This window comes from Hyperoodon ampullatus, assembly GCF_949752795.1.
Source record: "Hyperoodon ampullatus genome assembly, chromosome: 6".
In the NCBI taxonomy this organism is placed as follows: domain Eukaryota; kingdom Metazoa; phylum Chordata; class Mammalia; order Artiodactyla; family Ziphiidae; genus Hyperoodon; species Hyperoodon ampullatus.
In genome coordinates this window covers 45,201,437-45,345,615 of record NC_136919.1, presented here as the reverse complement: position 1 = coordinate 45,345,615, position 144,179 = coordinate 45,201,437, and the positions used below count along the sequence as shown (strand labels likewise).

At 41.1% G+C, this 144,179-nt stretch overlaps 1 protein-coding gene and 1 long non-coding RNA gene across 4 annotated transcripts; one reads left to right on the top strand and one right to left on the bottom strand.

The window, feature by feature from the left end:
* Positions 1-29,208: 29,208 nt before the first annotated feature.
* On the top strand, positions 29,209-68,904 carry LOC307054606. Of its 3 annotated transcripts, XR_013810946.1 has the most exons (4): positions 29,209-29,982; positions 32,061-32,124; positions 44,857-44,961; positions 54,793-54,979. It is a non-coding gene; the product is annotated as an uncharacterized lncRNA (long non-coding RNA). The 3 variants fall into 3 exon arrangements; XR_013810944.1 differs by lacking the exons at positions 44,857-44,961; positions 54,793-54,979 and adding an exon at positions 68,797-68,904; XR_013810945.1 differs by lacking the exons at positions 44,857-44,961; positions 54,793-54,979 and adding an exon at positions 68,797-68,904 and having other exon boundaries at positions 31,975-32,124.
* RASEF (RAS and EF-hand domain containing) lies at positions 49,542-132,019 on the bottom strand (the record flags this gene model as incomplete). Its single annotated transcript, XM_079706404.1, has 17 exons — positions 49,542-49,647; positions 55,443-55,519; positions 57,933-58,052; positions 71,132-71,246; positions 72,688-72,769; positions 74,087-74,234; positions 74,351-74,488; positions 74,798-75,032; positions 81,777-81,865; positions 82,990-83,074; positions 84,634-84,702; positions 86,975-87,090; positions 89,401-89,478; positions 93,144-93,239; positions 96,909-96,999; positions 100,318-100,464; positions 131,589-132,019. 17 exons carry the CDS (start codon positions 132,017-132,019, stop codon positions 49,542-49,544), a joined length of 2,223 nt encoding a protein of 740 aa, XP_079562530.1.
* Positions 132,020-144,179: the final 12,160 nt, after the last annotated feature.

The following is a 144,179-nucleotide window of genomic DNA, read 5'->3' as shown; positions in this document are numbered from 1 at the left end:
GTGTTCTGGGGATTAAAGAGTGTACACAACATCTCTTGAGAGTCCATCCCCATTCTCTAGAGATCACCTGTCACGCCCCATCACTCCCCATTGCTCGCATTACCGCCTGAACCCTCCCCTCCACCCCCACCAGCGGGCCGTGGAAAAATTGTCTGCCACAAAACCGGTCCCTGGTGCCAAAAAGGTTGGGGGCTGCTGATATAAGTGATATCATATGGTATTTGTCATTCTCTGTCTGACATACTTCGTATGATAATGTCTAGGTCCAACCATGTTGCTGCAAATGGCATTATTTCACTCTTTTTTAATGGCTGAGTAATATTCCATTGTGTGTGTGTGTGTGTGTGTGTGTGTCTGTGTATACCACATCTTTTTTTTGAATTTTTATTTTTATTTTATTTTTTTATTAGTTTCTGCTTTATAACAAAGTGAATCAGTTATACATATACATCTGTTCCCATATCTCTTCCCTCTTGCATCTCCCTCCCTCCCATCCTCCCTATCCCACCCCTCCAGGCGGTCACAAAGCACCGAGCTGATCTCCCTGTGCTATGAGGCTGCTTCCCACTAGTTATCTACCTTACATTTGGTAGTGTATATATGTCCATGCCTCTCTCTCACTTTGTCACAGCTTACCCTTCCCCCTCCCCATATCCTCAAGTCCATTCTCTATTAGGTCTGTGTCTTTATTCCTGTCTTACCCCTAGGTTCTTCATGACATTTTTTTTTCTTAAATTCCATATATATGTGTTAGCATACGGTATTTTTCTTTCTCTTTCTGACTTACTTCACTCTGTATGACAGACTCTAGGTCTATCCACCTCATTACAAATAGCTCAATTTCATTTCTTTTTATGGCTGAGTAATATTCCATTGTATATATGTGCCACATCTTCTTTATCCATTCATCCAATGATGGACACTTAGGTTGTTTCCATCTCCGGGCTATTGTAAATAGAGCTGCAATGAACATTTTGGTACATGACTCTTTTTGAAGTATGGTTTTCTCAGGGTATATGCCCAGTAGTGGGATTGCTGGGTCATATGGTAGTTCTATTTGTAGTTTTTTAAGGAACCTCCATATTGTTCTCCATAGTGGCTGTACCAATTCACATTCCCACCAGCAATGCAAGAGTGTTCCCTTTCACATCTTCTTTTAAGTGATTTTTTTTCCTATTGTGATTTTCTCTTTCTTATAGATTCTTGCTTCTTTTCTATTTAGAGAAGACCTTTCAATATTTCTTTTAGGATAGGTTTAGTATTGCTGTATACTTTTAGTTTTTGCTTGTCTGAAAAATTCTTTATCTCTCCTTCTATTCTAAATGATAATCTTGCTGGGTATACTAGGTTGCAGATTTTTCTCTTTCAGGACTTTGAATATATCTTGCCACTCCCTTCTGGCCTGAAATGTTCTGTAGAGAAATCAGCTAATAGACTTATGGGGGTTCCCTTGTGATTAACATTTTGCTTTTCTCTTGCTTCTCTTTAACTTTTGCCATTTTTATTATAATACATCTTGGTGTAGATGTGTCTGGGTTCATCTTGTTTGGGACCCTCTGTGTTTCCTGTACCTGGGTATCTGTTTCCTTCTTTAGATTTGGGAAGTTTTCAGCCATAATTTCTTCAAATATATTTTTGATCCATTTTTCTCTTCCTTCTCCTTCTGGAATCCCTATCATGTGTAGATTGGCTTGCTGTATATCATCCCTTAAGTCTCGTATATTGCTTTCATTTAAAAAATTTGTCTTTCTATTTGCTGTTTTGATTGGGTGATTTCTATTAATCTGTCTTCCAGATCACTATTCATTCTTCTGCATTATTTAGTTTGCTATTTATTGCCTTTAGCTGGGTTTTCATCTTGGCAAGTGAGTTTTCTAATTTTGATTGGCTCATCTTTGTAGTTTCTAATTCCTTGTTACAGTCAACTGCATTTCTATCGATAGACTTTCTTAATTCCTTCAGTATTTTTATTACCTCCTTTTTGAACTTGGGGTCTAATAGACTGGAGAGGTCTGTTTCATTGTTTGTTCTTTCAGGGGAATTCTCTTTATTTTTTAATTGGGAGTGGTTTCTCTGCTTCTTCATTTTACTTATATTTCTCTGACTATGAATTTAGGAGAAACAGTTATCTACTGTGGTAAGGGCTGTTTTTATGTGGGAGCATCCTTGTGTAGCCTGCATAAGTCTAATGTTTTTGGTGTGAGGGCTATTTTTAGTATGGATGCCTTCCACAGCTTTCCTCAGTGTGTGCTGGCTGTTATCCCCTTGATAGGGGGTGTGATTGGTATTGGTGAACCACAGCCTGCACCAGATGTTGAATTGGGCCTCCTCTTTGCTCTGTGGTTGTCACATCCCTGTCGGGGGCAGGGTCTGCTCCCTAGCTGTGGGAGTAGAAGCCCCCAGATCTGGTTCTAAGCTGCAGTATGAGGTAGGTGGGACTGGAGCGCTCCCACTGGGAGAGGAGCCACTGAGTATTCCTTTGCAGGAGCTGTCCACTAGGAAGTGCACTCTGTGGTGTCGCCTGTCACTTGTTTTGTGTGCTCACAAAGTACACTGTTGTTGGCACTGTCCTTGGCCCCACCTTGAATGCTGGCAATCTGCCTAGATGTCCCTCAGGCGCTGTGCTCACAAAGCTGCCGGTGCAGATCCGCTGACGTCCAGCACCTAGATCTCTTGTAGCTGTACACCTGGACCTGCCATGGGAACTACAGGAATCAGCCCAGACCCCAGCCCTGCCTCTGTGTGTGCAGGCCCACAAAGCCTGCCACTGCTAATGCTGGACCTGCTCCAGCCACGGGAGCACCAGTAATCTTCTTGAATGTTCTGCAGCCCCTGCACTTACAAAGCCACTGGTGGCGCAAATCTGCAAAAGTCGCACAGCCACTGGGAGTTGGCTCAGATTTCAGCCCCGATTCTGTGTGTGGGAAGCCTGCGGGTGCTTGTGTGCTCCCACAGCTCGGAGAGGTGGACCCTCGCCCACTGTGAACACGCAGAGAATGAGGTTACTAGGGCGGGGGCCCTGCCCCTCCCTTTGCATGCATGTTAACAATGCGACTTCTATGCAGGACCTGGGCTCCATACTGTGCACATCCCTGGTTGTGGCCTGGACCACACTCCAGTCCCTTCAGACCCTCTCCACGCAGCCAACCCCAGTCCTCTCCCCAGGTCCGTATGCTGAAGCCCAAGTTTCAGCACCCACTCCCCAATGCACACCAGCAGACGTGTGTTTCGGGCTGGGGAGTGCAGCGAGGTGGCTGGGACTGTCTGTGCTGGTCTCTCTCTGTTCTGCCTGCCGCAAGCCAGCTGCTGCACTCTCCTTTGAGCCTTTGAAGCTCCCTATCTGTCCTGGTTGATCTCCCAGCCAGTGAAGGGGGTTCCCAGAGTGAGGGAACCTTTCCCCTTTTACAGGTCCCTCCCAGGGGCGCAGGTCTTGTACCAATTCCTTTTTTTCCTTTTGTCCTACCCGGTTACGTGGTCATCTTTCTTGCAGATTTGGTTGTATGAGACCTTCTGCCAATGTTCAGTAGGTATTCTGTGAGAATTGTTCCACGTGTAGATGTATGTTTTGTGTATTTGTGGGAGAAGGTGAGCTCCACGTCCTTCTATTCTGCCATCTTGATCTCCGCCCTCTGCAAATATTTTTTTGTTATTTGATGTTAATGATGATTTTTTTTGCCATGCAGAAAAATTTGCATTTTATGTAGTCAAACTTATTAGCCTTAATATTTTGTCTGATGGCTTCTGTGTTTTAAGAAAACTTAGAAAGGTTTCGCTCTCTGAAGTTATAGAAGTTCTCCCCAATTCTTTAGGTACTCACGGTTTTATTTCTTTATGCTTACACCTTTGCTCCATTTAGAATTTATTTTTGAGTAATGTTGCTAGTTGGTACTTGTATTAGTTATGAATTGCATTCAAGTACATGTAACAGATTTAACTATAAAACAGTTTCTCAGGGGTTTTTGCATTCTGCTTAGGACAAAGGGAAGCTGGAAATAGCATTGCTTCCGCTATTACAACAACAACAAAATCACAAGACAATCTGCAAATTCATAACTTTTTGGAATTTATCAGAGAGCTGATGTTCCAGGGCAATCTAATATTAATCTTAGGAAAGACAGGTGCCTCCAAGGAGATATAGCACAGATGCACTTGCTTGTTTGGGGCTGACTCCATCCCCGGACACCATCAAGCTAGTAAGAATTCAGCTATAAGTTTTAAGGAATCACTAAATGCCAAATATAGGCCAGTGTGAGAATACAGAAACTCTGGGAGCCACAAGTACAAGGGCAATTCACACTCATTTGCAGACTCTTCTCCATGGACCTTACTATGTGTTCACAAGAAAGATCGGGGCAGCGTGCAAGTCCTGAGAAAGTTTCCCTTGTGGTATACAGGCCTGTGGGAAAGGAAGGACAGCCACTGCAGGGAAAGGCATCAAGCCCTACCCAGATCCTTCTCCCCTATCTTCCCTATAGAACCAAAGCCTTAAGCCACTGGGCGAAAGGCAGTAAATCCTGTCATCAGGTAGCAAATCTTGTATTGGTGAAGACCAGCTACATCTGGAGAAAGGGGGAAAAAAACCCTTACCCCTGTGAGACCCAGATCATTAGAGGTCTTCCAACAGAGGGTGGGGTAGGATTGTAAAGGAGGCCCTAACCGTAAGACCCGGTGGGTACAGTGCCTATATAAAACTGATGCTGAGGGACTTCCCTGGTGGTGCAGTGGTTAAGAATCCACCTGCCAATGCAGGGGACACAGGTTCAATCCCTGGTCCAGGAAGATCCCACATGCTGTGGAGCAACTAAGCCCGTGTGCCACAACTACTGAGCCTGTGCTCTAGAGCCCGCGAGCCACAACTACTGAAGCCCGTATGCCTAGAGCCCATGCTCCGCAACAAGAGAAGCCACTGCAACAGTAAGCCCACGCACCACAACGAAGAGTAGCCCCCATTCACCACAACTAGAGAAAGCCTGTGCAGAGCAATGAAGACTCAATGCAGCCATAAATAAATAACATAATTTTTAAAAAATGCCAAAACATGTCTCAAAACAAAAATCTACATATAACAAATTTGAATCAAACATAATAAACCAGTCTTTAAAAAAAATTAAACTGATGATGAATCAGAAAAACAGAGAATGCCTCCCCTGCCCTGCCAAGGAGGTTTGTAAGTATCGAGTAACACGCAACAGCAGTCTACTGCTAAAATAGCATCAAGAGTATAGAGGGAGACATTTTTTGAGGAGCAGGCACTGTGGGAAGGTGTAAAGCTGAGGGTGGGGTAGACATTGCCTGTGGACAACCTGCCTCAACCATAAACACAGGTAATGTTAGAGAAACTTGAAGCCTGTTATGCACTGACAGTATCCATAGCACAAACAAAACCCAAACACAAGTCAGTGTCTGAGTAGGTTGATTCAATCTTTCACACTAAATCCTAGTAGAAGGAAAGGTGTGCCCATTTCCAGGCATAAAAACTATTTACCTCAGTCTTTACTGCCTTGCAATAGATGTCCAGCTTTCAACAAAGTATTATTATAAGGCATACAAAGAAGGAAGAGAAAAATCACACACTATTAAGAGACAAAGCAATTAACAGAATCAGACTCAGATATAATACAGATATTGGAATTATCAGACAGGGAAATGAAGGGAACTATGATTAATAGGTTAAAGGATCTAATAGAAAAAGTGGACAGAGTTCATGATCAGATCGGTCAATTTCAGCAGAGAGATGAGAATACTAGGAAAGAATCAAATGGAAATGTTAGAAATAGAAAAACCTGGTAACACAGATAAAGATTTCTTTTGTCTGGCTCATCAGTAATCTTGACACAGAGAAGGAAAGAATCAGTGAACCTGAAGATAATTCAATAGGATTATCCAAATTGAAACACAAAGAAAAAAGTGGGAAAAAAAAACCCCCCAACAGAACAGAGTATCCAAGAGCTGTGGGACAATATCAAACAGTCTAACATATATGCAATTGGCATCCCAGGAGAGGGAGGGAGGGAAGAAAGTTGGCGGGGGTGGGGGGGAGAGAGAGAGAGAGGGAGGGAGGGAGGGAGGAAGAGGAGGAGAGGGAGGAAATGGGACAGAAGAAATATTTGAAGAAATAATGGCCAAGAATTTTCCAAAATTAATGACAGATATCAAACCACAAATCCAAGAAGATCAGAGACTACTAAGCAGGATAACTAAAAACACAGCTAGAGATATCATGTTTGAACTGCTGAGAACTAAAGACAAAGAGAAGGTCTTGAAGGCAGCTTGAGAAAAAAAAGAAACATTACATAAAGTGGAACAAAGATACAAATATAGCTGACTTGTCATAAAAAACTATGCAAGCCAGAAGACAGTGGAGTGACTCCTTCAAAGGGCTGGAAGGAAAAAAATGTCAACCTATAATTCTACATTAAGCAAAAAAAAAAAAATTCAGATGAAAGAGAAATAAAGACTTTTTTAGACCAATAAACTTTCTCTTCTTCATAAAACAGGAAATTGGCTGCCAACCAGTGATTCTCCCACTTCTTATCTAACAGAACCCCAATTAAAAAAAAATGTGAGGTAAAATTAATCATCTCAAAAATAAACCCTGTACTCATTAAGCATCAATCCCCATTCAGTCGTCTCCCCAGCCCCTGTCAATCATTAATCTGCTTTCTATATCTATGTAATTTCTAATTCTGAACATTTAATATAAATGGAGTCATATGATATGTGGCCTTTTGTGTCTGGCCTCTTTCACTTAACATAATGTTTTCAAGGTTCACTCATGCTGTAGAATGTATCAGTACTTCATTTTTATGGCTGAATAATATTCTATTTAATGGATACACCACATTTTGTTTATCCATTCATCAGCTGATGGACAGCTGGGTTGTTTCTGCCTTTTGGCTATTATGAGTAATGCTGCTATGAACATTCTTTATACAAGGTTTTATTTTCAGTTCTCTTGGGTATCTATGTAGGGGTAGAATTGATGGGTAGCATGGTAATTCTACGTTTAACTTTTTGAGGAACCATCAAAGTGTTTTCAGCAGTGTCTGTACTATTTTACATTCCCACCAGCAATGTATGATGAATGCTAATTTTTACTCAGGTCTGCAATATGCCTAGTTCCTCAGGATGAATCATGATTGGTAAAAGCCAATTGAGGGATAGTATATTGTCAAAAATGGCCATGTTAATATTTCCGGTGTGACATGCTTTTCCTGAAACTTGTCACTTCACCATCAAGAGATGGATTCTCTTTCCTCTCCCCTTGAAACTGGTTAGGCTTTTGTGACTCACTTGACAAACAGAAGATGGAGTAAGTAATGTGTGACTTCTGATGTTATGTCATAAAAGGCAATATGGCTTCTGCCAAGGTCTTTTTCTCAGAACATGTACCCTTGAATTCCTGAGTAGCCATGTTGGAAGTCCAGAAAATTATGAGTAAGAGAAATAGAGTGAGATGCCCAAGGACCCCCAGTGGTTCCAGCCCCAACTGATTATCTTCTCAACACAGATACCAGATGTGTAGATGAGTAAGTCTTCTGATGATTCCCACACCAGCATTGTCTGCAATTGTGGACAGATCCCAAACAAAACTGCCTAGCTGACCTCACCCAATCACCCAAACAATGAGAGGTAATAATAAAATACTGTAATTGTCTTTTAAGCCACTCACTTTGGGAGTGGTTTATTAATCAATAATATATGTCAAAACAATTGATCCCCTCTTCCAGATTCCCAATTTCCACATGTCCATCTAAGGATGGACATGTGGACCCAGTTCTGACTAATAAGACATATGAGGAAATCTGCTGGGGGTCTTCTGGGAAAGAGTTCATTTTCTGATAAAAGAGACAAGATATGAGAGCGTGCTTATAGCTTCCCAACCTATGACCTCTCGCCTTCTGCCTTTGAATAAGAAGTTGGACTAATGCTTACATCTAGAGTAGCCATCTTGTGACCCTGATGTTTGATGGCATCAATAAATCCCTAAAGGAACTCTGGAACTTCCTGGGTTTGACTACATTTTCTGAGCCAGAGCACTTACATTCCTTCCAACTACTTTTCATGTGCCATAATTCTGAGTTATATCTGTTTCCTAGTTTTATCTAAGATACAATTTTCAATTCTCATTTTCCTTGTTTTCAGGTGATTTTCTTTTTCCTTAAATTTTATTTATTTTTTTGGCTGCGTTGCATCTTAGTTGTGGCATGCAGGATCTTTCGTTGCAGCATGCGGTCTCTTCGTTGCGGTGCTTGGGCTTCTCTCTAGTTGTGGCATGCAGGTTTTCTCCCTCTTGTTGTGGTGTGTGGACTCCAGGGCACATGGGCTCTGTAGTTTGTGGCACATGGGCTCTCTTGTTGAGGCACGTGAGCTCAATAGTTGTGGTGTGCGGGCTTAGTTGCTCTGTGGCATGTTGGATCCTAGTTCCCTGACCAGGGATTGAACCCATGTCCCCTGCATTGGAAGGCGGATTCTTCACCACTGGACTACCAAGGAAGTCCCTGAGGTGATTTTCTAGAAGAAACCTATTTATTCATCATCTTGAAACTGATCAACCTTATTCATAACAAGAAAATGCAAATTAAAACAATAAGAGGACTTCCCTGGTGGCGCAGTGGTTAAGAATCCACCTGCCAATGCAGGGGACACGGGTTTGAGCCCTGGTCTGGGAAGATCCCACATGCCACGGAGCAACTATGCCCGTGTGCCACAACTACTGAGCCTGTGCTCTAGAGCCCGTGAGCCACAACTGCTGAGCCCACGTGCCGCAACTACTGAAGCCCGTGCGCCTAGAGCCCGTGCTCTGCAACAAGAGAAGCCACCGCAATAAGAAGCCTGTGCACCGCAACAAAGAGTAGCCCCTGTTCGCCACAACTAGAGAAAGCCTGCATGCAGCAACAAAGACCTGACACAGCCAAAAATAAATGAATAAAATAAATAAATAAATAAATAAATAAATAATAAAAATAAATTTATAAAACAAAACAAAAAAACCCAAATAAGATACCACCTTCATTTTTCAGATTGACAAAAATAAAAATGTTTGATTATAAAATATGTTTAGGAACGGTGTGGAAAGAGGCTTTCTTACATGCTGCTGATTGGAACATAAATAGGAACAAACTTTTGGAGTGCCATTTAGGAGTACCTGTGGAAATGTATAATGCTAATGCTCATAGCCTTTAACCAAGCATTTCCCTTTCTTGGAATTATTCTAGCTAATAGATAAACTCACAAAGACTTACGTGCAAGGGTGTTCACTGCATCATTATTTATAATAGTGAAAGAGTGGAAACAAGTTAAATGTGAGGCTGGTTGAATAAATTATGATATATCCACACAATGGAATACTATACAGCCATTAAAAAGGATGAGGTAGGTATATATGCTCTTGTACATAAGTGAAACAAGTGTATATAGTTTCCTCTCTCTCTCTCTTTTTTTTTTGTGGTATGCGGGCCTCTCACTGCTGTGGCCTCTCCCTTTGTGGAGCACAGGCTCTGGACGCGCAGGCTCAGCAGCCACGGCTCACGGGCCCAGCCGCTCCGCGGCATGTGGGATCCTCCCAGACCGGGGCATGAACCCGTGTCCCCTGCATCGGCAGGCGGACTCTCAACCACTGTGCCACCAGGGAAGCCCTCCTCTCATTTTTATGAAGAAAAAAGTATGGGAAATACACAAATATTATTTATTTATGTTAATTATAATATTTATAAGTAGTACATTTATATTACAAATACAATATAAATAAATATAAATATGATGGGGTGGTTAAGGGCCATCTTGGAGGCTGGCTACAAGACAGGCAGATGAATTCTATCTCTATTCTCCATCTCTATCAGATTGTTATGAAGCACAATGTTTCTGTTTTGCCTGCCCAGAAACATCCTGGCATGGCTAAGTGACAGTTGGGCTGGTTCTATAATGCACCACCTTATATTTGCTTTCCAGTTATTCCTGCCTCGTTTCCCTTTTCCCTCACTCTCCTTAAAAGGAATTAGTACTTAAGTTTTCCCTGGGCTCTGTTTTCTAGAGAAATGGAGCTAATACCAAGTGTATAGCTTAACTGTTTCATGATAAAATTTTTAAAGGGGGGGTGGGGGAAAGAGAAAAGAAAGTGCTCTTAAGATATGCAAGGGCTCAGTGTGTTCCATCCGTGTACTGTCCTCCTGAGAAAACTCTTGAAAGTACTGAGAGAAAAGAGAAGTCATGGTATAAAAGAACTGCCAATGGGCACTGGACCCATTTAAACAAGTTTCCTTTTCCATTTCATTCTTTTCTCTTCAAAATCACTATTGAAATGTCCAAGGAAATATAAAAGTAGGAGAAAATCTATTTTAGTACAGGAAGGGCATTTATATTTTGTGAAATTTTAGCAAGATACAGTGCAAATGTGTCTAGACTGAAGGGAATATTAATCAGCTTTCAATTTCATGAATAGAGAAGAGAATCTCACCTGGAAAATAAGTAGATGAAAGTCCCCCACAGAACTCTTCCACAAATCCAAGATCAGAATAACACAGCTGGGAGTGAGAGTGGGCTATGGGATAGTAGGGAGAAAGAACAAAATGAACTTGGACACTGCTCCATGGCCCAGTCCTGTAGCAGCTCTCACCATGGTCTCTCTCAGCATTTCCACAGTGTAAGATACCTCTAGGCAAATCAGGAACATTGCTACAGGCTCCCCAACAAAGAGCTCTGCCTCAGCTAATTTCTGATTGCCACAACTATCACAGGGAAAAAAATAACCACTAACTACATCAGTGAATATGGTGGGCCCACACTTTTTTTGTGGCAGGTGAAAAATTATGCACTTTATTTACACAAATTTGCACTGAACACTTGCATTTAAAAATCAGTTACACTTTAACATGACAATTACCTATAATAAAGGCAAGCTTCATGAAAATGTAGTACAGTTTGAGTATCAAGCTGCTTGTTTTTGTAAATAACGTTTTATTGGAACATACTCATTCCCATTTGTTGAGTATTGTCTATGGCTGCTTTCTTACTACAAGGGCAGAGTTGGATAGACGCAGCAGAGACCCATGAGTCTAAAATATTTACTATCTGAAAAATGTGGCTTACAACAGCACTATAGGTAAAGGCACCCTGTGAGAAATAGTTTCAGTAATGATATATTCTCTCACTTGTATTGCACATCTTCTCTAAGCCCTTGGGCAGGTGTATACCTTGTGCTCAAAGACTTTATATCTCTAGGTATAAATGCTGTAAAAAAGTTTTTCCTTCATCAAAAATTACAAATCTTTTGGGACTTCCCTGTTGGTCCAGTCGTTAAGACTCCACCCTCCCAATGCAGGGTACACAGGTTTGATCCCTGGTCAGGTAACTAAGATCCCACATGTCCCGTGGCACGGCCAAATTAAAAAAAAAATTTACAAATCTTTTGTAAATATTTTAATCGAAGCCTGACACATGGCATTGCAGTTCTACAAAATAGTGAGCTCTGTAAAGCACCTTTAGGTTAGCACCAGTTTTTATACTGAAGAAGAGACAATTTAATACAGAATGAGAAAGGTTGAATTTTGAACACAGAAAGGGGTAAAAACCCCTCCAGAGTGTCCATTTTGGAGGATTATTTACAACCATATTAAACCCTAATGTTCACATTGGCTTCTTGCTCTCACCTGTCCAGGTAACTGCAGAAATGAGTATTTTAAGCTATTTAACAATTTCTATTCATCTGCATTTATCCCTTGGAAATACAAAGGCCACAAATACAGTAAGTCCCCTACATACGAACCTTCAAGTTGTGAACTTTCAAAGATGCGAACGTGTATCTGGCTCCTTGTTGGAACTGTGCCATCAATGTCAGGCCTGAGTGAAACTGCAGCTTGCCCTCCGTCTCCTTTTGCTGACGATCCTTCAGCTCTACCATCTCCCACCTCCTCTCCCTCTTCCAGTCAGTAGCTCTTCTTGCCTGTTCACTTGATGCCAGCCCCTGTATGCCAGCTGTCGTACTGTACTACTGTACTTTTCAAGGTACTATACCATAAGATTAAAAATGTTTTCTTTATTTTTTGTGTTTGGTTGTTTTTTATGTATTATTTGTGTGAAAAGTATTATAAACCTATTACAGTACAGTACTATATAGCCGACTGTGTTAGTTGGGTACCTAGGCTAACTGTTGGACTTATGAACAAGTTGGACTTAACAAATTCACTCTCAGAATGGAACTCATTCGTATGTAGGGGACTTACAGTAGGTTTTTTTTTTAAACTTCAGCTTATTTATTTATTTATTTATTTATTTATTTACTGAGCCGCGAGGCATGTGGGATCTTAGTTCCTTGACCAGGGATCGAACCCGTGCCCTCTGCAGTAGAAGCATGGAGTTCTAACCCCTGGACTGCCAGGGAATTCCCCCACAAATAGTTTTAACTGCCTGGGATTTTGGAAAGGACCCATGATATTAGCCATCATTCTCATGTCAGGAAACACCTCTCAAGTATCCTAGGAGTGTCTCTTTTATATATATAGCTCTTCTTGAGTTTGGGCAAAGAATTTACATTACTCTATGGGTCCTGTAGAGGTGCCTAACAAATCATTGCCCTTAGAGAAATGGCTTGTCCCCTCCTCACTTTTTCCATATTCATCCCAAGCAATCTTAATTCTAAGATGGCAAAAGTACCCAAGATTAGGGGCTAGAAATAAGGATGGACCATGGGGCAGTCAGTGGGGAGCAAAGTACAATTGGATTCCTGATTCTAGGAATTGTATCAGTGACTTCACTGGAAAATAAACAGGCTTGGGGCTTTGAAGAACCAATAAACTACATATATATAAGACTGAGAAAAGTATAAAGCATAAAATCATGGAGCTGTAAGTTTAATTTATATTGAGGGTAAAACCATAACAAAATTAGTTTGCTTATGACCAACCACATATTGGGTTGCAACATGGATCTGTGCTGTGCATCAAAAGGTGCTCAGTAACTGCTTTCTGATGAGAAGAATCACTACTTTTCTCCAAAGCAGTGGTTTTCAACCTTGATGATTTGTTACTAAATAATATCATGTCAAATTTTGTGAATGTTTTACCCAGTGAAAGATAAAGACAATTTAAGTTTATCTCTGTAATATGCCATTTTTACTCACTTCCATTCAGGTGTGCTTTGCTGTGTGAGACAGAAAGGGGTAGAGTTACAGCACATATGCTGAAAATTGTGCACTGGGGTATACTGAGCATTTAAATATCATTTGTCGGGTTCGTGCCCCGGTCTGGGAGGATCCCACATGCCGCGGAGCAGCTTGGCCCATGAGCCATGGCCGTTGAGCCTGCGTGTCCGGAGCCTGTGCTCCGCAACGGGAGAGGCCACAACAGTGAGAGGCCCACATACCGCAAAAAAAAAAAAAAAAAAAAAAAAAATAAATAAATAAATAAATATCATTTGTCAAATGTATCAGAGCAGAAAAAAGGTTGAGAGCTGCTTTTCTAAAGAACAGGTCCTGCAAAAATCAGGCAATCTTTGGCACAGGATCATTCCTAGTAGATGAAGGAGAGAGTATCAACTGTCATGACTTGGCAAGGTTTTTTTTTTTTTAAATTAAGGCCTATAATATACTCATTAATCACCGGCTCCACCAGATAGACAGGTGTTGAAGAAGACGGGTTTAAGTATAAACTGACGGGAATACTTTAGCATGGGGCTGAAAAGATAAGGCCATCTCTTAACTGGAAGGCTTGGGCAGAAGCTGATAGCATTGCTGGGATGGATACTAAAGGAGCTGGGTGGACGTACTGAGCAGACTGAAGCAGAGGAGGGATTAGAGGAAGTTGCAGGCTGACAGACTTCCGTGGCTCAGAGTAAAGGGCAGGAAGCTGAAATAGGCTGAATATGAGGTCTCCTCAGCTAAGGCATTGTTAATTATGATAATATCTCCTATTCCTGCTCCCCTATACCTGGCTTCTTGGCTCCACAGCTCCACTGGCAAAACCTGATTAGCCATGATCAAGAGGACCAGCAGCGTGGGCCACTCTATGTTCTATCCATCACTCAGTTTCACTGTGCATAGGCTAGCTGGTTCACTGGGTGTAAGAAGTAGTTGTGGGTCTTCTTTTGGGACAATGATTAAAAATTTAATAGCTTTTGGAAAAAATTGATATTTACAATAAGAAGTAGTTAGGTAGAATACTGATGAGATAAGGGTAAGGGGAAAAAACCAGCATGTGAAATTACTTGAGCAACACAAGCATAGCTGTGTAAAAATGTACCCATAAGAAAAAAGACCAGAAAGAGACAGCCCAGACTGTTGGCAGTGTTTGTTAGGGGGATAAAGTTGTGAGTACATTTTTTCCATTTTTTGGAACATGCTATTGTACTTCTATAGTTTAAAAAAGCATTTCAGGGGCTTCCCTGGTGGTGCAGTGGTTGAGAGTCCGCCTGCTGATGCAGGGGACACGGGTTTGTGCCCTGGTCCGGGAAGATCCCACATGCCGCGGAGCGGCTGGGCCCATGAACCATGGCCGCTGAGCCTGCGCATCCGGAGCCTGTGCTCTGCAATGGGAGAGGCCACAACAGTGAGAGGCCCGCATACCGCAAAAAAAAAAAAAAAAAAAAGCATTTCAAAGAAAACAATTAGGGAGCTGCCAATCCAATGACAGATTAAGTTTATTCAGACCATCCTTCCTAAGAACAACTAGGAAAGACTGACAAATTAAAAAAAAATCTGGGCACTTCCCTGAGGGTCCAGTGGTTAAGATTCCGTGCTTCCACTGCAGGGGGCACAGGTTCAAGCCCTGGTGGGGGAACTAAGATCCCACATGCCACACGGCGCAGCCAAAAAAAAACCTGTTTGAGGCATGATCTATGAAAGGAAGAACTGATAAGCTGGACTTCATTAAAATTAAAATTTTCTGTTCTGTGAAAGACACTGTCAAGAGGATGAAAAGACAAACCACAGACTGGGAGAAAATATTTGCAAAAGAAATTTTATCTAACATATGCAAAAAAGCCTCTTAAAATTCAACAATAAGCATAAACAACACCACTAAAAATTGGGCCAAAGACCTTAACAAATGCCTCACCAAAGAAATATAGATGGCAAATAAGCATATGAAAAGATGCCCCGCATCATATGTCATCAGGGAAATGCAAATTAAAACAACAAGATACCAGTACACACCTGTTAGAATGGCCAAAACATGGAACACTGACACCACCAAATGCTGGTTGAGGATGTGGGGCAACAGGAGCTCTGATACATTGCTGGTGGTAATGCAAAATGATCTAGCCACTTTGTAAGACAGTTTGGCAGTTTCTTACAAAAGTAAACATACTCTTACTAAATGATCCAGCAATTGTACTCTTTGGTATTTGTCCAAAGGAGTTGAAAACTTATGCCCATGCAAAAACCTGCACACAGATGTTCATAGTAACTTTATTCATAATTTCAAAACTTGGATGAAACCCAGATATCCTTCAATAGGTGAATGGATAAATAAACTATGGTACATCTAAGAAAATGAAATATTATTCAGCACTAAGAAGAAATGAGCTATCAAGCCATAAACAGAGGTGGAAGAACCTCTAATGCATATTACTGGAAGTTACATTATATATATGTTATATATATTATATATTATACAATAATATATATTATATAATAATATGCAATATATTATATATTATACACATATATACATACATATATATAATATATATAACATATATTAATATATATTATATATTTTAAAATATATATAACTATATAATTATAATTATATAATTATGTATAATTTTTATATATTTATAATTATATATAATTATAAATATACAAATTTATAATTATATATTATTATTATATATTACTAATATATATTAATAATATATTTAATGTTTTTAATATATATATAACATTTAGTCAATAAATGTATTATATCCAGAGTATCTAAAGAAAAAATATCTAAATCAATAAGAAAAAGGCAGACGACCCAGTAGACAAATGTGCAAGAGACTTGAATAGGCACTTCACAGAAAAAGATATCTAAATGGCTGGTAAACAAATGAAAATGTTCTCAGTCTCATTAGAAATCACAGAAAGGGCTTCCCTGGTGGCGCAGTGGTTGAGAGTCCGCCTGCCGATGCAGGGGACACGGGTTCATGCCCCGGTCCGGGAAGATCCCACATGCCGCGGAGCAGTTGGGCCCGTGAGCCATGGCCGCTGGGCCTGCGCGTCCGGAGCCTGTGCTCAGCAACGGGAGAGGCCACAACAGTGAGAAGCCCACGTACCGCAAAAAAAAAAAAAAAAAAAAAAAGAAATCACAGAAATATAAATAATTAAAACCAGAATGAGATACTGCTATAGGCCTACCAGATGGGATAAATTAAAAATATTGACAATGCCAACAGACGACAAGGTTCTGGAGCAACTGAAACTCCCACAGAGACCTGGTAGCAGTGTAAACTGGTACACTCACTATGGAAAACTGTTTGGCAGCATCTATTAAAGCTTACCACATGCATTTCCCTATGACCCAGCAATTCCACCCCTAAGTTTATACCCAAGAGAAATGCCACACTGTCTTGATTACTGTAGGTTTTTAGTAAGTTTTGAAAGCAGGTAGTGTAAGTCTTCTACACTACTCTACATTCTTTTTCAAGATTGTTTTGACTATTCTAGAACCCTTGAATTTTCTTATGGGTTTTAGGATCAGCTTGTGAATTTCTGCAAAGAAGCCAAATGGGATTCTGATAGGGATTATGTTGAATCTGTACATCAATTTGGGGGAGTACTGCCTTTTTAGCAATATTAAATCTTAGGATCCATGTACAGGGAATATCTTTCCATTTATTTAGGTCTTTTAAAATTTTTTCAATAATGTTCTGTAGTTTTCAGAGCATAAATTTTATACTTCATTTGCTAAACTTTTTCCTAAGTATTCTTTTTTATGCTAGTGCATATGGAATTGTTTTCTTAATTCCAATTTTGGATTATCATGGTTAACTTTTTTTTTTTTTTTTTTTGCGGTACGTGGGCCTCTCACTGCTTTGGCCTCTCCCGTTGCGGAGCACAGGTTCCGGACGCGCAGGCTCAGCGGCCATGGCCCATGGGCCCAGACGCTCTGCGGCATGTGGGATTCCCCCGGACTGGGGCACGAACCCGTGTCCCCTGCATTGGCAGGAGGACTCTCAACCACTGAGCCACCAGGGAAGCCCAATCATGGTTAACTTTTTAAAGTTCAGTTGAAGTATGACATACATATAGAAAAATATACAAATCTTAAGTGTACATCTCAATAAATTAGCACAAAGTGAACACACCTAAATATCCACCTCCGTGATATCCAAGAAATAGAACATTACTAGCACCTCAAAACCCTATTGTATCCCCTCCTAATCACCTCCCAACTTCTCCCTAAAGGTAACTTCTATTCTGATTTCTAACATTTCTGTTTTTGAACTTTATATAAATGGAATCATATAATATGTATTACTTTATTCAACATTATATTTGTGAGATTCATTCATATTGTTTTATGTGGGAGTAATTTATTCATTTTCATTGTATAGTATTCCACTGTACAAATACACCACAATTTATCCATTCTGCTGTTGATGAACAAAATTTTTATTGCTTTTAGTTTGAGATTATTTTTAATAATGCTGCTTTGAACATTCAAATACATTTTGTCTTTTGGTGAATAAAGGATTTATTCTACTACATAGAATAACTTCTGAATGGCATAACATACAATAAACAAAGACAAAAGACAAATTACAACTTGGAAAAAATTGCAAATCTCATTACAGACAAAGGCTAATCTCCTTTACACATAAAGAGTACCTACTAACCCAGTAGAAATAATAGCAAAGAACAGACAGTCCATAGAAAAAGAAATACCAATGACTTTTATGTTTTTTTTTTTTTTTTTTGCGGTATGCGGGCTTCTCACTGCTGTGGCCTCTCCCGTTGCGGAGCACAGGCTCCGGACGTGCAGGCTCAGCGGCCATGGCTCACGGGCCCAGCCGCTCCGCGGCATGTGGGATCTTCCCAGACCGGGGCACGAACCCGCGTTCCCTGCATCGGCAGGCGGACTCGCAACCACTGCGCCACCAGGGAAGCCCACCAATGACTTTTAAAACCATGAAAAGATGCTCAAACTTACTCATCATAACACAAATGCAAATTAAAATCACATCACAAAATCCAGATTCATAAAATCCAAAAGTTTGACAGCACATGCTTTTGGCAAGTTGAAGAGAAACCAACATCTCTTACTTCTCTGGTGGGAGTACAAAATGTTACAGTACCTATGGAGAACAATTTTAGAAATATTATACATTTCAAATACATTTTCCCTTTGACCCAACAAATACAACTCTGGGAAGTACTCTTACATTTAATTCCGTCTTGGCAACAGCTTTTCAGAGGACTCAGACTAACACATATCCTTTGTTTGGGAAAGCTGGAAAAAGTAAGAATATACATCCATATTTGCTTGTATTACATAAAAATATATTAGAACAGTATAGATGAAAATAAGTTAAGAGAATCAATAGAAATGGGGTCGCGGGGAGAAAGCAAGACTTTTGGAACCATGTGAAGGCATTATCTATGCAAAAAGTAAATTTAAAATGCTCCTCTGGTAACTCTTAGAGAAAGGTTTTTTTTTTTTAACTTTCTATCGTGGAGTTATTATAGACTCATGGGAAACCACAAAGATAGTACAGAGGTCCCCTGTACCCTTCTCCAATTTCTCCCAATAGTTATGTTTTACACAATTATGGTAACATATGAAAAGCAGTAAAGTGACACTGATAAAATGTGTGTTTGTGTGGTCCTAAGCACTTTATCACATATGTAAATTGGTGTAACCATCACTACTACTAGGAGAAAAATTTTGATTGTACATTATGGAGGGAAAGATGTTAGGAATTTAGGCCTCAAACTCAGAATGACTTGCTTTAAAGAAAGCAAGTGCTACATCTCTCCAACATTAACTTTGGTTGAGGTTTAGTCAAATAGATCAATAATATGTCCTTGTCCTCATTCTCATTCTGAGATTGGCTGAGACATGGTAGGATCTGAGATAAAAAGCTATACTTTATCACAGAAATTCATCAAGTTAATTACCATTAAATAACAACAGGTGCTAAATACCAAGAAAGCTCATTTCATAGCTGATCCTCAATTCTGAACATTAAATCAGCCTTAACTTACTAGATTTCAGCTCAAATTTCAACATTTATATAAGAGCCAGTTATAATGACTTAAGTTAAACTCTCTATGAGACTGATACCTAGGATCAGTCAACAACACATAAAGGCCCTGCTAGTGGGAATGTAAACTGCAACGACTCCTTAGGAGAGAAATGTGGCTATGGATATCAAAGGCTTATAAATGTGCCAACTTTTTTTTTTTTTTTTTTTTTTTTGCGGTATGCGGGCCTCTCACTGTTGTGGCCTCTCCCGTTGCGGAGCACAGGCTCCGGACGCACAGGCCCAGTTGCCATGGCTCACGGGCCCAGCCGCTCCGCGGCATGTGGGATCCTCCCGGACCGGGGCACGAACCCGTGTCCCCTGCATCGGCAGGCGGACTCCCAACCACTGCGCCACCAGGGAAGCCCCTGTGCCAACTTCTTGACTCAATAATTCCACTTCTAGGAATTTATCTTAAGGAAGTAATTCAGTGTATATAAAAACTTTATTACCTAGTATGATCATCAAAAGAAGTCATTAAAGGATACACTAGAATATATTCACTTAATGTGAAACTAGGCAGTAAGGAGGAAAAGAACAAAAAAGATATGAAACATAGAGAAAACAAATTCAAAATGGCAGACATAAATCTAACCATATCAATAACAACATTAAATGTGAATGGACTGTGTAACAGTATCTTAAATGATAAGAAGGCTGACTCTGTGGCCCCTCTGTTTGATCTGGCTGCCCACTATAAAACTTCAAACCTTGCCTCAAAATATAAACTTACAGTCCTGAGGGTGAGTTTTTCTGTTTCACTTTGACCTTTACTGACTTCAGCCAAAAATCCTTCTCCTCAAATGGCCTGTCTGCAGACTTCCTGCCATCAGAATTCTGATAGGTCCCTGATTCAACTGGAACAAAACTTTGTTCTCTCACCTACCTGTCCCACTCTCTCAGTGTGTTTCTTCATAGTGTACCTCAGGGGACATGCATATCCCATGCTCTAGCAGTGAGCCATCTAAAAATATTATCTATTTTTCAAGTACAAAAGAAGCCCCTGGGGAATCTGCAGTATGTTCAGGTTGACAAGAACTACATTCCAGGTGGTGACAAATATTAGCATCAACTCAGCTGGATGTGTATTAAAGACTCCTTGCCAAAAATACCCTAGGGAAACTGGAGTAAAGAGCAGATCTTTTAGAACACTTGGTACGTTCCAGATAAACACTTTTTTTTTGATATACCAAGAGGTATTGAGTCAAAGTGTAATTTCTTAGTGGGGAAGTCATATCTTACTGAATTCTAAAAGGAAAAGACATGATGGAAACTTAAATGCATATTACTAAGTGAAAGAAGCCAATCTGAAAAGGCTACATATTGTACGATTCCAACTATATGACATTCTATAAAAGGTAAAACTGTGGAGACAGTAGAAAGATTAGTGGTTGTCAGGGGTTAGGGAGGAGGGAGCAATCAACAGGTGGAGCACAGAGCAGTTTTAGGGCAGTGAAAAAAAATACTCTGTGTGATACTATAATGGTGGATGCATGTCATTATACATATATATACATTTGCCCAAACCCATAGAATGTACAACACCAAGAGTGAATCCTTACATAAACTATGGACTCTGGATGATGAGTTGATGTAGGTTCATGAGTTGTAACAAATGTACCCCTCTGGTGGGTAATGTTAACAATGTGTGAGGCTGGTGGGGGGGCCACAGGGGGTATATGGGAAATCTCTCTACCTTCCACTCAATTTTGTTGTGAACTTAAAACTGCTGTAAAAAAAAAGTGTATTAAAAAACAAAAACAAAAACAACAACCCAGCAGGCCACTAACATTCTGGACTCAGCATATTCTGAATCAGTTAAGAGGCCAGAGTTAGGTCAGAGAAAAGCAAAGGGGTGAGGTGTGGAATGTGAAGACAGGAGTTGAAGAGGGGGCCAGGACCTGTTTCTTTTGAAATTAAGGAGCTTGGCAGCACGAAGCATGAGTGGTTCTATTATCCTACTGGGTGTATCAAGCAGGGTCAAGAATCTCACCAGACTGTCTAAAATTAAAAGGGCCTGCCTCAAAGAAAATGCTTTAGGATGAAGAGATGGCCAGAATGCGATTTGCAGTTGAAATAGGCACCTTTTACACTCTTCATTGGTCGGTAAGGGTTGGCTCCTTGTAGTAGACCTTTTAAGTACTAAAACAAGATATACATTTTAGTGCTGTAGTAGACTCTTAAGTACTACAAGATAAATATTTTAGTACTGGGGAAGAACAATACACATAGTCCAAAGCAATAATATTGTATATGGCATTAGTATGCACTATCTTGATATAATTTTCCTAAGCATTCTTTGAAAATACATCTTTCACATAGCTGCTGTGAGAAATCTTTTTTTTTTTTTTTTTTTTTTTACAGATGCTGAGAGAGATGTTTTCTCTTTCTTCTGGGGCTGGTAAACTGGGATGACATAATCCTGAAACTGTCTGTAGCAATGTTCCTGCTGTCCCAGTTTGGCAAAACCCAAGCTCAGTAGGAGTGATGTTAAAGAAAAAAATTATTCCTGATACTTGTTAAAGAATGATAAGGCAGACTTTATTCAGGGGTACTATCAGATAGGTTTGGGCATCACTACAGTGGGATTTTGTAGTAGGGGAGAGAGATTGGGCTCAACTCCAAACATAACAAGGAAAAGTGGGAATTTATAGCTAAGGAGTAGGTTGGGGATAGATAGGGGATAGAAAATTACTAAGAGGAAACATAAGGTGTAAAGGGGGGTTCCTGCTAAACCAACTTAACAGGATTCTTGCTGAAGTCAGGCCAGGGAGATCAGACATCACTTGGGGGATGGTGGAAGATAAGGAACCTAATGAGACATTGAGGGTGACAAGATATCAAGGATGGGAGATTCTGGTTAAACTGACTTAGCAGGATTCTTGCTAAAATTGGACAATGCAGGGATGAACATGGAAGCCCAAAAGTCTGGGCTTAGTTGAGAAGAGAGTTCAGTCAAGAAAAAGAGTTAAGGAGCGACTCTTTCTCTCTCTCTGTGAAGGGGGTCAGAGAGAGAAAATCAGACCCAAGATTGGAGAGAAATTATACTTTTTGAGTACTTGAACTCAGCTCCATCCCTGGACTTCCCAACTTCCTGTTATATGAACCAATAAATGTATCTTCTTCCCTCAAATTTGTTTGAGTTGACTGTCATTTGCAAATCAGTTTATTAATCTGAAGAGGGAATTGATTTGATGAATAAGTTTGAGGTGATGGGAAGAAGATTTAAAGCAGTGAGTTAATGGCAAAATAAGAAAGTCTACATTTCCAAGCTAACACATGATCACATAAAATACACAAATTCCCATATACCATCCCTACTATGTCCTCAGGTCTACAGGCTTAAACAGAGTTTATATAAAGGACAGAGAAATGTTTGTGAAATTAGGATTCCAGCATCGAACAAGTTGGTAATCTTGGGCAACATAATGGCTGACGCTTATTAAATATATTTTATTCCAGGCATTATGCTAAGTGCTTTACATGCCTTATTTTAATTAATTCCTATTTCACAGGATGAGGAGACTGAGACTCAGAGGTATTAAGAAGCTAACGCCAAGGAAAGATAACTACTAATTACAGTTTTGGGATATGAACATAGATCTTTCTACTCCAGAACACATGCAATTAAAAAAAACAGATTTACTGAGATATAATTCACATATCATACCACACATACCAAATTCACCTATTTAAAGTATACAGTTCAATGCTTTTTGTATATTCACAGATATGTTTAACCATCACTACAGTTTTAGAGCATTTTCATCACCTCAGAAAGAAACTTCATACCTTTTAGCTATGTCCTCCCCACCCCTGCCCTAACCAAACACTAATCTACTTTCTGTCTCTATAGATTTCCCTATTCTGTACTTTCATATAAATGGAATCAAATGGTATGTAATCTTTTGTGATTGGCTTCTTTCACTTAGCATTATGTTTTCAAGGTGCATCATAGCATGCATCAGTACTTCATTCTTTTTTATGATTGAAAAATATTCCATTGTATGGATACGCCACACTTTGCTTACCCATTCATCTGATGAACATGTGGGTTGTTTCTGCCTTTTGGCTATTATGAATAATGCTGCTATAAATATTTGTGTACAAGTTTCTGTGTGGACATGTTTTCATTTCTCTTGGGAATAGAATTGCTGGGTCATATGGTAACTCTATGTTTAATTATTTGAGGAAGTGCCAGACTGTTTTCCAAAGTGGCTGTACCATTCTACATTATCATCAGCAGTGTATGAGTCCCATTTTTCCAAATCCTTGTCAACACTTGTTGTTATCTGACTTTTCGGTTTGAGCCATTCTATGAAGTGGTAGCTCACTGTGGTTTTGATTTGCATTTCTCTGATGTCTAATGATGTTGAGCCTCTTTCATGTACTTATTGGCTATTTGTATATCTTTGAAGAAACATCTATTCAGATCCTTTGCCCATTTTAGAATTTGGTTGTCTTTTTGTTATTAAGTTGTAAGAGTTCTTTAAATATTCTAGATGCAAGTCCCTTATCAGATACATGATTTGCAAATAGTTTTCTCCCATTCCATGCATTGCATTTCACAATCTTTTTTAAAAAATTTATTTATTTTTGGCTGTGCTGGGTCTTCATTGCGGTGCACGGGCTTAGTTGGTGGGCTTAGTTGCAGTATGTGGGATCTTAGTTCCCCAACTAGGGATGGAGCCTGGGCCCCCTGCATTGGGAGCACAGAGTCTTAACCGCTGGACCACCAGGGAAGTCCTGTATTTTCACAATATTGGTAGTGTCCTTTGATGCACGGAAGTTTTAAATTTTGGTGAAATCCAATTTATCTTTCTTTTATTGTCTGTCCCTCTGGTATCATATCTAAGAAGTCATTGCCAAGTCAATGTCATGAGGATTTTCCCCTATATATTCTTCTAGGAGTTTTATAGTTTTAGCTCCTATGTTTAGGTCTTTGTCCACTGAGTTAATTTTTGTATATGGTGTAAGGTAAGGGTTCAATTTCATTCTTTTGTATGTAGATATCCAGTTGTCCCAGCACCATTTATTGAAGAGACTGTTCTTCCTCATTGAATGGTCTTGGCACTCTTGTCAAAAATCAGTTGGCCATAGATAGTTTATCCCTGGACTCTTAATTCTATTTCATTGATGTATATGTCTCTCCTTGTGCCAGTAACACACTGACTTAATTACTGTTGCTTTGTAATAAGTTTTTTTTTTAATTTATTTTATTTTTGGCTGCGTTGGGTCTTTGTTGCTGCGCACGGGCTTTCCTCTGGTTGCGGCAAGCGGGGGCTACTCTTTGTTGCGGTGCATGGGCTTCTCATTGCGGTGGCTTCTATTGTTGCGGAGCACGGGCTCTAGGCGCACGGGCTTCAGTAGTTGTGGTACGTGGGCTCAGTAGTTATGGCTCACGGGCTTCGTTGCTCCGCGGCATGTGGGATCTTCCCGGCCCAGGGCTCGAACCCGTGTCCCCTGCCTTGGCAGGCAGATTCTTAAACCCCTGCGCCACCAGGGAAGCCCTGTAATAAGTTTTGAAATTGGGAAATGTGAGTTCTCCTACTTTATTCTTTTTTAGAATTGTTTTGGTTATTCAAGGTCCCTTGAAGTTCCATGTGTGTTTTGGAATCAGCTTGTCAATTTTTACAAAGAAGTCAGCTGAGATTCTGGTAGGTGTTGTGTTGAATCTGTAGATCAATCTAGGGAGTATTGCCATCTTGATAATGTTGTCTTCCAATCCATGAACTTGAGATTTTTTTTTTTTTTTTTTTTTTTTTTTGTGGTACGCAGGCCTCTCACTGTCGTGGCCTCTCCCGTTGTGGAGCACAGGCTCCGGACGCGCAGACTCAGCGGCCATGGCTCACGGGCCCAGCCGCTCCGCGGCATGTGGGATCTTCCTGGACCGGGGCACGAACCCGTGTCCCCTGCATTGGCAGGTGGACTCTCAACCACTGCGCCACCAGGGAAGCCCCTGAGATTTTTTTTTAAATCTTTTTTTTCCTTAAATTTCTTTTTTAAAAAATAGAAGTATAGTTGATTTACAGTGCTGTTAGTTTTGGTATATAGTGAAGTGATTCATAAAAAAATCCTTACTTAGATCTTCTTTAATTTCTTTCAATAATTTTTCAGTTTTCAGAGTGTACATTTCGCACTCCTTTTGTAAATTTATTCCTAAGTATCATTCTTCTGGATGCTATTAAGAATGGAAGTTTAAAAATATTTCATTTTCAGGTTATTCATTGCAAGTATATAAAAATACAACTGATTTTTGTATAATGAGCTTGTAATCTGCAACCTTGCTGAACTCATTTATTAATTCTAGTAGTTTTAAGTGCATTTCTTACGACTTTTCTATGTATAAGATCATGTGTTCTGTGAATAGATATAGTTTTACTTTTTCCTTTCCAATCTGGATGCTTTTTATTTCTTTTTCTTGCCTAATAGACCTGGCTAGAACCTCCAGTACAATGTGAATATAAGTAGTGAGAATGAACATTCTTTTCTTTTTCAAGATCTTAGGGGGGAAAGTATTCAGTCTTTTACCATTAAGTGATGTTAGTGGTGGTTTTCTCGTAGATGTCCTTTATCAGGCTGGGGAAATTCCCTTTTACTCCGAGTTTTTTGAGTGTGTTTATCACGAAGGGTTGTTCCCTGGTTGCTCTTATGTCATGCTGGAAGACAGATGGATAATCCTGTGCCATGGGATTACTCTTCTTGATCAGCCAATGGCCTCTCACCTATTCTCCCTGCTGGTAGCAGTGTGAGTAAGCTAGGGGTTCAGTCAACACTAAAAGATTATTCTAGGAATGTTGTGCTTATGGCCTAAAGAATTCAAGAAAAGACATGGTTGGAGGTACATTGTTCTACATTTACATTATAAAATTCCAAAGGGTAAATTTAACAATCTAGAAAACAAATTACCATTCAAACTTGACTATATACTCTGGGTAAGATTTGCATTTGTGCTCATCATTAATGAAACACTGTAGCAACCAATGAAAGAGTCTTTAGAAGCCTGTATTCACAGGTGGCAAGATGGATGATGTGGTGGCATAAGTAATGATGTAACTAGCATTAAATAAATGGTATTAGGAAACTAGAGAGGCAAGAAGACCTATATTGTTTCAAAACAAAAAGGTTCTAAAGTCATGACCTTGTGAGTAATAATACCATCATTACCTTTTTCTCTTGTGTGAGATGTGAAATTAGCTAGGAATGATGCATCTGAAATAAAGACAAAAAGAGATGGTTCTTAGTACCAAGAATTTTATGTGCACTGATATGACAGCAAGCAAATATGTAAGTCCCACTTCTTTACCCATTACCCCAAATCTTCATTAATAAAACATTATACTTCACATGGGGTCATGAATTTCAAAATACATATTTTAATCAAATTGTTTACATAATCAGGGTCCTTGCAAAAACATTTACTTGGGATCCTGCATATTGTAAACATGGTCCTGGAGGCTGTACAGTAAAACCAACGGTTAGGAGTATGGGCTCTGGAGTCAGAATACCCAGATTCCACTTATTAGCTAGGTGACCTTGGACAGGTTGTTTAATCTCTCTGTGCCTCACCTTCTACATCTGTATAATGTAAACAATGAGAGTATGGTACTTCATGGTGATGTTGTGAAGTTTAAATTACTTAATATGTACACTGTTTAGTGTCTGGCATTTCATTTAAAAGTGAGAGCAATATATAGCACTGTACTTACCTTATACTGTCTTCCCTACTGGTAAGTTTCACGGTGGTAAGGACAAAATGAGTTCCTCTTTGTATTCCCCACACGATGAAGTGAATTGTACTTGTGACATAGAAATTGAATTCATCTGGAAACATGGGGTATATTAAAATATAAATAAAATATTTTAAAAATTAAAAAATAATTTAAATAAAAAGAGCCTCAGCATATCGTTTGTATTTCTTTAGTTATTGCTTTATAATTAGTTGTTGGGGGGCTTCATGACTTTTTTTTTTTTTTTTTTTTTTTTGCGGTAAGCTGGCCTCTCACTGCTGTGGCCTCTCCCATTGCGGAGCACAGGCTCCGGACGCGCAGGCTCAGCGGTCATGGCTCACGAGCCCAGCCGCTCCACGGCATGTGGGATCCTCCCGGACCGGGGCACGAACCCGTGTCCCCTGCATCGGCAGGCGGACTCCCAACCACTGTGCCACCAGGGAAGCCCCCATGACTTTTAACTTTTTTTGTTACCCCCCACTTTCTTCAAAGTACCTAGTTCGGTATAAATGCACATTACAGCCCTCCGAACGGCTAACTGGATAGTCTGAAGGATAAGGGTGCTGCAGCAAAATGTGGGCCACATCAGAGTATAGCTTTGCTGGTGGAGACAGAAGACCAATCATCTCAGAAAGCGGCGCACAGAAAGAGTTGGGCCAGCCAAGCACTTTGTGAGGCTCATTCGGACCCTCCGCTGTGCGGTACTGCTAAAGTCTATGCCCTGATGCCAGGGTCGTGGGGCCGGAGGCCTGAGTGGGCAGCTGGCCTCGGTAGGAGAGGCTGGCTTCAGCTGAGGCCGCTGGGTGAGTCATTCTCACCTCCCCAGGCAGGAGCGGGCGGCCGGACGCTTCGCCCCGGCGCGGGCGGTACTGGGAGGTGCCGCAGCCCCCGAGGAGCCCCCTCCCGGGTCGCCTCCTCTGGGCGGGCACTAACCCTGCCGCGGCGCTGGTGGGGAGCGCCCACTGGCACCCGGACCCACAGCTCTTCGGGGCGGGCCGCCGCTTCTCAGCCGTCCTTTGGCGCCTCATCCCGCTTGCTGTCGCCGACTGAAGCGCGAGAGAGGAGCTTGGAGAAGCAGGAGGGCGGGGCGGGGCGGGGCGGGGCGCACATCTCCAGGCCCGCGGATGTTGTCTCGCGCGTGAGCACGCGCCATACCTGCGTGGGGCGCGGAGCGTGGGTGTGCTCTGGACGCGCGGTCTGACGCCATCTTACCGTCCTGCTCCGCCCGCGCCGCCTGCTCCCAGCGCTCGGGTAACTCGTGTAACCCGGGTAGGCCAGAGTCAGCCAGCCCCGGACCAGCGTCCCGCATCCTGGCCGTCCCGGTAAGCGGGGTCGGGGTCGGCGGGGACCTGGCAGGCACCGTGAGGGGCGGGTCTGCGGGCAGCGGACTCTGAGGTGTTGTATGGGAGCCGCCCCCGAGGGGGCCCCTGTGTATATGAACCACGAGTGTCCCTGCCTCTACCCCTTGGGAGCGTCCCGGAAACGGTGTGCGGAGCCGCCCCCATGGAAGACGCACGTGCGAATGGAGACTCTCAGGGCTCTCTCTGCATTTGCTGCCACGGGGAGTCCCTGTGTGCAGGACAGCAGCCCCAGAGAGACCAGCTGTGTATGTACGGTACGGCAAGGGTGGTCTCTGGTGTTGTCTCAGTGGAAGAGCATTTGGGAACATGGGGGGCCTCGGGAGCCTGCACCATGGGGATGGACCCCACAGAGGACCTCTGTATACAGGAGGACCTGAGACTGTTCCTCAGAACTGCCTGGAAGGAATCTCTAACTGGAAGGAGAGGTTCAGGAGTAACATCCCTTAAGCCCAAAGGTCTTTGACCTTGACCTCCTTGAGGGTTCAGTGTGCCTTAAGTTGTGATCCCTCCCTCCAACGTGGTCGAGAGGCAGGGGCCCTGTGGGACTGCGCCTTTGTCCATTCCTCCCCGAACCCCGTTAGAATGTGTATTCTCCGTGGTAGCCCAGTTGGCTTCAAGCTGGATTTTAGTGGAGGCAGGAACTTATGTAAGAGAACAAGGTGTAAGAGAGGAGAGGACCAGAGAGACCTCTGAAGCAAAGAAAGGAGATTTGAGGCTCTGGGCTTGACTCTCAGGAAGCAAACAGTAAAATCAGGTAGAATAACTGACTCTGGCAGGTCCTGTAAAGAAAGTACTTTGAAGGAAAAAAGAAAGGATACATAGGATTATTGAGCAACAGTGTGCTAGGCACTATACTAGCTATGGTTAATCGTATAACTCTTAAAATAACGTGAAATTATCCCTTGAGGGATAATTAAACTGAGACTTAGATTAAGGAACTTGAAAAAGGCCATAAAGGTTGGAATCATGAAATCTGTTTTCCAGGTTTTATTTGGGAAGAAATATTAGAGACAGAAGCAAGAGTATATGTTTGCCTAAATTTAAGAGCTAGAACTATAAAACTCTTAGAAGAAAGCAGTTGAAAATCTCCGTGACCTTGGATTTGGGAATGGTTTCTTAAGTATGACATCAAAAGCACAGACAACAAAAGAAGAAAATAGATAAATTGGACTTCATCAAAATTTAAATCTTTTGCGTTTCAAAGGGCACTATCATTTGATAGTGAGAAGACAACCCATGGAATGGGAGGAAATATTTGTAACTTATATAGCTGATAAGGGATTAATATCCAATTAAAAAAAGAACTCCTACAACTCAACAACAGCAAAAAATCCAGCCCAATTCAAAAATGGGGAAAGGACATGAATAGACATTTCTTCAAACAAGATATACAAATGGCCAACTGGCACATGAAAAGATGCTCAACATCATTAGTCATTAGGGAAATGCAAATGGAAACTGCAATGAGATATTACTTCGCGTCCACAGCAGGCTATTCTCAAAAAGAAAAAAAAAAAGGAAAATAACATGTTTGCGAGGATGTGGAAAAATTAGAATTCTGCTGCATTGCTGGCAGAGATGTAAAGTGGTGCAGCTGCTGTGGAAAATGTTTCATGGTTCCTCAAAATGTTAAAAAGAACTTCCATCTAACCTAGCAGTTCTACTCTTGGGTAAATATCCAAAAGAAATGTGATGTGTTATGGAAACTGACTAAATTCCAAAATTTAGTAGCTTTCTCCTGGGATCAGAGAAATCCCTACTTCCCTTTTCAAAGGTTTCTTTCGCTTTATTACTGCCTGGGGTTTACCCCTCCCCATGTTCTAAAGATCACTGTTAGTTACATTTTTGAGCCTTTTACAAATGTCTGCCTGTCCCATATCAAGAATCAAATGAAGGCACAAAAGGATAATTTACATTTAATATGCAGGATGAGATGGTTACAGCCTATTAGGAGGGCTGCAGGCTCTCCATAGCTACATGTCTTTATAGAATGAGCTGAGGGAGAGGAGTTCCCTAGATGCCTTCTCCTTCCCTATTTCTTCCCTAGCTCATACTGTGGAATTAGGGTGTGCCTTGCATACACGCAAATTCCATGCTGCCCATATACGCCTTACTGCCTTACAGATGCTTCTCGTACTCTCATGGTTACAGCAGTGTATTAGTTTTCTATTACTGTGTAACAAATTACCACAAATGTGGTTTAAAACAACCCACAATTTATTATCTCATAGTCTCTGTGGGTCAGTTGTCCAGCTTGGTCCTCTGATTATGGTCTTACAAGTCTGCAGTCAAGGTGTTAGCTGGGCTGTGTTCTCATCTGGAGGCTTGACTGGGGAAGAGCCTTCCAAGCTCACTCTGGTTGTTGGCAGAATTCATTTCTCTGCAGCTGTGGGACTGATAGCCCTAGTTTCTTGCTGGCTGTCAGCTGGAGGCCACTCTCAACATCTAAAGGCCACCACAGTTCCTAGAGGCCACCTGCAGTTCTTTGCCACGTGGGGTTTCCCAACGTGGCCACTTCATCAAGCCAGAAAGTAGTCTCTAGAGTATGCTAGAAGACAGTCTTATGTAATGTAATATAATCATATGTATGACATCCCATCACCTTTGCTGTGTGCTGTTGATTAGAATCAAATCACATGTCCATCCACACTCGCGAGGATGGGATTACACAAAGCATGAATACCAGGAGGTGGGAATCATGAGGGGAAGCCACCTTAGAGACTGCCTCTGCAAACAAGGAAAGGTTTAGGTTGTTATCTGCTCTCATTTCTTCCATTTCATTCAGCCACATGGGCCTATTCTACTTCCTTGTTTCACTGCTATTTACCACCACCTGCCCCTGACCTTTGAAGTTTTTTTCCAAACCCTTCTCAAGTTACCACAAATTTTTCAACATTCGCGTTGTCCCTATGATAATGTCTTCTCTCTTTTCTTCCTTGATAAGGACAGATAAATCCCTAGTTCCACCTATCAGCTAAAGAAGTAATGAATAAGCATAATTTGTAGGGTCTTTGTTAATTGACTTCTTTTTTAACCAGAGTGTCTCTCCTGGGACTTCTTCCAGCATAGGGAAAGCCTTTTTTTTTTTTTTTTTTTCCACGAACCATTTGTTTTTACCCATTGCTAATCACTGTTGAGAGAGGCAAACCATCCTGGACCTTTAGTATTCCTGAATGTTTTTCTTACTGGGTATGCCAAGAGTACAAGGCCCTGATTGTTTTCCATGCCATTTCTCAGGATTGTATTTGCAACAATCAACCTTGACAGATAAGGCAACATTTCCCCCTGGACAAAGATCAGGCTTGTTTCTTACTATAAAATAAGCTGTAAATCACAGACCTCAGTGCTGCACACATATGCCTTACTACCTTACAGATGTTCCTCTCTTGTAACACAGCCCACTGTATGTGCAGGCATCTATCATAGATCCTGTGCCACCCCCATGGCACTTGGTAGACATGGGAAACTGACGCAAAAAACCATGCTAAAGCTCTTGCTATGGCTGTGCTATGAGTAATAAAATCCTTTATATCTGATCCAAGAGTCTTGTGTCTTCTGCCAGCATTTATGGAACAGTAATAGGATAGCTAGTTAACTTACAAATAGAGTAAAATCTCACACCCTGCACAGATCTTGACAGTCCTTATCACTTGTTTTTCTAGAAACTGATTTTGTTAATTTCTCAAGCACCTCACTTGCGTATCTTGGAGCTTGCAGCCCTGAACCAAGCCCCTCTCTTGGTCCTCAGGCCAGCCTGGATGTAGACGGTAAGGAAGGGGATGCAGAGACTCGGATGGCTACACATCTGACCTGTGAGTATCCACCTAAGTGTTCCAGTCTGTTGGGTGAAGGCTTTGGCTTGGTGTGAACTCTCGAGAGAGCCTAGGTAGTGTTTGACAGTCTCTGCGGGGGCCGAGGTACAGAGGAATGCTACAGCGGAGGTCCTGGTGCCGAGGGTGAGAGGTGAGGGAGGTGCACGTGGCTCCCTTCAGCTTTACCTCTGCTGATGAGCGCAGAGTGAACACACCCTAATGCCAGATTGAGACCCTGGAGCCGGGGAAAGGAGGTGTGCTAATCCACCCCTACTCACCCCCAGTGTCGGCAGACCCACTAGCTCTTTAGGACGGGCACCTGGGCCAGGCTCTGGGGTAGAGGTCCTAGGTGCGGGTGTTGCAGGAGTCTGGAATTGCCCACATTGGGAAGAGGCCACATTCCCTTCAGCTCCAGGCCCCAGGCCCATTTGTTCCTGGCTGGTGGGGCTTTCAGGGCAACAGATGCTCCCAGCTTGGCAGGCAGGAGCCTGGGAGGAGTATGGCAGGAATTTCAGCTCAGAAGCTGGGCTAGAACAGGGCTTGGGGTGAGCTGGGCCCCTGTACGCTTGTATGTGTAACAAGGGTCAAAGGGCCTGGGTGTCTTGGTGCTCCTGGGTTCCCAGTTGAGCACTGAGCCCGCCAGGGAAGAGCTGCCCTGATGACTGTGCAGCTGTTACTGAGGGAGCTACTGTTTTCCTGGACTGCAGATGACCCATTACCTTCATAAGTGTGTGATATTTGTGTGCCCAGTGTAGTTGCACACGTTACTCAGTGTGTGGCTACCTAGGGACAGGGTTAGACTTAGGGCTTTGCTTGGAACAGCACTGACATAGTGGTTACGGATTGGAGGTAGGTAGTGGTAAGCATAGGGCTGGAATCACGGTGATGTTAAAGTAGGATTTGGAATTGTGTTTATGGTTCCTGTTGATAAGAGCTAGTGCATCTTGTAGATCTCACCTATAGTAGCTGGAGAATCTGCTTATCTACATGGTGAGAATTGAAAGGTTCTATAAAAGTCTGCTTTCTTCTCCAGCACTCTGAAGTGTGGGTGGAGTAGGGGTGTCCTATCTGAGTTGATCTGGCACCATTTCCCTGTTAAAAAAGAAATGACAGGCCCAAAATGGAGTCACTTGTGCTAAAAGGAAGACTTAATGCCTGACCTTATTGAAGTTACAACCTTCTCCAAGAATGTAATCCAAACTGGTCAGTGGAAATTTCTGGTCCGCACCAGTGAGGTAATCCTTTCCATCCCCCAAAGGAAGATGAGGTAACCTGGCACATAGATCTCCTTCATCCCCTATAGATAGATTACTTAACCCTGAAATAATCTTTTTTTGTTTTTGACTTCCTTGTCATACTCTTGAAAACCTCTCTTTTTCTATAGCCTTTTAAAGCTCCCCTCTACTTGCTAAATGGGATGCTGCCCAATTCATGAACTGTTCAATAAAGCTAACTCGATCTTTAAAAAAAAAAAAGAGCTAGCGCATCTTAGATTAGGATTGTGTTAGGGTTGGAGTAGGGTACTGTTTGAGTTTAAAATTGGGATCAAAATGGGTCAAGGAGATAAATTTTGTGTTGGGGGTCAGTTTTAAGCTTCTAAGATAGTCTGGAGAGGGACTTAACCTTATGCATATTGTGTGATATTGATCTGGTTTAAATGAGAGGTTTTGGACATTTTCTGGCCTTCTGCACTTGAGAGTTATAAATGGTTATATGATCCCTGAAGCTGCGATCGACTAGAAGGAAGTAGGCATCTAGCTCCTGGGGAGAGGGAACATCACAGTTTTCTATCCTGAACTTAACTGGCCATGTAGACATTTTTTGGGTAATACCCACCAGCATTACCTTTACGAGGTACAGTTATTCTGAGGGTCTCACTCGAAAGACTGCTTTTAGAGTTGTTTGTGAATGCGGTTGGAGTTGAGGTTAGGGTTTGGGTTGAAAGGCATGGACTGCAGTTGAAGTTTGAGGTAGAGTGACCCATGTGGTCATGCCCTGTATCAAGGGCTCCTTCCTGAGGAGTCAGGAGGTGGTTCTTCACAGTTTCCTGAGGGGGAATTTGACAGAGTAGGTCTGTCTGGTTTACTCTTCCTTTAGATTCTGTTTCTGCTGCATCAGAGAGACTGAGGGTCTGGAGCCTGCAGTAAACTGGGGACGCTCCCGGGGGTAGGGATGGGAGTGTAGGTGAAGGACGGGGCTGCTGAAGAGGGCAGGGGACTCACTTGCTGACCTTTATGTTCCTTTAAAAGCACACAGCCAAGTTGTTGAGACCAGGGGTGTGCGCGTGGATGCAAGACTGTCCTTATTAAAGGACAGGCAATGGGACAGAAATGACAAACCAGAGTTTAGAGGTGGATAAACAGGCCTGGCCTGAGGTGGCCTAGAAGTTTTATCGGGGAGAAAGGCTGGGAAGGATGGATTGGGAATGCATTTGTGTTTGTGGGCCTGCAAGATGGGCTGTGTCTGTCTGCATGTGTGTGGTGCCAGAGTCTGCTGGGGCATGTCTGACTCAGGGTATTCATGAGTCTATGTAGGTGTGTTTCCTGAACATGTCTCTGGGTACTCTGAGTTAGCTTCTGAGTGGCATTGTTGACTTTATGTCCTCCTGTGTATGTGTCTGTGTGGCTAGGTGTCTGTACGCATGTGTCCTTGACTGTGTGTGAGACTCTGCTCTGGCCTCTCACTTTCCCCTGACCCTCTCCCCTGATGCGCCCCAGCTGCCAGCACTATTTACTGCAAGAGATTGGCTTCCTTTCCCTTCCCACTCTCTGGATTCCCATGTGTCCGGCTGCCTGCCCAGGGCCCTGCCCCTGAGGCCTCTATGTGGGGCTTGAGCTTGGGAATGATACACTCTGGAAAGCCCCCGATACGCTCTTTGCCCGGCTGTGGGCCCAGAGAAGTTACAGTGGAGGAGTGGGACAAGGCGGGAAAGTGGGGGCAGTTGGCAGCATGCACCCCTCCTTCTGGAAACAGAGATGTCCTTCAGGCCCCCTCTTTCCTCCCCATGCTCTCATCCAGATCAAGTATTCAGGGTCCCGGCCTCACTGTCTGTGCGCATGGGAATGGACAGTCCTCCACAAGCCCCGTTAGGCATCTGGTCCTCTGCGTCCCCCAGCACCTTACTCATTCCTCATCTCCCCACCCACACTCACGGCTGTCCTCCCTTATTTCCTGTCCCTGCCGTAGACACAGGAACCACTCTTGTCCTTCATTCTGTGACAGCCCAGGCCTGTGTCAGGAGCAGGTGGAGCAGCAGGCTTTGGACGAATGGTGAGGAGCAGAGGCTCCGCCCCTCTCGCAGGTGCAGGAAGCAGCATCGCCTTGGGGTTTGCTCCTGTGCGCATCCTGTGGTTGTTGCCCTCCCTGCGTGGGCTGCAGTGAGGAGGTACAATAACAAAGCAGCCCCGGTCCCTATTTGCTGGGACTTGGTGTTTAACAAGAGAAGTGATTTTGTGGAGAAGCCATTCTCCCGCACAGCAGGAACTCGGTTGCCTGAAGTGCTCTCTGTAGAATTCTGAAATGCTCTCTGCAGAGCCCAGGAGAAGGGCTCCAGAAGGTCAGAGCCATTTGCCACGACAGCATGGTATCTCAGAGGGCAGAGGCGAGCTCCAAAGTTCCCAAGCAAGCATTGCTATATCCCTAGCATCTAGCAGCAATTCTGGAGTAGTGAATACCTGATTTTGTGCCCTGCCGTGAGAGCTTTCATTGTGATTTTACTTCTTGAGCTGAGGGGGAGCTGGAAGGTGGGGCCTGTGCTAGGGTTATAGGATGGGATGAGCAAGGCTTCATCCCTCTACAACATCCTGCATGAATCATAGGCTCTGACCCTGTCTTCTCTCAGCTCTTGATTTTGCTGGGAACTGAGAATCCTGAAGGTCTTGGTTCCAGCTCATCTCTCTGCCCCTAGCCCTTTGTTGCAGAACTTGGTCAGCAGCATCAGCCAGTGCTGGCACGTGGCAGGTAGGATACATGGGAAGGACCCGCTCCACCTAAGCCAGGATGTGTGCACATTAACCTCAGCTTCCCACGTGACGTGACGCTGCTGTGACCCTTCTGAGTCAACTCCCTTCATTCCGGGCCTCCCTCTCCTCTCCTTGCTCTGTGGCTCTCTGCCCAGCTCCCGCCAGGCATGGAGGATGTGCCTGCCACAAGACCTCCTATGATCTTTGGGGATGCTTTAGGAAAACAGTGGAGGGTGTGGCTCAGCAGGCCTGGGCCTTGTGCCTCCTCACCTTGGGGGGCCACAGCAGGGCCTGAACTCGCATCTGTTAGGCACAGGATCACCCTTCAGAGGAGGGACACAGTCATGCTTCTCCGCATCCTGGCTTTTCTGCATTCTGCTAACAGGACACATTGTGCTAAGTGCTGGGTCCTATCAGAGGAAGAGTCCTGCCCCACCTCCTGGGTTGATGGTATGTTGAGCCATCCTGGATTTCCTTAGGAATCAGTGAGGCAGGGGCATCCCACAGTCTGCCATACCACACCAGGAGGAAGCTACAGCACTTCCTGCCCTTATTTCAGCTTTTGGCTCCTCTGTGGTAGGTCAGAAGGTGGAAATGCAGACGTGCCACCTTCTTAGAGAAATGAGGTGTCCAAAACAGAGGTCCCTTCCATCCACTCAGGGCAGCCTCTTTGTCTTTCTGCTTCCCAGTTCTCTCCTCGTACCCTCAGACATCCCCAGTCTCTGGATGGACACTAGGATGCCACACCTGCACTGTGCCTCTAGCCTCATGCCCAAGGCTGCCTGCATCTAGAACCTCTCTGCAATCTTTCTTGCTGCCTGTCTTCCAAGAGCACCTTCTTCACACACATGATCAGCAACTCAACCACCTTGGACACCCACTGCATACGCTGTAATAGTAATTTTCCCTGGTAACTTCCAGAATTCATCTCCATCTGTGGCTTTCAGCTTTGGTTCTTCATACCCCTCCATCCACCCCCAGCTATGGTCCCTTCCCAGCCCCTCACTTACCCTTTTGAGTCTTTGCCCACACTGTCGTACATGTGGGAACAATCTTTCTTCTAATATTCAAAGTCTTACCTCATTAATGCTTCCTTCTCTCTATTAACCACCAGCAAAATTTCTGTGCTTTTTCCAAGGCCATCTCCTGGACTTGGACATTTGCTCTCATCCCCTCACCTGTAACCACCACAGGGCTCCAGCATTCTCCCTTTGCTCTCCTGCATCATCAGTTTTTCACTCCTCAAGTGCATCATTTGTGTCAACATCAAATACTTTACGTCTCTCACCTTCAAAAAAAACCGTCTCTGCGTCCCACTTCCTCTTACAGCTGTATGCTTGTTTTTCTGCACCTCTGTGGAACAAACCTCCTTGAATTGATTACACTTGCTATCACCAACTGCTCTTCTTTCATTCTCCCTTGAATCCACCCCAGTCATGCCTTCACCTCCATCACATGTGTGTCTATTCTCAAAGCCATGAGTGATCTCTGTGTTGCTAAATCTGGTGTTCAACTCTGGATCCTCATCTTACTTGGCCAATTCAGAATTTTTCATGCAGTTGATCACTTTCTCCTTGCCATATTTCCCCCTCTTGGCTTCCAGTATGTCACACTCTTCTGGATTTCCTTCTTCCTCCCTGCTACTGCTTCTCAGTCTCCTCTGCTTACTGTTTCCTCTTTTCCCTTCCAGTTTCTTTTCTTTTTCTTTTTTTTTTTGGCTGCACCTCATGGCATGTGGGATCTTAGTTCCCAGACCAGGGATAGAACCTGTGCTCCCTGCAGTAGAAACGTGGAGTCTTAACCACTGGACTGGCAGGGAAGTCCCTCCCTTTCAATTTCTTAATGTTGGAATGTCCCAGAGCCCAGTCCTTAGATCTCTCCTTCATTTATACTCATTCCTTTGGTGACTTTACCTGGTCTCTTGGTTTTATATACCTCTGTCTATCTATCTATCCATCTGTCTATCATCTGTAGCCAATACCCTCCCTGAGCACTATAAGGCTTCTATGTTGAGGATAGACCTGGTCTATCCTCAACATAGACCACGTTCTCCTGGTCTCAGGAAGAAGCAGAGTGATAATAGTTATGAAACTACTGCAGTAATCATAGTAGCAGAGGAGGCAAGAAGAGGTTATATTCTGGATTCATTTTGAAGGTAGGGATAATAGGATTTACTGATGGATCAGAAGCAGATTGTTAGAAACAAAATCAAGGATGACACCAATATTTTTGGCCTGAAAAACTGGCAAGAGAAAGGTGCCATTAACTAATGTGGGAAATACTGTGATTGGAGCAGGTTTGGTATGTGTGGTTGGGTGGTGGCAGTGGTGGCACAGGGAATTAGTTCACTTTTGAGATAAACTTTGGACATCCAAGTGTATATTTTGATTAGACAATTTGAGCATGTGAGACTTTCTACTACATCAGATAATGATCTCCATGGAGGCAAGGCCTGTGTCTTGGTGACTGTTAATGTCTAGCATAGTTCCTGGCACATAGTAAGTACTCAAATATTTCAATTGTTAAATGCAAGATGCCTCTCAAGGTCATTTTCATTGTGACCCCTTTATGTGACCCTACGGTCCTCCTCATCAGTGACTACTTCCTCCTGTGGCAGGACCTCACTTACCATAGCACTCATCACACTGATGTAGTAATTTATCTCCCCTCAGTCCAGACTTTGGGTTGATTCAAGTAGTATTAAGGTATTGCTGTATACCAGCCACTATTCTAAGCCCTGGGGATATGAGACTCTATTGTAATTATTCAGGAAAGAAAGAGTGAGAAACTGAACTATAAGCAGAGGCAGTAAAAAATAGAGGAAAAGGGGCAACTTGATACCAAAATTAGAACCCAGTGACTGACTCGGTGTATGGTCTGAGTAGATGTATAGTGACATCCATTCCCTGACATTAGAAAACAGTTTGGTGGGATGGTGGATGTTTGGAAAATTTGAATGAATTTGCATTGTCTTTGGAGCAAGATGGAGCTTCCCCTGGTTGTTGGCTGTACAATTGTAGCTCAGAGGAAAGGATAGTGCAGAGAAGTGGCTTTGGGAATCACCAGCACATTAATAGTGAATGATGTTTTGGGTACAGATGTACAGTTATTCTCCCTTTCTCAGATGAAGAAACAGGCTCAGAAATGTTAAGTAACTTGTCAAATGTCAGAGTTAGGATTCTAACTCTCATGATATTTTCCATATTCCATCCTTGTGACTTTGACCTTAAAATTTGCATCCTCTCCAAGGGTCACACATTTGGCCTGAAAATTGTAAAAACCACATGCTCAAGGATTTTGTAATGTTTTGCTTGTGTTGTAGTTTTGCTGCCCTTTGTTCATGTTTATCATCTTTCTCTGAAATCATTCTCTGGCCACTTCAGCCAGAAGTTTCCTTCCAAAGGGAAAGGGGTGATCCGAATCTTTTACTTATACTTAACCTACATCGAGTGGAACAAGCATAGCCCTGAGCTATGCTGTTCTGCCATGGCCTTCTGAAGGGTCTGGGGTTCCAGCCTTCCTTCCAGGGAGACAAGTTCCTGCTCCAACCCAGTTAACAGAAGAAGCTAGGACAGGGTCCACTTATGCCTTCTCAGGAGCTCAAGGGAATATGAGTATGACTGCCACCATTAAGAGATCCATTCTGCGGCCAGGCTGCCGGTGGTGGTGGATCACCCATCCGGTGGTGGTGCTGGGGGTGGGGGTGGGATGCAGGCTGACTGAACAGGAAGCAGGAAGGAGCTCTAGGAATGTCTCAGAATGACCTCCTAAAACAGTCTGTAGGAGGAACTTCGTTCAGTCTGTGAGTGAGGGAGCGTGGAGACAACATGTAGTTTGGAGGGGCTTACATTTCTTAGTAGATGCTTACAGATCTCAGCTTGCCTCTCAGCCACCTCCCTCCCCAGCTTTCTCCATTTCAATCCAAGGGTTTTAGAGAATTTCACATATTTACATGAATGATAAACAGATATTTCTCTGAAATAGCCAATTATTGGACATCTTCAGAGAGAGGTGAAGGGGCCACAGACTCTCTTCAGTTCTGAGCCTTTTATCTGATAAAGACATACGTGTGGCATTAAATTCTAGATTCCTGGCCACTTTCTGGTCTGGTTAATGGGACAGGACAGTTTCCAAAAGCCTTAAAGTTTTCTTTTGACAGTCAAGGTGAGTAGTTCTGGTGCTTTCTGAAATGCAGTGGGACATAATGAAGAAATGGGGAAGGATGACAGGAATGAAGGGCTGGAGCTGGCAAGCTTATATGATGCAGTCTTTGGTTGGGGAAAGGACAGAAGTCGTCCTCTAAGGGGAAGGCACCAGGCAAATCCTGGGAGGGGATACAGCCGACTGAGTTTAGCACCATATAATATACACGAAATACATATAAATATACGTATATATAAAAGGATACATGAATATTCAGGGAGGCAAGGCTGGTGGAAAGGAGGAAAGTGGTGAAGGATCCCAGGTATAGGTGGTGTAGAAATGAGACACAGCGCAGGGCTGAGTACAGGCTGCTGGCAGGAACTCGACCAGCTCAGGTATTTTCCATAACATTTTATGGAAAAAACCCGAATGAACTTTTTGGCCAACCCAGTATGTTTCGAAAACCCCTTGTGTTTGTGGTTCTTTCCCGAAGCTTCAATGCTAAACCCACTGCTCTTTTATGGGCAAACAGATTGAAGCTGAGATTTACTCAGCTCCTTCCTACAAAAGTATTGGACCTTGAGTTGGCTTCCTGGCTCTAAGCTCCTTTGAGTGCAAAGCAGATTGGCTTTTCTCCCTTACATGCCCTGGTTAGGAACATCCCAGCTTCTGTCCCAGGTATTCAGACCCCCATCTACATGGTCTTCCTCTCTCGTTCTCTCCCTGCCTACCCTTGGGGGTGGGGTCTAGCCCCTCACCATGCCCTACTGTGATCTTCATTCCAGGTGTCATTCATTCCATGCAGCTGATAGGCAGTGGAAGTGGGATATAGGCAAGAGAGCTACAGCAGCCTCCCAGGTGAGTTCTCCACAAAGATCTAACCAATAACCAACAGGGAGCAGAGAGGGGAGATTCTATCATTTACTTTTGACATTTGATTGTGTTATCCTGTTTTCTCTGTTGTCCCGTTCTGTAACAGCTATTTTTGGATATTGGACTTCCTTCCTCTCCTGGTTTCTCTTTCTTTGCACTTTTCTTTCTGTAAGACTCCTCAAATCTGTCTTTCAAACTCTATATTGTTTACTTTTTTGTAAACTTCTGCTGTCATGTTTTTAATTTCTAAGATCTTATTTTTGATTTATGAATGTTCCTTATTGATAGTATCTTGTTCTTGTTTCATGGCTGTAGTAGTTTTGTCTATCTCTCTAAATATATTAATGATAGATTTTTTTCTCTGCATAAGCTCTGTTTCCCTAAGTTGATATTTTTCTGTTTTATTTGGTCTCCGTTTTCCATGTTAGAACCTTTCCACAAAAATCCAGTGATCCTTCAGGTGTTCAGGGGAGCTAACATCCTGATTGAAAGCTCTGAGTGATGGGGGTGACTTGCTAAGTTTGAACTTTACTGTAGGGTGATGGAGGCAGGGTGCATTTCTTAGAAAAGGTCTTTCCTCTTATCTGGTCAGTCTTTCAGGGAAAGTCTTTCAATCTCTGGAAGATAAAAGCATCAGTGTCCTGAAAGCTGAGTGGGTAGTATTAGCTTTTAGCACTGAGCGCTCAGATTACATATTGTCATTTAACTCCACTGCTTTTTTTTTTTTTTTTTTTTTTTTTTTTGCTGTACGCGGGCCTCTCACTGTTGTGGTCTCTCCCGTTGCGGAGCACAGGCTCTGGACGCACAGGCTCAGCAGCCATGGCTCACGGGCCCAGCCGCTCCGCGGCATGTGGGATCTTCCCAGACCGGGGCACGAACCCGTGTCCCCTGCATCGGCAGGTGGACTGTCAACCACTGCGCCACCAAGGAAGCCCTCCCCTGCTTTTTGAACAGTACCAACACACTCAACCATGCCTTATATAGCCCCCAATCTAGCATCCCTCTGTTTCACTCCAGAAAATACATCTCCAGACTTTGGTCATAGTAGTAGTGGCGCAGCATGAGAGAACAATACTTAAGGATAAAACTGCTTCTCAAACTACTTTCACCCCACCTTCCCTTATACTCCCAGTTCCAGAGGTATGTGCTTCTGCCTTTGGGAAATTGGCAATGTAAACCTAGATTGCTCTCAGCTTTCCCCCACTGGCTTAGAATTCAGCTTTCTTAGGTTGTTAACCGGGCTCCAAGTTTTCCATCTACTCTCCAGCTTCATTATTTTGTTCCTATTGTCTTCTGCCTTTGTGGCTCTGTATCTTTAAAAGAAAAACCCATTTGATTCTAGTTTCAGTGGGGTTTTAGAGAGGAGAAAAATGATATACTATCTCACCCCAGAAAACATTCAATATTTCTGCTTCTTAACCCAATTATCCTCAATCTTTAACCTTTCTTACTTCCTCAGCCCATGTTCATGGCTATAAGAGGGATGATTAAATCAGACTAGTTTCAGAGCTGCAGTTATAAAGGCGGGAGGTGGATTACTACACATTCCTGCAAGGACATTTTATTCTTAAACTTCAGCACACTTGATGGTCAAGAACAACTGGCCACATACATTCTTTTTCTTCTGTGAGATTTGGCTTGCTAACATATAAAACAGCATCTATAATGTTAACATCATGCTCCCCTTGCTTGGAACCTGGAGGGGAGTGTATCACCAGTAAGTGGTAGTCAGGGATGTAGGACAGAGCAGGGGGACCAAGCCCCCCTTCCCACAGCGAGCTTCCAGGCTGAAGCAGAACTGAACTGGATCAGGGAGAGGACTAATACCACTAAGTCAAGCTTGGAGTTTTGATTACTATGTGGGAATTCTCTTCTGAATGTACTATGTTTGCAGCTTCTCACCCAGAGCAGGGGTTCTTACTTAGGGCCATGGACCCATTGGGTCTATGGGTGAAAATCTGTATTTCTACCTTGGATGGGAAAAAATTACGTGTTTATTTTTTACTAAACTGATTGGAATTTAGCATTTCATTTAATATAAAATGCTAGCAACAGACCCCAATAGGATTATTGGTATCTGTGACTGTGTCACCAATAGAAATCATAGATATTTATACTCTACGTTAGATTCTTTGCTGATGTCACAAAATACCATTTACCTTCATCATGATGTCAAAATTATGGTAAGTAATAGACCTACCATCAGATCTTGTAGTTTAATGTGCCAATAAAGCAGCACCAATACTGTCAGATATCACAAAATTTTATTTTATTTAAAAAAAAATGTTTACTTCTTTGAACTTGTTTCTTTCTTTTCTTTTTTTTTTGGCCACACCGTGCAGCTTGTGGGATTTTAGTTCCCCAACCAGGGATTGAACCCAGGCCCTCAGCAGTGAGACTGCAGAGTCCTAACCACTGGACCACCAGGAAATTCCCCACAAAATTTTAAATATCTTGGGAACAGTCTTTCAATATCATTGGTTTCCTTAATAATCCTATGTATTTCATTCTATTCATTTAAAAACATTATTTCAAGGGGCTCCTCAGCTTCAGAGGAGTCTGTGACATTAAAAAAAGCCTTGAGACCCTGATCTAGAGGAATCTTAAGTCATGAGGCTGCTGAAGTGTGCACTGAGAGTGGGGAAAGGTTACCCCCACTCAGTAAAGTCTAAAGGGCTGCAGGAGACAGAAATCATCCAGCATGCCAGGCACACAAGTAACCTGCTCATCACATGCAGTCTCACCAAGTCTACGATGGGCACTGGGGGTAGAAATCATGGGGGAGAGGCTCTAGCTCAGACCCCAGGGTTGGGTAGAGCTGCTGGGAGGAAGCAGTCTCTGAAATGAGATGTGCAGGACAGACAGCAGTTGAGCAGGCAGATGACGAGAGCAGACAGAGTGGTGTTCCAGGCAGAAAGTGGAGCTGAGTAAAGGGCTGGAGGGGCGAGAGCAAGGCTTGACGGAGGGACAGTTTCCTGTGCCCGACGGGGGACTTTGGGGTGGAGAAAGAGGGGGAGGAGGCAGAATGTGGATCTTCTTTGTTTACAAGTTTGTTGTCAGCCTTCACCAGAACGTAGTCGGCTTCAGATCTGTCTTACTCACTCTGCACCCCCTGGGTCTAGAATTGCACCCATGACACAGTCAGGCTCAATAAACATAACTGAATTAGCAAAGGAACAGTTAGGAGTCAGATCACAGAGGGCCTGAGAGGTCATGTTAAGAAATTTTTGGATATTATCTAAGAGTAAATATACCTGTTTAATTTGTGGTGAATTAAAGAGCATTAGTTTTACTCCTAAAAGTACACTGGAACTCATAAAACTTCCTCTGAAGAGATCTTTATCCAGCTCTTGAGTTCTACCCTGCTGCACAGCAATGGGAAGATGTGCCAGAAAACTGGGATTGAGAAATTTTCAGAAAGCCCAAATCCTAAGGACAGTGAGGGACTCTATAAAAATGTATGTCAAATACCACGAAACATGGTTCCTGAACTGCCAGCCTGAGAGGTCATGAGGTAATGGGCCTTACAACTAAATTCCCACTCTACGGAAATTTAAGAAATATAAATTCACAAATAAACCTGAAATGCAGAAAAATATTTAAAACTGGGTAATTATTCTTAGAATTTTGCACTTGAAAATTTATCTTAACCTGTAATTCAAGTTGAAGCATTTGTGCCTATTTTCCATTTTCAGCTATGAAAACATCTTAATGTCTAGATCTGGAAATAAAAGATATTATTTTTTATTTTAAGGCTTGCAAAACAATATGCTTTGTTGGAGATTCATTCCCATCCTGTGGACTTCTGGATATATACACAGGAAATCCTTGTCAACAGGCTGTTGGTCATAGTATAAAGGTTAGTTTCCATTTAAATAACCCCAATACCCACCACCATATTTACTGTCATTTAGATGTGAAAGCCTAGTCAGAGCTCTGTTACATTCTTCGTCCTTTCAACTACTTCATCTAGTCACCTCTTAATAAATGGAGAGCATACACTTATAAGGACTCCATTCACAACTTTCCATTCTAACTTTCAGGCCCTCATTTTTCTCTCAGTGATTTCCTTCTCTTTTAATCTACTCTTTACAGAATACTCTATCCTATATGATACCCCAACTTTGTGCCTAATGAAATACCAAGAATATACGTGGGAGGTAAATGAACTTATGTCCAAGTGAATCCTCTACAATGCCCCATTCCCCCACGTAATCTGGTAAATTTCGGAAGTTCTGTCACATATTGATGGTAGTACCCAGGGCCCTGAGCAAGACCAATGTGATCAGTGGTGCTTCAAAAGTTTTTCTTTTTTCATTGAGGGTGATGAAAGTGCCAGGTACTATTCTAAGCCCTTTCCATACGTACACTCATTTAGTCCTCACAACCACTCCATGAGAAAGGTACTGTTGTCACCCCTATTTTACCAATGAAGAAGCTGGGGTACACAAAGATTAAGCCCCTTATTCACAGTTACCGACTAGTAGGTACATGAGGCCAGGTTCAAACCCAGGCAAGCTGGCTGCAGAGCTCAGACCTGTGGCCACCCAAATATGTTGCCTCTTATTTATACTGTCCTTGTCTATTGCGTATGTATGTCTCTGTGTATGTGCGTCTGCAGAAAGTCTGCAAAGCCTGCCTTTAAACAGTTAATTCTTTGATTTCCCATTCAAGCACTGTGTATAGCAGAGGGAAGGCAGCAGCAGACAAGAGGGATAAAGCTCAGAGGACATGTCTAGTTAAACAAGTATGAGGGCAATAAGGATGCCGACCAGTTAGAAAGGGTGCTCTACAGGTGAAAGCAGGCAGCCTCATCCTGGCTTGGGGTTGAGAAGGGAAACTTCCTGAAGGAAGTGATGTTTAAAACTAAAGCAGAAGGATGAGCGGAGTTAGCTAGGCAGGGTGGGGGGCCACGCAGGGGTGTCAGAGGAGGGGCCTAACCCCTGAGGTCATGAGAGCTGCCAGAGCACGTCCTGAAATTTTTCCGAAAGCCTTACTGTTGCTGGCTGTCACACCCCAAGCTGGTCGACCTGTAGCCCCACTGGCCGAGATGACATGATGTGCCACAGTACCACACACCATGTGTTCATCCTTTTCTCTCCCAGCCAGCTGCCCAGGCCAGTGTTTTAGAGGCAGGGTTTCATGTAGGCACATTGTAGGACTAACATTACTTCAGCGATGCCCACAGCAAAGCTGAAGGAGACACCAGAAGGCCAAAGCAAGCATGCTTTATTGAATTTATGATGTAGAAAATATTTGTAGTTCCTTAGACATTTGCATTGCTATAAAAATTACACTTTATGGGATAATTATTAATAGTTTGAAGAGAAATAAACAGTATAAACGAAATATAGCTGATACCATGAAAATGTAAACCATGTAAATCAAAATCATAAAATAATTATTCAGTACTCAGAGGCCTTCTTAATATATACATATGAAATTTCTCATACACATATACAATAAAAGCCCACAAAAACCGTGACTCTGAAGCCAATCAATCACTGTACAAATATGAAAATAAATATCTTTAAACTCAATTTTATCTTCAGCAAGAGGGTTGTATGGTTTGGCTTCATGCAAATCACATTTAATATTAAATAATCAAATGTCACATATGTCATATAAAGCAGCAAGTGGAAAAAATAAATTATGAAAATGCATAAGGCTAAAAGTTAACAGTGAAAAATGTCTCCATAGCCAATGTTCTTTTCCATGACAAAACTAAAATATTATCCAATGTGTCAGGATACATATACATAAAAAAGAGTGTAGTATAATTGTGATTTTAAAAGCTCTCCAAGGAAAAATTGAGACAAGGTGAGTTACTTGCATTAGAACTATGCAAGTGTAGCAAATTAAGTTCAAGTTAAAAACATTAGCTATTTTTGTTCTTACCAAAAATATACTCTAAATTTGAGAACACCTTCACGAAATCAAATGTTAGTAATCTTGGTTTCCTAGCAAGGCAACTGAAAGAGCTATAAGTAGCTTTTCTTTAAACAAGATTGCTAACCGGAGCTATAAGTCTCTAATTTGGATTTTGTTGCAAAAATATCTATTCAGGTTCAATTAGTTAAAGATGACTGCTTTGTTTATCACAGGCACCTATGTAATCTAATCAATTTGGGTGTGCTGGCTGTACAACCCAGAAGCAAAGACCAAGATAATACTTCTGTATCAAAGGTATACTATTATATACAGATTGTAAGACAAATATAGACACTTTGTGGGAAAATAAATAAAGACAACACAATAACGTATACTAACACAGTTTTGTGCAATTGCACCAAACACCTAAACTTGAGTACCATATATCAACACAGGTGTCAGGTCTATTCTAACCTAGGCTCTATAGATGCCACCTAGGCAAACAGCAGTGGCAAAACTTTCATCACAACATGGCACAAAAATAACCATCCCTCCCTGGTTCAGTTTGACAATTCCCCATCAGCAAGGCATTCTTTTTGGTAGAAAATGTAAACTTTTTTTTTCTCCTGGGACCAAAAAACAGAAAACAGGAATCCATGGTAGAGTTGTTGAGGACAGAACCAACTTTCCAGTAAAAAACAAAAAAAACCCCCAAAAAAACCCAACTAGATCTCACCAGTAGAGAGAAGGCACGCTTTGAAAAGCCAAACGGACGTTGTGGCTATTTATAATTTCTGTGTGCTAACATACTGGCCAATTTTCGTTAAAAAAAAAAAAAAAGCTTGGAAAATTTAAGGTCTGATCATAAAAATCATAAATAGAATTGTTTTAATTCTACAAGAGGGATGTTTTTAGCTTATGTATTACAATAAATAAGAGCTGTTATTTAAGTTTTTTCAGCAGGCTACTTGGGGCCTGGACCTATGAACAAAGGTAAGTTCAAGACTCTAGTTGGGAATAACTTAGCTGGTTCAGGCCACTGAAAACCAAAAGCAAAAACCAAAGAGCATGCCTTGCTAACCCACCCTGGGGTCAGGTATTGACTCCTTTGGCTTTTGGAGACATTTCAGTGGGGAAGTCTGGGAGGCAGTACGGCTTCTAGGAGGGCAAAACCTATCAGGCTGTTGGTGAGGATGAGTCCCTAATCACCTGAGACAAAGGACTCTGAGTTACCTGTACCCTAACCACAATTCCTCTTTAAAAGAGGTGATTTTCCAAAACTACACATAACATTTCTTTCACTGTTCATTATTTAAGGAGGAGAATGCTGGCAACCAGGGAGATAGGGGATTTGCATTATTCTGGAGATTATGCTCTTAAACCATGGGTAAAGCATGGGGAGGTTTGAGCATGCATATTTTCATTCAGCAAAATGTTAAATCAATACTAGTATATTTTTTGAATGAGATATAATTCATATACCATAAAATTCACCATTTAAAGTATACAGTTTAGTGGGGTTTAGTATATTCACCAAGTTGTGCAACATTATCACAATATAATTCCAGAACATTCTCATCATCCTGCAAAGCAACCATAGACCCATTAGTAGTCACTCTCAGTTCCTCCCTTTTACCAGCCCCTGGCAGTCTCTTGCTGGTGTTTTTTTTTTTTTTAAGTGAAGTGTGACAACTTTCCTGGGCATTGTATTTTCAGTGGCATGTAGCTTTATATTTTTTCATTAGAATTTTTAACAGTGAATTCAAACCATTGACTTTATAAGTATTCTGAGATTTAAAAACACCCTCTTTTATATACAAACTATTTTTGTCCCCCAAAACAACTATTGTGTTTTCTTTCTTTATACATAAAAAATAGATTTTTCTGTCTCCACTGGAGCTTAAAACATGACCATTTTTTCTCAAATTCTGTTCTTGTACAAGAAGTGAGAAAAATTAATACCCCAATATTTAAAAAGTACAGACGAGCAGAGTCCTTATTAACTGTGGGCCATCATGCTCTCCTTCTCACTCCTTAAAGAGCTACAGAGCTGAGAGGGCCGAGGCCTGAAAGGCCAAGCTGCTTGTTTACAGATGAGGAAATGGATCTAATGTGGGTTGGCGACATGTCTGAAACCACAAGGCTAGTTTACAGCAAAGCTAGGATGGTAACCCCCTTTTATTAGTTTTCTAGTATTGAATATTGGAAGTAAATGTCATAGGTTATTTACCACATGAACCTAATTACGTCAGTGAATTTCTTCTATAGCTTTGATCTGAGCATGTGTTTTTTTTTTTTTTACCACTTTAAAAACATTTACACATTATCTGTTAAGACTTTGTAAGGATAAGACAGGTATATTTAACCAGGGGGCCCAAATCACTCATTGAAACGTAGCAAAAAAGAGCCGAGGTTCTGGAGGGACCTGAGAGCACAGTTCAGATTTCCCACACTAACTCTCCATATGACAGGGCCCTTAGGATGTACCACTCCATGTAGGAAGCAAATAAGTCACATACATTCAGTACTCTGGGAATGAAGGCTTCGTGGGCCAAGGATCTTTTGGATTTAACCATTGCAACAATTCTTCATCTGGGTTGACTTTTTGGAACTGGTCCCACTCAGATTGGTAATGGATTTGCTGTCATCCTCATCGGTTCTTTTTTTCACTTCCCTGGAGGGAGAGAAAGAGAGACAGAGAGAGAAAGGAGATTGCTGAGGTATAAAACGGAACCATAAACAACTCTGTAGAAATAAAACAGCACCGCTGAGCACTTGCTGTGTGCCATACAGTGCTCTAAGTGCTTTGTAGGTGTTGACCTATTTAATCCTCACAACAACTATGTGATTTTGTTGTGCCCCATTTTATATGTGAGGAAACAAAGGCAAAAAAAAGTTAAGAAATTTCCCTTAGGTTACACAGCTGGAGAAGTGGCAGAGCTGGGATTCCAGCCACGCAGGTGGGCTCCAGCGCTCACATTCTGAGTACCAGGCCACACACTTACGCATGCACTTACACACACACGCCCAGGTTCCTATACACATGTGCACACACACAAACTACTCTTGCTCTCTCCTGTGGTTCTGCATGGCTTATAGTCTGCACACGCACAGGTCACTCCTTAGGACTCTGGAACCTGGCTCCCACCCCCAGCTAATGCTTAACATTAACAAAAGCAATGATGACTTTATAACCATTCTGTAATTATACAAGATAGTGGAGATAACAACAATGGTTAAAATCCAGAAAAAATGTCTTCCTTTTGCCTCTTCCTAAATTTCTTTTAGAAATAACTGCTAGAGGCAACACTGGACCAAAGATCTCCATGATCTTATGAAAGCCCCCTAGGGAAGTCTCCTATCCCTGGGGATGCTTGTGAAATACACATATCCTGAAGTCCCACCTTAGACAAGCTGAATGGCAAACTCTGTGGGTAAGGAGAATGTGAAAGCTTGTCCCCAAGACAACCCCAAAGAGTTCTGCCTCCGCTGTCAGTGTCTGGTGCCCCCCATTAAGTGATGAAGCTTGTGCCACTCCCCCGTGGTCAGCACCGGCTCTGTGACTGTTCAGACCAATAGAATGGCGAGGAAATGGTGTGCTAAAACTTCCAAGCCAGGCATTAGGCCTGACCATTTTGAGCTGCCATTTACGAAGCCCAGTGTTCCTCACTGGAGAGAGGGCAGCAGAGAGGTCCTGGGGGCTGAGATGCCACAGGGAGGAGCACCCTGGCCGCAGACATCAGACCGAGCCACAGCGGTGTCCATGACCGCGAATGCAGGAGACGCCCGAGGGAGAGCAGTCACGGACCCTCCAGTGAGATCCAGTCACTTCTGGTAATTTCAAAAAATAAAAAGTGGTGTTGTTCTAGGCGACTACATTTTGGGTGGCTTGTTACAGAGCAGTAGATCCTGGGAATTGGCATATTCCTGGCACAGCAATGCTGTTCAATAGAAATAGAATGTAATTCACATATGTAATTTAAAATTTTTTAGCAGCCACAGTAAAAAATGTAAAGAGAAATAGGTGAAATTAATTTTATTAACATATATTATTTAACTCAATATTACAAAAATATCATTTTAGCATGTTACCAATAAAAATATTAATGAGGTATTTTACAATTTTTATACTATCTTCAAAACCCAGTATTTATTTAATACATCCAGCACATCTCAGCTTGGATTAGCCACACTTCAGGTGGCTAGTGGCTACTAAACTGGTCAGCACAGCCCCAAAAGGAGCTGATACGTGCTAACCTTTGAAAACCACTGCACTGTGAGTAGGAAACAAAAGGGAAACTGGTTCTTGCTGGAGACCAGTTAATACATGCTATGTTACATGTTTTCACATAGTCCTTATTTAATATACACAACACACACACACATGCTGACAGGTAACAGGTGAGCATCGCTGTCTTCCCTTCACAGATGAGGAAATAAAGACTCAGGAGAAAAAGGAGGATACACAGTTCAACCCCATAACACCCTGTAAGACTTGGTTCCGACTTCTGACCTCCAGAACTATATTTTTATTGCTTAAAGCACTAGGCTAGTAGGAATCTGTTACAGTGACAATAGAAAACTAATACAACTTCCAAATGCAAAATCTTGACCATTTGGTCATTCAACAAATGTCCAATTTATGCCAAACTCTGGGATCCTCAACTAGTGAGCTTTTTTTTTTTTTTTTTAATTTGGCTGTGCCGGGTCTTAGTTGTGGCACACGGGATCTTCCTTGCGGCGCAGGGGATCTTTAGTTGCAGCATGCGGGATGTTTTTAATTGCAGCATGCAGGATCTTTAGTTGTGGCATGCGGGATCTAGTTCCCTGACCAGGGATTGAACCTGGGCCCCCTGCATTGGGAGTATGGAGTATTAACCACTGGACTACCAGGGAAGTCCCTCTCAACTAGTGAGCTTTGAGAGAGAGCCAGATGTCTTCTAAATAAATCGTTACCAGGTCCCCAAGAGCCACTAACACACAAGCACAGTGGAGCTGACCTCTTGGTGGGATAGGAATTCACTTTCATTTAATGAGGAAGAGAGATTCCAGGTGCAGGGAACAGCATGTATAGAGGCAAAGAGGCATAAAAGAACTTGGCTATGACCGGAAGCAAAGTTTGCTGTGTCTATAGATTATCATTCATTTGGGAAGCAAGATAAGAGATGCAAATAGAAAGGTAGGTGAACTGGGCTCTGGGGGACCATTAGCCACTTGCTAAGGAGGCTGGACTCTATGCTGTAGGTAGGGCACCAGTGTGGGGTGCAAGCAAGAAGGTCTTAATTGGATTTTTATTTACAGAGATTACCCTGATTACAGGGTGGAGGATGAACTGATGTTGGAGAAACTCTGAGGCAGAAACTTAGGTCCCTCCTACACTAAACGGGGTAGGAAATTTTGAAGCCTGAAGCAGAACAGGGTGTGTGGGGGGGAGGGATCGAAGGAAGATTGCAGAGGTCACTGAATCAGCAGGGCCCCAGAACCCACTAGAGGCAGATGATGAAGAAAGAGGAAGGAGCCAAGACTGACTCTAGGTTACTCTTTTTGAATGATAATGTTTGTTAGTAGTTTCCTGAGAACCGGAGTATAGAATAAGGAACAATTTTAAAGAAAAATGAACACATTAGGGTTTAGATATGTTGGATCAGTCATGCCTATGGAATTTTCATTTGTTGGTGGGTGGGAATATAGTTGTGGAATTTTAAAAAAAGATGGGAGTTAAAAATACAGAAATTAGAAGTCACCTTCTAGACACAGTTCTAGAAACCATGGGGGTGGAAGACATTAGGCAGACAGAGAAAGAGTAAGAGGAAGAGAGTGCAGAATAGAATCCTGAGATTACCAACATTTAAAAGGCAAGCCAGAAATTCAGAGTAGTGAAAAGTCCCAATTTTGCCATTTAGTACTGTGTCACTTTGAGCAAGCTGATGAAGCATTCTAATTCTCAATTTTCTTATCTGTATAGTGCGTTTAGTAAAGATAGCATCTTCACAAGACAACTCAAATCTCTCCCTTCTGGAAGGTCTAAAAGGCCTCTGTAAGTTACATATCATATGGCTGCCTGGTCATGTATTTTGTTTTCTTTTTTTTTCTCTAATGTTAAATTGCACAGCCTATCTTACATACCCTGATATCTCTACAGGGCTTTCATGCTGAGCAGAAATGATAATAATGCAGACATTACTGAACACTGAAAGCAGATATTAAGGGAGAAAAAATAGGTACCCATATAGTTCACCTGGCCTTCAGTTTCTTTAATCTACCAAAGATGCAGGCACCTCCCACTTTAAGGAAATCAGGAAGATATAATTCCAAACATCTAAAACAGGTTTAAGGCTGGGAAAATTAAATTACCTCACCCCAAACTGCCATATGCTTAACAACTGCATTTTAAATGACTCAATCTTATGGACAGATTTATCCCCAATGGGCTCAGCAATGGCGCTGAACTGATACATCAGCCCGAGCTTTTTGTGTTTTTCTCAAATTTTAGGCCATTGACCAGTTTAATGCCTGTTGTACTTGAATCTATTGAAAAATGTTTCAAGCCTGTGGCTCTAGTGATGGCAGGTTTACTTACCAGTGGACAATGGTTGGAATGAACGTCTATCAGCCCTACAGGGAAACTGCATTTCTAGGAGAAACTTTTCCTGGGATAGAGAGGTTTTTCCAAGAAAAAGCAGAGGAGTTCAGGTTGTTAACCAAACATTTATGGCCTTCCTTCAAAAACAAATACTGTTTCAGACAGTGCAAACCCCTAAACTGTTCTAGTTCAAGTTTTATGACATGACATGGTATGAAGGGGAGTTACTATTATACATAACATTCTGAAAGCTGTAAAACTTTTTAAAGTGGTAATCTTATTTGTGGAAACGATACCATTTTCATTTAAGACTTGAGTACTTTGACAAGCAGTCTGATGACACAGTATAAAGCAGATTAAAGTCTTTACATGTTTGGTTTATTTATAATTTTCCTATTTAACACATTGTTAACATAACTAACCTAGAGGCCTCAAACCAGCCCATAATGCAATAGCAACAATTTAAAAATCTCCTTGATAAGTGATTCACAATGTTATCAGACTGCTCCTGCACACAGGTGTTTTAAGTAAAGAAGCTACACTGTAAACAGGGAGGCTGCTGGGCTGACCCAACATGCCAGCAGGAGCACCAGGAGAAAAGGCCGTTGGCTCTCCTATCTTTATGATATAATAAAGAGGATCGATTCTGCACTCGGGTTGTGACCGGGGCAATTTGGAGTCATTTAACTGTAACATGACCCCACAAGACAATTCCACGTTAAATAGTGATTATGTTATTCAGTAGAGTCCAGGCTATTATATATGGAATCATAGGCTGTCAGAACTAGAAGGGGCCTTAGGGATCATTTTCTTTAGCCCTTTCCCTCATTGTACAGATTAGAGATGCCTAAAGCAAGACAGGGACTTAGTCAAGACTCCACAGCTGTTCAGGATAGATTTAAGATTGGACTTTGAGCCTCCTGATACTACAGTCCTCCAACGTGCTGGGCAGAAGCCAGCAGCCATGCGGAGGGCCTGGCCTGCAGCATCCTTTCCTGCTCAGCCCAGGCAGCAATTCAGCACTCCCTGCCTGAAGCTAAGGTAGCACGGAGCCCCTTACTGTACTAAAGTTAAGATTCTTACAAAATCAGAATTTCACAAATCATCTCACAAATCTCTACATGCCTAAAATTATGTTTTTGCTTTGTCAGCAATTAAAGATCATTGGCTGGATTTTGTTAATGCGCATTTTTATATTTTTTCTTTCTTTTTTGGGGGCGTATTGAATCCCTTTAGATCAGCAAAGAATCATCTTTTCATCTGTGGCAGAAAACTAGGCAGAAGAAGTAAATCCAGCAGAAAACATTGTTATTTCCTAAGAATACTGCAAGGATTAAAATACAGTTAAAACCAAGTTCCTCAATGATGCAATTTTCATTCTAATCCACATCCCAAAATGTTATTTATTATTAACACCATTGCCTTAGCTTAATAATTACCTGGTTAATAATGTAAACAAAGTGCTTCCAACTGGCATGATATACAATTTGTTTTGTTGAGTTCTTTTTCCTTTACCTTGGAAAATGTCATAATATAATAGATAGTTATATTCATAATAGTCTCTTGTGTTTAATATCTGGTTCCTAGAAGTGATTCACACATGTCAACTATTAGCTCTGTGGGGACATTTTGCAGAAATGTCAATGACACCTCAGATGCACCTGCTTTGTTTGGCAGTAGAGGTATTTTTCCAATGTTCACAGTGAACAAGCAGCATACCAGTTTTTTATAAAAACTATGTTTGTTTCTCCAACCACTACTGAAAGACAAGACATTGTTTTCCCATAATGTAGATTCACATTATGGTCAAGAAATTTGACACATACAACAGCTAAGTGAAAAGTCAATCCTACATCCAGTTTTCCAAATATAAGGCAAAACTTTACCGAGTAAGGTGGAGAACAGCTTCCACTACATTCGAACCATCTTTGGCGCTTGTTTCACAAAATAGTGCCCCATAGGTCTGTAAAAAACATATACATACCATTAAATGAAGGCTTTGATTAGGTTTCCTGGAATGTTCGCTTTTAAAACCAATAAAATAAAATAAAAATATTGCCCTGTTGAGTATGCTAAAACTAATAGTTAAAAAATTGGATTGAGTTTCAAGACTTTAAAAAAAAAACAGGTTTGAGCCTAGTTATGTCAGGAACAGTTCCTAGTCAAGAGGATTTTTATTTTGCATCCAAAAAAAAAAATCCCACAGTACAAAATTTCATGGTTTAAGGCTCTTATATCCAAGTGTCACACATACTACCAAATGTTCTCTATCAAATAATTTGAGAGAGAGAAAAATGATAGCTTAAGGTAACCACTTAGGAATTAAATGTCCATCAAAAATATGTCTCCTTTTGGCTGGCAGCTAACATACATCCCGCCCCCGCTTCACCCTATCATTTTTTCCTATCAAGATTCAGCAGCCTGTGTTGCTAAAACCAATGGACATTTTCTAGTCTATTATTTAACCTCCCAGTGGTTGTACATACAATCACTGATCATATCACTCTCCTGCTTCAGACCTTTCGAGGCTTCCTATCCCTCTCAAGCAATGTTGAAATGCTTACCTGGCCGACAAGGCCTAGCTTGTACGTGGCCCCAGCCAACCTCCCAGTTTTACCTGCCACCACTCTCCCTTACTCATAGTGCTCAAGTTACCCTGGCCGTCCCTCTCTTTCCCCAACACTCCAAATTCCCTCCCACCTCAGGACCTTTTCACCTGCTGTTACCACTACCTAGGTTATCCCATATCCCTAGTAACCCTTTCCCCAGGCTGACTTTTACCTACCTTCTAGATTTTTAGGTAATCCTCCCTTGAAGTTAAGATTGTTTTCTAACTCTGAAAAGTTGGTATTAGGTCTTCCTACTGTAAAACCTCTTGATGCATGTATTTTTCCAGCATAGCACTTGCCGCAGTTGTAAATGATGAGGTTATTTTTGTGTGTCTTTGTCTAACAGCTGGAGACAGTTTCCTTTAGGAAAGGAAAATTATGTGTGCTGTGGGGCTGGGTGTGGGCGACACAGTCCTGTGTGGGATACGGGCAGGATGTGATGGGTGCTCTGGAGCAGGGAGAGAAGGAAGAACCAAACAATAGGGAAAGGCTACTGTGAAACCTTTACCCATGAGCCCCCAAATCCATAGAAAATATAAAAAATACACCAATTGAATGTATTTCTAGTAGAAATGGGTAGTGCTGCTGCTGAATTTCATAGCCAGGATGTTATAGGGTGAAATAGAGATGGCCTTTGAGGATGCAGGAGGGTGGAGGACATGAGATGCATAATAAATAAGCAAACCTTGGGAAACCTGAGAAACTATGGGGGAGGGAATAAAATTGGCATGTGGCCAGGAATTATGAGCTCTCTAGGGGAATATGTGGATTACATGGGTTTAACATCTGTCTCCCCCAGACAGTAAGCTACGTGAGGACAAGGACGGTTTCCTTTGTTCTCTACCCTTAGCTCACGATGAAGTGCTTTTTCACATGGTGGATACAATTAAATATGTGTTGAATGGATCTCTTCTGTATTTCACTGCCTAGTTTTGATGTTTATCATTATTTGGCTCACAGTTCTAAAATTTAAAACAAGAAACAATTCCAACTTAGAATAGTGGAATTGAAACTTCTTTTTAAAGTTCACATGTATGTGTTACAGAGCAGTCCTTTCATGTTGATGACAGACAACGTGATAGCAATGTCAGATCGGACTGTTATGATAAGAACTTCATATTTGACCTAAGGAGCATCTGGTTCCTTGTTTGGGTAAGACAAGTCATAAGAGGGGCCACATAGCATTCTGACACAATGATAATAATGAGAGAATAAACACTGCCCACAATAATAATCTGGACAGAAATGAGGTCCATCCTTTGTACAAATGCATAGCCAAAAATAATTTTATACTATTCCAACTGACTACAAATCTTAGAGAAAAGAATGAGTCTTCCAATTCTCTTCACCCCTTTACCCAGGTGACACACTGCACCATCTGCTGCCCTTTGGCACAGTGACCCTCTGGAACCAAACCCATCTTTTCAAAACAGGACACCCATTCTTCTTCCTTTACCTAGGTTCCAGGACTAGAGAAGGATTCCAGGAACTGGGGAAGAGTGAGGAGGAAGACAGGATAATTTTGCATTCTCTTTGTCATTGATACTCAGTGGGGGAAAATGATCATGTGACTGTTTTACCTCCACAAGGGATTTAACTCTTGGTGTAATTATTTACATTCATGGGACGGATGGGGGCCACTGGGAGTTCTGCCTGTATAGGGACAGAAGACTTATCAAACAGAGTGGAGTTTGTCAAACAGCCTCTTCAGCAAATGTAGACAGAAGTGAAAGGTCCCTCCCAATTTGGACCCACTCTTACTCTTACCATGGCCAGTTTTTCTCCAAAGTACCCTGGGACACATTTTTGTCCTTCCGCTTCAGCAGCATCACGAAGATCAGCCTTGTTTCCTACCAACATGATAGGAATGCTATTATGGGCTGCATCCTACCATGAAGAAAAGAAAGAAATTGTGCATACATGAAACACTGGACAAGTTATGAGGTTGATGACGACAACAGCTACCATTTCTGAATGCCCCTTATATGCCACATGATGTACAGACAATATCTTTAAACCTCAAAATATCTCTAAAAGGAGCCAAACCTTTTCCCATTTCATCAGAACACTGAAATTCAGAGAGGTTAAATAAGACATTGTAAGGGCCAGGGGTGGTCCAAACTGACTCCATCACCCTTGCCACTATACAAACTAATACCGAACTCAAGAGGCACAACCCCAGAGTTACATTTGGCTGTAGTGCCCACATAATTTTCTATAATTTTCACTCCAAACAGTGGTGATTACAAGACAACTTCATTATCGCAGGTACAAAACACACAAATATTCCCTCAGCTATAATGGAACAAAAATGGAGTCTGAGAGTTCCACACTCGCTGCTAGCTGGCTTACAACAAAAGCAAAATAAGAAGGCCCTAAATGTCAACATTTTTCTTGTGAAGAGTCAAGGAGCAGTCATTCAAAGTAACAGATTCTCAGGATAATGCTCCCAAATCAGCACATGCATACTGTTGCACTGTCTGTCCCGGCATTCATAGAGGAGCTGGCTGGCAGAATGTAAGATGTGAGAGGCAGAGTTAAGTTTGAGACTGTCCCTCCCACCACCTGGCCGCTCGCCGGCTGCATGAAATCAGGCAATCTCTTCCTGTTTCTGCCTCCATTTCCCTATCTGTAAAACGAAGGGGTCAGTAAGGACACATCCCCCTGAGCAGGCTATGATGAGAACAGAAGACAACCTGACTAGAAAAACAGGTTTATAGCTCCTAAACAAGCGAAGCAGCAGCCCTCACTGAGAAATGACTCTTTGTGATGCCTAAAAACATCCAGGTGCTCATCCACTTTGGTACCACACCTGACACAGCATCAAGAAATGAGCCTCAAAAACAATGAAATTATGCCACTTCACTGCCTTTTGGACTCGTTTCTGATGATGAGTCATTATTGTATTGTGGTTCCTCTGTACACAATGAGTGAATTTTCTCTTTCAACATTTTCTCTTTGTTTTGGCTTTTAGCAGTTCAACCATGATGTGTCTAGGTATGGATTCTTTTTTTTTTTTTAACATCTTTATTGGAGTACAATTGCTTTACAATATTGTGTTAGTTTCTGCTGTATAACAAAGTCAACAAATAATTATAGAGTCAGCAAAACCATCCTTTAAACATGAAGACAAAAGAAAGCTGTTTCCAGATAGACAAAATCTGAGAGAATTTGTTGCTAGCAGACCTACCTTTTAAGAAATAATAAAGGAAATCCTTCAGGTGGACAGGAAATGACACAGATGGTAACTTGAATCCACAAGAAGAAATGAAGTGCCCCCAAAATGTTAAATATATGGAAATTAAAAAGAGTACATTAAAAAAAACCAATGAAATTATATTCGACTTCCTTTCTCTTCAAACCACTTTCCTCCAACCGAATGCATCAGAGTGAAGTAAAACCGAAGGGGAGAAGGAAATGAAAGGCCCTCCTCAAAACTAGATGCCCTACCCATTAATGTGTTAAGTAATTGCGTTTGGTGGGGTACTGCTCGGTATTCAAGGGGGCATCATATGGAAGCCATTCATCAAATATTCACTTAGGTAAGCCAAGAATCTGAGTATCTAAATGACTTAAAGTCATACAGATAAATGCTGCCACCTCCTTCAAGTCTTGACTCAAATATCACCTTCTGGTGTGACTAACCTGACTACACTACCTGTAGCGCACTGCCTCACCATAAGGTCCTTTACCCTGGCCTCGTTTTGTTCCTATATCTAGCACTTCCTATCATTCTATTTATTTTATTTATTTATGTCTGTGGCATGTTATGTCTTCCCCACTAGAGTACAAGATCCATAGGGTAGGGCTCTTCGTTTTATTAATGGATATACTACAAGCACTAGCACAGTACATGCACAAAGCAGGGATGCCCAATATATTTTTGAATGTGTAAAAGTCGGAAAAACATCTCACATCTCAAGTGTCTCCATTAAGCTTTTACCCAAAATATTCAATCAATAAATTATTCATGCCAGGTAAATGGACATAATTTTATTTATAAGCTTTTGTAACCTAGTGGGTTTTTTTTAAGGTTTTTTAAAAACAATTTTATTTATTTTTTATACAGCAGGTTCTTATTACTTACCTATTCTATACATATTACTGTATGTATGCCAGTCCCAATCTCCCAATTCAATGCCTTCCACCCCCCGCCCCGCTTTCCCCGCTTCGTGTCCATAAGTTTGTTCTCTACATCTGTGTCTGTTTCTGTCTTGCAAACTGGTTCATCTGTATCATTTTTCTAGATTCCACATATATGCGTTAATATATGATATTTGTTTTTCTCTTTCTGACTTATTTCACTCCGTATAACAGTCTCTAGGTCCATCCACGACTCTACAAATGACCCAATTTCATTCCCTTTTACGGTTCAGTAATATTCCCTTGTATATATGTACCACATCTTCTTTACCCATTCGTCTGTCGATGGGCATTTAGGTTGCTTCCACGAGCTGGCTACTGTAAATAGTGCTGCAATGAACATTGGGGTGCGTGTGTCTTTCTGAATTATGGATTTCACTGGGTATATGCCCAGTAGTGCGATTGCTGGGTCATATGGTAATCCTGTTTTTAGTTTTTTAAGGAACCGCCATACTGTTTTCCATAGTGGCTGTTATCAATTTACATTCCAACCAACAGTGCAAGAGGGCTCCCTTTTCTCCACACCCTCTCCAGCATTTGTTGTTTGTAGATTTTCTGATGACACCCGTGCTAACTGGTGTGAGGTGATAACTCATTGTAGTTTTGATTTGCATTTCTCTAATAATTAGTGATGTGGAGCAGCTTTTCATGTGCCTCTTGGCCATCTGTATGTCTTCTTTGGAGAAATGCCTATTTAGGTCTTCTGCCCATGTTTTGATTGGTTTTTTTGTTTTTTTAATATTGAGCTGCATCTGAAGCTGAAACTGTGATTAAAAATCTTCCAACAAACAAAAGCCCAGGACCAGATGGCTTCACAGGCAAATTCTATCAAACATTTAGAGAAGAGCTGACACCTATCCTTCTCAAACTCTTCCAAAATATATCAGAGGGAGGATCACTCCCAGACTCATGCTATGAGGCCACCATCACCCTGATACCAAAACCAGACAAAGAAGTCACAAAGAAAGAAAACTACAGGCCAATATCACTGATGAACATAGATGCAAAAATCCTCAACAAAATACTAGCAAACAGAATCAAACAGCACATTAAAAGGACCATACACCATGATCAAGTGGGGTTTATCCCAGGAACGCAAGGATTCTTCATTATACACAAATCAATCAATGTGATACACCATATTAACAAATTGAAGGAGAAAAACCATATGATCATCTCAATAGATGCAGAGAAAGCTTTTGACAAAATTCAACATCCATTAGTGATAAAAATCCTCCAGAAAGTAGGCATAGAGGGAACTTTCCTCAACATAATAAAGGCCATATATGACAAACCCACAGCCAACATCGACCTCAATGGTGAAAAACTGAAACCATTTCCACTAAGATAGGAACAAGACAAGGTTGCCCACTCTCACCAGTATTATTCAACAGTTTTGGAAGTTTTAGCCACAGCAATCAGAAGAAGAAATAAAAGGAATACAAATTGGAAAAGAAGAAGTAAAACTGTCACTGTTTGCAGATGACATGACACTGTACATAGATAATCCTAAAGATGCTACCAGAAAACTACTAGAGCTAATCAATGAATTTGGTAAAGTAGCAGGATACAAAATTAATGCACACAAATCTCTTGCATTCCTATACACTAATGATGAAAAATCTGAAAGTGAAATTAAGGAAACACTCCCATTTACCATTGCAACAAAAATAATAAAATACCTAGGAATAAATATACCTAAGGAGACAAAAGACCTGTATGCAGAAAATTACTAGATGCTGATGAAAGAAATGAAAGATAATACAAACAGATGGAGGGTTATACCATGTTCTTGGATTGGAAGAATCAACATTGTGAAAATGACTCTACTACCCAAAGCAATCTACAGATTCAATGCAATCCCTATCAAACTACCACTGGCATTTTTCACAGAACTAGAACAAAAAATTTCACAATTTGTATGGAAACACAAAAGACCCCGAATAGCCAAAGCAGTCTTGAGGGGAAAAAATGGAGCTGGAGGAATCAGGCTCCCTGACTTCAGACTATACTACAGAGGTACAGTAATCAAGACAGTATGGTACTGGCACAAAAACAGAAAGATAGATCAATGTAACAGGATAGAAAGCCCAGAGATAAACCCACGCACATATGGTCACCTTATCTTTGATAAAGGAGGCAAGAATATACAGTGGAGAAAAGACATCCTCTTCAGTAAGTGGTGCTGGGAAAACTGGACAGGTACATGTAAAAGTAAGAAATTAGAACACTCCCTAACACCATACACAAAAATAAATTCAAACTGGATTAAAGACCTAAATGTAAGGCCAGAAACTATCAAACTCTTAGAGGAAAACATAGGCAGAACACTCTATGACATAAATCACAGCAAGATCCTTTTTCACCCACCTCCTAGAGAAATGGAAATAAAAATAAACAAATGAGACCTAATGAAACTTAAAAGCTTTTGCACAGCAAAGGAAACCATAAACAAGATGAAAAGACAACCTTCAGAATGGGAGAAAATATTTGCAAATGAAGCAACTGACAAAGGATTAATCTCCAAAATATACAAGCAGCTCATGCAGCTCAATATCAAAAAAACAAACAACCCAATCCAAAAATGGGCAGAAGACCTAAACAGACATTTCTCGAAAGAAGATATACAGATTGCCAACAAACACATGAAAGAATGCTCAACATCATTAACCATTAGAGAAATTCAAATCAAAACTACAATGAGGTATCACCTCACACTGGTCAGAATGGCCATCATCAAAAAATCTACAAACAATAAATGCTGGAGAGGGTGTGGAGAAAAGGGAACCCTCTTGCACTGTTGGTGGGAATGTAAATTGATACAGCCACTATGGAGAACAGTATGGAGGTTCCTTAAAAAGCTAAAAATAGAACTACCATATGACCCAGCAATCCCACTACTGGGCATATACCCTGAGAAAACCATAATTCAAAAAGAGTCATGTACTAAAATGTTCATTGCAGCTCTATTTACAATAGCCAGGGCATGGAAGCAACCTAAGTGTCCATCAACAGATGAATGGATAAAGATGTGGCACATATATACAATGGAATATTACTCAGCCATAAAAAGAAACGAAATTGAGTTATTTGTAGTGAGGTGGATGGACCTAGAGTCTGTCATACAGAGTGAAGTAAGTCAGAAAGAGAAAAACAGATACCGTATGCTAACATATATATATGGAATTTAAGAAAAAAAAATGGTCATGAAGAACCTAGGGGCAAGGCAGGAATAAAGACACAGACCTACTAGAGAATGGACTTGAGGATATGGGGAGGGGGAAGGGTAAGCTGTGACAAAGTGAGAGAGTGGCATGGACATATAAACACTACCAAACGTAAAATAGATAGCTAGTGGGAAGCAGCCGCATAGCACAGGGAGATCAGCTCGGTGCTTTGTGACCACCTAGTGGGGTGGGATAGGGAGGGTGGGAGGGAGGGAGACGCAGAGGGAAGAGATATGGGAACCTATGTATATATATAACTGATTCACTTTATTATAAAGCAGAAACTAACACCATTGTAAAGCAATTATACTCCAATAAAGATGTTTAAAAAAAAGTCATACCTTTTAACTGTCAGTTAAAAAAAATATTGAGCTGCATGAGCTGTTTATATATTTTGGAGATTAATCCTTTGTCCGTTGATTCATTTGCAAATATTTTCTCCCATTCTGAGGGTTGTCTTTTCTCCCTGTTTATAGTTTCCTTTGCTGTGCAAAAGCTTTTAAGTTCCATTAGGTCCCATTTGTTTATTTTTGTTTTTATTTCCATTACTTTAGGAGGTGGGTCGAAAAAGGTCTTGCTGTGATTTATGTCAGAGTGTTCTTCCTATGTTTTCCTCTTAAGAGTTTTACAGTGTCTGGTCTTACCTTTAGGTCTTTAATCCATTTTGAGTTTATTTTTGTGTATGGTGTTAGGGAGTATTCTAATTTCATTCTTTTACATGAGCTCTCCAGTTTTCCCAGCACCACTTATTGAAGAGACTCTCTTTTCTCCACTGTATATCCTTGCCTCCTTTGTTATATATTAGTTGACCATAGGTGGGTGAGTTTATCACTGGGCTTTCTATCCTCTTCCATTGAACTATATTTCCGTTTTTGTGCCAGTACCATTTGTCTTGATTACTATAGCTTTGCAGTATAGTCTGAAGTCAGGGAGTCTGATTCCTCCAGCTCCGTTTTTTCCCTCAAGACTGCTTTGGCTATTTGGGGTCTTTCGTGTCTCCATAATTTTAACATGTTTTGTTCTAGTCCTGTAAAAAGTGCCATTGGTAATTTGATAGGGATTGCATTGAATCTGTAGATTGCTTTGGGTAGTAGAGTCATTTTCACAATGTTGATTCTTGCCATCCAAGAACATGGTATATCTCTCCATCTGTTTGTGTCATCTTTGATTTCTTTCATCAGTGTCTTATAGTTTTCTGAGTACAGGTCTTTTACCTCCTTACGTAGGTTTATTCCTAGATGTTTTATTCTTTTTGTTGCAATGGTGAATGGGATTGTTTCCTTAACTTCTCTTTCTGATCTTTCGTTGTTAGTGTATAGGAATGCAAGAGATTTCTGTGCATTGATTGTGCATCCTGCAACTTTACCAAATTCATTGATTAGCTCTAGTAGTTTTCTGTTGGCATCTTTAGGATTATCTATGTACAGTGTCATGTCATCTGCAAACAGTGACAGTTTTACTTCTTCTTTTCCAATTTGTATTCCTTTTATTTCTTCTTCTTCTCTGATTGCTGTGGCTAGGACTTCCAAAACTACGTTGAATAATAGTGGTGAGAGTGAACATCCTTGTCTTGATCCTGATCTTAGAGGAAATGCTTTCAGTTTTTCACCATTGAGAATGATGTTTGCTTTGGGTTTGTCATATATGGCCTTTATTATGTTGAGGTATTATCTTGAGGTATGCCCACTTTCTGGAGAGTTTTTGTCATAAATTGGTGTTGAATTTTCTCAAAAGCTTTTTCTGCATGTACTGAGATGATATGGTTTTTATTCCTCAATCTGTTAATATGGTGTATCACACTGATTGATTTGCAAATATTGAAGAATCCTTGCATCCCTGGGATAAATCCCACTTGATTATGGTACATGATCTTTAAATTTGTTGTTGGATTCTGTTTGCTAGTATTTTGTTGAGGATCTTTGCATCTATATTCATCAGTGATGTTGGTCTGTAATTTTCTTTTTCTATAGTATCTGTCTGGTTTTGGTATCAGGGTGATGGTGGCCTCATAGAATGAGTTTGGGAGTGTTCCTTCCTCTGCAATATTTTGGAAGAGTTTGAGAAGGATAGGTGTTAGCTCTTCTCTAAATGTTTGATAGAATTCACCTGTGAAGCCATCTGGTCCTGGACTTTTGTTTGTTATAAGATTTTAAATCACAGTTTCAATTTCATTACTTGTGATTGGTCTGTTCATATTTTCTATTTCTTCCTGGTTTAGTCTTGGAAGGTTATACCTTTCTAAGAATTTGTCCATTTCTTCCAGGTTGTCCATTTTATTGGCATAGGGTTGCTTACAGTAGTCTCTTATTAGGCTTTGTAGTTCTGCAGTGTCCGTTGTAACTTCTTTTTCATTTCTAATTTTATTGATTTGAGTCCTCTCCCTCTTTTTCTTGATAAGTCTGGCTAAAGGTTTATCAATTTTGTTTATCTTCTCAAAGAACCAGCTTTTGGTTTTATTGATCTTTGCTATTGTTTTGTTTCTATTTCATTTATTTCTGCTCTGATCCTTATGACTTCTTTCCTGCTACTAACTTTGGGTTTTGTTTGTTCTTCTTTCTCTGGTTCCTTTAGGTGTAAGGTTAGATTGTTTATTTGAGATTTTTCTTGTTTCTTGAGGTAGGCTTGTATAGCTATAAACTTCCCTCTTAGAACTGCTTTTGCTGCATCCCATAGGTTTTGGATCGTCGTGTTTTCATTGTCATTTGTCTCCAGGTATTTTTTGATTTCCTCTTTGATATCTTCAGTGATCTCTTGGTTATTTAGTAACGTATTGTTTGGCCTCCATGTGTTTGTTTTTTACTTTTTTCCCCCTGTAATTTATTTCTAATCTCATAGCATTGTGGTCAGAAAAGATGTTTGATATGATTTCAATTTTCTTAAATTAACTGAGGCTTGGTCTGTGACCCAAGCTGTGATCTATCCTGGAGAGTGTTCTGTGTGCACTTGAGAAGAAAGTCTAATCTGCTGTTTTCAGATGGAATGTCCTATAAATATTAATTAAATCTATCTGATCTATCATGTCATTTAAAGCTTGTGTTTCCTTATTAATTTTCTGTCTGGATGATCTGTCCATTGGTGTAAGTAAGATGTTAAAGTCACCCACTATTACTGTGTTACTGTCGATTTCCTCTTTTATAGCTGTTAGCATTTGCCTTATGTATTGAGGTGCTCCTATGTTGGGTGCATATATATTTATAAGTGTTATATCTTCTTCTCGGATTGATCCCTTAATCATTATGTAGTGTCCTTCCTTGTCTCTTGTAACATTTTTTATTTTAAAGTCTATTTTATGTGATATGAGTATTGCTACTCCAGCTTTTTGATTTCCATTTGCATGGAATATCTTTTTCAGTCCCCTCACTTTCAGTCTGTATGTGTCCCTAGGTCTGAAGTGGGTCTTCTGTAGACAGCATATATATGGGTGTTGTTTTTCTATCCATTCAGCGAGCCTGTGTCTTTTGGTTGGAGTATTTAATCCATTCACATTTAAGGTAATTACTGATATATATGTTCCTATTACCATTTTTTAATTGTTTTAGGTTTTTTTTGTAGGTCATTTTCTTCTCTTGTGTTTCCCACTTAGAGAAGTTCCTTTAGCATTTGTTGTAGAGCTGGTTTGGTGGTGCTGAGTTCTCTTAGCTTTTGCTTGTCTGTAAAGCTTTTGATTTCTCCGTCGAATCTGAATGAGATCCTTGCCATGTTGCATAATCTTGGTTGTAGGTTCTTCCCTTTCATCACTTTAAATATATTGTGCCACTGCCTTCTGGCATGTAGAGTTCCTGCTGAGAAATCAGCTGTTAACCTTACGGGAGTTCTGTTGTATGTTATTTGTCATTTTTCCCTTGTTGGTTTTAATAATTTTTCTTTGTCTTTAATTTTTGTCAATTTGGTTACTGTGTGTCTCGGTGTGTTTCTCCTTGGGTGTATCCTGCCTGGGCCTGTCTTCACTTCCTGGACTTTGGTGGCTATTTCCTTTCCCATGTTAGGGAAGTTTTCGACTATAATCTCTTCAAATAATTTTTCAGGTCCTTTGTCTCTCTCTTCTCCTTCTGGGACCCCTATAATGTGAATATTGGTGTGTTTAATGTTGTCCCAGAGGTCTCTTAGGCTGTCTCCATTCCCTTTCATTCTTTTTTCTTTATTCTGTTCTGCAGCAGTGAATTCCACCATTCTGTCTTCCAGGTCACTTATCCGTTCTTCTGACTCAGTTATTCTGCTACTGATTCCTTCTAGTGTATTTTTCATTTCAGTTTTTGTATTGTTCATCTCTGTTTCTTTGTTCTTTAATTCTTCTAGGTGTTTATTCTTTAATTCTTCTAGGTCTTGTTAAACATTTCTTGCATCTTCTCAATCTTTGCCTCCATTCTTTTTCGGAGGTCCTGGATCATCTTCACTGTCATTATTCTGAATTCTTTTTCTGGAAGGTTGCCTATCTCCACTTCATTTAGTTGTTTTTCTGGCATTTTATCTTGTTGCTTCATCTGGTACATAGTTCTCTGCCTTTTCATTTTGTCCATCTTTCTGTGAATGTGGTTTTCGTTCCATAGGCTGCAGGATTGTAGTTCTTCTTGCTTCTGCTGCCTGCTGTCTGGTGGATGAGGCTATCTAAGAGGCTGTGCAAGTTTCCTGATGGGAGGGACTGGTGGTGGGTAGAGCTGGGTTTTGCTCTGGAGGGCAGAGCTCAGTAAAACTTTAATCTGCTTGTCTGCTGATGAGGGGGGCTGGGTTCCCTCCCTGTTGGTTGTTTGGCCTGAGGCAACCCAGCACTGGAGCCTAGAGGCTCTTTGGTGGTGCTAATGGCAGACTCTGGGAGGGCTCATGCCAAGGAGTATTTCCCAGAACTTCTGCTGCCAGTGTCCTTGTCCCTGCAGTGAGCCACAGCCATCCCCTGCCTCTGTAGGAGACCCTCCAACACTAGCAGGTAGGTCTGGTTCACTCTCCTATGGGGTCACTGCTCCTTCCCCTGGGTCCTAATGCGCACACTACTTTGTGTGTGTCCTCCAAGAGTGGAGTCTCTGTTTCCCCCAGTCCTGTCGAAGCCCTGCAATCAAATCCCACTAGCCTTCAAAGTCTGATACTCTGGGAATTCCTGCTCCCATTGCCAGACCCCCAGGTTGGGAAGCCTGACGTGGGGCTGAGAACCTTCACTCCAGTGGGTGGACTTCTGTGGTATAACTGTTCTCCAGTTTGTGAGTCACCCACCCAGCGGTTATGGGATTTGATTTTATTGTGATTGTGCCCCTCCTACCATCTCGTTGCAGGTTCTCCTTTGTCTTTGGATGCGGGGTATCTTTTTTGGTGAGTTCCAGTGTCTTCCTGTGCTTCTGGTGCTCTCACAAGAGGGAGTAAGTGCATGTCCTTCTACTCCACCATCTTGAACCAGTCAACCCAGTGGTTTTCAGTTGAAGTGTATTATTCAGAGCGTTCATTCACCACTGACACTCTACTGCTTCTCAATCCTCTTGCCTATCCCAACAGCCTCACAGTTAGTTCCGACCTATATTATAGTGGCTATATAAATTGCCCCCATGGAATTTCCGCAAATTAGAAAAGGTGAGCCGTGGTGAAGGTTCATTGTGATAAGTGAAAGTCAAATGCCCAGTGGTATCTAATTTTTTCTCCAATAACAAATTCAAGAATTCATCTTGAATACAGTTTTCTTCCTTTTTAGACCCTATGGAAGGTAACATGAATAGCTAAGAAGGTCACTTACCACATGTAGGTGCTTAATCATTTAGCAAATTATGGCAGTAGGGCCCCTGGCACAGGCCACAGCTGGTCACTGAGGGGGCTATTTCAACCCTGTGGATGACCCTGCCTTTTGTGCCTCCTTTTCTTGAGTATAATCCAAAGTCTTAAAATGAAGACCAAGTCCAACAGTTTCAACAATAAAATGTTTTGCTATAGATCTTAAATATCTGTGGGTATGAGTTAGTTGGGATCATTTGTTCTTCTCTGAACTCACCAGCCTATTCCATGGAGGTTAATCTGTTCCCTTGAGTAGATCCCTCTCCTCTATGCACTAACTACCTCGGAGATTCTTTCTTGACGTCAATGGATTTTTTCTTAACCTGCTGCTCACTCTGGAGCTTAATTAAAGGAGCAACCGGTGTTGAATCAGGAGGTCCAATTCCTCTTCCACTCCTAACCTCTAAATAACTAAAAGCCAGTGTCATACACTTTCTCTGCCTCAGGTTTCTCATAAAAAGTGAGAATAACATTACATTTCTTCCTTTCTCATATATGTTACAGAGATGAATATAACATGTGGAAAACTTTGTGAAATAAAAATACTACATAAATGTCAACACTTACGATGTATTTATAATAATTTGAAGTCATGATATTTCAGTTGAACAAAATGCTTATTTATATCATCATTGAGTCTTATTGCCAATTTCAATCAGTCATTTCTTGCATCATTTCTTTAGTTAGAAAGAGAACATTCATTCTGGTGTTTTATAGGGTATGAAATAGGCCCAACTCAAGAAACTAGAGGCTAACCTGAGATCAGACAGCAGTGTTCTCTGTTCAGCCACCTCTGCACTTAATGCCTGTTAAAAATTATAGATCATAGACGTACATGAAAAATTGTATTAACCACTAGATTTGGTTTTTTTTCCAAGAGTATGCTGAACCATGGCTTGAACTGTAGTTTTATGGTGATTAATAACCGTTGGTAGCACACTACATGTGGGCAAAATCATTTCCTACTTTAAAAAATTATTTACCATGAAACAAAGGATATAAAAGTGGCTCAGATGAAAGACACCATCTCATTTGACCAAAAGAAAGCACAGATAGTTACCACACATTTAAAATACCAGTTGGTATTTCAGTAGTACCTTGGGGGTGTGTAAAGACCCAAATCACTGCCAGAATAAGGCTGAGAACACAGTTCCTATAGAACTTGGACCTGGTGCAAGCTCACACCCAGGTAGTGTTTCACCTATACTTCTAGCACATGTGGAAGCCCCTATTACACCTCTAGTCACACTACACACCCAACCCCATCACCCCCCTTGTTTGTGAGAGCTGCTTCCCCTTTTTGGGTTGCCTGAATTTTCAGTTGCTGCTAATCAGGTTCTGATTATATCTATAAGAAAACCCAGGAGGGTTTCCCTGGTGGCACAGTGGTTGAGGGTCCGCCTGCCGATGCAGGGGACATGGGTTCATGCCCCAGTCTGGGAGGATCCCACATGCCATGGAGCGGCTGGGCCCGTGAGCCATGGCTGCTGAGCCTGCGAGTCCGGAGTCTGTGCTCCGCAAGGGGAGAGGCCACAGCAGTGAGAGGCCCGCGTACCGCAAAAAAAAAAAAAAAAAAAGAAAACCCAGGAGTTTCCCCCCCGCTTCCCCACCCCAGAAGCTCACTTTCGTAGTGTCCTTAGCTCTGTGGGAACTTGCCCAGCTACTGAGGAGGAGACCAGTACTGCCAAGTGCCATTGGGAATCCCGCTTCTCACATCCAGTTCTTCCTGAGAGCCTGGATCAGTGGCTTGTAATTGAGTTCGTTTTGACAAAGAAGAGAAACAGCATTTCCTGAGACAGGCTGTAGCTCTCCTATGTAATTTTTTGGTTCTCTGTTTTGAATTCTTACCTCAATCATATCTACCCATTCTCGTACATTAAGAAAGCTTTTCTCACACGTAACATCGTACAGCAGCAAAACACCATCTGCTCTTCTGAAATAAGACTTGGCAATACTTCTGAATCTGGAAAAGAGAATAGCACGTAATGGTTCTAATCAGTCAGTCAGTTTGGTGCTGCCTCATTCTTCATCTCCTTTATGCTCACCCTTTCCCCTCATCTTTTAAAACAAGCCCCAATTGAGAAGAATCTAATGGCAACCTCTTACTGTGAAATAGTCATCCCCGAGGCCTAGAATGACCTGGTGAAAGGTAACAGGATAAGAATCTGGGCTAGTGATTTAGAAAAGCCAATCATTTTCTCCACCAAATAATCCCAAGAAAGTCTACAAACCCCAGAGCATAGCCAGGACAAGGTTGAGATCATAATTTCTAAAAATTTCAGCCTCAGCAACACACTACCAGAACCCAGCTGTGGGACACAGAAGGGTGTGTGTGAAGGATGGAAGGAGAGGCACATCAGAGAAAAATTACTTTTTGGCTGGTGGGTAGGGAGTATTGTAGGTGGGTGGTAGAAGAACTAACCATGTGGAACACCACAGGGCACGCACACAGGGTGTCGGGGGCTCACCAGGCGAAGAGGACACCTCACCCTATCTGTCCTAAACTGAGTGCAGTATTTTACAGGATCTTAAATAGCTATGTTAACCACACATATTTTTCAAATGCTGCTAGAAAATATGAGCTCCATGTGGGCAGGTGTCTGTGTCCACCTGTTCACCGTTGCATCTAAACACCCTGAATGGTGCCTGGTTACAGAGGTCGGCAGGTACCCCCATACTTGTTTGGTGCACAATCGGATACAGTCTGTTCCCTAAGAGTTAGATATGATTAAAACCTATGCTTGATGCTCTGGCCATCAGCAGCGAAAGACAGGGTACTGTCTGTGGCCAGATGCGAGTCTGCTATTTATCAATGGTCTGTGTCCCTGCCCTTGAACCGGGGAACTGACAGGTCCTCCTCTCCATCTTCTGTGGTGCCCCAGCTATGCAGCTCCTCATGCTGTTGCCACATTCAGGAATGCCGCCTCACCGAAATTTTCTCCTTAGGATAGGGCATTCTCTTTTTCTCAGTGACTCACCAATTCAAAGGAAGCTTAAAGATCCTCTTCACATGACTGATGGATCAGCGAAGGAGGAAAGGATGTGGGAAAAAACAAGCATTCTTGAAATTCTAACGTGCTCTATCAGAATTATATGAGTACAAAAACCACCAAGGGGGCTTCCCTGGTGGCGCAGTGGTTGAGAGTCCACCTGCCGATGAAGGGGACACGGGTTTGTGCCCCGGTCTGGGAAGATCCCACATGCCGCAGAGTGGCTGGGCCCGTGAGCCATGGCCGCTGAGCCTGTGCGTCCGGAGCCTGTGCTCCGCAATGGGAGAGGCCACAACAGTGAGAGGCCCGCGTACCGCAAAAAAACAAACAAACAAACAAAAAAAACCCCCAAGTATCCTACAAGGCTTGTCTGTGCAACTCAGCAGAACCCAAAGCATTATGGAAAGCACTTGCCTCTCCTGGCCAGCGGTATCCCAGAGTTGCAGTACTGTTCGCTCTCCGTCTACAATGAGAGTTTTCATTTGAAAATCAACTCCTGAAAAGGAATATAAGAGAACATGGAAAACACGATGTAAATAATTCCATTGGTTTTTACTTTCAAGCCCTCTCTAGGATGAGACAAATCTAATAAGCCAAAGTTCGGCAAGACAGAGAGGAATGAACCTGGCCTTCAAGGACAGTGACCTTCACATACTAATTATAAGTCAGACCACACATGTGCGTGCAGATGCTTATTGCAGGTTGGCTGACTTGGGGAAGGATTTAATCTATGGACAAAAGGAAAATCTATGTTTTATGTGTCCACATAATTAGATGGACTCAGTTATATCTGTGTGTGTGCATGCACATAAATGTGCCTATGTATATGTATATATACAGGTATATACATGTGTATGTATATGTATATAAGTACATGTATATGATGTATATATATGCCAGGCTCTCTAGGAACCGAACCAAATATTGTAGGCTTTTTATGAATCAAATTGAAGTGAACCTTCAGCTTTGTTATCTTGAAGGGTGTAACAGAGAACCATAAATGTAGAAGGACATCCATTGTGAAGAAGGTAATCTGTTCTAAGGTTTCTGGTTATCAAAATAAGAACTCTTTAGATAAGGAAGAAAAGTAAATGATAATTTGCATATCTTCTTTCAATTCCTTTCACTGATTACTATGCAAATTTGGGAAATGAGGACCCTATTTTTTCCTTGTTCTGAGAGGTATTACTCATGTATTCCGTTGTGAAGGAGGGGAGGGAACATACACCCGGCTATGATTTTGACCTTAATGACAAACTGGCTATCGATAAGCTCACTTTATCAACATCAAATGACACCTGATCAGAAAGGCTTTCCCTGGGCACCCTGTGTAAAAGTGCACCTCTCCCAAACCTCATTTTTTAAAATGTGTTTTTCATCCATTTCCCTCATTGTGGGCTGGGATTTAGTCGACTTTGTTTATTGTGTATCCGTAGTGCCTACAACAGTATGTGGCTCACAGCAGGACTCAGGATATGCTTGCTGAATAAATGAATCTGTCATCTCTGGCTCTAAACTTTGTTTGGTTGATCTCACTGGGTAAGCAGATACCTCAAGTCCTTTGCTAGTCTTCCTCTCCCAAATTTAGGCCTTAGCCAAAACAAAGGGCTATTCTATAGAGGACGACACGTGTGTGTGCAAGTGCATGTGCACACACACACACACCTCTACCTATATACATATTTATTATACAGAGAGAGAGAAAGAGAGAGATCAAGAGAGAGATCTGTGTGTCTGTATATAATCCCTAACGAAAATAGAATCAACCTAAAGAAGGTCATTTTCCCATTATCCATGGAAAAAGGAACTGTACCCAGGGTGGCACTTGTGTTTCCTTGAAATTCATTCTTGCAAAGTCTCATGAGCAAACTTGACTTTCCTACTGCAGCGTCCCCAGCCAGCACAATCTTGTAAGCCTTCTGTGAGCTGGAAGATTTATGGTTATCATCCACCATGTCTGTCTAGGGGAAGGAAGCCACAGTGAGTGACAAAGGTAGTGCCAGCTTTCTTCCTAGTAAGTTATATGGCATGAAGATGAACAGTGTTCATGAATAAAAGTGTCTCTGAAACCACCTACCTGTGGTGCAAGTGCTGAGATGGGCTTTCTCAAGGAGCTAATGACACTGCCTTCACTAGCAGACTCCTGCGGCTTCCAGTCCAGGATGGAAGCCATGCCTTCTGAGCCATACGTCTCTTCATCCCTTATATCAGGAACCTGTTTTTTTTTTTTTTTTTTTAAGTCAGCCGTTAAAAACCAAAGTCTTTCATTACACACATACATCATGAAATAAAAAGAAGAAAAATATGCTGCTGAATCAACAGTCAATGCTATTATGGAACAGAGTGGCTGCAAAAGGAAATCTGTGAGAGTTTGCCCTAACTTGATAGGGAGAAACATTCTCCCAACTATGTTTCACATGTATAACCTTTAAAACAATGCCCATGACAGATAAGGGTCAAACGGGGTGAGATACGTATTTCTATGGAAAATCAGGCCTAGGAGAGAAATGACTTTGGGGCTTACGTCTGTGTCTGAAGCATCACCCCCAAAGCTCTCCTGTGTGCCGTGTGACCTCTGGAATCCCCTCTGGTGCTTGTACTCCACCTCCGAGTCATACTCATTGGAATCTCTCAGGGTAGACAAGCCGCTGTCGAAGCAGCTCTCAGGCAGGCTGTCAATATCACAATTTATCCTCTGCATGGGATCACAGAGGGCCAGAGAGTCACAGTCCTCATCCATGTAGGAAGAGTGGGATGACCTGGTGACAAAGGAGAGGACTGCTGTACCTGAGGGCTGGCGATGCTCAAGATGACACAGCAATGGAATCAGACAGCAACAGAATCAAGAAGACTGATATTCTCGTTCTTGCCAAGAGCCACAGTGTATTCCATGATTAAGCAATAGGGGAAATAAAATGCTCAGAGCAATAGTTCATTCTATGCAACAATCAATTAAGATAAAGACATTTAAATCAAACATTTAATAAAGGAAGTTATTTTTTTAAAAATCACCTTCTTTATTTCCTGATACAAAAAGAATTAGAATGCCCAGGATGTAAATGCAATCTCAAGTTGTGTTAAGAAAAATGTACATAGAACATGTGAACCTTTTTATTCTAATGTGGTCAGACCATATTTTGAACAGCATGTCCATTTCTGGATAATACCTCTATTATGACCTGAGACTTTAAACCCTCCAGTCTGAGAAATGTTTCAGTGCACTCGGCTTAAGTTGTAATGGTTTCTCTCCTCAAATATTTGAAGAGCGGACACAGGAAGACTATATTCTCTCAGTGCCAACTGATAAACTTTTCTGGGAATCACATCTCTACTCAACATGGTGAAAAATGACAGGCAATCAGAAATGTGTGGCCCTGGAATGGTCTGGCATATGAGATGAATCTTCTGCCACTAAGTGGGGACATGTCTGGAAAGACTCCTATGGGAGAGGTTTCAGAGGGAGATGCCCCATACAAAGGCTAGAACTCCTGACTTCTATGGATCTTTCCACTTGGGAAACTCCAACATTTTATAAATGTTAATTACCTCATTTACTTTTGCTTTTCCATTTGATTCCCATAAATAAGTTTATACTGAAATAAAACAAGGGTTACAACTTACTTAGTTCCTACTACACACTGGGCATCCTAGCCACTTGGCCTACATGATGTCATCAGAAAGAGGAAATGGGCAGGGTATATAGGTCTCCAGATACGAGAAATAATAAGAGATGAATGTTCTTATAAAAGAGAGGGTAATCTTAATATAAATACAAATATAAGCCATATAAATCTGAGAAGTCAAAAATATTTTGGTGCCATTATCAAATATTTAAAGTTAACTAAAAAGGTAATTTAATCACCTAACTCTTTCTAAATATGCTGCTCAATTATAAAGTCTCCTGGGACAGGAATTTCATACCACATCTCAATCTACCTAGCTGGCTGTGTGTGAATTTTTGTGTACATTTTTTTGTTTGTCTCATCACTTATAAAACTCTCCTTCTGACACTGATTTTAGGTCAATCTATAAGGAACCTAAAGAAACCATTCTCATTATAATATAGTACAAATTCAGCTCCATGTCATGATTAGTCAGAACTTTATTTTTTTAACCTATTCATATTTTTGATAAGGAATGAAGGAGAAAAAAATCCTGATTGAAAAATCACTTCCATGAAAATACAGAATCTAAATAAAAAATATAGGTATAGATCAGACTTTCTCAAACTCAACTTATATACATACCCTTTTAAAAGTAAACTATTCTTATCTGCCTGAAGAATATTTTCATTACAATTAAATATGTAAAAATACAAAACAAGTTATATTTTTGTTAGAGTTCTTAGAAAAAACTCAAAACTAAAACAGATATACAACTTAAAATCCAATAAGGCCACAAAAGCAATAAAATTAAATTTACAAGATGCTTTTAATTTAAAAAAATTTTAATTGAAGTATAGTTGATGTACACTATTATATAAATTATAGGTATACAATATAGTGATTCACAATTTTTAAAGGTTATACTCCATTTACAGTTATTATAAAATATTGGTTATATTCCCCACATTGTACAATATATCCTTGTAGCTTATTTTATACCTAATAGTTTGTACCTCTTACTGCCCTACCCCTATATTGCCCCTTCCTCCCCTCCCCACTAGTAACTACTAGTTTGTTCTCTGTATCTGTGAGTCTGCTTCTTTTTTTGTTATATTCACTAGTTTGTTGTATTTTTTAGAGTCCACATATAAGAGATATCATACAGTATTTGTCTTTCTCTGTCTCACTTATTTCATTTAGCATAACACCCTCCAAGTCCATCCATGTTGCTGCAAGTGGCAAAATTTCATTACTTTTTATGGCTGAGTTGTATTCCATTGTATATATATATACTACATCTTCTTTATCCATTCATCTGTTGATGGACACTTAGGTTGCTTCCATATCTTGGCTATTGTAATGCTGCTATGAACACTGGGCTGCATGCGTCTTTTAGAATTAGTGTTTTTGTTTTTTTCAGATATATATCCAGAAGTGGAATTGCTGGGTCATATGGTAGTTCCATTTTTAGTTTTTTGAGAAACCTCCATACTGTTTTCCACAGTGGCTGCACCAATTTACATTCCCACTAACAGTGTATGAGGGTTCCCTTTTTTCCACATCCTTGCCAACATTTGTTATTTGTGTTCTTTTTGATGATATCATTTTTTTTGATGATAGCACCTGACAGATGTGAGGTGATATCTTATTGTGGTTTTGATTGGCATTTCCCTGATGATTAGAGATGTTGAGCATCTTCTCAAGTGCCTGTTGGCCATCAGCAACCTCTTTAGAGAAATGTCTATTCAGTTCTTCTGCCCATTTTTTAATTCAGCTGTTTGTTTATTTGATGTTGGGTTATATAAGCTGTTTATATATGTTGGATATTAACCCCTTGTTGGTCATACATTTCCAAATATTTTCTGCCATTCAGTGGGTTCTCTTTTTGATCTGTTGATAATTTCCTTTGCTGTGCAAAAGCTCGTAAGTTTAATTAGGTCCCATTTGTTAATTTTTGCTTTTATTTCCTTTGTTTTAGGAGATGGATCCAAAAATATTCCTATGATTTATATTAAAGAGTGTTCTGCCTACATTTTCCCCTACGTGTTTTATGGTATCCGATCTTACACTTAGGTCTTTAATCCATTTTGAGTTTATTTTTGCATATAGTGTTAGAGAATGTTCTAATTTCATTCTTTTACATGTAGCTGTCTAGTTTTCCCGGGACTGGCTACTGAAGAGACTGTCTTTTCTCCATTGTATATTCTTGCCTCCTTGTAATAGATTTATTGACTATAAGTGTGTGGGTTTATTTCTGGACTCTCTATCCTGTTCCAATGATCTATGTGTCTGTTTTTGTGTCAGCACCACACTGTTTTGATGACTGTAGCTTTGTAACGTAGTCTGAAGTCAGGGAGCATGATTCCTCCAGCTCTGTTCTTCTTTCTCAACATGATTTTGGCTTTTCAGGGTCCTTTGTGTTTCCATATAAATTTTAAAATTATTTGTTCTAGAAAAATGCCTTCGGTATTTTGTTAGCGATTACATTGTTAGGGATTGCACTGACTCTGTAGATTGCCTTGGGCAGTATGGTCATTTTAACAATATTGATTCTTCCAGTCCAAGAACACAGTATATCCTTCCATATGTTTGTGTCATCTTCAATTTCTTTCTTCAGTGTCTTATAGTTTTCCAAGAACAGGTCTTTTACCTCCTTAGGTAGGTTTATTCCTAGGTATTTTATTTTTTTTTGATGAGGTGGTAAATGGGGCTGTTTCCTTAATTTCTCTTTCTGGTAGTTCACTGTTAGTGTATAAAAATGCAACAGATTTCTGTATATTAATCTTGTATCCTGCAACTTTACCAAATTCATTGATGAGCTCTAGCAGTCTTCTGGTGGCATCTTTAGGATTTTCTATGTGTAGTATCATGCCATCTGCAAATAGTGACAGTTCCACTTCTTCCTTTCCAATTTGGATTCTTTCTGTTTCTTTCTCTTCTTTGATTGCTGTGGCTAGGACTTCCAAAACTATGCTGAATAAAAGTGGCAAGAGTGGGCATCCTTGTCTTGTTCTTGATCTTAGAGGGAATGCTTTCAGTTTTTCACCTTTGAGTAAATGATGTTAGCTGTGGGTTTGTCATATATGGCCTTTATTATGTTGAGGTATGTTCCCTCTATGCCCACTTTCTGGAGAGTTTTTAAAATCATAAGTGGATGTTGAATTTTGTCAAAAGCTTTTTCTGCATCTACTGAGATGATCATAATGGTTTTTATTCTTCAGTTTGTTAATGTGGTGCGTCACATTGCTATTGAAAAATCCTTGCATCCCTGGGATAAATCCCACTTGATCATGATGTATGATCTTTTTAATGTATTGTTGGATTTGGTTTGCTAATATTTTGTTGAGGATTTTTGCATCTATATTCATAAGTGATACATAGGTTTTTTAAGGAACCTATGGAGGTTCCTTAAAAAACTAAAAATAGAATTACCATATGATCCAGCAATCCCATATGATCCAGCAATCCCACTAATGGGCATATACCCAGAGAAAACCATAATTCAAAAAGACACATGCACCCCAATGTTCATTGCAGCACTATTTACAACAGTCAGGTCATGGAGGCAACCTAAATGCCCATTGACAGACAAATGGATAAAGAAGTTGTGGTACATATATACAATGGAATATTACTCAGCCATAAAAAGGAATGAAATTGAGTCATTTGTTGAGACATGGATGGATCTAAAGACTGTCATACAGAGTGAAGTAACTCAGAAAGAGAAAAACAAATATCGTATATTAACGCATGTATGTGGAACCTAGAAAAATGGTACAGATGAACCGGTTTGCAGGGCAGAAGTTGAGACACAGATGTAGAGAACAAATGTATGGACACCATGGGGGGAAAACCGCGGTGGGGTGGGGATGGTGGTGTGCTGGATTGGGTGATTGGGATTGACATGTATTCACTGATGTGTATAAAACTGATGACTAATAAGAACCTGCAATATAAACAAACAAACAAAACAACTAATACTAAACTTTCTTTGGGTTATTTGTATGGAACTATGTTAATATAAATGTTTCAGACATTACATGAAATTTCCAAAAATCTTATATGTTCTGGTATAATGTTATAAGTCATAATTCTAGTTATTACTTTAAAATGTATATCTCAGAAATAACTAAATTTCCTTGTCAATTGCATTATTATGAACTTTCATCAAATCTTTAACCATGGTCATTTTTAAGTCTTTTGTCATTTACAGACAGTTCTGGGTGTACTCTGATGCTTTTGCAAAAATGTTCCTATAAAAGGGTTTCATCTTAAGGAATTCATGGAAAAGACTCTGACAAGTACAGGTTTCTGGTAACTGACTATACTGCTGAACTGAATGAAGAAGCATTTTCAGAACTCTAATGGAAAACTGATGAATTCATGAAAGTGCTAACAAAAGATCAAGATGAAAAAAAATTAATTACATGGGACTGAGTGAACTGATGAGGATGATTATAATTTTTGTGACTTTCTGTTTGAATAAAAAAAAATCCCACAAGGACTCAGAGGCAAAAAATATACAAATCAATTTTCATTGCAAAGTAAAGGAGCTGTTACAGTGGAGGATTACTGGACTGAATGTCAATATTATGACATAATATGAGTGTGTTTCGTGTTTGGTAATGGCAATCATTGTTGCTTTTGTTGTGGTCATCCATTTACAATGCTTGGTGTCAGTTTATTTATCTCTTGTAAAAATAAAATACAGTGTGTGTGTGGAAAAAAAAAGAAAAAAGAAAAACGTTCTGGAGGTGCGTGGTGGTGACGGTTGCAAAACAATGTGAATGTACTTAATGCCACTGAACTGTACACTTAAATATAGTGAAGATGGTAAGTTTTATGTTATGTATATTTTATCACTATTTTAAAAAATAAAGAATAATACCTTTTTAAACTCAAAAAAAGTAATATCTATTTCTCAAAAACAGAGAAGCCAGTTGCCTACAAATAGATAAACTATTCAAAATTTTTATTAAGCAAATCAGTGAATAATAAAAACATCTGATACTTGGATAGAATTTTATTAAAAGTGATTACCAGTAAGCCTTGGAAACAGACCTTCCTGAAAGGGGATATGGCCATCTTGCTAATGCCAAGATACTAAGTACATTATTCTTTAGACCAAAAGTCCTCAAATGAAAAGGGAAGGAACATAAATTATGAAAGTGGCATCAGAAATGGAGAGCCAGAGACCTGCAGTTTATGCACTCACGTCTACCATCAAACTTTGACATACTCCAAGTTAGCCTTTTAAGTAGTGACACTGGACATGTATATGTATACACATGTGTACACAAATGTAATCTTTCAGTTTTTATTGCTAGATCTCAAGTTATAGCAGGGCTAATATTTCACTTCATTTGATTAAAAATAGAGCTAAATCCTCATTTCTGGGAAGGCTCTGTGACTCCTTTAATACATTAGTGCATAAACATCTACTTGCTACATTTCTATTTGTTTTGAAAGTTTGCCTTTCCTTGAACATAGCTTGCATAATATTATACTGAGCTATTAAACATTTACAGATTGTGCCAAGAGTCTCAACATCATATACTGCGTATATCACAACATCACATGTGGTAGTTCCACTGGCTTCCCTGAAACACCTCTTACTGAGGGCACTTCTAAGAAACAAGACTTAATAGGCATGAGGTAAGGGTAAGCATACATAAAACCAAGTCACGATAACATCTTAAAGAAATCACTTTACTCTCTCAAACATTTTTACTTTAATCTTTACATGTTTCATGTTTCAGAAATTTAAAGTAAGATAGTAGAAAACAGATATTAGTGCCCCAAATATATTCTGTTATTCTAATTCACCTGTAAGGAAATGTACTTTCCTTTTAACTCTGTTCCAGAATTTAAACAGAAAGTAAGTAGGTGTTAACATACCTGTCATAGCCCAGAGGTTGAGGAGAATGAGCATTAAATTTAGGACTGCTTCTAGAAATTGTATTCCCTGGTGATATATTATTTACGCGCTGTAATACATAAAATACATATGTAATATTTTGTTATTCCATGTAAAAATTTTATGTACTTTTTTTTTTTTTTTTGCAGTACGCGGGCCTCTCACTGTTGTGGCCTCTCCCACTGCGGAGCACAGGCTCCGGACGCACAGGCTCAGTGGTCATGGCTCACGGGCCCAGCTGCTCTGCGGCATGTGGGATCTTCCCGGACTGGGGCACGAACCTGTGTCCCCTGCATCGGCAGGCGGACTCTCAACCACTGCGCCACCAGGGAAGCCCTATGTACATTTTAAAAAACTGTAGCACACTAGTTTACTAATGTAATTAAAAGTTTGGTATCTTACATGAGAAAACGAAAGCACAGAAATCAAGGGAAAAACTGCAACAACTGCCCGTAGGACTCTCTCCTCATCATGTCTTAAGTCCAAACCCTACCATATAAGCCATAAAGGGGAATCCTGGTTCCCCAGATTTGCCAGGACCCTGCAATACCGACTGTGGATTTGTCTCTTCTCAAACCATCATTTGGCTTAGTGACTGACTCATCCATACCCAAAGCTGTGGCACTGGAACCCGAACCTTGAAGCTGACCCCCCAAAGTGGGGGAAGAGGCTTTCTGGCACATGTAGTCTAGGGAAAGGTCGTCAAAATTCCAGATGGGCCTTAGCTCGTTTCTGTAGGAGGGTTAAAGCCCAAGGCCTCCACTCTGATGATCTCACTACCAGAAAGAACAAACCAATGGGTCTAAATAAACTCCTCAGCCAGAAGCACCCTCTCTCTCCTCTCAACTGGGCAATATGTATTTTAACCTCCATGAGACATCTCACTTTTTCTTCTATTATTGCTATCTGTGCACATCTTAACTCCCTACTATACTATAAACTCTTCCAAGACTCAGGTCACACCTTATACATCTTTCTTTGGTTTTCTGGAACATTGAACAAAGAGTTGGCTAACATCTAGACATTTATTTATGCAGAGGAATAGCATATTTTTTAAGTTGGGAAAATGTCTCCTTTTATTATATGAAATAGTTTCTCATTATTATAAGTTCTCTTCTAAGAAAATACATGATTTTTATCAAAATACTCTACCATGAGAAAGAATGAAATGCGTTATTAAATTCTATCACATACCAAGGATCTGTTGAACTTGCTGTAACTATTTTCAAGGGCACTCCTTAGGCCATCGTTACTGTCATGCAGTTTCCTGTTAGCTGTTCTACAAAGTAAATAAATAGATAAGGAAAGTATTAGCGGGGGTGAAAGTCACCACTTCTTTTCAGGCTGTGATATTCAGAACGTGGCATTACCACCGCTTGTATCTTTCTACCACTTCCCTTCAAACCTCATAAACTGAGATCATAATTCATTACTAGAAGTGCAACTTAACAATGTGTCACCTCTCTTTAGAGGTCTCAAGGCATTTTAGGAGTGAGTCAGCTATGCTGTGGAACCCACTGCTCCTTCAGGTAGCTCCACTGTTTGGATAGGTTTGGTGCAGGTCTCTGTTCCCTAAAGGCCTGAAGCCAGCTGGCCCCACCTACTCTCTATCCCCCCTGCACAGATATGCTGTGTTATGTCACACTTCTTTCTCCTGGCTACTCCTGCATCCTTCTTGTGGCATGGTGCTGTACCGCCAGACACTGTTTTATACCAGTTAAAGGCTCCAATGTTGGCTCAGGGTTCAAACCCCAACTCAGGCACTTACTTTCTATATGCCTTACAGCAGCCACTTAAGCTATCAGAGACTGAGCAACCTCTTCTATCAAATGAAGTCTCTGCTGTAGAGACTGGCTACTATCTCCCTGCTTCAGGCTTATTCATCCTTCAGCAGTCAGACGCTTCCTGGACCTTCCTGGTTAGGAGGATGCCCTTACGAGACACTCGGCTCCCCTTGGCCCCTGCCTCTCCTTTGGCATCTAACATCTGTAAGTATTGATCGGGTTCCATCCTCTTCCCCTAGACTAGCCCCATAAGGAGAGAGACCTTTTTCTCCTACTTGCTACTGTATCCTCAGCTCCTGGCATACCTGAACCATAAAAGGTGCTGAGTGAAAACCTGCTGAATGAATGAATAAATGAATTAACAGGATTCTTGTAATATATCAACTCTATCATTGCCGCAGGTGAGATGTAATAAGCATTCATAATGATGACAAAAAATTGTCAAATCTGACCTGACATCATTTGGGGGAACTAAAACCAGAAGAAAATACTGCCTAGGTGAAAAGGAGAGAAAGGGGCAGTGGGAAAGGGGGAGGTTTTGCGGGGAAGGTCTCAGAGGATGGAATTCCTAAAACTTAGCTGCAAATTTGACAAAGCAGGTATAATATTTCCAAGAGGTTAAAAAAATATATACTGCTAAGCAGACACAATAAATTGCCAAAGAATGATCGTGTATGCCTAGTGATGTGACATGCACTATGTGAGACGCCTGAAACCTCTCAGTGTGCTGAGCCGCAGAGAAAGCTGATGAGGTCAGGGCCATTGTCCTTTACAGTAAAATAAAGGTATCATAAAGGCGTGCCGGACATATCACCTGACTTGCGAGGACTTTTAGAGAATTATACTCTAGTCCCTGGATTTGAATAGTTTATGTAGGATGAGAAGCATCAGAAAGCCAAGCTGACGTGCTGAACACACCGTGTCGAGAAGGGACATGCGTGGAGCCGCGAACCCAGCCTTTGATATATGGCAACTCGTGTTACATGTGGCACCTGTTTTACTAACAAAATATAATTAAATGTAAATGTGATGAGGACTTTATATGAGAACTTACTGGAGTATTTCAATTTGCCTCTCAAGACTATTTCGATCTTCTGTGTACTCTCGGATTACTTCCAGATCCCTGTAAAATTATATTTTATGTTTGAATGCGGATTAGATGTTCAGTCCTGCCTTACTGACACCTACCCTCCCAGACCTCTTTCCGCCTTTTCCGAAGGCCTGTGTCCTTGACCGTGGTCTTCTATCTCTCTGTGCTGCTGCCCGGTTCCTCTGAGACATCAGCAGCCTCCTCTCCTCCTCTGACCCACAAGCACACCCACGCCTCTGCTTCCTCTCGCAAGGCTCTACTCCCCCCATCCCCCTCCCCGCACCCACCAGCTCCTCCACCCCAGCCCACTGACCTGACTCTGTTCTTCACTGGGACTGAACCCCCTGATGTTCTGCTAAGTCCCCTCTCCCCAGCTACTCACATTACCAGTCCCTTCCACCCAATTCACTCTCTCACCTCAGACTCTTCTCTGCTCATTCCAAGCCGTATGCAACTTCAGCCCCAGCTGTATTCTCCCTTCTTGTGATTCCTTCTCACCTCTGTGCTCCCAGCCCTCCCTGCCCTCCCTGCCTTACCCTAAGCCACAGAGGAATCCACAGGACCAGGCTTTCTCTGTTCACTGTAAACTCATGCTCAACAGATTCCTCTGTTGCTTTATTATGAAGAAGCCCCGGCCTCCTCCTTAAAATGTCCACTCAGAACATCAGCCACTTACCTCCAGCCCCTACCTCACACCTGCCCCATTTCTAAGCAGATAAAACCCCATCACTAGCTTCCAAAAACCCTCAGGCTGTCAAATTTTGTCTGCAATAAGCTGTCCACTTGCTCTCTTGATGAGGCTAAAAGTTTCCCAATTGTCTGTAGGAATTTAAGTTCCTTAGCCAAAAATTCTGGGGCATTACATTATAGCCTTAAACTAGCTTTTGGGCTTCCCTGGTGGCGCAGTGGTTGAGAGTCCGCCTGCCGATGCAGGGGACACGGGTTCGTGCCCCGGTCCGGGAGGATCCCACATGCCGCGGAGCGGCTGGGCCCGTGAGCCATGGCCGCTGAGCCTGCGCGTCCGGAGCCTGTGCTCCGCAACGGGAGAGGCCACAACAGTGAGAGGCCCGCGTACCGCAAAAAAACAAAAAAAAAAACTAGCTTTTATACTTTTTAATCTTTTTTTAAACATTTGCCTTTCCATTCCAAATATCTTTTTCTGTCCACCAGGCTGACCACTGTTCCCCAAACCAGTCTTATCCTTCCCCATGTCCTTGCCCCTGCTTTGGGTTCTGCCTCACCTGGAACATCTCTGAGACTCTTCTCCCATCTGTGAAATGGGGATAAGGAAAGTCCCTATCTCATAGGAAACCATGAATGCGTTAATGCTAGTAAAGTACTAAAGACAGTGCCGGGCAATTGTCAGTGTGACCTGTGTTGCTTGCTGACAAACTCATCTCAAGTATCTCTTCTTTTATAAAGTCTCCAGCTTTCTGGACTAAAGGAACACTCTGTCTACCATCTCATGGCAATGAACCCAACCTGTGACATTGCAGTGGTATTGTTTTTGACACTGCTGAGTTCTTATGCTGTTTAACTCCATAACCCTTTTAACTTTTAATTTTTCCCCACTAAATTTGAAGTTCTCAAAGAGCAGAGGCCACGTCTTTTCTTTTTTTATATATTCCACACTCATAACTCCTTATCTAGTTCAGGGACCTGTATACAGTAAGCACTTAATAAATGTTTCACTGCTTTCCATTACAGGACCTTAATTCTGATTAAAGTCTGCAAACCAACAAACAAAACACAAGGTGTTTTTCTCAAGTATACATGTACTAGGGGATACACACATATACTAATGCATATAGATGCATTTTATCTTTAAATACCCCTATATAAATATACATGGGTATCTTCCTTATATATAATTACATGCCTTTGTGGGTACACGTGTGTTAGGTCATATGTTATTAACACCATACTGCAAAACTAAAGCACAGCAAAATAAAATGACTTGCCTAAGATGTCTCATTTTCTATTTTTTTTGTTGTTGTAGGGCCAGGATTCCTACCTTCAAAGCACTTCAATTAGCGCTGCCTCTTGACACTTTAGGTATATTCTTCTGCTGCCAGTTAATTCAAACATTACTAAGCCCTGCACTTTCCTGAGCAGCCAATAATTAAAAAAATTGAAAACACAAAAATCACTAGGAAATCTGACACTAAAAGTAAAATCTTTAGAAAGCAAAGAACATATTAGTAAAGTTAATAAATAACCCTTTATTACTGAGCTTCATTCACATGGATGGTTACCTAAATAAACATTCCACTCAAACTGAAAAGTAAAATGTGAAGTTTCATACCTTTCAGAATTCAGACTCTGATCAGCATAATCACTTTTCAAAGAATCTAATTCACTCTGAAGAAAGGCTATGTTTGTCTGTGCTTCTAAAAGATCCTTCTTAACTTTCTGATTTTCCTAGAGGAAAGGCACAGTGCAGGTCATTAGACTCAGAGTTTCTACCCGGGTGAAGTGAAGTCAAGTGTAGTGTAACCTTCCCACACATCACTCTCTCCCCTCCACAAGTCTTCAAATCTTGGTGTTCAAAGAACTAATTATCAATTCAAGGTAATATGAAATTTTCATAAAGTATTAAAGAAAGTGTCAAAAATTAAATCCTCAAAGCTTTTTAAAAAATATTTGACATTTGGTGTGAAACTACAACAGTCAAGAGTTTATCATGATGTACTTTAACATGTTATTGGCAAATTAATGGAGACCAAACATTTAAACATCTGTTTTACTTAATGAGAGCTGTGGAACTACTGATAGATACTCTGTGGAATTAACAATACCTGTTACCAGGTAGACTGGCTACTTTTCACAATAAATCCTATCACCTAACATTTTTAATTTTGCACTTGAAAATAAGCCAGTGTGATTAGGAGATTTCTATATTTTTCTTAAAAACAAAAAAACAAACAAAAAAAAAGAGAAAGAAGAAAAAAAATCATTGGAGGCTCCAGTTCAATATGGTGGACTGGGTACATGAATTTGTCTTCTTCCCCTTTTGAGACCCCATTAACATGAAATACCAAAGGAAATAAACCAATAAAAATTAAAAGAATGGAAGAGGGGCCCATCAGCAGTCAAGTGATTTAAACATATTGCTGGAAAAAGGAAACTGGATGGCAATGTGCTGACAAAGGGAAGAGAGTAGGGGAAAAGGAGGTCCAGAAGATGTGTGTTGAAGGTTCTGCTGTAGAACAAAGAAGAGACAACTGGTCAGGCAGAACCCCAGAGAGTGCGAAGGGGGTCTGGAAATAGAGATTAAAACTGTAGCTCTCGAGCCTTTACCTGCTCTTACCCTAAGAAAGAAGAGCAGATAAGCCAGAGTTGATTCCAAAGGCAACAAGATGGGGTTCGTCTTTTTAAAAATAACTGAATGATTCCCAAAAGGAAAGCTAAGGCTTCTCTCTGAACATCCAGGCCCCATGCATCTGGTAATTGGGGTCCTATGTCTGACAGCCAGCTTCACACATAGAGCTCTGAGGAAGGCCATCTTCCAGGGGAGAGGCCTTGAACTAAACAGATGTTTGCCCAGCTGTACAGGAATCCTACCACAGCTACCTAAAATGATCAGAAATTCCAAGATGACATCTGGGTAGCAAGTTTAAAAAGCAGCCAGTCCAATAAGAACTGAAATTTCCTGGACTCCAAAATTAATATTTTCAAGGAGAAAAAAAACAAATTCCATGTACTGGAAGAATAAATAAGAAGTTGCAAGGTATAGGTAATATCGTGAAGATGGCAGGTTCTTTTTACAAGAAACCAAAAACTCCACCAGAGAATCCAAGAGAAGTAAGCAACTCTACGAGAACATTGTGATCCAAGCACAAAACCAACTAAGAGGTAGCAAAATCTGAAACTGGTAATGCATAAAGGGGATCTATCTGACCACAAAGCTGGGGGACCTTCTCTTTTGAGTGGCACAGGGATAATGACTGGAGAGAAAGAACTGCAATTCTAGCTCACTTCTTGGCTCTGCAGGGAGAATATTTAGAGTCACAATAAAGGAAATGTTCATTATTGGTTTTCAACTTTTAGAGTCAACCTGAAAACAAAATAAAGAAAATGACGATAATATAATAGATGTAGATGTTATCAGTTTTGGCAACAGAAATACTAAAGATATGGTCAGCAGAAGATGGAAAAGGGACAGACAGAAAAGTTGGAGGAAGGGCAGAGCAATAATACCTCATCTTACAAAGCCAGGGAAAACAGATAAAAGTTGATGTTATAAGAATGCAGGGAGGGGCTTCCCTGGTGGCGCAGTGGTTGAGAGTCCGCCTGCCGATGCAGGGGTCGTGGGTTCACGCCCCAGTCTGGGAAGATCCCACATGCCGCAGAGCGGCTGGGCCCGTGAGCCATGGCCGCTGAGCCTGCGCGTCCGGAGCCTGTGCTCCGCAACGGGAGAGGCCACAACAGTGAGAAGCCCGTGTACCACAAAAAAAAAAAAGAATGCAGGGGTTAACTATTTAAAATTTAAAGGCCATGCCATTATTGCTTTAAATAAAAAAAGAAAAGCATTTACAATAGGTATCATTGAGGGAAAAAGGCTGCATAAATATAATACCTTTAGTCAGAGGTATTTCAAAGACTTTCTCTGTAGTATTAATTTCTCTTTAAGCTTTTATTCCTGGAACATTGAAATCATAGCATGATTTTATTTAGGAAACAGTAGTCTAACAGGAAATATATTACTGTAAGTGAAAAGTTAATTCTTACCATTGATAAGTCATAAATTTGTTTTTTTAATGCAGCCACATCTTCCTTTTGACTTATGTGTTTTGATTGTTCTTCTAGCTGAAAAAGCAAATAAAGTTGGGCATTTACAAACTCACTTTGAATTGATTTGGTTAAGTTTAGGAATATATGTGCATATAGATATGGGAATTCTAGAAGTCTCCAACTTTCAACATTATACAACCTTATAAATCATTAAATTATATATAATCCAGAAGGGTTTGAAAATTTGCTTTAAATAATTTAAACATTTAAAAAAGGGGTTTTCTTATTTCATGAATTTTCTTTTTTTTGCCAAGGTACCTTTTTTTTCTTTTTTTTTTAAATTGAAATATAGTTGATTTACAGTGTGTTAGTTTCAGGTGTAAAGTACATATTATACATATGTACTTATGTACAATTACACACATATATATATATATATATTCCTTTTTTACATTCTCTTCCATTATAGGTTATTATAAGATACTGAGTATAGTTTCCTGTGCTATACAGTAGGTCCGTGTTGGTTATCTATTTTATATATAGTAGTGTGTATATTTTTCTTTGAAACAATTGAAAAGCCATTTTGGGGAAACGATTCAACTATCAAGCAATTCAGTCCTCCCTTTTTCAGTTATATTGTGTATGAGTCTGGACCTTTATATTCTCTTAAACTTTATCTGCATTTAACACTTGCTATTCTATATCATAATTACTTATGAGTGTTTTAACTCTCTTACTAGAGTCCAAGATTTTTAAGAGCAGAATTGGTGTCAAAAATCAACTATGTTTTCTTCATGGTGATGTCAAAAAATGCTTATTTAATGATTTAAGTCAATAATATTTAAGTATGGTATGAAGTTAGAGACACACACACAAAATTATATAAATACACAAATGAGCTTTACTTCCTGGTTGATTACTGAGTATTACCAGACTAAATTGGCTCAGAAGAATCCCTAACATGGATAACAAAAATGTCTTTCTTACACATAGCTTACATCCCTTGGGAAATGTGGGGATTTGTGGGTGTCCATTAATAGAATATGCGTGCATTGATCAAAATGAATGCGATATTTCATCAAAATCTAAGTATTTTGATGATAGACTTTCTTCATCTTGCCAGATGGCATCAGTGGAAGGTTTTCAAGTGGCTGAAGCCGAAAGAGCCACTGATTTTAAGATCATGCCAATTTCAGAGAAAAAAAATTGTGGGGAAAAAAATGAGTTTCTCAGAACCACTGGCATAAGGTAATGTCTGGCGATTATACTAAATCTGTAAACTTCTGTATATTCCTTTACAGCTTTTAACATGTTCTTCCATAAATTATCTCTTACTCTCTCGCAGAACAACCCTATCAGGCAGGCAGGAAGTCTGGTATAAGTGAGAAAGCACCAACTGTGTAAAGACAGAAAGACAACCCATTGCTTATTAGCTGAGTGACTTTGTGCAAGTTATTTAACCTGGAACTCAGTGTTCTCATCTGTAGAAGTGGGAAGTTTGCACTTTTCTCAGAGAAAGTTTAAGAATTTGATTTTTTTAAATTATGAAGAAGAGCTTAATAAGCTACAAAGTCAATAAAATGTCAGTCACTGTGGTTTAGACAGGACAGTTTATTATTAATCCCATCTTACAGATGAGAAGCTAATGATCAGAACGATGAAGCCGGACTTCCCTGGTGGCGCAGTGGTTAAGAGTCTGCCTGCCAAGGCAGGGGATACGGGTTCGATCCCTGCTCCGGGAGGATCCCACATGCCGCGGAGCAACCAAGCCCGTGAGCCACAACTACTGAGCCCGCGTGCCACAACTACTGAAGCCTGTGCACCTAGAGCCCATGTTCTGCAACAAGAGAAGCCACCGCAGTGAGAAGCCTGTGCACCGCAATGAAGAGCCCCCACTTGCCACAACTAGAGAAAGCCCCCCGTGTGCAGCAATGAAGACCCAACGCAGCCAAAAATAAATAAATGAATAAATAAATAACTAAATAAATTTATTTTAAAAAAAGAACGATGAAGCCAATTGTCCCGGGTGTTACAGAAGAAATTGGTACAGTCTTCTTTAAATTAAAAAAATATTTTTATTTTTGGCTGCGTTGGGTCTTTGTTGCTATGCACGGGCTTTCTCTCTAGCTGCGGCGAGCAGGGGCTACTCTTCCTTGCGGTGCACGGGCTTCTCATTGCGGTGGCTTCTCTTGTTGCGGAGCACAGGCTCTAGGTGCATGGGCTTCAGTAGTTGTGGCACGCGGACTCAGTAGTTGCAGCTCGCTGGCTCTAGAGCGCAGGCTCAGTAGTTGTGGCGCATGGGTTTAGTTGTTAGCTCTGCGGCATTTGGGATCTTCCCGGACCAGGGCTCAAACCCGTGTCCCTTGTATTGTCAGGCGGATTCTTAACCACTGCAACACCAGGGAAGTCCGAAATTGGCACAGTCTTGATAAGGACTCGGGTCTTGTCACTCCTGACTCTTACTGTTCAGGGCCTATTTGGTCTGCATCATGTGCTATATGAAAAAACAACTCTGTGTCTCCTCTTGCAAACATTCTCTTAAAGATTTGGATGACACAGAAATAATTGAGGACAGTGACTAGGAGAATCTGTGACTCTAGCATTAAGCAAGGGATTGGTCCATTCAAATTCTGTAATACAAGAATAATATTATGGTCTAATGACCTTTGGAAATCAGATATAAGGTTGACGTTGATAATACTTTTCCAAGAAGGATACTGGGAGAATTCTTAATAATTCCAGAGGTTTGAATTGCAGTAACCCACAAATGCATTAATTGTCACTTAATCTCATTCAGTATAAACACTGGAAGGAGCATTAAAGGTTATCATATGAACAACCAGAGAAGCAAAGTGATGTGCCTAAATTCACAATGCCACTTTCGGGGACGATTATTTTTTAAGTACCCATTTTCATTTTAGCTAAGGTATTTCCATTAGTTATGGAGACCATCCACATGCAGGAAGTGAATCCAGTATTATGCTGGAGCCAATGTGTGCCAGCAGGCGAGAGCCTATTTATTTTAAGCATTTCTTCCCAAACTCTGCATTCAGTGATGTCAACTTGGTAGCTTGAAATCGGTAATGGTGGGAATATTTATACCACGAAGATCGGCAAATGCTACAAATGCCTCCTCCCTTCCTCCCCTCTCCAGAGCCTGTTGTTAAACATCTACCAGCATACCACTGAGTGAAATGGACCCTAATCATTAGAAACCAAATAGAGCAGAGGCCAAAACCAATCACACCTCTGCTTTCATGTCAACAGGTTCTCTCCCACTTCTTGCTGATCAGTGGTCCTCTAGATCTGGAACTTTCCACAGAGAAGAGAAATATTCATTTCATTTAATAAATATTCACTGAATACATACACCTTGCAGTAAGCTGAGTGTAGGGCTACATGACCAGGAAAGACAGTGTCCCTGCTGTCATGAGCAGACAGTCCACTGGACAGATGGGACTTGAGGGCACTTGGTAAAGACCAAGGAAAGAAAACTGAGGTTTGATGGACAACTGTTCAAGGGACCAGAAATATTTATTAGATCTATGCAGAAGATAGGCTGCCCTTGGAAACAGAAATTACAGGCCTTTAAAAAAAATCCTTGCCAAGGAGTCCAATTTGATTCTGAAATCTGATTTATCCACTGCTTCAATATGATTCCGCATGTTTTTAGTTGCTAAAAATGTAGACACATTGAGATACTGAAAGTATCCCTCAAAGTCCAGCTGCCACATACCTACCTTTTTGAGTTTCTTTATTGTCACCTGTAGATCTCCCACTTCTGTTTCATACTGACGCCTGAGGTCACTGAGGGCTTCTTCAGCTTTGCGTTTTTCCTGAAAGAATAAAAAATGATTTTGTTGATTTAAATAGGTTCTTCAAAATCCTGTAGGTGAGAAACATTTTGTGTCAAACTAAAACTGACCTCAAGTCTCCTACACAGAGATAGTGAGAAGGTAAAACAGAAGTAACCAAACTTTAGATGCCCAGCACTTCCGGAATGGAAACTTACAAGACTGAAAGAGCTGCAGAATCCCACAACCTACATACACACCGTAACCTGGGGTGACACCTCTAAGACCACTACTCAACTGTGATAGAGGGCTGCAGCATATCAATTAACTAGCTAATTAAATACTGCTGTGTTTAATTAAAAGCTATGGCACAATCAAGGGCCCCAGTACTTGGCTGAATCCTATCATGTCATCAGGACTCAGGAAGGCCTGATGGGTTTACTGTTTTTCCAAGAGTTTACACCTTATCTAAATTCAAACCACATCACCTGCAAATTTCTATGCAAAGTGCTGCCCCATAGGCTGGTACTTCTCATGTGTGTCACCCCTGGTACAGAGAATGGCAAAAGGGCACTCCAGGAGGTCAGGGGCTGCAGCTCCCATGAGCCCAAATATCTTTCAGTTTCCTTTTTCTCTTAACACATTATGGAATTTAATATCCTATGTTCTGTATTCAAATAAAGTTTTAAGTTTATAACCAGTGGAGTTGAGTGTAATAAGACCTAAATAAATGGAGAATATATCAGGTTTGTGGATTATTCATTATTAATAAGATGCCAAATCTCCCCCAGTTGATCTATAGATGCAATGAAGTCCAGTCAAACCCCCAACAGGTTTTGGGTTTTTGTTGTTGTTGTTTTTCAAAATTGACAAGCTGATTCTACGGAAATTGAGGACCTAAAATAGCCAATACAACTTTGAAAAAGAACACAGCGAAGAACTAATACTAGACTCATTATGGAACTAATAATTCAAGACATAAAGCAATAATCATCAAGACAATGTAATACCAGCATAAAGATAGACAAATCAATCAATGGAACAGAATGGAGAGCCCAGAAATAAACCCAACACAAATACAGAAAACTGATTTTGGACAAAGTGCAAAGGCAATTCAGCAGAGAACAGATAGTATTTTCAACAAATAGGCTGGAACAATTAGATATGCATATGCAAAAAATAAGAACTTTGATCCATACCTTACAAAACAGATCCTAAATGTGAAATCTAAAACAATAAAACTTATAGAAAAAACACAGGAGAAAATCTTTGCAACCTTGGGTTACGCAAAGATTTCTTAAATATCAAAAACATATCCATGAAAGAAAAAACATATCCATGCTGCCCATGTCCACCGCTACTTTAAATCTATGATGCATTGGACTTCATAAAAATAAAAGAATTCTACTCTTCAAAAGACACTGTTAGGAGAATGAAAAGATAAGTCACAGCCTGGGAGGAAATATTTATAGATCAGAATATATAAAGGACTCCCAAAACTCAATAATAAGAAAACAAACAACCTAGTTTTAAAAGTGAGCAAAAGATTTTAATAGATGCTTCACCAAAGAAGACATAAAATGGTTGCCTGACAAGGAGGGTCAAAGAAGGATGTCATGACACAGGGGCATGGAAACCAACAGTATGTGAACGTACCTTTATCTTGATTGTGGTGATGGTTTCTCGGTATATACACATATCCAATCTTATCATATTCTACACTTTGAGTAGGTACAAGTTTATTGCATGCCCATTATACCTCAATAAAGCTGTTACAATATATTTTTAAAACCCTAGCTGAAACAATGGGATAAACACTATATGTGCAAGAGGAGTCAAGGTCAGGAAGAGGTGAACGTGGCTAGAGGACTAGGGGAGGGCACTGGGGAGAAGGGGAGACTTTCTCTGATCTTTGCAAAATTTAGGAAAGTGGAGAGGAGTTATCAAGGCAAAAAGAAACCCAGCTGGAGTGAAAGCAGAGCAATGAGCCAGGCCAGAGCTGCGGGGTGAAGAACTGTGTGCGGGGAGCCAAGGTAAGCCATGCTTAGTGGAGGTGAGTTAGGGAAAACCTTCAGTCAGCGTGGATGTGTTATTCCAGAGAGACTAGGAGACTGGGGCAGACTGGCAAATAGGTGTCATCCCAGGGCCAAAGCTGCTCCATTGGCAGCAGTGTGCTGAGGTTTCAGAGACCACATCTGTGCAGTGACTCACTAGCCACTTATGCCATTGCTGTGGAACAGAGAAAGATGCCATGTATTCATCACCCCTGTACCAGAGCCAAGGAAAATGAGGAAGATGGTATAATTAACAAAACATGAAGTGATAAGGGGTAGGGCCATGGTCAGGTATCCATCACCAACAACCAGTCTGGGAAGTGCTTAGCTGGAAGAGGCGGAGATTTGATGACAGAATAACACATATGCTTGATAAGTGTGTGATGAATGAATGAATGCACAGATTAAATGGATGGAGAGGGAAAAAGGCAGAAAAAAATAGGATGTTACTGTTTCTAGACTAGAAGAAATAAAGCGCTAACAAAAGAATGGGATAATCATTGTAATAAAGCTGGACCGTGGACTCCGAGCTATTCACTCTGTGAACATGACTTCCAAACAGTTATTAAGTGTGTTATTAAGAGATAAGACAACCAAGAGACCCGAAGGCATACATGTAGTAAAGCAATTTAAGGTGAAGAATCTGAAAGGACACAAGGTACACAGAGCACCGGAAAAGAGCAGAACAGCAATGGCCACGGTGCCCCTACCATACCTCAGGCACTGCTCTAGGCACGCATACAGATCACCAGGCTCGACCCTCCTTAAAGCAGGTAGGGGGCATTATCCCATCTAAAGTTGGAACAACAAAGGCTCAGAGGTTATGTTATTTTTCCAGTGCCACTGAACTGAGACGGGGCAGAGCCAGGAGGCAAACTAAGGTCTACTGGATGCCAACACCCAGGCCCTTCTCACTCAATTTTCTGCCTCTCAGAGTTAATGGGGAAAATGAATAGAAAAAAAGGGAATGTTCAACCTGATGTTAGCTCCTCAAAGAAATATGTCTATTTTCTGTTTTCAGTAAACATCAATCACCCAAATATATTTCATAAGGGAAGAAGATAATTATTTCTCCTATGGAAATCACTGAAGGTAGCACCCAACTTTCAACTACGAGAGTTCCTATATGGATGAGTAAAAGTATATCCCATTGTAAAACAACACCAAAATTAGCAGAGAGCATTTTAACTTCATTGTAATCTAGATTTAAAGTAGCGGTGGACGTGGGCAGCAAGACAGTGGTATTAAGGGTGGAGCCACCATCCTTTAGGAAGGCGGGCTCTGCCTTCTCCTTCAGGCCTCAGCTCTCCCGTCCCCTCTTCACAGAGGCCCCTGACCTCCCAACCTGAAGCAGCCTGTCTATCACACATGCCGTTTCTTTACTGTGCTTGTTGCCATCTGAAATTAGCCACTTTATTTGATTACTTACTGTCTCTGTCTCTGTCACTGTCTGTCTCTCTTTCCCTCTCTCTCCCTCTCTCCTTACTCTACCCCGCCCCCGCCCCCACACCCCGATAAAACCACCAGCACTAACAATGCCCTTGTTGAGAGCGCCTGTGTCAGTCTGGACTTACTGCACCCAGAGGATGCCCGGTGCCCTGTCCATAAAAGGTGCTCTGAGGATTCGTCGCATGAAGGGGCCATCCCACAAACTCACGTCTTTCCGTGTCTTGTGTTCTGCAGCCTGAATCCTCTGATCCATTTCCTCTTCCAATTCACTCAATTGCATGGCTGCCTTGTCCTGGGCTCTGAAATTTAAGAGGATGCACACCTTTTCATTATACTCTTGGCCTTGTAACATGAAGAGAAAACTGTGACCTCATCTATTTCAAGCTCTCTATTTTACAGATGAGGAGAAACATACCATTTAAAATAATATTCCCTGTTCCTTCCACATAATAAAATGATGTTGGCAATTCGATCAGTTGGGTGTAAAGGGACATTAAAGCTAGATATTAAATAAATGGAACAGAGTAGATTAAATGGTATTAAACTAGATTGTAGCAAAGAACAGATAAAGATACCAAATTGCTGGGAGGCTCTCAATAAATTCTGAAAACCTTTTTTGCTGTGATGACTGAGCTACAATCCCAGACAAGAAAAGAACTCCATGGCAAAGAAATGGTTAGATACAATTTTGAAATTTTATCATAGGAAACACACAATGCTAAATGCTATAGTTAGAAGGGAAAAAAAGAAGAGATCTCAAAAACTATTTCTGATTGGTTCCCTAAAGTTCTAGAATGTAGATATAGTTGCCCTTTAGAAAATTCCTGTTTCTTTTATTAATACAATCAATAAATCATATTTCTGTGGAGGCAGAGAATACTGATCTGCCAAAAAGTTAGAAATGAGAAAATTTCGTTGAGAAGATACCCAGATAGTTTTATTTAGCAGTTGTCTAGTATGGAGACACCTGTCACTTTACAATGATTGAAGCTTCAGATTAAGTCCTAAAAATTTTATTGTTTGTTCTTTCTAAGCTCTGTGTCCAGTTATCTAAATTTTCACATGCATATGTCTTGCCTACTCAACTAGATTGTAAGTGACTTGAAAGCAGCCATCATGAGATTTAGAGTCAATTTACTTGGCCCAATGACATGGTGTTAATAAAAGTAGAAACAGGACCTCAGTAGAAGGCCTCTGTCTTCCAGTCTGATAGCTTCTGCTATACCATCCTACCTGCTTTCAACTTATTTACTCCCTTCCAACACAATTTGTTCATGCATTAATTTAATTTCTACATGAGCTTCCAAACAAGCATTGATGGGTGGAGGGAAGACCCGGAAGTAAAATTCTGAGTGACTTATCACTATTTTCTGCTCCTGTTAACTTCCTCTTCACCTTACAGCCTGCCCGAGGTTATGTTAACCAAGTTTGGACAGTCAGCTAGTTCTAGTTTGTTTACAAACACTTGATGTTTGAAATCTAGGCATTATGTATCTCCACAGCAACTTTCGGGATTTTTTGGTCAACTCTGGGACTGGGAATAGCTAAGCCACACATCCATTTCTCCCTTTGTTATGATCATTTTTTTCCAGCCATTCCTTCTAGATATCCAGTCCCAAACATCTGGGCATCTGGGACTTCTCCCAAATGTGTTCCTTCTGCCTTTTTCACTTCTGAACAACTCTTTTTTCTTCCTTTCTTATTTTTTGGGGAGGGGGAGTAACTCAGGGTAGTCTATAATGACACACTGTTTGCCCCAGCAATTCCCAATTCCCAGTAAAGCATCTACCATGTTGGGAATGTCCACTTTAACCTTAGTCCAGGGCTCCTACCAGGACACTGGGAACACCTTCTTCAGGTGCAAGTGCTGAGCAAAAAGACTGAGGCCCTCCCCTAACCAAAAAAAGAGGTGGGGATGCATGGTCCTTAGTTAAGGATGTAAGGGAATATTTACAGTAGTCACTTAAATACCTCGGCAAGGTCTCTGTCAGCTCAGAGAGCGGCCTTTAGGAGGCCTTGGGCTTAGGACAGAGCCCGACTTCGGATCCCACCCACAGAGCACAGAAACTGGGAGGAGAGAAGCACCATCAGCTCCACATCACGTGACGCACTCCGTCCACAGCAGAGAGAGGCCCGGCTGGGAATGAGAGCAGAGGGAAGAGAAGGCCATTCTTTATTTCCCTTATGGGTTTACACAGGACTATACTTAGAGGTTATGTGTGAATGTGTGTGTGTGTGTGTCCCATGTATCTTTGTGTGGGTCTGTGTATACGCACCTGTGTGTGTTCAGGGGAGTTAGTGTGTTTTCACAGATATTCACTGGACTCTTTAAAAACTCAGTATGTGTGTCTGCTAGTCACCCCTCAAAGGAGGCCAAATCTGGGGGTCTGATCCACACCCCAGAATGCTCTACAGAAACTTATGATCTGAGGACCGCCCTATGATCCCACTGAAAGCCTCTAGTAGGCAAACTTGAGGGAAAAGATTGGAGTCAGGAACTGAAAATGTTCACTTAAAAACCCCCTGTGAATAGTTCAACTCTTGTATGATTCTAGGACTATAAAAACAGTCCTATTTAGCATCAGTGTTTTAAAACATTTTCTCTTCTATATTTTAATTACTTCACAGGGTCAGCTAGATAGTTTTATCATCATGTGGAGGGAAAGACTAAAGAGAGAGGAACGGCCTTCACCTGCCCCCATGCAAATGGGGGGCATCCTATGAAAGGGGCCATTTACAAGTTCTGGGCAGAGACCAGTGCGGTGCACAGCACACTGGGAGCTGCTGGTGGCAGAGCACATGAAGGTGAGAAGCATCTGTGGGGCGGAACACCCAGGAACTGTGACAAACAAAATGCCCTCTCTCCCAATATATGCCAAAGGAGTGTGGTCTTCCAGGGAACAAAGAGGCTGATGTTTGGATTGCAACACATATAAATTCTCTTTTGGCACTGGGTTGCTGTTAAAACCAATAAGATATCCTATGTAAGCCAGCTGTGGCTTATATAAACTGTATGAGAGTAAGGGTTCAACAGTTTTTAGGCTTTCAGGTCAAGCTGGTGAGGAGGTTTAGAGAGAGGGAAAGAAACACTGCTGAGTACCCACCATGTGGTAGGCCCAGTGCCAAGTGCTTCACCTAAGCCTCACTATGAGGTCTCCACACCCCGAGGATGTGAATATTTACAGCCTCATTTTGCAGATGCAGAAGCTGAGACCCAGGGAGATTAAGTAACCTGCCCAAAGTCACTCTTCTGTCAGTGACAAGGCCAGGCTTCAAATGGAGTCTGCCTGCCTCTCTGGATGAAAAGTATACTGTATGTTTCAAGTGGCTGGATATAAGATAACGAATCTCTTTGAACTGTTCTATATGGAATCACAGGCCTTGAAGGGTTTATATGATAGGATCATGGGGACCTGCTGATGGATTGCTGGCTGACCCTACAAAGTACTGTCTGACTCAGCTTCCCTCATGCTGGCTTAGTTTAGAAAGCTCCAGATTCCTCAGGTTCGGGTCGTCCCCCCATACCATATGATAATGCAGTTCCATTTTTGTGCCACTTGGTCAGAGAGCCAGTTAAAGGACCCCTTCTGCCCCTTAGACAGGAAAGACTACAATACCTCTTCACTGCGATGGCCAGGTTTTCCATTTCTGTGCTTTGAAGTTTGATCTCACGGATAAAGTTCTTTATAACATGTTCATATGGCTGAATTAGTCTTGGCTCCACGAGGTTGATGTTTTGATACAAGGTACTAACTTGCTCTTTTCTGCCAAAAAAATTAGATTAAAAATTAAATAAAACCGAATAAAAAAAGTCAAAATTTAAGAATATTTTTTAGGAAAGAGACACATAAGAACCAAGGAAGAAAAATGTAACAATAGAATGACCAGAATGGAGGGAAGATAGCAGTCAGAGATGCTATTGCACTATTCTTCATATTATTATTATATTTTTAACAGTGGAACAGCGACTTCATTTTTTCCCCATTTTTTTAATTGAGATATGACTGACAAATAAAAATTGTACATATTTAGGTTGTACAGTGTGATTTTTTAAGGTGTACAATGTGATGATTTAATATTAGAAGATGGAGGCCAGTGAGGGCAGTGGACATGCACAGGGAAGGATTGATAGGGAAGGATTTTTTGGTCACTGCTGGGTTTTTTTTCTTTCATAGAAAGTTAAATAGATTTACAGAAAAAAAGTTAGGTAGCAAACTAATTACTTAATAATATGTCCCACCAATCCCTATAAGACATACTTCAGACTTTATGATCATAAAAGTACATATACCTATTGTTTTATAGTCAGTTAAAAATTATTTCATATATATTATATTTATATGTGAGAATCCTCATACTTGTTATTATTAACATTTGTAAAAGACAAATATTTCAGAGTCATTTCAAAAGAAAACCTGGTAAGACTGGGCAGCTCTTCTGCTAGGGGATAAAGGAGTGAGTCAGTGAGGCTGGTGGTGTCCTTGACTCAAGTTTGGGAGCTGATGTTCTGGGTGATACAGAGATAAGGCCATGTGAAGACACAGTCAGACCGCCGTTGACAAGCCAGGAAGAGAGGCTCTCGCCTCCAACCCTGCCAATACCTTGATCTCAAACGTCCAGTCTCCAGAATGGTGAGAAAATAAATGTCTGTTGTTTAAGCCACCCAGTCTGATATTTGTTATCAGAAATATCTAGGCAATCATAGCAAACAGTGAAAATTTCCAAGGTCACATAGTGACTGAGTGGCAGAATTGGGATTCAAACTCAGTCTGATACTTCAGATTACATGGTTAACCATTACATTATATTGCTTCCCAGTGGTGTTAAACATCTGAACCTTGGCAGAAGAAATGGGATTCAAAATCATTACACAGAACTACGAAACACTTCAAAATGTAAGGTATATATTAACCCAAAGCTTATTTAGACATGGCCCTGAGGTGTGTCCACGTAGCTATAAACTCTCCCAGCTTTTCTCTTAAAAATAAACTGCTCGGGGCTTCCCTGGTGGCGCAGTGGTTGAGAGTCCGCCTGCCAGTGCAGGGGATGCGGGTTCGTGCCCCGGTCCGGGAAGATCCCACACGCCAAGGAGCAGCTGGGCCCGTGAGCCATGGCCGCTGAGCCTGCGCGTCCAGAGCCTGTGCTCCGCAGCGGGAGAGGCCGCAGCGGTGAGAGGCCCGCGTACCGCAAAAAAAACCCCAAAAAACAAAAACAAACAAACAAAACAAAAAAAACCACTCAATGTGTGCAGAGGCCAATTATGATTGAAAAGAACTGCTCAACTGAAATATTATTAATAAACCTGCAGGAATAAGTCACTTTATTTGGTGATATAAGACACAGAAAGTTGCCATCAATCTTCCTGTCAGAGCTGAGTACAAATACTGGCTACATTAGTGAGCCATATTTATTAAACAGCAGCAAAAAAAAAAAAAAAAAAAAAATCTCTATTCTTACATTGTTCCATGTAATTTCAATGTACAACAGGATCATTAACTTCCTTGTCTCTTGTCATTTACTGACCATCAGCGGTATACAAAGCATAAAAACTTTCTCGTTAATAGGGACCTGCCTGTCAAGGATTGCCATTAAGATACTGTCACCAAGAGTCCTTGTTTCTTGGCTAACTGCACAGCAATAAAATGTTCAGAAGCAGATGTCTCTGAAAATTCCCTGAATTTCTGAAAATTTCTAAAATAAGAAAGGAACATAATGATTGTAAATTCTCTTGAGTCCTTTGCTGGTCCTGGTATTACACAGAATTTCAGGAATAGTTTACAGTGAAGTGTACAAATAGATTAATTATAGAAAATGTCTGCCACTAGCAGGAAATAAGTTACATGGTTAACTGTTGTGTCAGAGACTAGCTGGATACTCATCTATGCTGCTTCTTTTTATAGGGCACACAGGGGAGAACTGACTCCTCAGAACCCTGGGCAGGTAGGTTGGAGCCATGTGACTAGTTGTGGCCAATGGAATAGGAGCAGAAGTGATGTGCGTGCCACTTCCATGTTTGGCCCCTAAAATCCTTTGTAAGATCCTCAGCTCTTATGCATTCTCATTATCCCTCTCTCATATCTATTTCTCTCTCTCTCTCTTTCTCCCCTCTCCTCCCAGCCCTCTCCTTCTCTGCCTCCCTCCTCATTTCCTCATCCTCATGGCTGAAGTGAAAAACTCCAGTATGGCGAAACCATGTGATGAAATATGTTTGGATCACCACACAGAGGGAAACTGCTCGGGAAGGATGCCTGACCACATCAATCTTCCCAATATGAGAGAAAGAAATGTTTCTATTTTGTAGAGCCTTAGGCTTGGAAATTCTTTGTAAAACTCAACTTGAACTTAAAAAGTTGGCTTCATACTTTCCTAATTTTTTTTTTTTTTCGGTACGCGGGCCTCTCACTTCTGTGGCCTCTCCCGTTGCGGAGCACAGGCTCTGGACGCGCAGGCTCAGCGGCCATGGCTCACGGGTCCAGCCGCTCCGCGGCATGTGGGATCCTCCTGGAACGGGGCACGAACCCGTGTCCCCTGCCTCAGCAGGCGGGCTCTCAGCCATTGCGCCACCAGGGAAGCCCCCTAATTTGTTTTTTTAATCATCACCTTCCAGATTAAATTACTTTCTTACCTCCTTCCTTGATAGCTTCATATTAAGTAAATAATAAAACTTCTATGACCAGGGAGAGTCTTTACTGCCACCATCCATTCTCTTTCAAGGGAATAAAAGACTATTCTGAAGCATTCATATAGTGAAGCAGACATTTATTAAGCACCTTACATATGCAGTCCCAGCAGTGATCTCAGCTTTTTTTTTTTTTTTTTTTTTTTTTTGCCGTACGCGGGCCTCTCACTGTTGTGGCCTCTCCCGTTGCGGAGCACAGGCTCCGGACGCGCAGGCTCAGCAGCCATGGTTCACGGGCCCAGCCGCTCCGCGGCATGTGGGATCTTCCCGGACCGGGGCACGAACCCGTGTCCCCTGCATCGGCAGGCGGACTCTCAACCACTGCGCCACCAGGGAAGCCCCAGTGATCTCAGCTTTTAAATGTACTATTCACTTAATCCTGACAACAGCCTTATGAAGAAGTTATCACTAGTATCCTATTTACCACAGAGGAAACTGAGGCCAAGAGAGGTAAGTATCATTCTGGTATCGGAGCTAGGATTCCAATTCAGCCCATCTGGCTCCAGAGGAACTAGCTCTTCATACCAAAAGTAAGTGCTAATCTGCTTTTCAGGGGTCCCAAGTGCATGTCTCTATTTAGAAAACTTTGATGTACCAAGATTTTTTGAAAATTATTTTAGAGGATAGGTATTATTGCTACAAGCACCATCTACATTACAAAGGGACTCCTTTAAGGAATGAAGGCACAACTAAGATTAAGATGAGATAATCTGATCAATTCTTATTTACCTAAAGCTATTTGGGGAAAGCACTACCGTACACAGGGAGGCACACTCCCTTCTCCCCCTCCTTTTGTCTGCTTGGTTCATTCGGTCCTTATCTGTGAAACTAGAGAACCATCTGGATTATGTCTAGAGACTGCAATGCATTGCATGTGGCGATTTTCACACCTGTTGCACAAAACAAAACAAAAACAAAAAATACTTTATCTTAACAAGATAATACGTGGTCCCTCTATGTAAGATTTAAATGCTGTGCCCTGTACAGGCAGCTAAACACCTATGGATTCTTCAGCTCAACAGACTGGGTGCCATTACTTGGTACCAAGACAGTCTTTTTGTTCTGTTCCTGAGATTATAGGAGTCATCAGTCTCTCCCAGTGTCCTTGCTCCTGACGTCAAAGGTTAAACAAGCAGACCACACAATGCTGCACACACAGCTCTGTTTTCTCCTGACCCTCACCCAGGGTGGTGCCTCTGGGTGCTGAAAAGGGTGCCCGGTAGTGACAAGACTTAAGTCCAGGGCCTCATATAAGACAACTATGCTTGGATTCACAAATACCATGCAAACCTGTTTACAGGTGTACTAGACAAATACTGGGTAAAGATTAAGGGTCAGGTCATACACGTTAGTCAGCCAAGATGAAAAACAGTCTCTGCTTCTGCTCGGAGAGAGCCACTCACGCTAAAAATAATCTAATTTATATCTTAAGGAAAGAGATCAAATGAAATGAGAAAGACACACCCTGGATTACCAACTGGTTTTAGATGTTTAAGATCTGAGACTTTTCATCTTTTTGTTCAATAAATTACAAGATGATTTGTATGAAAGAGAGTGATAATGGCAAACTGCTGATGAAAAATTCACAACTTAAAATTTTAAAATGATCCCTGGGAAACAAGCATTGTAAATTGCAAATATTCCCACTGAAGCTGAGAGATAAATTATCTGAATTCAGGAGGAAAAAAATAGGTATAATTAAGATTGGTAAAAATTTTAAATGTCACACACTTCCATAGGATTTACATTTTACTTAGAAGAGCACATATTTATCGATGTTTATGTATTTGTAATGTAGTAAGGCCAGTATTTAGAATGCCTGGACACCTCTGGTCTCAGGACACCCCCGGGAAATAGGCAAGTGCAGACAACATCATTCCAGGCTAAAGAACACAGTGACCCAGTAAGGTTGGTAGGAAAATTGGCCCTTAGATTCAAAGTCTTGCTGCTTTAAGCACTGAAATAGAGAGGTAACCAATTTATTCAAACTGTAAGTTACATAGATCTAAAACCCTAAATGGTTGTCTGTAGACAAAAGCAAATAGTATTAAATGTGTACATCATCCTACACTAGGGATGGCTGGAAGAAAACTGACGCTATGACCCTAACATCTGAGCACGGGAAATTAAATATCCAGGCCATCCAAAGGGCACTATGTTAGATCCTGTAAATAAAATGCTAAGAAACATACTGAGTATCTTCCCTCACTAGGCTCACCATGAAGATTAAGTACAAGATGCTCTGATAGCATAGAGCAGGTGAACATGACGAAGCCTTGCAGTTTGATGACCTGAAAGATGAGTAGATGCCAACTAGGCAGAAGTGGGGTGGGGGTGGCCTGTTCCAGGAACCAATAACCATAGGTTGAGGGGTTTGAGGGCAGGGGAGGGGCCAGCAGCAGTTCCTGTAAATGGAAGAAGCTGGTGAGGCTGAAGAGCTTAGAGTGGGGGAGGCACCAGCAGCATCAGATTGGGGGAGAAGTTAGCAAGAGCCAGATGACTGCACAGAGCCTGAAAGCACAGGAAAGACATGGAAGAGGGGCATTTATTCTGAGAGGGTGGTAAGGCGCTGGAAGGTTTAAAGGAAGAGACAACATGATCAAGTGTACATCTTAACCATTCTCAACTTCTCAAAGTTTTGGCTGCAGCAGAGAATTAAGCGAAGGATTTTGAAACAGGTTTGTAGATAGGAAGGTAAATCTAAGTCTACTGTAATTTAATCCAGAAATGTGGGACTTCAGGAGTTTTCACTACCTTCTACTTTCCTTTATTATAGAATGTGTAAAAGTATAGACAACTAAAATCTTATCATATCGACAGATCAATGAAACAGAATAGAGAGCCCAGAAATAGACCTACATAAATATAGTCAGCTGAACTTTGACAAAGGAGCAAGGACAACACAATGAAGCAAAGACAGTCTTTCAACAAATGGTGCTGGTACAACTGGACATCCACATGCAAAATAATGAACCTAGACACAGATCTTACACCCTTCATAAAAACTAACTCAAAGTGGAACACAGATATGAATGTAAAATGCAAAGTTATCATACTCCTAGAAGATAAGTCTAGGAGAAAACCTAGATGGCCTCAGACAGGGCGATGCCATATTAGATACAACACCAAAGGCATGATCCATGAAAGACATAATCGATAACCTAGTCTTCATTAAAATTAAAAACTGCTCTGCAAAAGACAATGTCAAGAGAATGAGAGGATAAGCCATAGACTGGGAGAAAGACACATCTGATAAAGGACTGTTATCCAAAATATAAAAAGAACTCTTAAAACAGTAAGAAAAACAACCTGATTACAAAATTGGTCAACCTGATTACAAAATTGGTCAAAGACCTTAACTGACACCTCACCAAAGAAGATATACAGATGGCAAATAAGCATAAAAAGGATACTCTATAAAAATTAATAAAAAAGCAACTATGCTCCAGTAAAAATTAATGAAAAAATATAGTCTACATCATATGTCATCAGGGAAATACAAATTAAAACAACAACAAACTATCACTACACACCTATTACAATGGCGAAAATCCAGATCACTGACAACACTAAATGCTATTGAGGATGTGGAGCAACAGGAACTCTCATTCATTGCTACTGGGCATGCAAAATAGTACAGCCACTTTGAAGACAGTTTGGCAAATTTTAATAAAACTAAGCATTCTTTTACCATACGATCCAGAAATTGTGTTCCTTGGTATTTGCCCAAAGGAGATGAAAACTTATGTCCACACAGATGTTTATAGCAGATTTATTCATAATTGCCAAAACTTGGAAGTGACCAAGATGTCCCTTAGTAGGTGAATGGATTTTAATAAACTGTGGTACATCCAGACAATGGAATATTATTCAGCATCCAGACAATGGAGTATTTTTCATCACTAGAAAGAAATACGCTATCAAGCCGTGAAAAGGCATGGAGGAACTTTAAATGCATATTACTAAGAAAAAGAAGCCAATCTGAAAAGACTACATACTTTATGATTCCAACTACATGACATTCTGGAAAAGGAAACACTTGGAGACAGTAAAAATATCACTGGTTGCCAGTGGTTGGAGGGGAGGGATGAATAGGTGGAGCACAGGATTTTTAAGGCAGTGAAATACTTTGTATGATACTATAATGATGGCTACATATCATTGTACGTTTGTCCAAATCCACAGAATGTACAACAGCAAGAGTGAACCCTAATGTAAAGTAAGGAATTGGGGTGATAATGATGTGAAAATGTAGGTTTATCAATGTAACAAATGTACCACTCTGGTGGGAGTTGTTGATAATGGGGAGGCTGTGCATGTGTGGGAGCAGGAGGTGTATAGGGAATCTCTGTACCTTCCTCTTAATTTTGCTGTGAACTTAAAACTGCTCTAATAAAATAAAGTCTTTGGGCTTCCCTGGTGGCGCAGTGGTTGAGAGTCCGCTTGCCGATGCAGGGGACACAGGCTCGTGCCCCGGTCCGGGAAGATCCCACATGCCGCGGAGCAGCTGGGCCCGTGAGCCATGGCTGCTGAGCCTGCGCGTCCAGAGCCTGTGCTCTGCAACGGGAGAGGCCGCAACAGTGAGAGGCCCACGTACAACAACAACAACAACAAATAATAATAATAATAATAAAGTCTTTTTAAAATCTGATAGTTTATTTCTCTTTGGGAATAAGGATAATGAGTATATTCCTATTCAGGTGACACCAACTGATCTTTTTGGCTGCCCTGAACAAACCATACTGTCATTTAGTCAGTTGAGGGGGAAAGGCTTAGCCTCTTTCCCCCTTACAAGTTAAGTGAAAATGAATGATTTCAAAATGTACTCTTATTACATATTACATACATACTTTCAGAATAAATCTCAACTGACTGGAAAATAAATTCCAACAGCCAAAATCCAGCTGCGCTGCTAGAACAGGGCAGCATCAGTTCTCTTTTGGAGGTTCAAGTCTTGCTTTCCAGACAGGATGTACCTCTGCCCACTAACAGCCTCACACTGGCCACCTGTTTCTCACAACAGGTTTTGCTCTTCATTAACTCAGTTACAGAATGGTGATCTGGCTCTCCCTTCTAGAGAAAACAAACAGTGGTTTATTCAACCTGGTGCCACTACCCCACAGACTGGGAAACACAGCCAATCCAGTGGCCTGGGCTTTTCTCAGCTGTTTTGCTGCTGCTGAGTCAGAGGATGATCTAGCTCAGGTAATCAACCACTGTTGCCTACTCCAGGACCCCCAGCCCAAATACACCTCCTGCAGGTAAAATTCCTCCTGGATTCATGTCACCCTGAAAAAATATTTTACTTGCCTAAGTACTTATTTGGGAAACACTTCCCAAAAGGTTTTAAAATGGAAACTTCCTGGAAGGTGAGCATGTTAACTAGATTTATGCAAAGTCTAGAAACATTTCAAATTGCAAATTGCTTCCTATTTAAAATCACTGAAATTTAGTTACTGGGAGTTTGCCAATGGAGGGAGGAAGACAGAGCCAGCAAGAGGCACTGTGCTGAAGGTTTAAGGACGGCACACTTGAAACAGCTGAGGGCTCCTGACCAGGAAGGAGGAGTGCACAGGGTAAGTGTAATGGCCTGGCTAAATTCACATGCTTCCTCAGCACATCCTGGCCTTGTGACCCACGGCGAAACACTTAACCTCTTGAGCTCCAGTTTCCTCAGTTATAAAGTGGGTAGAGTACTTGAACCTACCACGAAATGTGAGGATTAACCCAACTGGAGCACAGACAACAGTGCAAGGCATGCTGTAGGTAATTGATAAACATTAGCCATTGTCAAGCTTCCTCTCGACTTCTCTACCCCAATGAGTTAGAGAGAAGTAGGTGGTTATCTCCTGTCTGCTTCTATGTTGTGTATTGGAAAAGGGCTGAAAGGAAGAAAGCCGTGTGGTGTGGAAGCCCCTTGGACTGAAATGTTGTCTTATGGGGCCAGGGCAGGGGACACTGAAAAGTGAGAGTTGGGTCATGCTCGAGGTCAGTCTGCAAAGCTTATATAGTCCAGGGGTCAGTAAACCTTTTCTTTAAAGCACCAGATATAAAATATTTACCATCCCTGTTGCAACTACTTAACTCTGCCATTGTAGCATGAAAGCAGCCATAGACAACAATCAACGAATGAGCTTGGTTGTGCTCCAATAAAACTATTTACACAAATAGGCAGAGAGCCAAATGGGCCTTACTTTGATCCCTGTTATAGTCTATTAGCATAAGGCCCTGAGCACAGGAATGGGGATGGGGCAATGCAGACCTAACCCTTCTGTACCCAGGAACACAGGCCTTTGCTCTCACCCTGTCCCTAAGTCCATATCAAAGTTTTTCATTTATGGACATCACATTATCAATGTGCTTATATATGTAGACAGTGGGCAGGTATATGTGGGAATATGTGTCTTTATTTCAGAGTTCTTACTTTATAATGCACATTCACTCTCCCAATATTTCTATCAATTTACCTTGAGTCAAGTTAAATGTAGGCATTTAATCTAGTAATGTTAGTGCAACTATGTGTATTATAGTTATTTTTCACCGAAAATTTCTATTTTGGCAGGAAAGATAGGGGTTGGGGAGAAAATAAAGAGTGCCATATCAGTTTCTATGCTAAATGTTCCCTTTAGACAGCATCTATCACCTTCCCAGTTTTGTCAGGAACAATTCCAATTTAAGCCTGTTGTCCTTTAGCATTTATCCAGAACTTCCCCTTTTCTGTAATCAAAAAGCTGCATTAACAGGTAGTAATTGTTATTAAACTGTGTACTAACTATACATTAAAGGTTTTCTTAAGCATTAAAGTCATTAACAGCTGCATTAAAATAAACCAGGGTGAGTTAGTGGATGTGCGCTTTTTACCTTCAGCGTTCACCTGGTAGCGTGAGACATTTGTGCAGTGAAAAGACTTCTCACTAATGCGCGGCTAAATCAGAAGACCATCAGTGATAAACCCATCTCTCCTTTCCTGACTCTCTCTAGACACAATGTAACTAAGACTTTCCTTTCAGGAGCAGGAAACAGGAATACTCACTGATAAAACAAATTAAGCTTGGACAAGAGAAGCTGGAGACAGATAACTCCTACAGGTCTCGATGGTGATGGAGAAAGATGGAGGGGTCTGACTGCGGGCCACCTGGAAAACCAGCCAGTTGTGCCGCTACCCGCAGATAGATGCACAGTGCTGCCGGGCAGCCATTTGGCCACATCAATGGGAAATTGGGAAATTACAGGCACAGTGTACAGGAAATAGGTACCGAAAACACAAGTTGGAGAGTCCTGCCACAGAGCAATAGAAAGTAACTAGAATGTTTTCGCTACTGTGATTTAACCATTTTTAGTGTGGTTTAAATGTATAACCAGTTATTTTACTGGATGGTAAAGCTTTTACATTTTGCAGTAAATCCTTTTAGCAGCAATGACCCCACAAGACAAAGATGCATGCTTAATAAAAAGTTCAGTACCAAATTTCCTTTCCTCAAGAATGATGGTGATAACCGTGTAACTTGCTTGAAATATGTAACTGTCACAGCCAAGAGGAGCCTCAGGAGGCATGACAACTAAGTATAATGTGGTGTCCTGGATGGAATGATGGAACCAAAAAAAGGATATTAGGGAAAAACTGAGGAAATCTGAATAAAGTATGGAATTTAATTACTAATAATGTATCAATATCATTTCATTAATTTTAACAAATTACTACACCAACGCAAAATGTTAAAAATGAGGGAAAGTGGGTGCAGGTTATATAGGAACTCTCTGTACTATCTTCACAATTTTTCTGTAAACCTGAAAACATTCTTTAAAAATAGGCTTATTAAAAGAAAGTTTGTCAGCATTTATCCTCCACTATAGTGAATTAGAGTGATATCATTAACCACATGAACCAGAAGACACAAATCTCCTGAAGAAGCATCAGCATCTACATCTTTTAAATTTATATTCTGTACCAAAATAAAATGAAGTTGAAAAGGCCTACAATTTTGAAGCATCTAAGTACGGGAAAACATTCAAAAGAGTCATAAATGGAGATAAGTTATTTTACAAGTCTTGTCTTATAAAAGCTAAGAAACTTGTCAAAGTATTTGTCAAAGAAAGTACTTTGAAGGGAGGTAAAAACAGAACTTGTGACAATCAAGGGCTGAAATATTTACAAAAGTCAATATTCATACATGTCAGTACCAAAAAAAAATTGAGAATATCCTCTGTTTAGTAGAATCTGCTCTAACCTTATCACAGGATTTGCTCTTGAAGTGCTCTTCAGCCCTTGTACACAGAATAATTTTCTTAATTAAAAACATGACCCACAGAGAAGAGTCAATTGTTGATGTCAACAATTTCAAATTTAATAATCATAAAATGTAACTCCAAAGAAGATTACAAGCAATTTTATGGAGGAAAAAAGCATAATAAGACCACATTGGAAAAAATATATATTCTTCAGAAAAGTATTAGAGATAGATGAATAATCAACAGATTAAAATACTTAAATATTTTCCAAAACTACTCTGCTTTGCAAGTTTTAAATGTTCACATATTTATTAAAAGATTTTCTTTGCACTAATGTACCTAAAAATTTTTATATATTTTAGAAATAACTTTATTTTTTATTTATTAAAAAAATTTTATATAGAACTGTTTTATAGGACCACATATATAATAACAGCAATTTTTCAGACAAAATAATATTTCAGTAATATTAGATAATTTTAAGTATATTAGATCTCATTTTATTCATAGGAAAATTCTGGTTTGGAAAACCAATTTTACAGCCACTCTACTTTCCTATCTCATTTCCTTCAAACATCCTATCTTCTAAACACTCTTAGGTGTTCACTGTCCTCGAATATTTTGCACAGTGCCCAACACACAATATATAAATTTTCAAAAAAGGAGACAAATATGTTATCTTGGTTGATTTCAAATTACCCCATTCCTTAACTATTTTTTTTCTCAATTTTTGAGACTGAAAAGAGTTGGGAAACAGCTTTATCTCTCCCTAGTCAAAGAATATTTTAATCTTACTCTCTGATCAAAACCAAAACTTTCTGTAACTCCTATCTAGAAATCAAACTCTGCACATCAGTCTAGGCTCTCTCAAAAGTTGCCTCTTCCATGAAGCCTGCTCTGAATGATTCAACCACAAGAAATCCTTCCCATGCCACATTTCATCTGAAGCTCTATGTACTGAGTTTTTTGTGGATGTTTTATCTTCCCAGTTACCCTATCAGTCTCCACATCCCTTTCAGCACCCAGAGATCTGACCAGCAACAGATCCTGCATTAATGAATGAATGAGGCCGGAGCCTAGGGAAGGCGGACACAGTGCGGGGTGGAGTGGAGAAGGTGGAGCTTTGTACTGGATCTGAGGCAGGCTAAGGACTCTGCCTCACGGAGGGTAAAGAAGACAGTGGTGAGGAGGGAGCAGATGAGCCTTTCTGGGCACAGGGTCAGGAAGGAGACAAACTGGTATATCTGATTGACAAGCGGAAAAGGGTCATTTCCCTTCACAACACAGTGAGAAAGGAGAGATTCTAGAAGCACACCAGGTTGCATCTAAAATCTACATGCAAGGGCATACACTCCTCTTCAACCTGCTGGCTGCCTTTTGCCTTGATTTAATTTTCCCCTTTCTCCTTTCACACTGTTTCCAACAGGGAAGCAGCCAATATCTGCTATATAACATACACTAAGAAAGCTGAAGAGAGTCAAAAATCATCACTGGAGAAAATGTCCTGTGGGGATTTCTAACTAATATTTCTGATACACAGAGGCCACTTCATTTTCTTCCACTTCAGATTTGTGTGTTTGTTGTGTGTTGAGGATGCTGAAATCAGAACTCCATCCAAGCTAAATGGCTAAAACAATATGGTGAAGCCTAAATATATTTCAATAATAAATTAGGATGCATTTTAAACAAAATAATGTTTAAGTTTATAAATATTATTATATATATGTGAGTTTTAAAAACAAATTAAATCACATGATTTTATGAAGATCAACATGGACTTATTAAAATATTGCATTACATAGATAACCCATCACCAGCTTCTATAGAAGATAAGGATTTACTTGTCTAAAATCTCCCAAAGACTTCTTACTATATACCACAGAAACATGAGTACCAGCAAAGAACTCATTTTCTCTCCTAAAATTAGCATATTCTGGGATATAAGTGAATTCTATCTGCTCACTCAGCAGTAAACTTTTTTTAATTTAACTTCTTTATTGGAGTATAATTGCTTTACAATGTTGTGTTAGTTTCTGCTGTATAACAAAGTGAATCAGCTATACATATACATATATCCCCATATCTCTTCCCTCTTGCGTCTCCCTCCCTCTCACCCTCCCTATCCCACCCCTCTAGGCGGTCACAAACCACCTAGCTGATCTCCCTGTGCTATGCGGCTGCTTCCTACTAGCTATCTATTTTACATTTGGTAGTGTATGTAAGTCCATGCCATTCTCTCACTTCGTCCCAGCTTACCCTTCCCCCTCCCCATGTCCTCAAGTCCATTCTCTACATCTGCGTCTTTATTCCTGTCCTGCCCCTAGGTTCATCAGAACCATTTTTTTTTTTAGATTCCATATATATGTGTTAGCATACGGTATTTGTTTTTCTCTTTCTGACTTACTTCACTCTGTATGACAGACTCTAGGTCCATCCACCTCACTACAAATAACTCAATTTCGTTTCTTTTTATGGTTGAGTAATATTCCACTGTATACGTGTGCCACATCTTCTTTATCCATTCATCTGTTGATGGACATTTAGGTTGCTTCCACGTCCTGGCTATTGTAAACAGTGCTGCAGTGAACACTGTGGTACATGACTCTTTTTGAATTATGGTTTTCTCAGGGTATATGCTCAGTAGTGGGATTGCTGGGTCATATGGTAGTTCTATTTTTAGTTTTTTAAGTAAACTTACTTCTTGAATTCGTATTTAATATATATTGAATAACTGCTACTAACTATTGAATGACTGGCATTTAACTCTAAATTATTATTGATATCATGAAAGGATAACTGTTAGGTGCATAAGCTACAGTCACATTGTCTTCAACAGTTAAATCTCGACCTTATGCTTGAGTATACATGATACTGGCAAGGAAATCTGTTGGAGATTGTACACAACCTGCTCTGGCCTTCTTAAAAGTCTTTCTGAAAGGTTTTAAGAGTTAGCCCTGATAATCATGTAGTTAAATGAGAATTTCTTTTCTATGACTTTGAACTATCTTAAAACTGTTTGTATACATGTAGTGTTTGTTTAGTTACGGTACAAAAATACCACAGAAAAAATTTTAATCTACTTTTAAGAATCATTGACTTTTACCTACCTACCTTGCTACCTAACCATTGACTTTTACCTACCTACCTTGCTACCTAACCATGAAAAACTAATAAAGGTTTTCAAGTCTCTCTGTTTATGCAGAGATGGATGAAAAAATATCAAAATAACACAAAATTAGTTGTAGAGATTTTCTTACAAATTTTCTTGAACACACTTCCCCTCTAAAATAAAATGTTGTTGACATCTTTAATTTTGACATTTCAACAGTTAAAACCCTTTGAGAGGTTCCTGGTCTCATTCAACGATGCCCAGGGTATATTTTCCACAAGATAGAAGTTTCTTGAGATACACTCCACTGCTCATCAACTTTGCACTTCATTGCTTCCCTAGCAACCTGCAGGGGAGTTTAATTACTTTTTCATTTGATTTTCTGAAGAACCAAAGGGTGATTTTCTGGAATGTGATTTAAAAAAGAAGGTAGCCAAAAAAAAGCTATTAAAATTGGACTTTTCCACATTATACCAGGATCAGCTGCCCTGAAAACTAGTCCACTTCTGTGCTCCCAGAGCCATAGTCCACTGGAAGAGCAACCAACCTGCAGATTTGCAAACACTATCTCCTGAAGGAATCTGACCTCAACCCCTCTGGAGAGCCAAGAAAAGAGAAACCGGTCTTTTCTCGAGTCATCATCTTAATTCACTGGTTCATCAGATAATGAAAAAGCAATTTCAGTCAACTGTGCATTTACATTTATTTCAGTTTACATTTTTCATCTGAAACCATTATTTTGCCCTTGTTTCCAGTTCTGCTTCCCTGAGGTATGAGCTGCCCTCTCTCACCTGTGTGGATAACATCCCTTCTGGAGTGTACAATTGGCCTAAAATCTACTAAACAAAATGGAAATAAAAGCTGAATGGTTGCTTTAAATACAAGTGGTACTAAAGAAGGAGCTGTAATAGGTTATTACAATAATTGGCCTGAGTGGACAAGGAGAACCTCACAAAGCAGCAGTATCTGTTTACCTCCATGTACAGTTTTTGTAGCATTTTCCCGAGACTCAAAGAAAAGAGCATTAAAAATAATCAATAACCAACTATTGGTCTGGGGCCCAAGACCCAGGTGCAAGACTTGCCAGACTTCTGTGGATTCATCTCAGCATAACACCATGCCTACTCTTGGCTAGGTGCATACTTCTCACATGTATTCATAATAATATAAATCCATGTTTTGTGCTTTTCTTTTTCTTTTTATTGGAGTATAATTGCTTTACAATGTTGTGTTAGTTTCTGCTGTACAATGAAGTGAATCAGCTATGTGTATACCTATATCCCCTCCCTCTTGGACCTCTTCTGCATGGGATAATTTCTACAAAGACAATTAGAACTACAGTGTCTACCTTGGGGAACTTTCAAAATGAACGAAAGGGGGCAAGGAGTTAAAATATAAATAAAAATGGAAAAGGAATAAAACTGCCAAAAAAAATTAATTTCAAAACGACGGCAGTACTCCAGCCCTTTGAAGCTCAGGCATCCGGCCCTGAGAAGAATACAAAAGCAGACAAAGTCAGGAGAGAACGAAGAGCAGCCTGTGAGCCCCCTCCTTGGCACAGGACTAACATGCATTCAAAGGGGTTCTGAACACAGTTCTAATACATCTGATCAGTTTGCTTTCTGCGTCTTCAGTAAACAAAGGTACCCAGGAAGGAAGGAAGAACTGACAATAGTAAACCGTCACCTGGCAGCAAGAACAGAAAATGCACACAGGAACTCAAAAAGCCAAACTGAACTACCATCCCCACAAATCCTGGGGATATGCTACACCACAGCCCAGGATGAAACGCAGCTTCATAATGATGACCCTGAGTTAGCAAGAGAGCTGAAGTTATTCTGAAAACAGTTATTAAAAGCAAGGCACTGTGTGAGTCCATATGCTTACCAAGAGATGGACTGCCCATCGCGGCATGCTATGGAATAGCCACAAAGTAGAAATGACCCAAATGGCCATGAAAAGTAAAATGGATAAACTGTGATATCTTCACACAGTGAATACAGTAGAGAAAATGACAGATCTACAACTACAGGCTCACAAGCATAATGGTGAGTGCAAGAAGCCAAACCTATGTAGTAAGGAAAAAAAACACCCAAGAAATCATGCCTGGGGGTCAGGGAGGGGCTGTGGTGATTAGAAGGAAGCACCGGGGCTTCTAGGTGCGTGCTGTTTCTAGATCTGGACGCCGAATATGAGAGTGTTCCATCTGTGAAGAGTCAGCAAGCCGTATACCAAGCTCCTTGCACTCTTCTGTAGGTGTATTTGTCTCTGAAGAACACGTTCACAAAATATTACACAATATATTCGAGGAAGTATATATTTTTTATCTTCATGGGAAATTCAGTCATGAACACTTCACAATTTGGATTTCATTTCAGAGGCAACCCAAGGCAAAATGTGAAGCACGTGATGTTTATCTTTTCTACCTCAGTTCCACATTCTCTTTCTGGGGCTTTTCTACCTTTTGAATAGCAGCTCCCAACCAAATGTGGCTGCATTCCACACCCTCAGTTCTCATTTCCTCAGCCGAGTTGAAGACATGCACGAGTCTCCCAGGGATCTTGTTAAAACACAGATGCTTCAGTAGGTCTGTGGTGGGGCCTACAGTCTGCGTTGCTGGAAGAGCTCCCGGGTGTGGCCAGTGTTGCTGGTCTGAGGCCCTGAGCTGCAGAGCCTGAGAAAAGACGTGATTTAAAACCAGCGTTTGCAGAGCTCAATGCCTGTCCTGGGAAACTGAGCATGGAACTCACGGCTTCCTTATGGCTGAGTTTTAGGACCTGTATCTGGTGGAACATTTTGGGCTTCCCTGTGCCTCTCAATTTGCATCCCTGTTAGCTCTACCAACTCAGGGACAAAAACTAGCAGTTGGGGACAGTAAAGTAAGAACCTGTTCCTACTCTAGGGATTTTTGTACAATTTCTCATGAAAACTTCACCTTTGGACTTCTTAGCATAGTGCTTTTCCCACAGCATTTGCAGAAGGGAGGGAGGGAGGGAGAGAGGGAGAGGAGGTAAAGGAAGAAAGGAAGCGAGCAAGCAAGCAGTTAAACTGCCTGGGAAAGTGCAGCAATGTAAAGTGCTGGCGTGACTTGCCAGATGGCTGAGGCTGCTTAAATCTAAGATGTCGGGCCTCCCTGGTGGCGCAGTGGTTGAGAGTCCGCCTGCTGATGCAGGGGATACGGGTTCGTGCCCCGGTCTGGGAGGATCCCATATGCCGCGGAGCGGCTGGGCCCGTGAGCCATGGCCGCTGAGCCTGCGCATCCAGAGCCTGTGCTCCGCAACGGGAGAGGCCACAACAGTGAGAGGCCCGCGTACCGCAAAAAAAAAAAAAAAAAAAAAAAAATCTAAGATGTCTCTTCCATGAGGGGCTCAGTGTGGAGTTATGGATATTTTGAGGATGAGTGAGGTTGTAGGGTGAGAATGGAGGGGTAGACACCAGGGTGAAGAAGCCCTCTTCTCCCAGGGGGCATCTCAGAGCCATGAACACAGGGAGGGTAAGCCTCTTCTTGGCAGATAGAAAAATATTAATAACTTTAAACCACCCCTGAAATTTGATATGTGGTTTTGAAGTGTTTAGGAATTTGGAAGGGGTACAAGGGGAATATAATATATGTATAGGGATTTTTCCAGATTCAAATAAATATTTGAAAAATTTCTGGTGCGTATTTTATAAGCTGGAAGCAATAAAAAATGCTCTCTGATCTCACCAGAACCAATTCGCATAGCATAGGGAATCTCAAAAACAGAGTATCTGGAAAACTTTTTTTAGTAGTTGCGATGGTTAATGTCATGTGTCAGCTTGGCTAGGCTTCAGTGCTCAAATATTTGGTCATACATGTCTGGACGTTGCTGTGAAGGTCTTTTGTACATGAGATTAACATTTCAATCAGTTAGACTTCGAGTAAAGCAGATTACCCTCCAGAACATGGGCAGGCCTCATCCAGTGAGTTGAAGACCTTTCAGTGAAGACTGAGCACCCCTAAGGAAGAGGGAATTCTATCAGCCCACTGCCTTGGGGCTCAAACTGCTATATCAGCATTTCCCTGGGTCTCCGGCCTGCTGGCCCACCCTGCAGATTACAGACTTGCCAGCCTCCACAATCGTGTGGGCCTATTCCTTAAAATAAATCCACGCCCCCTCACCTCCACACACGCACACACATGCTCACACACACGCTCACATCTTATTGGCTCTATTTCTCTAACTAACTAACACAGTGGCTTGTATCATTGTACTTTTCCTGGGGTTAATCACATAAACAAATGTACCAGCTTCACCATGAATATATGCTAGCACTGCTTAAAACAGTTGAATAAGATTATTCAGCTTACTTGGTTGAATAAATTGAATTCAATAAGAACTGAATTCTTATTCAGTTGCTAAATAAGAACTTTAATTTAAAATATTATTCAACAGAATAGGTCACTTTTTAATGGCCCAAATGCTCACCTACAACATAACATTATAATTCTCACCAGGGTTCATTAGGATTGTAACAGCCTATCCAACAGATCTGTGGACTTTTGTGGACAGATATTTATTAGCCTGAAGACAGCTCATTCACTGTCATCTTTTAGGAGAGAGGCAATGCACTATCCCTTTTTGACCAATATAAAACCTCCGGACCTGTACACACAGAATCAATCTAACCCTCATTTCTGGCTTTGTGCCTTGCTTTAGCCTCCAATGCATTTTCACTCAAGACTAGTACTGCTCGGACACAGTACGTGTTCCTATAGCATCAATTAGCTCATCCCTTAGGTCAATAGGTGAATGACGCAGAAGTGGAAGTTGCAATTCCCAGCATGTCGATGCTCTGTGCCCAAGTAACAGTCACCAAGCGCAAGCCCATTACCACAGCTGAAGGCAGCCGGCTGCAGGTGAACTCGGTCTGGACACAATGCCCATTCCCCGGGGGCTTCCTCTCAGCACAGACAGTACACATGCGTTGTCTTTGTGCATTCTGTCCTTGTTCCTGTAATCCAGCGGCCACAACCCATGTACCTCCATCCACCAAGTTACCTTCACCTTAAAAAACAGTGAAAAATCCTATACTTGCATTAAAACATTTACAGTTTTTCTGTACTGGTACCCTGGACTGTCGTATGTTTCTATTAAGCATCTAATGTGACTTTTTTATTGTGCTAATATCTTATTCAGATTGTTACTGGTTTTTTGAGTATGCTGGTTGCAAAGCTATACAGATATGGAGAGATCAGCCCCATCTCTACTTTTTTTGTCCATATGTCCTTTGTGTGTTTGCAGAACATGAGGTTTGTCTGGAATACATGTGCTGTGTTAGAGTAGAAATGCATGCACTGTAATTCATTCACTGACATCCCCAGGCTAACCATCTCTGCCAGACTGAAGTACATGCTATGCCAACAGATCCCCAAGGAGGAAAAGAAAACATATTTGCATCACAAACACAAACACTAGTTTATGGCATGTCCATTAGAAAACATGACATATGAACATCCTAAAACATGGATTTTCTAAGCAAATGTTGGTTGACTCCTCAGGAATTCGTCCACCTCAGCCAGAGCAGAATGTAACTGTTCTACAGGAGCAAGAATTACGAGGTGACTGGGTCACACCAGGGGATGCACTGTGCAACCCCCATGCCTAAAGAGATGGGCAACAAGCCAGTGCCGGCTGCCTCAACCTCCCACCACCCCTCCACCTCTGGACCAGGCAGCCACAAGAGGCTCACAGCAGGTGAAACTTCCACCGCTGCAACCAGATTTCAGAATGAATAACTCATCTGCACTTGTTTTCTATCCAGACATTAAAAAAAACCAACACTCTAGGTCAGAGATACCATTATAACAAAATGGTCACTTGAGCATGCTCCATAATTGTAATGATCGTGAGGGGGTATCATGGCTGAACATGCCCATAAAATGCCCCCCAAAAATTGAAATTGAAGAGAGCGGTTGCCTTCAGTGTGTATGTGGTAGGAGGGAGCTCTCAGAAGGTGTCATTATTTCGAGTGTTTCTGCTTGGTCACCTGAAAACGACAGGTGTGAATACATTTAAAGGACAAACCTTGACAGAGCCTGTATTTGGGACTGATCCAAAAAGATATGAGACACAGAGCTTGTAGCTATCCCAATTTCTTATCTCTGTAAAAAAGAAATTTTGTATTCCATATGTCTGCTTTTCTTGTGGTTAAGAAGCATATAACATGAAATCTCTATTCTTTTTTTTTTTTTTTTTTTTTTTTTTTTTTTTTTTGCAGTATGCAGGCCTCTCACTGCTGTGGCCTCTCCTGTTGCAGAGCACAGGCTCCGGACGCGCAGGCTCAGCGGCCATGGCTCACGGGCCCAGCCGCTCCGCGGCATGTAGGATCTTCCTGGACCGGGGCACGAACCCGTGTCCCCTGCATCGGCAGGTGGATTCTCAACCACTGCGCCACCAGGGAAGCCCAAAATCTCTATTCTTAACAAACTCTTAAGTGTATGGTATTGTTGCCTACATGCACCTTATTGTGCAGATCTCTAGAGCTTTTTCATGTTGAACCACTGAAGCTCTATAACCCACTGAACTGCAACTCTTCATTTCCCAATCACCGAGCCCCTGGCAACCACCATTCAACTTTCTAAGAGTTGACTACTTTAGATACCTCATGTAAGTGGAATTATACATTATTTGTCCTTCTGTGACTGGCTTGTTTCACTTAGCATAATGTCCTCAGGTCCATCTGTGTTGTCACATACTACAGAAATTCCTTCTTTTTGTATAGTTGAGTAATATTCCATTGTATGTATATACCACATTTTCTTTATTCATTCATCTATCAATGGACACTTGAGCTGTTTCCACCTCTTGGCTATTGTGACTAGTGCTGCAATGATCACAGGAGTGCAGATATCTCTTCTAGATCCTGATTTCATTTTTTTGGATATACATGCAGAAGTGGGATTGCTGGATCTATGATAATTCTATTTTTAATTTTTTGAGGAGCCTCCATACCATTTTCCATAGTGGCTGCACCAATTTACATTCCCACCAACAATGTACAAGGGTCCCAATTTCTCCACATTCTAACTAGCAATTGTTACTTTCTGTGTTTTTGATAACAGCCATCCTAACAGGTATGAGGCAATATTCCATTATGCTTTTGATCTGCATTGCTCTGATGATTAGTGATGAGCATCTTTTCATCCCCATAAAATTTTTTTTGACTGAAGGACAAAATATTCCAATAATGAAAGGAAATACCACTGTGGTACCAGAAAATATAACCTCTCATCACTAAATTCCCTTATTTTTATTTCATTCCTTTTTTTTTTTTTTTTTTTTTTTTTTTACATATCTTAAAACTGTGACAAATACTTTCAGCTTCAAATGAAGAGAAAGAAAGACATCAGGGTAAAAGGTGTTCTGGACATCTCAATGCTTTCAGAGCTCAGCCCTCCTCCTCCAAGGACACACCATCAGGGCAGCAAATCTGGAGGCAGTAAATACTGTACAGCAACATCTGTTAAGCCTGAACAAGGTAACTCAGGAAACTACAAGAACACCCAAGAGCAAAAAAGAGAGTAAAGACAGACTATCTTTGGGTCAAACTACTATCCCACAAACTTGGAAGGGGAAGAAGTAGCATGATTAAAATTCTAAGTTAGGGCACCATGGAACCACATGTTCACATCAACACGAACCTTCAAAGCAAGATCACGCCTGACACTTGAATTTACTAGGGCACATTCTCAGGTAGGAAACAGGGGTTGCAAACTGGAAAAAGTATCTTTCCCGCCTCTGTGCTTTGTCCTTCATGGAATATGCAAAACTGGAGATTCCTACTTAAAATCTGGATTTTTCACCATCCTTTATAAGTTGGCGTCGCTGGCAACACTGGGCCGATGTCTTGCATGGCAGCATCTGTCCGTCCCCCCAGCATATGAAGCAGAGGCTGCTACTGGGCCCCAACTCCACTCCACCAGGTCTATGTTACCTGCCTGGCCCCGGAGGCTTCAAAGTTTGTGAGCCCCCCTCCATTACATCAGTCACAGCCCACAGGGTGGTAAGAGGAGGGAACGTGGAGATAATTTGACAGGGCCTAGAGTCTCTCTTGCTGGAACTGTGACACCACCACACAACATAAATGGAGATAACTGCTCTACTGAAGAGAGGAAGAAACTCCCTGAATTTAGTTTGTCCATTTGATTTTCCTTTTTTTTAAAATTAATGCCTTTATTATTATTTTTAACATCTTTATTGGAGTATAATTGCTTTACATTGTTTAGTTTCTGCTGTATAACAAAGTGAATCAGCTATATGTATACTTATATCCCCATATCCCCTTCCTCTTGTGTCTCCCTCCCTACCCCACCCCTCTAGGTGGTCACAAAGCACCAAGCTGATCTCCCTGTGCTATGCGGCTGTTTCCCACTAGCTATCTATTTTACATTTGGTAATATATATAAGTCCATGCCACTCTCTCACTTCATCCCAGCTTACCCTTCCTGCCCCCGTGTCCTTAAGTCCATTCCCTATGTCTGCGTCTTTATTCCTGTCCTGCCCCTAGGTTCATCAGAACCATTTTTTTTTTAGATTCCATATATATGTGTTAGCATATGGTATTTGTTTTTCTTTCTGATTTACTTCACTCTGTATGATAGACTCTAGGTCCATCCACCTCACTACAAATAACTCAATTTCGTTTCTTTTTATGGCTGAGTAATATTCCATTGTATACATGTGCCACATCTTCTTTATCCATTCATCTGTCAATTTGGTCTGCTTGATTTCTGACCCCCAGTGAAAGCGGGACCCAGACCACCCACCTTGTGATTATTCCCGTTCATTACTCTCACTGGTGCCATCACCTCTGGAGAGACAGAAACTGTCTAAGAAACTTTTGATTTTTGACTGGATATCATTTTAAAGCACCCCATTCCTGGTGCAGTCCCAGGCACACATGGATTAAAAAAAAAGTTTTTTAAATGAAGGAGTGAATTAATGACATAGGAAAAAGGCAAGAAGAGTTTCCTCTGTGGGCAAATAACAAAAATGATCCTTAAGACTGGGAACAATTTAAGATGAACTTATTCCACAATATTATGCCCTTGATTTAAATGACGGACGAGATCGATAAGCAATGAAAAATAGAGAAACTAATGTTTTCAATCTTATACAGTTCTTGAGGATTTCAAGTCCTTTTAGAACAGTATTTCTCACACTTGATAAACATGTAGACCTTATTAAAGAAAATATCTCCTATGGCTTCCAGAGTTGATGTAAATATTGTTTATATTATGTCACTTAACTATAAACAAACATAAACCAGGTATAAACCCCTTATACTTATAGCTCCCAGACATTTATGTGACCAACACGCATTTGCAAAATCAGTGGAATGAGAATTAGCAACATTCATTTAAACTGACAAGGGATGCACTTCTACTGAAACTACACCCCCATAGCCAATGACAGTATGGTCCTGGCAGCTTGTGTGCTGCTCTTTCCAGCCACACATTTTCCATTGAGGACACAGACAACCCAACACCCTGTGCTGTTGGTCACTTTCAATTTACATGGACACATCATTTGCACCAAGTCCACTGTTGTGCCTTCCTCATCAGCCCATGACAAGGAACAGATGCCATACAATCTTAAACACAGAGGCAGGTTTTGAAACAGTGTAGCCAAATCTGTCATGTAAGAGTCATCCAGGTGATTCCAAATGTGCTCAAATTAATTTGTTTTATATTATCATATAATAACATAAAATGAAAACATAAATGTTTAGTCTTCTAAGATTGCCAAGCATACACATAAAGACTGAGAAACACTCTTGACATGAAATGTCCATAGTCTGGAGATGTGCCCTGAGGTATTTTTCTGCATTTATTATACTGCATCTCAGGTCCTTCAGATGTCAGAAACTCCTAGGTATTTAAAAACGTGAGACGGGGCTTCCCTGGTGGCACAGTGGTTGAGAATCTGCCTGCTAATGCAGGGGACACGGGTTCGAGACCTGGTCTGGGAGGATCCCACATGCCGTGGAGCGGCTAGGCCTGTGGGCCACAACTACTGAGCCTGCACGTCTGGAGCCTGTGCTCCGCAATAAGAGAGGCCGCGATAGTAAGAGGCCCGCGCACCACGATGAAGAGTGGCCCCCGCTTGCCACAACTGGAGAAAGCCCTCGCACAGAAACGAAGACCCAACACAGCAAAAATAAATAAATTAATTAATAAACTCCTACCCCCAACATCTTCTTAAAAAAAAAACAACAACAACAAAAACGTGAGACAATGAGCTCCTTGAAGGTCAGGTCTACGAAGGAGTCTCTCTAGTGCCTGGGACACTGGCAGGCACATGAATACCGAGGGAATTAGAGAAAGAATGAAAGAAACATGTCTGAGCTACTGCATCTATATGTCTTGTTTTTATAAGACATATAGACAGGCCTTAAGGGCTAAAATTCAATTTTCTCTTTTTATAATTACTCTGATAAAGGCAATTATAATTTGGAAGACCCCAAATATTTACCAGTTGAAGCAGTGAAACTTTTTTTTTGAGGAATTAGTATCAAAGAAATCATACGTGTCATTCCATCATTACAGCTTTCCTCTGGGAAACAGTGTTTACTTTCCATTTTACAACCTGATATGAGACTAACAGAGTCAGATAGGAGCAGCCCAAATACCCACAATAAATACTCTCTTCCCATTTCTTCCCTCCAACGATATACTGCAGTCAGGTGCAACTAAGCTTTCACAAGCTACACATGAAGCAAGAAAGTAAACTGTATATCCTCTTAGGAGAAAAAAGCAGACATTTGAATCACCTCAGCATCCTAACCTCCCCCATCATCAAAGGCTCTCTTCTCCGCCATCAGCCTCTAAGCTTCCATTCAAGGCAGATCAGCCCGATTCAGCTACTTCCATTTTACAAATGAAATGAAATCATGTAACCTGGGAAGAAATCAAGAAACAGGTTTTACAAGCTCAAAGTGACCGTGTATTTGAACAGTGATTCCGGAGAGAAGTAAATGAAAACTTCAAGCAAAAAGACAAGCTAGAGAAGAGTCTGTGGTCCTTGGAGGGTAGTCTTCCAATGACACCCCATCTTAAGCCTTTTTCTTTTTACCCATACCATAAGGGCTGAGTAAACAATCTCTCACCAAAACCTGCCAGCAGAGCTCTGAACAATCAGTGAGATCTGAGGGTCAGAGCAGGCCACTGTCTGTATGGCCAAAACTGGCAGTCCTCTAAGGATGGGAGGCCAGAATACCTTTCTGGGGCCAGGAGGCCAAAAAGAAATTACTACCTCGAGATGAAATTCAAGTATCAGAACCAGAAGGGGCCACCACCAGCAACCAGAGCTCATAAAAAAATAAGCCATACAGAGACTCCTGCTGGGCCCAGGAGCAAGGTTTGGATGGTTCAAGGAAGAGCTGTGCTTTAAATGGACAGGTGTCTCCCACTCAGCAGTAGCGTAATGACACATAATTGTGATAGAGGATACACTGAAGAGGAAAAACAAAAAGCAACAGACCAGAAACAGTTAGAAAATAAAGATATATATAATCTATATATATAGAGAGAGACATATAAAGATATACATACACACACACACACACACACACACACATACACACACATATATATCCCCAGTTCTGAATGCAGAAGAGGCAGGAAATCTCTGGAGAGCCTGTGGCTAGCATGCTGATAGGCCTCAAAGCCAGTGCCAAAGGTAAGCATCACACACAGTCAAAAACATCTTTGAACCTCTTCCAGGACTGAAGTCCAACCCACTATGGTGTCTCAAGGCTGGAACCAATCTTTATCTCCTTGGATGAGCAGCAGATATAACTGGCAATATGGATGAAAAAAATATACTTATCTTCAAACATTAAAAACACAGTCCAAAGCACCCAGATGCTCACATGTGGAAGATACTCAAGAGCTGAGATCAAACAGAGAAGAGCTGATTTAACTCTTGCATCCCAAGCTGTCTCAGGGCCATACCCTCACTGAGTGGGAAGAGAGGGGAAACTGAGGCACTGTCTAATCAATCAGTCTCTCTGCTTGTCTTCTGCCTCCTCTCACCCTGTCCCCCTCTCACTCCGTGTCTCCAGCCCTCTCTGTGTTTACCTCTCTCTTTGCGTCCATCTTTCCTCTCCCTTTCCCATCCTGCCAAGCACCATATCATGAAGGTGAAGCGGGCTTATGAAGCAACTGCACTATTACAAGAAGACGATCAGAGGCAAAAGCCCTAAAGTGGACCCCAAGAAACGGAAATGTAAAGGAGTCCCTGACCATGAAACTATGCCTCTGCCTACTTGTAGCTTCGTGTTTTTTTTTTTTTTTTTTTTTTTTTTTTTGCTGTACGTGGGCCTCTCACTGTTGTGGCCTCTCCCATTGCGGAGCACAGGCTCCGGACGCGCAGGCTCAACGGCCATGGCTCACGGGCCCAGCCGCTCCGCGGCATGTGGGATCTTCCCAGACCGGGGCACGAACCCGTGTCCCCTGCATCGGCAGGCGGACTCTCAACCACTGCGCCACCAGGGAAGCCCCTTCGTGTTTTTTTAAAACGTCCTAGTTAAGTGGGATTGGTGTCACCTGTTGCTTTTCCTCTCCATTTTAGACATCATCTTCATAGTTACATGGACGTGCCGAAGTAAACCTTTTTGACAATCCATATAAAAGTTCGCACGTGGGTAGTTTTGGTTCTTCTCAATTAAATTTCCTGTTTCTAAGTTATTCAACAGAAGACTCTTCTTCAACGTTGTGTGTGTAGAAAGGGCACAAATCATGTGAAACAGCTTGACCACACAGGTCTGATTTTGGTGCCTGAACAAATCCCGCCCCAGCCCTGTCTGGCAGGTCCCCAATCACGCTAACCCCTGTTACACCAGAGGCACCCACCCACCCTGGGTCTAATCTGGCTATTGTGGCAAAACTGGTGCCCATTCACAAGTCCGCTGTGGTTCTGGTGCCAGCTGGACCCTCGTGTTTCTGTTTGTGAGAACGTGGGTTCTAAGTTAAAGTGAATCAGTCCACAGATAACACTCAATCACTACAAATGGAATTGAGAACATTCTGAAAGCTTCCGCTCTGACTAGAGGAGAGAGGTGAATTCCTGTCATGACCCCGCCTCAGTCGAATGCTCAGTGCACACACATACAGACACACACACCCTATATCCTTCTCTCCTTGCCAATCTCGGAAGACACCAGCTCTCACCAGAATGTGAAAATATAGGGACGGAACCAACAAGAGAAATGAAGAGAATGCATGCAGCATGAACTAACTGCATTCTCAGTATATGAAGCAGGGAATCAAAGAACATTCAGCAAATATTTATTGAGTACATTTATTGAGTACCTACTGGATACAAACCTCCCTTTCACCAAGATAATGCCCCTGACACCAGAAACTGGCTTCACTAGGTAATTACACTCTGCTCTCTGTTTCTCCCCAGACATTCTCTTCCCACTTCATGGATTTTTCTTGGCCTGATACAATCCTCCTTCCGGAATTCTCTTACGTAACTACACTGCCTTGCCCATTCTGGTTTCACCTGCTGGCTGACCTAGTTCCAGCTTACTGGAACTAGTGGTAACGGCCCATCCTGACCCTCTGGACCATTTACACCTGCCCAGCTCAGGTTAACAGTGTCACATGATGGGACACTCCCCTCCCCAACCTTTAAGGAAAGGAGTCCCTCAGTTTCTAAGAGAAGACCAACTTGAGAATTTAACACACCACCCAGAGACCATTTTTATTCTTTCACAGTGCAAGATTATTTTCTCTCTAATATCACAATTATTGATGACTGAGGACTTTAACCCAAATTTGTTTAATATTTTGACCTAAGAGTTTGAATGATCTTTGAAATGGAAATCACTACCACGTTTTGCTTTTGCAGGCACCAAACATTCCTATATCTGATATCTGTTCTGCTTAAACTGTACACAAATACCCCCCTAGGATAGGCATGGGACAGGGTGCCACCTGGGGGAAGATGGAGTGCCAGGTGGGAAACTAAGGAACCAGATGAAATGGCACACCTTCCCAGAGAGACAATTTTCCCCCTGGAAGAATATATAATATTTTATGTTAAACCAAGCCCCAGTATATTATAAAGTGAACATGACTTCTTTTTTTTTAAGGTAAAAACTCAAGAATTCAAAGAAAGTTCCTGCTTGCAGGCAGTCTATTGGGTTATGTCCACAATACACGGAGTTTCCTGCAAATAACTCTCCTGCCTTTACATGTTCTCTGAGGAAATTTTTGAGAAATATTTCACCCACACTATGAACTTCTTGAGGGCATGAACCACATCTCCTCCTTCTCTTTGTCTCCAAATACCTAGGACAGTACCTAAGACAGTGGCACAAAACAGGCACTCAACAATGTTTGCAGAATTAATTTGGCTGAAATAATGGCAATGACATTGTCAATAATGAAAGATTTTTATCACATTTGAATGGGAGAAGGGAAGATGAACAGCTGTATGAGGAAGTAGAATAGAAGCAACCCAATTTACCAAAACAGCTAATGGCTGCCATAGTAACAATCAGGTGAAGCAATTCAGTTTAGTTCTTTTCCACTTGAACGAGTACAGGAAGGCAAATATTGTACTTGTTAATCTCGCAGAAGACGGGGGTGGGGCTTAGGACACAAGTCTACCAGGTGACGCTGGTGCCATTATATTTAATAACATCTCAAGAGTCGGAAAGGCATCGTGATAATAATAATGTCACCAATAATATTAAGACCTGGTTGTATGCTGATCCTAAGAAGGTCATTTTCATCATTTAAAGGTTAAGTGTCAAATATTGGCTGCTGAGACTTAGCAACTCTGAAAAGTAGTTCAGTGTGTGTGTGTGTGTGTGTGTGTGTGTGTGTGTGTGTGTGTGTGTATAAAATACGGTGTGGTCTTACCTTTTCTTATTCTTAATATTGTTACCTTTTTAAACTAGCTGGACCCAAACCAAGTTACAGATGAAAGATGATTCAAAGTATATGGCTTATAGCAAAGTTTAAATTTTTCTACTTCCCTGGTGGAGACACTGCATTTTCACTCATTTGTAAATAACAGAAAAGATGGGTATCACGTCCACTTTCTCTACACAATCTCTATTATAGTGCAGTGAGTAACCTTCTACGCCCAGTATTCCTGAACTTTCCAAACAGGAGAGAGAAGCTGGGCGGAGGAGGAAGTGAGGATTCCCAGCCCTGCAGGTCTAAGCGGTGAATGGGTGAGCCAGGCCACTGCTGCCTTCCAGGGCTATTTCCTTTTCTGAGTCTTATGTCTCAGATATGTGAACTGCCAAGCAAAATGTTCAGATCTTCCTAATAATGACAACCAGAGATGCATAAAATTTCAATAAAAATCCAGAGAGCAGAAAAACATTTTACAGTATTAAGATGTTTGTAGCGCCTGAGGAAGAAGTGAAAATAGCTCAAGACATACCATGACTCTAGGCAGAGATAGATGCAAATTAATCTCAATAAAACCTGAGTATCTTTCCCACCATGCCCCAAACCTGCAGGCATCCCCTTTCCCCCTGAGAATTAAGTAACTTGATACTATGTTATTTCTGTCCCAGACACAAGAGTGAGAGTTTACTGTATGATTTTATTCTGTGGTATAAAAAGTGAGAGTTTTTAAATTCACAACATCTGGGATCAAATGCTGCTCTTTTAGTAACTGGGCAAGTCCCTTAACGTCTTTAGGTCTAAATTTCTCCATTAATCACAGATAAGAACGTCCACCCCCAAGGTTATTCTGAGTATTAAACGAATTAACCTGTAAAATGCCTAGCACATAGTAGGCATTGGTGAATCTTTGTGTGCAGCAATATAAATGCGCAACAATGTCTTGTTTTCTACGTAGTAGCAGGAAAACAACAAACACAAAAACCACCATAGAGAATGGCAAATTGGCTAGCGGCCCGGGTCACGGAGCATTGCTGCTCCGGGTGCAGCCTGGAGGCCAGGAGTAGGAGGTGATGTAATCAAGTCTCTGAGGTTCGGGGAGCGCTCCTAAACCAGCGTCCCGGAATAATCTCCGGACGCTGTGGATTTCACTCTGGCTTGTGAAACTGAGAAATGAGCAAGTGAAACTTTCTCCCCGAACTGTGACTCGGAACGCATTCCTTTTCCTTAACTCTAGGAGATCCCGTCTTGGAAGAGTTAAAAGTGCGTCGGTGGAGAGCTAGTGGGAAGCAGCCGCATAGCACAGGGAGATCAGCTCGGTGCTGTGTGACCACCTGGAGGGGTGGGATAGGGAGGGTGGGAGGGAGGGAGACGCAAGAGGGAGGAGATGTGGGAACATATGTATATGTATAGCTGATTCACTTTGTTATAGAGCAGAAACTAACACACCATTGTAAAGCAATTATACTCCAATAAAGATAAAAAAAAAAAGGACCCTGGTTGGAGCTTTGTGACCACCTAGAGGGGTGGGATGGGGAGTGTGGGAGGCAGACGCAAGCGGGAGGAGATATGGGGATGTATGTATACATATAGCTGATTCACTTTGTTATAAAGCGGAAACTAACACACTATTGTAAAGCAATTATACTCTAATAAAGATGTTTTTTAAAAAAGTGCGTCGGTGAATGGAGGAAAGCGAGAGACAGAGAGAGAGAGAGACAGAGAGAGAGACAGAGAGACAGACAGAGAGAGAGAGAGACAGAGAGAGAGAGAGACAGAGAGACAGAGAGACAGACAGAGAGACAGACAGAGAGAGAGAGAGAGAGAGACAGAGAGAGAGAGACAGAGAGGGGGAGAGAGAGAGGGAGGGGGGGTCCACTGGGTCTGCACACTCCGAGTGTTAAGAGGGAGAGATGGCAGTGTCCCAGGGAGGTAACACCACCACCACCTTCCGCTCTGCAAACCACACACGCACCTGGGGATGAACTTGACCTCGTCCCCGAGTCGCGCCTGGAAGTCCTGCCAAGCCTGGCCCGGGCTCGCCGAGTCCCAGTGGGCGGCCCGTGCCGCCGCCGCGTCCTCGTCGCCCTCGTCCTCCTGGCTGTCCCCGGGGTCGGACCCCACCAGGGCCGCAGTGAACGCGGGCTCCCGCGGCCCCCGGCCCCAGCGCCGTCTCCCGCGGTGGGCCCCGCGGAAGCCGCGCGCGAACTCCTGGAAGGTGATGGCGCCGTCGCGGTCGGCGTCGAGCCGCTGGAACACGGCCTCGGCGTCGGCCGGCCGCACGCGCAGCTCCGCGCACAGCGCGCTGAACTCCTCGCGCTCCAGGCGCCCCGAGCGGTTCGCGTCGCAGGCGGCGAAGACGGAGCGCAGCCGGGCCAGCTCCTCCAGGTCCCCGTCCGGCTCCATCCCGCCTGTCGGGGGCGACCGAGAGGGCTCCGGGCCGCGCGGGCCACTCGGGCAGCGGTGACAGCGGCTAGTCCAAGGCCACCTGCTGCCGCCGGGGGCTGCGGCGAGTTCGGCGAGTCAAGCAGGTTAGGCCACTGGCGGGAACGTCGGGGCGGGGCGAAGCGCCTGGGTGGGTCGGGACGGCGCGCTCCGAGAGGCTCCGCGCGCGTACCCTGGCCGGGCTCAGCCCCAGAGCGGTGCGAGCACGCCCCTGGCCCCGCGCACCGCGCAGCAGCGCCCGCCGCGATTGAGCGCCCGGCGCGGCCTCACGCACTTGCCCAGCGAGGCCCGGCTCCGCCCAGCCTGGGAGGAGGAGCGCCCCGCTCCGGTTCCCACGCCTTCGAGAGTCCGGCTGTGCTTTCCGTGCTGGCCTCTGGAACCTGTGTTTGGGGCTCCTGGAGTTGGGGAGGCCGGCCGGAACTGGGGGTGAGACAGAAGCGTTGCCAGGCCCTTCGGCATAAACAGTGTGTGCTCGGGTAAATCGAGAGCTGGTATGAGAAGCTAACTCACTGGATAGAGAGGGCAAAGGAAGGCAGGGGTAGGATTCCAAATTGGTTAACGTTATGTGTATTTTATTATTTTCTGATTCCGGAAAATTGGTAAACTTCCGTGTATACAAGTTTTCTTACAAACCAAAGTATGAGATTTACCAGAAGACCCCATTCTCTGATTTTACTGGCTTTCTTTAATGCATGTCCCTCCAACGTTAAGGTTAAGTTAATGCACAGTAGGAATCACATAGATCTTCCAGATGCTCAAATCCAAATAATTTTTCTCGGTCCTTGTCTCCTCAACCTGAGAGAAAATTAATAACCAAAATCCTTGGCAGGCAGCAATATTTAAACAAGGACTGAGGTAGCTTTTTTTCCCCTTTCAATCAATCTTATGGAAATTATGCAGATGTATGTTACCCTTTGATCTTAAACATTTATTTCAGCAATGCTATTGTTTAATATTGGCTGCTTCATGGGTATAAGATCTTTAAAATTCATCCATTTTTATCCTTTAAAAAAATCTTGTCTTATTTCCAAGAGACCCTCACTCTGTCATGATTTATGTATATGTTCCCTTTGGTGATTCTCATAGCCTGTGAAAATGCATTTGGGTTATTTTTACTTTATTCACGTCAATCTCCGCCACTTTTTAGATTTTCTTTTAGTTATTTCCATTTCTTTTAGTTATGACTCTGTATTTCACTTATTCTCATTCTGGATTCTCTTTATTGCTTACTATTTTGTTTTCGATATAATAAAAATAGAGGATTTGACTGGCACAGTTCCTCAAGCTTGTGTTCTTAAACAGAAAACTAAGTGCTAAACATCTGAGGAACTGTTTCTTCTTGTATAGTACAATAAATAAAATCAACACTCACAGCATCTGTCAAGCTGTAAATACCACTGATAATTGCCATCTGTAAATTTAACTGGTAAATTATGAGAGGTGTTCCATTAGAAGCCCTGGACTTAGCAATCTAATCGCTAAGTGAATACAGTACTATACAAGTAGATACCTAATACATTGAAATGAATTTTATTATCAGTGCAATGTAAATTGTTACCGATTTTTTTTTTTTTTTTTTTTTTTTTTTTTTTTTTTTTTTACACGGTACGCGGGCCTCTCACTGTTGTGGCCTCTCTCGTTGTGGAACACAGGCTCCGGACACGCAGCCTCAGCGGCCATGGCTCACGGGCCCAGCCGCTCCGCGGCATGTGGGATCCTCCCGGACTGGGGCACAAACCCGTGTCCCCTGCATCGGCAGGTGAACTCTCAACCACTGCACCACCAGGGAAGCCCTGTTACCAATTTTTGAGTTTATGTGCTTTCCTGTTTATTCTAAAGGTTGATTTTTTCCATATAAAGAAGAAATGGGGCTTCCCTGGTGGCGCAGTGGTTAAGAATCCGCCTGCCAATGCTGGGGACATGGGTTCAAGCCCTGGTCCTGGAAGATCCCACATGCCACGGAGCAACAAAGCCCGTGGGCCACAACTACTGAGCCTGCGCTCTAGAGCCTGTGAGCCACAGCTACTGAAGCCCGCGTGTGTAGAGCCCGTGCTTCGCAACAAGAGAAGCTACCACAATGAGAAGCCTGCGCACCGCAACGAAGACCCAATGCAGCCAAAAATAAATAAATTTATTAAAAAAAAGAAATGGCTAGCTTGGTAATGCCTTTAAAGCTTTACAAATCTACTTATTAAACCGAATCGCTGAAATATTATCATTATTCTGTTAGCAGTTAATAAATAGCTGTATTTTTCAAAATAGATGAGTTAATAATATTTTTAACTGCTTAGGCAGAAGTGCTTTTTTTTGAAGACTGCTCATGCAACTTCCTTCATTAACTCACTCTGACCTTTGCACTCAATTGTAAATTCTTATATTCTTTCACCTGCTTTGTCCTTTCTGTAAGCCCCTTCATTGAAGAGTCGTCAAGAAACATGGATTATTCCAAATGTCTTGTGTACACATCTCATTTCCACTGATGTGAATCTGCTCCAGACCTACTGTAACAGTTATCTATCACTACATAACAACACAACAAACACCTAGTGATTTAAAACATCAACCATTTTATTTGTTCATAATTTCATTGCCATCAACTTGGGCAGGGCTCCAGTAGGTGGTTTTTCTGCTGGCCTGCCTAGGATCATGTAGTCATGATAGCTTTATTGTGGCTGCATGGTATTGTGTCTAACTCATGTCTGAATTTGGTGCTGGCTGATAGCTGGATATGTCTTTAGGAGGCTAGCACCGGCTTTGTCATATGGTGGCAGTGTCTCATGAGCGTAAGCCCCAGTGCACAAATGCTTTTCTAGCCTCAGCTTGTGTCATGTTTGTTGATATTCCATTGATCAAAGCAAGTCACATGGCCAAGCCCTAAGTCAATGGAGGAGGGGATTATACAAGGTCATGGATACAGGGAGATGTACTTTATCGGGGGCCCTTACTATAACAATATACCATACCTAGCCTCTAATACATTCTCTTGGGCTCCTGTCCTTGATTTCCTGTTCATTCTACAACCACAGCTGGACAGTCCTTCTTAAACATCAATTATTCTGTCATTCTGGAACTCAGTCGTTCTGAATCAGTGGTAATTTTGTTCCCCAGGAAACATTTGGCAATATCTGGAGACATTTTTGGTTGTCACAATTCAAAAAGGGGGAGATGCTAGTAGTATCTAGTACGTAGGTGCCAGGGATGCTACTAAACATCCTATGATGCACAGGCCCAGCCACCTATAACAAAAAATTATCTGGTCGGGCTTCCCTGGTGGCGCAGTGGTTGAGAGTCCGCCTGCTGATGCAGGGGACGCGGGTTCGTGCCCCGGTACGGGAGGATCCCACATGTCGTGGAGCGGCTGGGCCCGTGAGCCATGGCCGCTGAGCCTGCGCGTCCGGAGCCTGTGCTCCGCAACGGGGGAGGCCACAACAGTGAGAGGCCCGCGTACCGCAAAAAAAAAAAAAAAAAAAGTATCTGGTCAAAAATGTCAATAGTCCTGAGATTGAGAAATCCTGCACCCTAGCTCATCAATCCCCAGAGACTCAAGGGTAAACTCTTCATCTGGGCATCCAAATTCCTCTACAGTCTGGTCCCATCTTATATATCCAAACATCTCTCCCTTTTATCTCCATCAGGGCTCCTACTGTCCCCCAGATATGCCACACTTGATTACATGATTAACTTAATAGCTTCTCATTGTCATGACGACAGACAAACATCTTTTAGCTTTTTTCTCTTCTGCCTAATCAAACCATTTCCCAGCCTCAGGTGAAGAGCTGGATCCTGCTTTTCCTATCAAAGTTTCAATTTCATTGCGGCCTGTCACTTACAAGGACAGTGCTGAGCATGTATTATGTCAGCTCAGGCCACAAGAATGTTTTTTTCTTTTCTTTTTTAGTCTTTTTCACAGTTTTATTTTTTATGTTAGAACTCTGATTCATCTGGAATTTATTTTGGTTCAGGTGTGAGTTGTAGATTCAACTTTATTTTTTTCTGGCTTTCTACCGAGTTGTCTCAACACCGTTTATTCAAGAATCTCTTCTCCATGGATTTAAATACCACCTTTAGCATATACTAAATTCCTGTATGTATTGGAGCTTATTTCTGGTCTTTCTAGTCTGTTCTATTGAGGAATCATTCACATCTTGAGCTTATAAAAAGATTCCTAAAGGAGTCCTATTGAGTTGCCCTTGGTATTTTTAAGTGTTTAGAGTACCTCACAAGGTACTAAGGAGTGCTTTTGAATATTTCCAGCAATATACTCAGGGGAAGGCCAAGGTTATATAATCTGTCTCTAATTTTTTGAAGAATTAAGAGGAAAGAGAGGAAAAGAAAGAAATAGGAGGCATTTCTTTTCTGTTTTAGCATCCAGAAAGAGCTAGTGAGGAATTGGAGATAACAGAGCAGCCTTTGAGAGCCAGTGAATTGGTAGGTAAGGAGAGCTTGCTTGTAGTTATCAGCATGACTTTTTAGAAAGATCAGCTTGCTTTGTGGCTGCTCAAGGATTTTAAAAATCAGAGATAATCTTGTTAGAGCATGTTTCTCAAAAGAGTGAAAAGATACTACTGTGATCAAATACATTTCTAAAACACAAGTACATTTGGAAAAGAATCCTACTGTATCCCTTCTTGGATGAGATAAAGAAAGCTGTTTATACTTGTTTAATCTAATATTTCCTAAATGTATTTGACCATGGAAGCTTTTAGTTTTGGGTTTTTTGTTTTTGTTTCAGTTTCTGTGGGCTTTCCACAGAGTTTGTGCTCTTGATAACATACTTTGGGAAATCTTGTGATAGACAATGACTAGGATGATGAGTCATGAGAAATTATCCTTTGCCACTACATCATAAATTGATCCAACTTTCTATAGCTGGGAATGAGCACCACCCCTTAACCTCTTCTTCACCCAGTAAATGGGAGAGGCTTTTAACAGAAGCCTATTGTAATCTACCCTATAGGAGCCCCTACAGGTACAAGAGCCTTCTTCAGAGCCTTACTTAACACTGAAGTTACTCTGACCCAGAAAGATCTGATAAGCCTGTTAAGATGGAACTAGATATCCAAGTAATGGGATACCACTGAGGAACCAATTAGTAGGTTCAGGAACTCTCTCAAACTCTCTCAAACAAACACAGCCCTGCAAGAGTTTTCTCATGAGTATCTACTCAAGGCTTACTATTCCTAAGGAAGTTATAGGAAAATTTTGAATATTTTACAAAGAAGAATATGTCAGCAAATTTATATCATAGTGATTTACTTATTCTTTATGTAAATACGGAAAAAGAATAACATCCACAAAGACAGAAAGTACAAATAGGAACATTTTATCATATTCACATCAGATTTTATTTTTTTTAGAAAATAAAGAATTATGGACCCAGTTGAACTTACTCTTTGATTGCCTATCATTTCTGTAATCAATAGATAGCATTGTTATATGTATGTATGTGCTGGCAGTCAGACTTTGGTAAATCTTTCACTGTAAAAAATTAAGTATCTCTATAATGCTCCAAACAGTATCAAACACCATTTTACAGACCAGAGCAGAGTCGGCCTCCAGTACTAGAACTGAGTGAGAAGTGTTGAATTTCAAACTTCTGATCCCATTATGTGATGACCAAGCAAAGCTCATATGTCATTTCCCCACATTGGTAAACCATGTATCTGATACATCTTGCGCCTCTCAGCTGAGACAAAAGTTTGCATTTCATATTATATATGCAGGAAATAGAGAGAGAGAAATTGAGTCCAGTGCAAATATATCCATCTCAACTTTTGGACAGTAGAACAAGGCCAACTGTGGTAAGCAGAATTCTTCAGTAGCCCCCATATTCCCACTTCTTTGTGTACATGCTCTGAATAATCCCCACCTTTTCAAAGTGACCAAGCCTTGTGAATTGGATGGGAGAATCATTCCTGTGATTACATTATGTTATGTAAGACACTGAGCAGCCTGGAGTGACAATTCTCCTGCTGGTCTTGAAGAAGTAGTAGCTGCCGTATTGTGAGACAGCCCTATGGCTAGGACCTGAGGGGTTAGATTTACTGTGATTAATTGTGTCTTTTCTAGAGTTTCATGTAAATAGAATCGTATAGCCTGTACTCTAACATGCATGGCTTCTTTTGCTCAGCATAATAATTTTTAGATTAATTTATATTGTTGTATATCTCAGTAATTCATTCCTTTCCAGTAATGAATAGGAGTACATTATATATACATATACCACAGTGTGTTTATCCATCACTTTGTTGATTGGCTTTTGGGGTATGTCCAGACTTTGACTATTGTGAATAACGCTGCTATAACTATTCTTGTACAAGTCTGTGTGAAGGAACAGGTGTCCATTTCTCTTGGGTAAATTCCTGGTAGTGAGATGGTTGGATCACATGGTAGGTATATGTTTAGCTCTACAAGCAACTAAGTGCTTTTCAAGGTGATTGGTTTTACATTCCTATCAGCAGTGTAAGAGAGTTCTAGTTACTTAGTTGCTCCATATTCTTGCCAACCCTTGGTAGTACGTCTTTTTAATTTTAGCAATTCTAATGGATATGTGCTCATATCCCATTGTGGTTTTAATTTGCATTTCTCTGATGACTAATGACGTTGTACAACTTTTCATATGCTTATCAGCCATTCTTGTATCTTCTTTAAGGAAATCTCTATTCAAGTCATGTGCCCATTATTTATTGGGTTGCCATCTAATTAAGTTGTAGGCATTCTTCATCTATTCTGCAAACAAGTCCTCTGTCATGTATATGTACTTTGAAATTTTTCTCCCATTCTCTCCTTTGCCTCTTCAATTTCTTAATGGTGTCTTTTGAAGAGCAGATGGTTTTCGTTTTGATGAAATCCAACTTGTCAGTGTTTTATTTTATGGTTTATACTTTTGTGACCACCTAAAAAATCTTCATCTACCCAGAGCTGCAAAGATATTCTTTATGTGTTTTAGAAATATAGATTTATCATTTACTGTTGCATCTATAATCCATTTTGAGTGAATTTTGTGTATTGGGTGAGTTAAAAGTTGAAGTTTATTTTGTTCTATATGGATAGCCAGTTCTTCTAGCACTACTTAAAAAAAAACTGTCCTCTCCCATTGAATGGCCTTTATCAGAAATCAAATGACCATATATGTGTGGGTCTATTTCTGGACTCTCTATTCTGTCCTGTTGATTTGTACATCTATCCTTTTACCAACACCATATGGTCTTGATTACATTGCTTTAATAAGTCTCAAAATCAAGTACTGTAGTATAACTTTGTTATACTCCAACTTTGATACTCTTTTTCAAAATTGTTTTGGATATTCCTGGTCCTAGGTATTTCCATATAAATTTTAGGATCAGTTTTTCAATTTATACAAAAATATATCCTGGCACTATGATTGTGTTGAATCTTATAGATCAATTTTGGCAGAATTGTTATCTTAATATTAAGTCTACCTATCAGTGAACATGATATATCTCTTGTTTATTTGTTGCCAACATATAAAAATTCAATTGGTTTTGGTATTATGATGAACTTATATCCTGAGACCTTGCTAAACTCACTTGTTAGGTCTAGTGACTGTTTGGTGTAATTCTTAGGATTTTCTCATACACAGTCATGTCATCTGTGGGGAAAAAAAGGATAGTTTTACTTCTTCATCTCTAATCTGTATGTCTTTTATTTCTTTTTCCTGCTTTATTGCACTGGTTTAGACTTCTAGTACAATATAGAATTACAGTGATAAGAACAGATTGCCTGCTTTGTTCCTAATCACAGAGGGAAATCATTCAGTCTTTCACCATTAATTGTGATGCTAACTATAGGTTTTTTTGTAGAAGCCTTTTATTTGGTTTAGGAAGTTCTCTTCTATTCCTACATTGCTGAGAATATTTATCATGGGTGGATTTTGTATTTTGTTAGATGCTTCCAGCATTTATTTAGATGATCATGGCTTTTCCCTCCTCCCTTATTCTGTTAATGTGGTAAATTATATTGATGAATTTTCAAATTTTAATCCAACTGTCACTTTCCATATAGTCTCAGGGCTTCTTCGCATGGTCTTTCCCTCAAGATAGTTGGGCTTCTTACATGGTGCCTCAGGACTCCAAGAACTCTTCAAAGAGTTTTGGGCCAAAGCTTCTTACAAGACTTACAAGACTTCTTACAACCTAGCCTCATAAGTCCCAGACTGTTAGTTCAGCCATCTTCCACTGGTCAAGCTAGTCACCAAGGCAACCCAGCTCAAGGGGAGAGTAAACAGTCACCACCTCTCAACAAGATGGGTAGTAGTAAAGAATTTGTCACCATCTTTAATCTACCATAGCTTCCTTGCTTTGAGTTTGGCTTCATATCACACCCTTCTTGTTGTATTTTTTTTCTACATCACTGTATATTTGAAGTGGGATGGGATATTTGTCACTTCAGCTCAGTCTACCATATTGACCAGATATCCTCCCTCTCTGCTTTAGACCTTAGCTTAGGTATCATTTCCTTGACTTTCCAAAAAGAGATTAGGCCTCCCTTTTAAGTATCTCCATAGGAGCCCATTTCTATCCCCATACCTGCTGCACATGTGCCCTGCCTCCAGCTATACTGTCTCCCAAACTTTAAGCACTCATGTTAAGACTCCATACTTCCTCTATGCTGTTCCCTCTGCCCAGGATCCTTTTCCTATTTTGCCACCATGCAATCATATTTAATCCTTTAAACATCCTTCATGAGGTAGGTTTCCAAATTTCAGAGACAAGAAAACTAAATCTCAGATTGAGTGATATGACTAAAACACCCTCCTTAAACCAGTGGTCAGATCATCCAGACAGAAAATAAATAACGAAACACAAGCTTTAAATGACACAATAGACCAGATAGATTTAATCGATATTTATAGGACATTCCACCCAAAAGTGGCAGAATACACTTTCTTCTCAAGTGCACACAGAACATTCTCCAGGATAGGTCACATCTTGGGTCATAAATCAAGTCTCGGAAAATTTAGGAAAATTGAAATCATATCAAGCATCTTTTCCAACACAACGCTATGAGATTAGAAATCAATTACAGGAAAAAAAACCTGTAAAAAACACAAACACATGGAGGCTAAACAGTGCATTGCTGAATAACCAAGAGATCACTGAAGAAATCAAAGAGGAAATTAAAAATACATAGAAACAAATGACAGTGAAAACACAACAACCCAAAACCTGTGGGACGCAGCAAAAACAGTTCTAAGAGGGAAGTTTATAGCAATTCAATCGCACCTCAAGAAACAAGAAAAATCTCAAATAAACAATCTAACCTTACACCTAAAGCAACTAGAGAAAGAAGAAGAAGAACAACAAAACCCCTCGAAGTTAGTAGAAGGAAAGGAATCATAAAGATCAGAGCAGAAATAAATGAAGAAAACAATAGCAAAGATCAATAAAACTAAAAGTTGGTTCTGTGAGAAGATAAACAAAATTGATAACCTTTAGCCAGACTCATTAAGAAAAAAAGGGAGAGGACTCAAACCAATAAAATTAGAAATGAAAAAGGAGAAATTACAGCTGACACCGCAGAAATACAAAGGATCATAAAAGACTACTACAAACAACTCTATGCCAATAAAATAGACAACCTGGGAGAAATGGACAAATTCTTGGAAAGGTACAACTTTCCAAGACTGACCCAGGAAGAATTAGAAAATATAAAGAGACCAATCACAAGTAATGAATTTGAAATTGTAATTATAAATCTTCCAACAAACAAAAGTCCAGGACCAGATGGCTTCACAGGCAAATTCTATCAAACATTTAGAGAAGAGCTAACATTTATCCTTCTCAAACTCTTCCAAAAAATTGCTGAGGGAGGAATACTCCCAAACTTGTTTTACGAGGCCACTATCATGCTGATACCAAAACCAGACAAAGGTATTACAAAAAAGAAAATTACAGACCAATATCACTGATGAACATAGATGCAAAAATCCTCAACAAAATACTAGCAAACAGAATCCAACAACACATTAAAAGGATCATACACCATGATCAAGTGGCATTTATCCCAGGGATGCAAGGATTTTCAATATATACAGATCAATCAAGGTGATACAAACTAAAGAATATTAACAAATTAAAGAATAAAAACCATATGATCGTCTCAATAGATGCAGAAAAAACTTTTGACAAAAGTCAACACTCATTTATGATAAAAACTCTCCAGAAAATGGGCATAGAGGGAATCTACCTCAACATAATAAAGGCCATATATGACAAACCCACAGCAAACATCATTCTCAGTGGTGAAAGCTGAAAACACTTCTCTAAGATCAGGAACAAGACAAGGATATCCACTCTTGCCATGATTATTCAACATAGTTTTAGAAGTCTTAGCCTTGGCGATCAGAGAAGAAAAAGATATAAATGGAATACAAATTGGAAAAGAAGAAGTAAAACTGTCAGTGTTTACACATGTCATGATACTATACATAGAAAATCCTAAAGATGCCACCAGAAAACTACTAGGCTGATCAATGAATCTGGTAAAGTTGTAGGATAAAAAATTAATGCACAGAAATCTCCTGCATTCCTATACACTAATAACAAATGATAAGAAAGAGAAATTAAGGGAACAATCCCATTTACCATCGCAACAAAAAGAATAAAATACTCAGGAATAAACCTACCTAAGGAGACAAAAGACCTGTACTCAGAAAACTATAAAACACTGATGAAAAAAAATCAAAGATGACATAAACAGATAGAGAGATATACCATGTTCTTGGATTGGAAGAATCAATATTGTGAAAATGACAATACTACCCAAAGCAATCTACAGATTCAATGCAATCCCTATCAAATTACCAATGGCATTCTTCCCAGAATTAGAACAAGATTTTACAATTTGTATGGAAACACAAAAGACCTCGAATAGCCAAAGCAATCTTGAGAAAGAAAAATGGAGTTGGAAGAATCAGGCTCCCTGACTTCAGACTATACTACAAAGCTACAATAATCAAGATAGTATGGTATTGGCGCAAAAACAGAAATATAGATCAATGGTACATGATAGAAAGCCCAGAGATAAACCCACACACCTATGGCCACCTAATCTATGACAAAGGAGGCAAGAACATACAATGGAGAAAAGATAGTCTCTTCAATAAGTGATGCTAGGAAAACTGGACAGCTACATGTAAAAGAATGAAATTAGAACGCTAGCTAACACCATACACAAAAATAAACTCAAAATGGATTAAAGGCCTAAATGTAAGACCGGACACTATAAAACTCTTAGAGGAAAAACACTCTTTGACATAAATCACAGCAAGATCTTTTTTGACCCCCCTCCTAGAGTAATGAGAATAAAAACAAAAATAAACAAATGGGACCTGATTAAAGTTAAAAGCTTTTGCATAGCAAAGGAAACCATAAATAAGATGAAAAGACAACCCTCAGAATGGGAGAAATTATTTGCAAACGAAGCAACAGACAAAGGATTAATCTCCAGAATATACAAACAGCTCATGCAGCCCAGTATTAAAAAAAAAAACCCAATCAAAAAATGGGCAGAAGACTTAAATAGACATTTCTCCAAAGAAGACATACACATGGCCAAGAGGCACATGAAAATATGCCCAACATCACTAATTATTAGAGAAATGCAAATCAAAACTACAATGAGGTATCACCTCACACTGGTCAGAATGGCATCACCAAAAATCTACGAACAATAAATGCTGGAGAGGGTGTGGAGAAAAGGGAACCCTCTCGCACTGCTGGTGGGAATGTAAACTGATACAACCCCTATAGAGAACAGTATGGAGGTTCCTTAAAAAACTAAAAACAGAACTACCATATGACCCAGCAATCCCACTACTGGGCATATACCCTGAGAAAACCATAATTCAAAAAGAGACATGTACCACAATGTTCATTGCAGCACTATTTACAATAGCCAGGACCTGGAAACAACCTAAGTGTCTATCGACTGTTGAATGGATAAAGAGGATATGGTACATATATACAGTGGAATATTACTTAGCCATAAAAAGGAATGAAATTCGGTCATTTGTAGAGATGTGGATGGACCTAGAGTCTGTCACACAGAGTGAAGTAAGCCAGAAAAACAAATATCGTACATTAACACATGTAGAATA